The sequence below is a fragment of the Panthera leo genome, chromosome F2, assembly GCF_018350215.1.
Source record: "Panthera leo isolate Ple1 chromosome F2, P.leo_Ple1_pat1.1, whole genome shotgun sequence".
In the NCBI taxonomy this organism is placed as follows: domain Eukaryota; kingdom Metazoa; phylum Chordata; class Mammalia; order Carnivora; family Felidae; genus Panthera; species Panthera leo.
In genome coordinates this window covers 2461294-2605472 of record NC_056695.1, presented here as the reverse complement: position 1 = coordinate 2605472, position 144179 = coordinate 2461294, and the positions used below count along the sequence as shown (strand labels likewise).

The 144179-nt window shown below is 36.5% G+C and overlaps 1 pseudogene; it reads right to left on the bottom strand.

Annotated features, from left to right (window-relative positions):
• Positions 1–49136: 49136 nt before the first annotated feature.
• On the bottom strand, positions 49137–50949 carry LOC122211261 (annotated as a pseudogene).
• Positions 50950–144179: the final 93230 nt, after the last annotated feature.

Sequence of the window (144179 nt, the reverse complement as noted above, 5' to 3'; positions counted from 1 at the left end):
TGGTTTTCTGTGTCCCAGGACCAACAGAGTTAGCCCAGAGGAGGACAGAGCAGTAATGGTGGGTCAAGTTCCCAGTTTGGTGATTACTTCTTCAACTTCAAATACCATGGTCTGTCCCAAGGTCTTTCCTACTGGAAATCTGAAGTGATACCAGGGATCTGTCCTCTGGAAGACACACATCTTCACTGTCACCGCTGGCAGTCTTAATTCCACTTCTTCATTTTAGTGTTGACAATGGATGCCATTTCTCTATAATAATCCACGCAAACTACAGATAATCAATCCTACTCTCATGATACCTTCACAAGTTCTCAAGGAAAAAAAAAGTTCAGTGGTTTAACTTCTGCAGAAATATTTTTAAGCACCTGCAGTCATTTATGGTTGTGCGTACCTTCCAGTCATAGTTAACAGAATGGTGTGCGTGGAAGTATTATGAATAATTTATGGGTACTAGAATAAATGGATCCTCCTTTGAAACTGTAAGTGATATACTTGGAGAGGCATATATTTTTTATAGCAGCTTTTCAGATAAATGCTATGAATACATGATCGTAAAGTATCAAATATTTATCACATAGTTGCTACCATTGCTTTTTAATGTAATTCCAGGAAAATGCCATGCTGATGGTATTAGGACATAGAGTGAGTGATGTGCTCTGAATAGAGCAATTGCAATTAGAAGTGAAGACACTAAAATATCTGAGCAATAGTAAACAATGGTAGAATTAAAAATATCTTGTTACAATCTGGCTTGGCAGTGGATCAAAGAATTTAATTGTTTTATTTTTTTTGCAATTTTGCAGAATTGGAGGCATTTGCTCAAAATTTAGGATTTTAATGGAGCCATTTAAGCTAACAAAGGGAAGTTATATTCTTTTTCTCTAAACAGTATCTAAGCCTCTCAAATTAGAGTAACGTAAATCCCGGTAAATAGATTATATTGCTCACTTTTATTATTATTTTTTTACCCGTGAAAGGAAATTCTTGAAATTTGGTAAACATTTCTCCAGTGGGAAGAGTGTACGGTCTTATCCTGTTTAATTTTTTATAAAACAAGTATTGAATATACTGTCTTACCTTTGGAAATTATTGTGGGGATTAAGACAAAACGCTTAATCTCTTAGCTGCAGAGTTTCATTTGTACATAGAGTTGTCACATGAAGAGGGTCATGGGATCCTCTTGGCCTTGAAAAGGCTGCAAGAGGGAACAAATGTGCTAAGCTTTGCAAGCTCCTATAAACCCTGATAACTTTTATAAATGAGTATTTCCTTGACACACTGTACATAGAAGCATTTTTTCCTGTCTTCTTCATAAAAATAAAACATTTAAATACATTTCTGACCAATTCAGAATGATGCATTAAGAAAATCCAACAGTGTGTTTTTGCATTTTGTTAAGAAGAGGCTGTGAAGCCTGGACAAGTAAGCAGTCATATTTATGTCTAATTTTTATTGACAAAATAGTGCGACTCATCAAAAAGTTGAAAAATTTATTAAGCCAAATATTTCATTTAAACAGCATCTAAGATCACAAAAACTCTAAATTCATTAAAGAGTTTTCCCCCTACCTGAGAAAATTTTTTCTGATATAGCTGATAATGTCTTCCTTGAAACAGTACTGTTTCAAGTATTGTTCAAAGTGTGAGATAAGCCTCAGGATCTAGAAAATTAGGGCAAAAGACATATATGTAAAATTCTAATGGAATATAATGGATATCGCAGATATATGGATTACAATGAAAGAGAACAAATAGTGGAGGAAACACCAGAGACCAACAGAGTAAATCAAGTAATCAGTGTGTGAAATGAAAGTGAGAGAGAGGGAGTCATCTGGTGACACCTGTGACATGGGCCAGGAGTTCAGAGACTAAGTCACCACAGGGAACTCATATGTGATCAGTGTGATAAGGAACAAGTGAAAGAACAAGTGTGTGGAGACCGTCTACAAGTGCATCAGGTGACCTGCGTCAAAAACATAGCCTGATGTGCATGTTGGTCTAGGGGCTTCTTCCTTGTGTGGCCCTGATGACAAGACAGATAGAAGTTCTAGGTCTGCAAGTACAAGGTAAAAGAGAAAATTGCCGAGTGAATCAAGATCTTCTGTATAATGAAATCATCAGACATAAGGACTAGCAGGATTACTATACTCTGAAATAATTTAAAAATATATTGACATGAGGAGACACATGGAAGGATAATAAGGGAATAAATTTGAGATCCAAAACCATCTACTCTTACACTCCGCTTGGACCCTAAATATCAAAAACCACATCTTATGCCTTACATTAACATGATTTTGCTGTTAAAGTGCCTTCAGTAACACTTTTTGTCACAAACTGTGTAGCTCAAGCAAATGGTTTGATTGTTCATACCAGGGATTTCAGGGAAGACCCATAAAATCTTCAATGGAAAGCATCAATAGACAATTTGTTCTCTACGACTTCCAGAATTTGTCATATCAAAGTCCTGGCCTTGCTGTTTCCACCAATCCTGGGCATCATGACTTGTACCCAATCCTAATCAAGCCTTCACTTTGAAAGTTATGCTTTCACGAACAAGCAAGAAAAAAAATGAATCATTGTATTCACCACATTAATATGTCAAAGGAGAAATTGTCAAAGAGATGCTGAGAAAGTAGTTGATAAAGTTCAATAAATACTTACAATAAAACTTCTTAGCAAATGAGGAGCAGAAAAGGAATCTTAGTACTGTAAAGATTATACGCCAAAATCCTATATTGAGAATTTCAGTGAGGAAGATACTTTAGAAGCACCCCCTAACATCAGCCATAAGAAAAGTATGCCTGTTTACCATGGTCTGAGTGCCTTTGCCAATTAACATTGGCAATTGTAAAAAAAACTGCAAAAATAGTTTAGAGAACTAGAAGGAAAAGCTATTGTGGCACTGATAACGATCCATGCAATATCGTCTTTGTACTACAAAAAAAGATCCTGAGTTACTTAGAGCTGTTTTTTTTTTTCCAGTTCTGAAAGGATGTTTGAGGAATATATGGTTAAAACAAAAAACTATGTTCCTGTCAGCCATAGTGGAACATCAAATTTCTAGTGCAATAGGTAGAAAAAGGCTCAGCAAACCTCTTCTCTAAAGGGCCAGCCAGTAAACGTTTCATGTTTTGAGGGTTACCTGTGCTCTTTTGTTTCATACCAAGCCTTGAAAATATAAAAACCATTTTTAACTCATGGGTTGTACAAAGACCACAAGTCAAATCATCAAGAGTATGTATGGAAATACAAAAATACCAAACACCACCAAAAATTTAAATTGACAATATCTGGAATCCAAAAAACACTACTAAGCATGCAAAGAAGCTAGAAAACATAATCAATAATAGGAAGGGAAATCAGTCAAGAGAAAATGATGATGAAAAGACACATGTAATAGAAATACTTGAAAAGTTAATTAAAAGAATTATTCTACCTGCTTCACATATTGAAGAAGTTAGAGGGAATAATGTTACTTACACACATGGCAGTTACATAAAAGTCTAAACTGAACTTCTTGAGATAAATACTAAAATTTCTGAGATAAATAATAAAAAAAGATGAATTGATAAAATAAATGGAATTGATAAAATAAAGAAAATGGCTAATTTTTAATATTTGTAGACCTTGCTCATGGGCCCTCAGGGAAGCCATACTTTACTAGAGCCAGCAAAACCTCAAAGCATGGGTTCTATTTCTGACCTGAGCACATATTGTACATTGCTTCAATAACAAATAACCTAAACAGAAGCTTTCCAAACATAAAGATAAGAGTAAAACCTTTGTAGTTCCCATAAGATTGGAGCCATGCATTCCTGCATATACTAAAGGCTTATGATAAGGTGTGTAATTTTTGGACTGTCTTTAGTCATGTTGATATGCAACTCTTAATGTAAAAAATGTATATAATCCTGTACCAAATATTCCTTCCCCAGTGCACTCTCTTCTTGGTGAAGATTGTATATCCTGGACAGCTGTCCTAACTTGGGCTCATATCAAATTCTCTGTTTTTATTTAAAATTAAAAAAAAAAAAGAGTCTTGTTCATTTTTGTCAATAGGATTAAAAGAGTAGTCATTGTATAAGAAAAGAATAGTGAATGTGAAGACAGAGTAATAGAATCTATCCAAAATAAGAAAAACACTCTGGAAAAATAAACAGTATGAGTATATTGTAGAAAGATCAAGAAAATTAATATTCGTATAAATGGAGTTTCAAAAGGAAGATAGAAAGAGGAAGAGATAGAAAATATATTTGAAAAAGTAATAAAACCATTTTCCCAAGTTGCTGAAAGGTATAAACCCACAGATTCAAGAAGCTGAATGCAATATAAGCCCAAGAAACATGGAGAAACACTTATATAGCAAAGCAAACCATACTCACATTGCTTAAATAAGCAACAAAAATCTTAAAGTAGCCAGGGGAGGGGGGGAAACACATTATATACAAAAGAACAAGGATAAGAATGGCAGTAGAGTATCATTAAAAAAAAAAAAAAAGTATAAGCCAGAAGGCATTGGCGCATATCTGTGAAATAATGAATAGCAGACAAAAACAGTCAATTTAAAATCATATGCCTAACAAAATATCCTTGAAAAAAGAATGTGAATTAATTAAAGACTTTTTCAGGTATGTAAAACCTAAATGATTTCATCACAGAATTGCATTTCATCAAGTCATAAAAGAAGCCTTTTACACAGAAGAAAATGATATTTTATGGAAATCTAGTTTGACACAAAGGAATGATGAGCAACCTAAATAGTGGTTACTTGGATGAAAATGAGTATTTAAAGCTGTTTAAAAGATAATTATCTGTTTAAAGCAAAATGTGACAACAGTGTAGTGTGAGGTTTATGATATAACTAAGCATAAAGTCTATGACAATAAAAACACAAGGGCCAAAAGAAGAGAAAGTGTGCTTTTGTAAGCTACATTATATGTGAAGTGATATAATATCATTGAGTGTGTATAGTAATAAGTTAAATGTGTACAAAGTAAATTCTAAAAAAATTCTAAAATAACACAGAAAGAGTTATAGCAAATAAGCCAAAAAAAGGACATAAAGGGACATATAAAAAATACTTAATCCAAAACAAAGCAGAAAACTAACGAAAAAAGAAACAGAACAAACTAAACAAGCAAAACAAGGAGAAAATAAAGAGATTTAAACATTCATTTATGAATAATGATATTGAATGTAAGTTATGTAAATATTCCAACTAAAAAAACACAGATGGTCAGACCGGATACAAGTAAGACCCAACAATTAATTTCTTCCTACATAAAACCCATTTAAAATATTAAGACAAACTTAAGTTCAAGTGAAGATTGAAATCTGTACCATGCCACCATGAATCCAAATAGAGGCAGAGGGTCTATATTAATATGAAATATGAATATAATGAAATATGAATTAATAGGAAATAAAGTTGATTTCTGAGCAAAAAAATGTTGCCAAGGATATTGGTGATCATTCCATAATGAAAGAAGAAGCCTAACATGTATAGTGTCAATGACAGGTCTTTAAAAATTATGAAGCAAAATCAAACAGAACTTCAAGAGTAGATAAATCTTCAATTACAGTGAGTTTTCAACAACGTTTTCCAATAATTGATAGAAAACATAAAAAAAAACCCAACCCGCAGTAATGATGTAGACGACTCGAACCGCATTAGTCACCCACTGATGGAACAGTACACCAATTGGGCAGAAAGTGCTTTCCTCTCAAGCGTTTATGAACTGCCACCAGAAAGGCAATATTCTTGGCCATAAAACAAACCTTCATCAATGTAAACAGATTCAAGCTGTACAAAGTATGTTTTCTGCCCATAATGGAATAAGATTAGAAATCAATAACAGAAATGCACAGTTTTGGATTGTATAAAAGGGCTACTCAAAGAACTAACAAGTGTGTTTAGGAAGTTTGCAGTCTACATGATCACTACGCAAAACGCAATTATATTTCTATGTTTTAGAAGCATCCAGAAGAAATATAAATTTTAAAATAACACTACTTACACTATTATCAAATATTTAGACTAAATCTGACAAAAGTGCAAGACCTGTAGACTGAAAAATTTAACACATTACTAACAGACAGAAAGGAGATAGGATTAAATGGTGAGTCCTTTGTACTTAGGGGAAAAGATTTAATGTTGATAAGATGACGGTTCTCCACAAATTGACATATTTTCAATGTCATACAAAACGTCAACAGCATGTTTTGTAGAAGTTGAGAAGCTGATTTTTAAATCCATATAAATGCAGAAGACCTAGAATAACCGTAACAACTTTGAATAAAAGATAAAAAAAAATTGAGAAATGATGATAATGGAAGAATTTCAAGACATTGTAAACCTACAATAATCAAGACCATGTGGTACAGAATATAGACTAATCATTCAGCAAAACAGAATAGAGTCCTATGTAGGTAGCACACCAACAAGGTAGGTCACCAATGTGACCACAGAGGCAGAGACTGGGGTGATGTGGACACAGATCAAGGAACACGGACACACAGCAGAAGCCAGAAGAAGCAAGGAAGTTTTCTCCCTCAGGGTTTCTAGAGTGAGTGCAGGTTGGTTGACACCTTGACTTTCTTGGACTTCTGTCCTGACATCATGAGAGAATAATTTTTGTTGTTTTAAGGCACTGATTCTATGGTAATTGGTTCCAGGAGCCTTAGGAAAATCATGCATCTATCATATGACTCAGCCATGCTACTCCTGGATATTTTCCGAAAAGCAATGGAAGTATATGTCCCTACAAAGCCTTGTATGTGAATGTTCATAGCAGCTTTATTCAAGGTAATCAAGACATGAGAAGATTTGGAGGTGATTTACCTCCTAATTGTGATGGTGTTTACTTCTGTTGGCATTTATGAAATTGTCCAGTTTATCACATACCAAAATATCTCAATAAAACTGTTTCCAAAAGATTTTTTGAAACCTGAAAATACATCTTAGGTTTGTGAACAAATTATGCACAAAAAAAGAGAGAGGAATGTAATGGGGATATGTGTCCTAGATTTGATAATTATATGTGGTATAAAATTTTCTGTTATGCTAAGAACTTAGTACATTAAGTTCTTTAGAGGCATATGACCCAGTTTTAGGTGCAAGAATCTTTGCTCTCCTCCCACGAAGTCATTACACTTTTATTCCAGCCTAGCTTATCTCTAATCTCTGTTGTAAGAAATAAAGAAGTAACAGACCTCTGAATTTTAATAAGGACAAATTCAGGGCCACTGATAAAGAAATGCATAATGCTGGGCACCTGGATGACACAGTCGGTTAAGCATCTGACTTCAGCTCAGGTCATGATCTCATGGTTCGTGGGTTTGAATCCCACATTGGGTTCTGTGCTGATAGCTCAGAAACTGGAGCCTGCTTCTGATTCTGTGTCTCCCCCCTCTCTCTGCCCCTCCCCTGCTCATGTTCTGTCCCTCTCTCTCTCAAAAATAAATAAACATTAAAAAATTTTAAAGAAATGCATAATGCAAAATGTTTCATTAATAGTTGAGTTGTTGTTAGTATACTACTCAACCACTGAATAATAGTTGTAGAGTATTTATGATAGAAAAGATTCCTCAGATATTATACATCTTCAAATAACTAAACATCAATATTAATAAGTGTGTAACTGAATAAGATATCATAAAAGTGTAAAATGAGTCCATCTCATAGTGTATGAAACAGACAAAATTAAATAGGAAAACAACTTTTGTATGACTAACCTTCAAGAATTACCCATGCTTAAATAAATTGGTATATATACATAGAAACTCCTCCTTGCTTTCCTGTTTTTATAAACTCATCTTACTAATATTCTCTGCAATTGGAATTAGAAAGAGGTTTCAAAAAGATTAGGAGGTTGATATTTGCAAATCTCCTTAATGGCACAAAATGTCATATAAATGCTAATTTCCTTGGGTATTTACTAATTTTAAAGCAAATCTCAATAACTCTTTGCATTTTAAGAAAAGCTTCTTAACACAGAAATTCAATTCACATTTTCAACATTAATTGAATCTAAAAATGTGCCTAAGCATATAAAATGAGTATATTAAACCAGTTCTTTCAGTGCCTACAGCACTCAGTGTTAGTTAGTGAGACAGATTTGGAAATTATTAGTCCCTATAAGCTATAAATGTTTCATTCAGTATGTTGAAAAATGAACTTACTCTAGAAAGTCAAAACAATTAATGAACCGTCTAAGAGTGTAGAACTAGACATTTCAGAATCTTGATTTATTATTATATCTATGATATTAATTTAGGCAGGCATTTAGACCATTAATTACAAGTCATTTCCTTGGTGTTATTTTTATAGAATTACTTGTTTTTAATGTCTCACTGTTTAATTCATTAAGAAGTAAATGGATATATGTGTCTGTGTATTACATTGTGTATGTTATAAAGACACAAAATACTGAAAATAAACATCACTGTTTCCTGTTTCCTAATCACTGGGTTTCTTTCTTCTGGGATGCCCCACACAAATGGTCATTTGTTGAAAATTTGTTCACCGCTGGTTTTATCTCTGTCAATGTACCTTGTATATCTTCTGTTGGCATATACCCAACTGTCCAATTCTCTTTTAAGTGGCAATATGTGGATTGTAACAATTAGTCCCTGACTGGTGGACATTTATGTTGTTTCAAATAACTTGCCAGTGTAAACAATGCTGCCAAGGATATTCCTATGTAGATGTGAATTTTCTGCATGCTTTAGCATTTCTGTGCTATAAATTCCTAGAAGTTCCGGTAGTTTGTAAATCTTGGATTTTGATAACTGTGATCAACCCCCAGGAATAGAGAAGAAAAGGGAGTCAAAGAAAAACATAGGGAAATTGGAGATGCTTTGAACTGTGAATGTGTTATTAGCCTGAAAGAAAAGGCAGCCCAGGGCAGTAGGCAGATGACCAAACAGAAAGAAACAAGCCTATAGCACCACCAATCTCCCTCGCCTACAGGCCCTGGGAACAATCCGGTTTTTTTCCTTGAATCGTATGTCTGAGTCCGTGTGTCCCCATAGTAATATCAAAGTACATCTGGGCTTGAGAAGAGCTATTTTCTTGGGAAAATAGCCCAAGACCTATTGACAAATGTCCAGGACCTGATAGACTCCTAGGTATCCAAGTAGGACTCATTGACAAATATGCAGAATAGAACCAACTGACAAATTCTCAGAACAGGACTGACAAATACCCAGGGAAAGAAAATGATACTTTGTAAAGCACCATCTCCCCTGGGCTGTCTCTCACTGGGACACGACATGTGGAGGATGGGAGGATGGGAGAATCCTGAGGAGTGGTTTTGTCAGAGGCAGAGGGTCAAGTTATCCACTGAGCTGACTCAGATAGAGGTTGTCTGGCTTTCCTGCTAATCGTTGCCTGACAAAGCAGCTGATAATTGCAATGCTTAAGGGCTCGCAGGAAAAATTAGAAAGATGCATTTTAAAGGAGCACACATATTTAAAAGGAAATAACAACACTGTGTTGCATGTTGTGATACGCCCCAGATGCCCTGGCAGAGCTGAGGTCTTCATTTCCCTAGCTGCTAGGAGGGCTGGAGGCCTACTGTTTTTCACCCCCCCCCCCCCCCCGAGGAACTTGCTCTCAGCCATAGTGAGTCACCTTGGTCAAGGTTACAACCCCTCCCCACAGGCAGCAAACCTAGTGCCTATTCCTGGAGGAGGGCATGATGTTCCAGCCCCTCTTGCCTCAAATTAGGGCATCTTAGACAGCAGCCACATCACAGTTCAACCTCTCCTCTAGTCAGTCCTACTTTCCTCACCCCTCCATGTGTTGTTCTTAAGAGCTTGCCCCAGGAAAACTGTACTCAAGTTCTAGAGACTTAAGGTGCGTTTCCTCAGGAATCAGACCCAGGATATTCTACAAGAAACACTGTATTATAACAGATGGACCGAGAAAAATTACCTGCTATTTAAAAGGTAAGGGAATACATTAGCAATAAAAAACAAGAACACCTACTAAAGAAAAAAGCACATATATTAGGAATGGAACAATTAGTAATATAGATCCTAGAAAAACTAGAGCAACCAAAATTAGGTAAAAAAAACATGTTTGAGGAAAAAGGGCAAACATTTTATGGAAATGGAAAAAGTAAAAGACCTCTTCCATCTCAAGCTACTCATGTTCTCCTGTTCCATCTTTCCATACCCACTATCCATCCCTCTGCCATATGATTTTCACCAATGTATTTTTGAAACTATAAAACAAGAAACAATGAAGGCAATAAAAAGAGCTCTCTCTCATTTTTGCACCAGCAAATTTATCCATAGGCATTTATCTGTACCTATACTCCCTACCTTCCTCCCCCTATGATGCCTTCTCATATAAGATTAGCTGCCAGGCATTCCACTTTGCCTCTGGATCCCACTGTTCCCTGTTTGTAAAGATTTTACTCCTGTGGTCATATCATCTCCGTTCCATCAACAGTTCCTGTTAAGAGCATTGTTTTTAATGCACACAATAAAACCAATCAAAACACAAGCTACATTTTTTTCCTTTGAACTAACATTCCATTCCAATTCCAGTGCAGTTCGAGTTCCCTACTTTTTTAAAAAAATTTTTAGCCAAGTTTTTTTTGAAATAGAAGCCATTGCCTCCATTCAGTACTCGGAGTAAGTATTATTCTAGGACCTGGGATATATACAAAATTAAAGAGAGCAAAACAACTCTGCTTTCAAGCTGCTTATGCTCTATGGGCATACTTGCCCCTGCCCCCATTTCATCCTTTCCTATATCAAGTTTTGAACTCTGTTTCTGTCACTGAAATCGTCCTTCTCATGGTTGCCAGTGACTTCAATGGAACAAAATCTAAAGGTCACTCCTCTATCTAATCACCTGTCTGTTCTCATTTGACTTAACAATAATTGTCCTAAATGACCCTCCTCTCCCAGAAAGAATCTATACAGTACCAAAAGAAAAACCTACCTAGACACATTATAGTAAACTTCAAACATACCAGAAACAAAGAAAAAATTCTAAAACCTTATAGAAAAAAGGAGCAACTCACATACAAAGGGTAACAACCAGACTGTATACTTTTTTAAATGTTTATTTATTTATTTATTTTTGAGAGAGAGTACAAGTGAGGGAGGGGCAGAGAAAGATAGGGAGACACAGAATCTGAAACATGCCTCGGGCTTTGAGCCATCAGTGAAGACTTGACATGCAGGCTGAACCCACAAACGGTGAGATCATGACCTGAGCTGAAGTCAGATGCTCAACCGATCTAGTCACCCAGGCACACTAAGACTATATCTTCTTTATCATCTTCCCTTGATTCAAGATTCTTCAGGGCAACCTATTATATCATCAGGAAAGAATGGTAAAATTTCTTCCTGAAAATTATCTTTTATTTTTATCTCTTATCTAATAATAGTGAATAATACCTCCTAAAATATTAAATATAACAATGACAAAAATCCTTAATTTTAAGTATGAGAAAAAATAGAAATTATAAAAATTAAGAAAAGTGTAGAAAAGATCTCAAAGGGCCAAAGTAATGTTGAAAAAGAAAGCCAAAGCTGGAAGGATCACAATTCCAGACTTCAAGCTATATTGCAAAGTTGTAATCATCAAGACAGTATGGTACTGGCACAAAAGCAGACACTCAGATCAATGGAGCAGAATAGAGAACCCAGAAATGGACCCACAAACATATGGCCAACTAATCTTTAACAAAGCAGAAAAGAATATCCAATGGAATAAAGACAGTCTCTTCAGCAAGCGGTGCTGGGAAAACTGGACAGTCACATGCAGAAGAATGAACCTGGACCACTTTGTTACACCATACACAAAAATAAACTCAAAATGGATGAAAGACCTCAATGTAAGACAGGAAGCGATCAGAATCCTCGAGGAGAAAGCAGGCAAAAACCTCTTTGATCTTGGCCACAGCAACTTCTTACTCAACACATCTCCAGAGACAAGGGAAACAAATCAAAAGTGAACTATTGGGACCTCATCAAGATAAAAAGCTTCTGCACAGCAAATGAAAAAATTAGCAAAACTAAAAGACAACCGATGGAATGGGAGAAGATATTTGCAAATGACGTATCTGAGAAAGGGTTAGTATCTGAAACTTATAAAGAACATATCAAACTCAACACCCCAAAAAGCTAATAATCCAGTGAAGAAATCGGCAAAAGACATGAACACACACTTTTCCAAAGAAGGCATCCAGATGGCTAATGGACACATAAAAAGATGCTCAATAACATTCATCATCAGGGAAATACAAATTAAAACCACAATGAGATACCACCTCAAACCTGTCAGAATGGCTACAATTAACAACTCATGAAACAACAGATGTTGGTGAGGTTGTGGAGAAAGGGAAACTCTTTTGTGCTGTTGATAGGAATGAAAACTGGTACAGCCCCTCTGGAAAACAGTATGGAGTTTCCTTAAAAAAAATTAAAAATAGAATTAGCCTACAACCCAGCATTTGAATTACTAGGTATTTAAACAAAGGATACAAAAAGGCTGATTCTAAGGGGCATATGCACCACAATGTTTATAGCAGCATTATCAGCAATAGCTAAATTGGAAAGAACCCAAACATCCAACAGCTGACAAATGGATAAAGAAGATGTGGTATATATGTGTATACACACACACACACACACACACACACACAATGGAATTTTACTCGGCAATCCAAAAGAATGAAATCCTGCATTTGCTAGACTGTAGATGGAACTAGAGTGTATTATGCTAAGTGAAACCAGTCAGTCAGAGAAAGACAAATATCATATGAATTCACTCATATGTGGAATTTAAGAAACAAAACAGAAGAACATAGAGGAAGGGAAGGAAAAATAAGATAAAAACAGAGAGGAAGGCAAACCATAAGAGACTCCTAAATGCAGAGAACAAACTAAAGGTTGCTGGAGGGGTGTTGGATGGAAGGGGCAGGCCAAATGGGTGATGGGTGTTAAAGAGGGCACTTGACGGGATGAGGACTGAGTGTTATATGTAAGTGATGAATCACTAAATTCTACTTTTGAAACCCTTATTACACTATATGTTAACTAACTTGGATTTAAATAAAAAAAAATAAATGTCTAGAATGCAATAAAGATAATGGCAAAGGTTTGACCAGAACTAATCTCAGTTCAGTTTAATTTAGTTGAATTGTTTTCACACTACACTATGATGCTTCACGTTGGTATTAAGGCCAAGGGCAGGTAGCCCCCAAATGTGCCACCTTGGCATATTGATTATTTAAACAATTTTCTTTAGAAATAGCTAGTGTATGGATACTCAGACACTCCTCTGTCCTCCTGAAAGCAGAAAACAAAACTCCCATATGAAAAATACTCTCCCTGTCCTAAAAAGTAAATGATACCTTCGTATCACCAGAGAGAGGGACTTAAAACTGAGAAAGCTGTAGAAACATATTCTGTTACTTTTTTCTAATCTACTACCCTAGCCCAAAACTGCTTAGAATTCTCTGCTAATTAAAGCTTTCATATATCCATTTTCTTTAGCCTGTCAATTTCTCATAATTTATTGTCTCTTTATCTAAGATATATAAATACTGTCTGCTTGGTCATTTCTTTAGGTCTGAATTTCAGTTTTGGGGCTCTGAGCATATGTAATAAAACTTTGGTGTTTTTCTCCTGTTATTCTGACTTACATTAATTTAAGTTCTAAACCAGCTGGAAGAATTCTGGAGGGGAAACAGAAATTTCTTCCTCCCCAATACTGGCATTACTCCTCTAAATATGCAGGCTCCTGTGGTTGTTGTAATATTCTATTCTTCAAGCAGAGTTAGCATTGGAAGAAGAGACAGGGCGATGAGAAAGCAGAGCGAAGGATCCCTCTGGTGCATTCCCTACAGCCAATGATACGCTATCCAACAGACACAAAGCAAGGTTGCCAAAAAGTGTTTGAAAAGAATAACTTTTCAGGGCCCAGGGTTTTGCTCCATGTCTGCCTGTTAATAAACGGTACCATTCATTTAATTGTCTATTGTTTTGCAGGTTCTTTCTTTACTTGTGTTAGTTTATTCAATCCTCACAGCACATTCCATGGATAAGTTAACTTTAGTAGTTAGAGAAACTAAAAACTTGTCCCAGATCACATAACTAGTAAGAATTCCTGGGCAGTGTTACTGAAAACTCTCTTCATTATTAAGCCCTAAGCTGCTGTCGTCTACTCTGCTGCAGTCTGGGACTAATACCTGTCTGGCCTCAAAGGGACATTGGACATAGTTATGATGCGGTTTCATAAAATATTTAAATAGTAGACAATTTGTCACTGACTCTGGGGCTGCAGTTCTCTCTTGTCCAGCAAGAGAGTGGATGCAGGATTGAAATGCAAGAGAGGCTAATGTTCGGGAGGAGCCAAGAGCCCTGAGTAAGGGTCTTGGCTCTGTGTTCATTAGGATCAGAAGGCTCACATACATGATGGACATACACAAAGAGACAAGGAAACCGTGAACATTAACTCATGGGCGTGGGGAAAAGGGGGTTTGGAAGAGATGCAGTGTTAGGGGTTTGCATAAATACAAAACAAAATCCTGGTGAGCAGAGGCAGCACCTGTGTTTACCTAAACTGTCCTAGGAGACAAGAAAGACAGCATGCTACCTCAGGGTCAACAAGGCATCTTTCTTTTGCTAATTAGCTCCCCTCTTGGCAACTTGGCCCACCGCGGTCCATAGCCCTCTTTACCTGTTTTTGTCCTTCCTTCCAGTGAAAGCAGCTTTCTGCTATTGCGCTAAATTGGAGGGTGCTTCTGCCCTGAATACCTAATCTTGTTTCCCTAATCTTGGATGTTTTCATTCTGAGATTTCCTGTCCCTAAACTTCATCCTGTACTGGGGATCTTTGTCCTGTTTACCCAATCTTGGGTGTGTTCATCCTGTGGCTTTCTAATTCTTTATGCCTTGTTAACCCATCAGTGCAAGCTCAGGGAATTCCTAAGCTTATTCCCCACAACAATTCAAGGATTTCATAAGATATCATAGGAAATTAATACACATATTTCCAACTAAGATTTGTATTATAAATGCATATATTCTATCTAAATTTTAAACATATTTACTAAGTTGTGCTTCACTCACTTGATATATACATTTAAGGCCTATGATTTTAAGGCAGTGTTAGGGTAAATTGATTTCTACTTATTGTTATTATTGCAAGGAAAAATTTTAAGCACATAGTTCCTGAATATGTTCCTAGAATACATACTTTGACATGTGTTCAATTTTTATTTATTTTTTTGATTAAGAAAAATATTTTTAACGTTATTAGTTGAGAGAGGGAGACAGAGTGTGAGCGGGGTGGGGCAGAGAGAGAGACACACACATGGAATCCGAAGCAGGCTCCAGGCTCTGAGCTGTCAGCACAGAACCAGACACAGGGCCGGAACTCACAAACCATGAGATCATGACCTGAGCCGAACTTGGACTCTTAACTGACAAAGCCATGCAGGTGCCCTGACACATTCTATTTTAAAATAAGAATTTCTCAAAAAAATTTCTATTTCCTTCAACCCCAATTAGTTGTTCAAGCCTTCGTATTTCTTTTTTTTAACTTTATTTATTTATATTTAGAGAGAGAGAGACAGACAGAGAGAGCACGAGTTGGGGAGGGGCACAGGGAGGGAGAGAGAGAATCCCAAGCAGGTTCCACACTGTCAGCATAGATTCTGATGTGGAGCTCAGTCTCCTGACCATGAGATCATGACCTGAGCCAAAATCAAGAGCTGGACACAACCAACCTAGCCACCCAGGCACCCCCAGGCCTCCATAATTCTATAACACAGCACAAAGTCCAACATCTCCCTTGAGATCACAAACAGCAGTTGGCATGAGTTCTAGCCCAGTAGCATCCCTTGCGTTTGAGTTTCCTTGTGCAGCTATTGAAAACAAGTGCCTTACGAATAGTGGCTTTTTAAATCATTTTTATTACTTGTTAATGTTTATTTATGTTTGAGAGACAGAGAACAGGGGAGGGACAGAGAGAAACACACACACACGCACACAGAATCCGAAGCAGGCTCCAGGCTCTGAGCTGTCAGCACAGAGCCTCACATGGGGCCTGAACTCACGAATTGTGAGGTCATGACCTGGGCTGAAGTTGGACTCTTAGCCGTCTGAGCCACCCAGGTATCCCAGTATGGTCTTAAATATCCACTGTTAGGGTTGTGTTTTTGCTCACTTATGCATTTACAGGTGGCGGTGCTGCTTATAATTCTTTTTGTTTGTTTACACTCAGTGTTCAACCATTGCTCCCATGATGCTTTTAAAGCTCAACTACTGTGCTAGAATGAATAGAGCTCTGGTTGCTAAATACAGACAGTATTATAGAAATAAGTTTGTTGTACAAATGTCTCAGTTTTAAGCCTGATACCTCTTTGCATCATGATGAGTCGCATCGCAAGACCCTTTCTTGCCAGCAAAACTCACATGTGTTCCGACACTATTGAACCTCAAAATGGAAAGAGTCAAGTCCCAACCTCTTTCCTACCGGGAAGGTTCCCAGGACAGTCTTCAAATGTGCTGTTTCCACAGTCCCTATTCTGCAAACTAAGGGATCTCGGGAAAAGCAGGTGGGAAGACCGGTGGTGTCCCATGACAGTGAATGCCTTCTGAACTTACTTAAATTTGCAAAACTAAACATGAAAGCACAACTATAACTCTTCTTGGGAAGAAGGAAATTAAGAAAGACAAAGAGACACAAAGCAGAGGAAGGAGAGGGTGGAGGAGAAGAAGGAAGGAGGAAAGGAAGATAGACTTCCAAGGTGTTTTTCTCTAGTCAGGGAAATATAAGGCCCCCTTTGTAAAATCTCTACCAGTCTTTCTGAGAACTGTAGTAACTTTGTAACTTTCATGCTCATACCGAAAATGTACTTTTTCCTGTTTTATTTCATTAATTTTTATGCCCCGTAGTTTCAGTATTCACTTAATTACATATAAATGAGATAGGTTCATAGTCAATTCAAAGTTTTCCATACAAATACTATAACCCAAATTGAGAAATTCATAGAGAACTTCTCTCTCTCCACACAAAAAATGACCCATCCATGCATTTGATAGAGAGAGACATCATCCCTAAATATCTTTGTTCCAAGAATCATGGGAAAAGAAATTCCGCTGGAAGAGTGGGAAGGGGACCACTACTACCCCAAAGATAGCAGCTACCAACAGAGGACAAATAGAGCTGATGGCAACATTGGAGGAGAGATTCAGCAACGCCACAACTGAGCATATCTTATCTGACATAGGTGAAGTGTGGAAACAAGCAAACGTCGAAATCTGTTCAGGTTGTTTTGCTAGTTTTTCACTGATGAATTGCCAGTGGAGGTGGGGGTGGCTGTTTTTTTCAGTGTCCAACTCCCTACTCTTCAATATTGCTTATGGCAATTCCCAATCAATTGGCTCTACCAGATTCCTCTCCATTTTTCTGGTTTTACTATGGAACAGCTCTTGTACACAGTAAGGTTTTGCCTAAATAAGTATCCATAGTTTATGATTCATCTTGCAAATACCAGAGCTCTTCTCCAATTGAGGTACAATAAATCATTGTTGGCTGCTTTTTTGTACAAAGGATAAATATTATGGTCCCTGGCGACGTCTGACATTGATGTATAAACTTTTTAATGAAAGAGAACTACAGCGGCATTGCCTTGGGTGTCTGTGCTCAGAGAGAAAGACAAATCAAACCTAATACTTACCATTCCGAACATCTCAGTAAACAGTGAGTTAAGCTGAAATCTTTATTTGAGTTGCAGATGGGAAATCTGAATTGGAAGATTAGCACTACAGTGCAAACTCAAGCAGGAAATTGGTGGTACGGATAAAATTCAAACCAAGGTCTCAATAAAGCTGCCCGGGATTCCCTAATAAGTTACATAAGTAAGCAAGCAAAAAGTAAGAGCTGTAGATAGATAGACTGGATTAGACTAGGTGGGTAGATAAGTACTGTAACAAATTCAGCTGTGGGAGTCCTCATGAGTAATCTGCATTAAAAAAAGTGGATTTCAGGTAAAATGTTTGCCCACAATTTTCCTCTCCATGGACTTAAATGTCTACTAGTTATGTGCATGAATTTCTCAACCTCAGTACCTGCGATTATTTTTCTTTTTTGTTTTACCAAACATTGCAACTCCAGTCCAAGCTCATTTCTACCTCCACGTGCATTTCCCCTTTCTTAAAAACAGAAACCAAAACAAACAAAAAAACTTCTGAAAGTCCATATCATTTGGTGTAAGCAACCAAAAAAGTCTGTAATCAGACACCAAAGAAATTTTAAGAAAAAAGAGAGAGTCATCTGAATATATGCAGACAAATAATACCATCCTCCAGCGATATATAGCAGTAAAAACATGAAAAGTGTAAGCTGGTATTTTTTTTATTACTCAAAAGAAATCGATATTTTAGAAGTTATGAAAAAAGGACAAATCAAAAAGAAAAATTACTTTGAAGCTAATTCACTAATAAATGGCAACATGTGGAAAGAAGTAACTGGTGTAAAAGGTTTTAAAGATTAGAGAAAATGTGCAAATTAAATTAAACAAGCATAAAGTCTTTAGATAATTCGAAAATTATGATAAGTGAAGTAGATGGAAATAAAAGCAACTGAATAGCAATACAAAAGAATTAAGAAGCTTTTCAGAGAAATTGGAAGGTACAGCAGAAAGGCAAAAAATCTCCAGCATCCATACATTTGCAGTTCACAGAGAAGAAAACGTACACAATGGAATAAAATGAGCTTAAACAGTATATTCAGGAATTTTTTTTTTGACAGAAAGGAAGACTTCAATCTGTATTTGAAAGTGCCCACATTTTCTACGGAAAATCTTCAAGTGTAATCAACCTTGAGAGAAGTTCCAATAAGGTTATTTTTGTGTAAAAATAAAAAGAAAATCCTTTGGGGAACCAGGCCGAAACATTAACCGAGTCCTTCGTAAAGATGACAAAAGGAAAACAAAATGATTGGACACAGAAACACCAAAATTTTATAGCAGAAGACAATGGATCATTAGATTTAACATATTTCAGGAAACAAAATGTGTGGCATGGCTTTATATGTAGAAAAACCGATGAAAAGTATAAAAGCTGAAGACAAACAGAAAACGCAAGGGCGCAGATAGGAATCTTTATTTTTAAATGTTTATTTATTTTTGAGAGAAAGAGAGAGAGCTCACAAGCCAGTGGGGGAGGGGCATTGAGAGGGGGACAGAGGATGTGCCTGACAGCAGAGAGCCAGATGTGGTGCTCGAACCTATGAACTGTGATGCCGTGACCTGAGCCGAAGTCAGGTGCCCCCACAGAATACTAATCTTATGAGCAACAGCAGACTATCAAGGAACACAGCAGATTTTCCTAAACCGTCATGGGCTGGCAAAATCTGACAACTGGCTCTCGGGAGGGAAAAGTGCCAATTTGCAATATTTGCTTATATTCGTGGTGTAAATATTCCCACTGTGATTGATTAGACGAGATTGACTATAACCTGTAAGAGATGCTAACAGATCAGCTGTCAACTGCCTGTACGCGGCGACCCACGTTACCATGGGAAGGAACGGTGATGGCAATTAAATCTCCTCAGCTGCAGAACTAGATAAAATTATAGAGCTAAAAGTGGCAGAATGTGAGAATGTTGAGGTCTTCTTTTATTTTACAAGGTTCGGTTGATTTTAAACGTAAAGAATCATTAATTGCTTTGTTACTTAATATGACTTCTGAATAGTTCCTTTTCATGCCTTGAAAAAAATTCTTGAGGTTTTTAATGGCTGACAACATTTAAATGCCACATTTTATTTACATGGTTGCTCTCAGGGGAGTCTAAATAAACTGGGTAATCAAGTAACAGTATGTCAGGTCCATGGGTATAAATTTGTCACTTGTCTTCCGTATGTCAGGACTGTTCCAGACCCAACGGAACAAAAGCAAGCATGATGCAATCAGTTATATCTAGAAGCGAAAAGGATATTTCAATTCCTTCTATGTGCTTCAGAACTATGTTGAATACTTTGGGAATATATACATGAAAGCTCATTTATATGCAGAGGCATTTTAATTTTGTTAAAGATAGGAAACCAGAGATGCAAGGCAAAATTGAAAACAATCACAAAACATACATTCTTAATGGCGTTTTAAAAGTTCCTGTGAAATAACAAAGAAGCTAAGTGAAAACGGATTGATGAATACAACAAGGAAGGCATTGAAATCAACTTGAAAGAGGGGCGACAGGAAATGTAAAATTTGTCCACAAATATAAAAATATTCTCTGCCTTCTGGAAGCCTCCTTTATTCCTTCTTCCAAACTCTATTCCAAGGTTGCCACTATTCTAACCGCTATCCTTACCACTATTCTATTAGATTTGCCATTTTTTTTTTGTACTTCATAAAGTGACATAATACAATACAAACACTTTTGTGTTTAAATTTTGTGTCAGGGCACCTGCCTGGCTCAGTCAGTAGAGCATGTGACTCTTGATCTTGGTGTCGTGAGTTTGAGCCTCATGCTGGGTGTAAAGATTACTTAAGAAAAAAAGAAAGAAAAATAAAAAAATAAATTCATGTCAACACTGTGGTCAGCCATTCCATTGAGCCATAGAATTACATCGGTTGAGTATACCCCAACTTAGTTGTGCACTCTACTGTTAATGTGCGTTTGCCTAGTTTCTAGCCTGAGGCTATTATGAACAGAAATGACATGAATATTGTAGATTGTGGATCTTCATTGTAATATATATGAATTTACCTATTAATGAGTTGCTCGGTATAGTGACCACATATGTTCAGTTTTTTAAAACTTCATAGACGTAAAATGTGCACATAGCAAAATTAGGACAATTTAAGTACATTTCCACTGATTGTGACAAATATATACAGCCTTGTGACCACCACTCATGCCCATTGTAATAAACGGCACCTATGCCTAGCACATGGTGAGGTCTCGTCACTATGGGTTAGTTTGCCCGCTGCAGATGCCCCATAAACTGCGAAGTTGCTACGCGTTCTGTCGTGTCTGGCTTCTGCGCTACGTGAAGTTTGAGAGTTATCGGTGCTGTGCATACAAGTGTTGTGTTACTTCTCATTGCTCAGCAGATGTTCGTGGCATTTCTATATCATTTCATGTTTATCACCTGCAAACACACCTGGGAGGTACTCCAACTTTGGATTTTTATGAAGTTGTTATGCACGTTCACGTACAAGTCTTTTTGCAGACATACACTTTTATTTATCTTGGGTCAACGCCTCAGAGAGGAGTTATCAGGTCATCTGACACTGTATGTTTAATTTTACAAGAAATCCTCCAGCCTATTTCCTTAAGAACACTCTATTGAATTACCTTGGCTCTTCTGAGAAGATTAAGGTCTGTATTTCAGTTCTATCTCTGGGCTGTACGTTTTGCTTCACTGAGAAGTTTATTTATCTTTACATCCATACAACACTCTCTTCATTATTGTAGCTTTCAGGTTCTTGAAATTAGTAAGCGTAACTCTTCCAATTTTATTCCTTTCTTCAAGAATTGTTTTAGAGACCCATTTTAAAAACTGTACATTTCCATGCAAATTACAGAATCACAGGGTAAACTTCTACAAGAAATAAATCTGTAGGGATTTTGATCAATATTGCATTAATTTTTTCAATCAGGTTTGGGATAGCAGACGAACAGATTAACAATATTAAATCTTCCAATCCACCAACAAAATATACATCGTTTTTTATTAAATGTTATTTTTTTAAGTAGGCTTCGTGCCCACCACAGAGCCCAACACAGGGCTTGACCTCTCGACCCTGAGATCAAGACCTGAGCTGAGATCAAGAGTCAGACGCTTAATCAACTGAGCCATCCAGGTGACTCTAGATGTTGTTTTTTATGACTTTTTCAGTGTAGAGATATTACAAAATTTTATTAAATTAATTCCTAATTATTCTGTTTCATACTATCATGACTGGTACTTTTAAAAATTTAGTTTTCCAATTTTTTGCATTGAATTTTTGTTTTGGCATTGTAATATCTTACTTTGTTAAATCTATTTACTATTCTAGGTATTTTTTTTTTGCCAATTCCTTAAGATTTTCTACTTAAATAATCATGTCACCTACCAATGGAATTTTACTTCCTCTTTTCCATCTTTAAATTGAACTGCACAAGATTTTAAAACTTTTATTATGAAAAATAACCTGTTAACAGGATGAAAATTCAGGATAAATATTGGGGGGGGGCGATATTCAGAAAGTGTCTGACAAAGTAGTCATATCAAGTACATATAAAGAACTCTCAGAACTCAACATTAAAAAACAAACAAAAAGTCCACTTACAAAATGGACCAAAGTGATGAACAGACACTTACCCAACTGGATATACAGAAGTGGATACACACATGGAAAGATAATCAAAATCATTAGCCATCAGGGAAATACAAATTAACACCACCACGAAATATCGCCTATTAGAGCAGTTAAAATGAAAAAAAAAAAAAAGAGCACTGACAATAAATGATGGTAACGCAAAGCGGAAAACCAAACTGGAGGACAGTCTGGCAATGTCTTGAGAAAGTGTGGGTACCAGATGATCCAACCATCGCAGTACTGGTGATAAATGGAAACTTACTTCTGTACAGAACCCTCACGTGACTACCCACGTCAGCTTTGTTTGTAATAACCAAAAGTGGAATCAACCAAAATTTCTCTAATGGGTGAGTAGATAAGCAAGCTGTAGCACCTCCAGGCCACAGAACCTACTAGCAATGAAAAGTACCTAGATGTTCGTGCATACTAACTTGAATGCAGTTCAAGGACATTTACGCCGAATGATAGGAGCCCCTGTGAAAATGTCACGTATGTGTGATTCTACTTATGCTAAACAGTCTTGAAATGACAAAATTATAAGAGGGAAGACTGAACAGTGGTTGTTGATGGTTAGGGATTAGGGGAACAAGAGTCGTGGGAGATCTTGTGGTGACCGAGTAGATACGTATCTTGATTGCGGGGGTAGTTCCACACATCTACACAAGTGACAGAAGGACATAGACTAAAGCACACACATTATACCAATTTCAAGTTCCTGGTTTTGAAATAACCATGTATAATGTAACCACATTGGGAACCAGGTAAAGGTCATGTGAGATCTCTCTGTACTATCTTGGCCGCTTCCTGTGAATCAAAAATTATTTAAAAATAAAACGTTAAATAATGCAGAGACGAATATATTCATTTTCGGTACAACATTTTCGTTTTCTTTCTTTCTTCCCATGGCAGTCTCCTTAGATTAGGGCTGCATGCTCCTTCCTAAGCATAGCCTCCTACCTGCTCCTGTGCTCATGTTTAGGGACCACGTCGTCACTGTGACTGGGGAGATCTACTGACCACTGGTGGGCCAGTACCAGAGTTGCTAAATGTCCTGCATTTAAAATTGCTGACTTTTACTTAATTCCACACCGCAACAAGCTCACACGACCAAAAGCACGGTGCTCAAAATGCACCTGCTGACTAGAGAACCATCTGCTCTATAATTTTTTCATCTTTGAACACAGAAACTCTGCCTCGTTTCCGAAACTTTCCATCCTTCTGGGATTGTCACAGCTGTGTGAACTAGCTCACCACCTTGAAATCTTTCCACCCACGTTTTCATCCTGATTTTCACCTTATGTTGTATTGATTTAAAAGTAGTGGGTAATTCAGTAACGCTCTGTTCCTTTCTAAGGTTTTTTTTGTGTGTGTGTGCTACAAATTCTTCCTTCACAGTAGTGTTTTGATTAAAGTGTAGGAGGGAATGCTCTTATAATTTACACGTTTGATTCTCAGGTACCTTGAAATGAGACATCTCTTAAAGTATTCATATTGTGGCTTTCAATTTTCAGCCTATGGAATTTGTAATCTGACCTTTCACGTAATTAACTATTGTATATCTTTCTGAAGCCAGGGGTTAAAATGCCCCATAAAAGATGTTCACATCACTAGTTTCATTTTAGTAGTGCGGACCTGCAATTTTGTAACTACAGTGTACGTGCAGAATGTATTGTCAGCAAAAAAACAATTCAAAACCTCTTCCTTGGGTGGTTTGTTTCCGATTATTTCAATTTGCATAATTTTGCAATTCTAATGCTACACTGACATTCAAAAGTCGTGTTTAATTTCAGCACATGTTGATTTTTCTCTCTTTCTCTTAACAGAGCCGGGTAATGTATTTCTAGATTTTAAAGGATGCAGAGTATAGTGCTTTGCGAACTGAATTACGATTATGTGTTCATTATAGACAGCATAAGCCACAGATCAATATCAGCCTTATAGAAAGTCCTTGAATAGAATATACTATAAGCTCTTCCAGGCAGTAATGCTTTCATCTCTTTACTGTTTCCCCAAGGCAACAAACACCGATTTCATCAATGTTTCATGAAAAGATGAATATTAATATGTATGAAAAAATGGTAATGATACAAAAAGTGACTCATGGTTTTCATTCCTCCGTCTTCTGGCCCACATTCCACATACCTTCTAAAATACACCCGATAGTAGTCTTTTGCCCAAGTGAAGGAATCTCCTGATGGGTTTTTGAATGGATTCCTATCGTTGGTGGACGATGAATGACACATAGGTAATAGAGGAAAAGAAACTGAGACATTGGGCTTAATGAAATATCCTCAACTTTCGTACCAACCTTAGGTTATCAGTACGTAAAAAGGATGCTAATCTTTTCATGTCAGATAGAACATTTAATGAAAGTTAGAAAGAGTGATTTAAAGAATTATGGCCCTTATTTCAGGGACGCTTAAAATACACCAAGCAGTTTCTACATGCAGTACATGCCCCAAACCTAACTCATACACATTTCTATATTTTTTAAAAATTTCAATTAAAAATAAAATTATCTTGGGGCGCCTGGGTGGCTCAGTTGGATGAGAGTCCGACTTCGGCTCAGGTCATGATCTCGCGGTTCTTGAGTTCCAGTCCTGCGTTGGGCTCTGTGCTGACAGCTCAGAGCCTGGATCCTGCTTCCAATTCTGTGTATCCCTCTCTCTCTCTCTCTCTCTCTGCCCCTCTCCCACTCGTACTCTGTCTCTCTCTCTCAAAAATAAATAAACATTAAAAAATTTTAACAAAAAATAAAAAAAAAATTAAATTGTCTTCAATAAGTCCAGGATGCAGCATCTCATCTAAACTCCTGCAATGTTATCCTGCTGTAACTAAAGTAGAAAATCATGAAAAATTTTCCTTCACTCACATGTCAGAGAACATGTAATGTGCCTGATTACTCATCTTTCACAAAACTCAGAAAGAGAACAACACTATATTTATAAGATAGTCATTTTTAGTGTAGAGTGAATTGTTGGATGTATTTATTCTTTTTTTAAAAAACACCACTTCAGGTTTCTATGACAGCAAATATGTTATAGTTACTGAGCACCAGTCCCTACTGAATTAGGACCAGCCTCTGCTCAACAGTTACGGCGATGAATTTTGTTAAGGCCATCCGTTTTACATGAATTGATTTGCTTTAAAAATTTCATGGGCTATACTGTTCATTGTTGACTTTCGCCGGGTATGGAATATTTTCAACTTTCGTGAAATGTCTGGGTTGGAAGAAAGTCTGTATGAAAATTAAAGAATATGTGTGTAATCTCTTATTCACATTGATAATCCCTCTGCATTTGATTGTGTGATATTCTGACTTTGTCATTTAATTGGCTTCTACCTAAAGAAATTCAACCTTACTTAAAAACAAAAACAAAAACAAAAAACCCTCGTACTACAGAGGTGGCTAGCTGTATAATATCAGAAACCTCACATTCTAGCAGAGAATATGAGTCTACCCTTGTCTACATTTCAGTCACCACCTGATGCTTTGCAAAACCACAAACTGAATGTCAGAGGTAGATCTTCATTGATAAATTCAGTGTTTTTTTTTACTCTCATGGTAAGCGTTAGAATGAGTTTACATTGGAATTCAAGGTGCCATGGATTATTGAAAGGCATCCTCTACTTCTGCATGAACAAGGATAAAAACCCAGCAGGTGAGATTGTGGATACGTGATGCTGCCTTTTTCAAAAGCCATAGAAATTCACAGCACAAAGTAGGAACCTTAATGTCTACAATTTTTAAAAAGCCATTTGGTTGCCACGGAATTCCAGGATGGAAAGCAGGATGTGATATAGTCTAACTGTATGACAAATGTATGAACCTACCTCACCCAAGGGGGCTGGGGGGCTGACCTAAGTAATGAGTATAGTCTGGAAAACTGCAGTCAAAAGAAACTTATCTATACCCACTGTAGTAGAGTTGATAAAGTTTCTTGCGACTAGGATGTAGATGAACTATTATTGCCACTATAATACACGTATACTGGAGTAAAATGAGTAAATGGATGGCAGGTAGTGGAAGTCACGTTTTTCACTGTTGGAATGGGCCGTTCCAGACAAACCAGGGAAGTCTGGAATGATCCAATGTAGTCTGAGATTAGAGCTGTGTATATCATCATGAACATATATGTTCGTAATATAAACAATAGATGGATATAAGATATAAAAATAAATGGATACACATAAGAATATACACATGTATATATACACAAGTTAGTCAATCCACGTGCATTTTTTTTCTTTTTTTTTTTTTTTTCTGCTCTCTCAGCTGGAAAGACCTACAAACAGTGACACCGCAGTAGATGAGTACATCTGTTGACATATCTTGGTTTTTAATATCATTCACCAATAAAGGAAGCCAGGGCTCTTTGGAGAAATGGTTGACATGAGGTCTGGGACAGAATATATACAAGACGATTGCGGAGTCTTTTGTAATGTCAGAAAGTAAGGCGATAAGCAAACGAACAAAAGGTGGATTATGTCAAAGGAACATAGGAGCTAACTGAAAGAGCTCCTAATGGTGAAGCTGAAATATTTTGAGAGCAAAAGCAAAAAAGAAAGAAAGAAAGAAAGAAAGAAAGAAAGAAAGAGGGAGGGGGAGGGAGGGAAACAGAGAGAGAAAGAGAGAGAAAGGGAGGAAGAAAGAGAGAGAGAGTAGAAGGGAGCAAGGGAGGAAGGGAGGAAGGAAGAAAATAAAAAAAAGAAAGAAGTATTGGATTATGGCACAATGTATACAATAAATATTTATTGGTCTATACTGACATAAATAAATAATTGAATAAATAAATAAATACCAACAAAAAGACAAGTCTCTCATGCAGATGAACGCCAAATGATTTTCTCCACTATCATGAAGGGGATTATAATTCCTCACTCCTGAGGGTGGTGGCAAATAGACGCTCTTTCCAAAGACTCCAGCAGGGACAGAGAAAATCGAAGAGTAACTTACCAGTGGAGAGCCTGACAAACACTACCCCAGACAGCCGACCAAGGTCAATATCAACAGAGACAAGTCAGGTCGATAGTAGGTGCCCTCGATGTGATGCGATGATAATGCACGTTATTGCCGTGTTCTTCATCTCAAAACATTAAGGCCCCGGGATGGTTATGAAGAAATCAGCAGACAAATCTCATTTGGGGAACATTCTACAAAATACTTTACCAGGCCTCCTCAACATTGTTAACCTCAACAAGAATAAGGAAAATCTAAGAAACCGCCAGTCTTGAGGAGTCTAAGGAGACATTGTGACTCATGTAATGTGGAATCCTGGATGAGGTGCTGGAACATGCCAGTGACTCTCCATGCTTTATTCTCCTTTCCTCGGCTGTTTGCTTGTCTTTTTCATCGATTGCGGCAAATGTGCCTGCAATGTACATTTGGATGTTACAAATACCAGGAACTGGGTTTGGGGCATATGATACGTCTAAAACCATTGTCACATAAAAAGTTTGAAAAAATGCCTATATGGCACAGCCTCCAAGATTGTACCTGAGATTTGATCTCTGAATTTTTCCATACTAGTTCTTACCATAGGACCGACTCTTATTGTCCAATGTCGACTGTTAAAATCACAGAATCCTGCCCTGTGGAAGTCTGTCCTGTCTACCTCAGGTGAATCTTCTTGCAAGGGATGGTTGGAGCTGGTAAAAGAAAAGAGAACTTGGATTTCAGTAAAATTACACTGAAAACTTTATGAATGGCTTGTGTGGGGGACTATTCACATACACAAGCAATAAACTGTTGCCTTCAGTCACTGAAATTCTGGGGTTGTCTTTCCACAACATAGTCTGATAGGTCTTGCCCAACCCTTTGGATGCATTGTGTTATGTGAACATGTCGACTACAGGAGCAAGAATAACTGGGTGGACAGGGGATGTTAAATCAAGTCCATTTTGGACATTTTCTGATTTTGTAGAACATGCAAGAAAATTTTTCCAATAGACATGTGACCATTCTGGTATGAAGTTTAGAGAGAGGTTTATATTGATGATAAAGGATTCAAGGGTCCTTGAATATATACATAGAAGTCGAAAGAAAAACAATCTTCAGGAAAGGCAGTTTTCATCAGAACAAACCAGAGGGTTGTATGTATAGGAGAGAAAAGAGATATGTGACAATGCTACGTCCCTCCTCCTCAAGAGTCACTTCAACATGGGCAGTAGTCACTTACCATCCACCCAATGCACCAGGTCGTTGAATGCATCAGCAGTGCTTATTTTCCAGAATTAGATGGGACGAGGGATACAAAACTCTGGTTTTCATTTTCTACTCTATTTTTCAATTTATCCTAGCAAATGGAGTCTCACTTTTTCATAAATGCTTTTTTCTAAACCTCAACATTATCACCACAGGCAGAGAAAGTTAAAGTGTTGAAGTAGTGAATTTCTGAGTACCTTATTAAAAGATAAAGAGTAAAACTCTGAAATTCTTCATGAAGCTTCTTGGGGGAGAAATTAGCCAGCAACACGGAAGAAGTTGGATGCAGTATTTTCCCAAAACTTACCTTATGTGTTTGTTATTGTTACAGAGCCTGCTGAACTAATATGAGACATACATCTCTCAGTTTGAAGTATTTTGCCTTCTATGGCAGAATGGACGATCGTTTGAAGTTTTAGCCAGAAATTTTATAACCACAGATAAAATCATAGTCCTGTACCTTTTAGAAGATCTGAAATGAAATGAAATCTACGTGTAAATTCTTATATTTCAAATTTGTAGAACTGTTTTCCTAATAGTAATATTCAGTACATTTTTATTCACTCTACTTCTTTTTTTTTATTTTCATTTTTATTTTTTTTCAGTATATGAAGTTTATTGTCAAATTGGTTTCCATACAACACCCGATGAATGGATAAAGAAATTGTGGTTTATATTCACTCTACTTCTAAAAGTCTAGTATAGTTTTTGTTTGTTTATATTTTCATATTTTAGTAAAAGCCAACTACCAGTGTATACGATATAATTAACTTACATAAAGTATCTCATATTGTTCTATAAGATAGGCATTTTTATTTTACTCGTTTTCAGAATATTATCACAGGCTTTCTTTTCGAGCAGTATATGCTGGCGAAATGCTTACATGACACATACACTATCTGTATTTGTAGAAGGCAAGTGAAAAGGCTCATTCAGTTAAACATTCATATTAACCACTGATTTAGAACATGCACAGTGTAAGGGAGGAAAAATAAATTTCCTTCTACCCTTACGAGTTCTCAGCTGAAATCTTCCTGTAATAAAAGACAGATTCACGGGAGAAAAAAATTTAATTACATATGTATGTATGAAGGCATCGCAAATATATAAGAGACTCAAAAGGCAGTAGATGATTGAGATTTATATACCATCCTGAGCCAAGGAAGGAGATAAGGGTCTGGGCTTCACAGCAGAGAAGGCAATTCACAAGGCGAGAAGAGTGTTTGCTAAACAAATGTTGCAGTTCTTACAGTTAAGTACTTCAAATGAAAAATTTATCTCTGATGGTGGCTCTCTCCCTGGTACAGACTCCCTTTCTAATGTAAATTTCCTTTATAATTGTAGATTTCCCTTACAGAAAAGTAACTTCTCCTAGGTTTTCAGAGCTCTCCGGAGTTTGCAGTTTCTTACTTTTTTTTTTTTTTAATTTTTTAATGTTTATGTATTTTTGAGAGAAAGAACACGAGCGGGGAAGGGGCAGAGAGAGAGGAGACAGAATCCAAAGTGGACTCCAGGCTCTGAGCTGGGAGCACAGAGCCCTAAGCAGAGCTCGAACTCCTAAGAGGTGAGATTGTGACCTGAGCTGAAGTCGGATGCTTAACCGACTGAGCCACCCAGGCGCCCCTTGAGTTTGCAGATTCTCAAAAAATAATCTCAAAATAATTCTTATGCCAAACAGACAAATTTCGGGGTGGCACGTTCTGCCACCTTTCAACGGTGTATTGTCCTGTCTTTAGAATATCTTTTTCTTGGGGCGCCTGGGTGGCTCAGTCGGTTAAGCGGCCGACTTCAGCTCAGGTCACGATATCGCGGTCTGTGAGTTCGAGCCCCACGTCGGGCTCTGGGCTGATGGCTCAGAGCCTGGAGCCTAGAGCCTGCTTCGGATTCTGTGTCTCCCTCTCTCTCTGCCCCTCCCCCGTTCATGCTTTGTCTCTCTGTCTCAAAAATAAAATAAAACGTTAAAAAAAAAAAAAAGAATATCTTTTTCTGGAGTGTGATAGTTGTAGATGGTACGGTTTGCCCTATGAAACTTTCATCATCTAATATTATTATATATTTTTAAAATATTATACTTTGGCTCACAATCCCATTAATTTCTATTAGTTCTATTTCTACTAATTCCTAACTATATGAGGAAATATTTGCTTGAGTAAGTAAACATTTTCAAATGATTATCAGAGAACAATTTTATGGGAAAGTTTGGAAGGCTCTACAGCCTAATTAAGAACAGATTTTATTAATATTTTCTTAGCTCCAGCCCATGTTTAGATTATAAGAAAAGCACTGATATTTATTTCCTAAAATAATGTACTTTTCCATGTAATGCAAACTCAAGGTAAAAATTCCTTTGTGTCTTAATACCTTCAGGCAGAAATGTTCAGAAGCTTTAAAGAATTGATCTCACTCTTACAATTTTATTTTTGGAATAGGTTGTCCTTAAGGAAAGGTGTCCTATTGATATTTTGTCTAAATATAGCCACCAGGAGAGAAAAGTGCTTTCACAGAAGTGTAATCAAGTATGTTATAAAAAAAAAAAAGATCCTTCAGTCTCATTTAAATCATTTATCAGAATTATTTTCTTTTTACCTTTCATAAATCTTTTTTGCAATTAAATAATGAGTTTTAGACAACTACTTTGTCAGAAGCACCGACATGACTTACATCATATTCTGTAATAGATAAGTAATAAAATATACTTGAAATCCAATGTCCAGAGTGAGGATATAAATAGAAGAATGGCCTCTTATCTATATTTTTGGATGACATAATGGAAGATACAATAGATCCAGCATTTTTAGCTGAGAATTAGGTATCATTTGCACAATTAAATCTTGACTTTATTCTCTTTATTTTCTGACATATTTCAAAGTTTCTGAAAAGCACATGACTACTGTATTTGTGTGTCATGAAATTGATTTCTGTATAAAACTATGTTTTTTTTTTCTTTGCAATTATAATAGGAAATCACCTGCTTAGCTTTTTTAGGAGACCGAGTTTGAAAAACATTCATTTTCTACAGTAGATTATGCATGAGAAAAATTACAGAAGCCAATTGGAAGGCATATAGGCAATGGGAAGATTTTTGACTTACTGAGCTAGTGAGCCCTGTAATGGCTTGAGAGATTATTCATATGTGGAGGTCAATATTGCTGTTAGAGCACTTTTTTCTTATGCCTATTCAGTTGTTTTTGCAGTTTCCAAAACTTCATTTGAACGCTTGAAAATCTGGGGGTCCTGCGTAGTTAAACCTCTGACTCTTGATTTTGGCTTAGGTCATATCTCACGTTCGGAAGGCTGAGCCCCGCATTGGGCTCTGTGCTGACAGCACAGACCCTGCTTGGAATTGGAATTCTCTCTCTCTCTCTCTCTCTCTCTCTCTCTCTGCCTCTCTCCTGCTCACGTGGTCTTTCTCCCTGCCCTTCCCCCACTTGTTACTATTGGTAGTATAGTCCTCAGAATCAGGCAGTGATGAAGGTCAGAGAATTCAGACCGTGTCACTCCATATTACAGCTGGAAAAGAATTGTCTGAGCCTCCAAATCTAACCGGGTCAGGTTGAAGGAAAGAAGTCAAATTCCTGTTGGGATGGGCATGGTGGAAATTAATGAGAAGAATTTTAGAGGTCCACCCTCTAAAGCTTCAGTGGGTTTGAGAGGTAAGGACTTCATTCCACAAGCATGCTGGTGCTTGGTGTTTACTGTAGAAGTCCCACATCCGCTCCTAGGACTCTAGAGATTCCAGATTCCCTACTCCAGCAGGATTACCTCACAAGGTAGTTCACCATCCTGCTCAACATTCATCTCCGGAGGTGTCTGGTCATTGCATAGGGAGCTCGAGCCATTTCTGCTTGGATGCTTCCCTGACCCTAAAATGCCATGGAGACAGAAAAATAGGCTAGCTGTCCCCGAGCCTCAACAGACACTTAGGTCCTCTAGGTTGCTCTTGAGTGGCATGAGTTTTGATTCTGATAGGTTAACTTTCATGCTATTGGATAGATAAAATAATCTGGGCATAAGAGGAAAGAGCAGGGAAAATATTCTAGGAATATCTTTGGCATTTCCTCCAAATCGTATCTCTTATCCACTCTGACTTCTAAGTACAATGTGTGTGATGATCTAGGATAAAAGTCTCATAGAGTGTGTCTGCCAGTGATTCTCTCCTCCCAGAGTTCCTCCCGCAGCAGAAAAGCTTAAGGCATAACAGAAATCATATATTGAGTATATCTTCAGAAACAAGGCAAATTGCATTTCAATACTGCCTTTAACATTAGCTAAAGTGCCTTATTAGAAAAATACTCTGTTCAAACATAATTTAAGATTTAAAAATATCATTAATCAAATTAATTTGCTCTAGTATTTGGCTTGAACGGGTTCTTAACTGATAGTAAAGAAAATGTAAAAGCCATTTCTTGTCATCTCAAAATCTATTACCTGAAGTAGAAAGACAGTTGGAATTAACGTGAAAAATTCTTTTGAAACTGTTAAGTTAATCATGGCTGTCTGTGGCTTTATTAACCCATAATCTAATCTGATTAACATATAAATTAAAGTCTGCTCTAAATTGCTTTAGCAGCAGAACAGAACAACTGTTGGGGCAGAGGGAAGAAAGTAATCTCTGGAATCAGAAGTTCTCATCTATCCCTCCGAACGTTGATTGAACCTGGTGCGGAACATAAAGCAACCTTGATTTGCTTTGTTCCCCGTAAAAGGAAAAGGAAAAGGAAAAATAAAACATAAAACCGAAATAGTTTAGGCAGCATTTTTCAAACTAATCGCACGGAACTCCTTTAGGGTTAATGTGAGGAAGCAAATAGGGAAGAACCAGATGGACACGGGCAGACTCACTTTTTCCTTCTGTTGAATAATTTGTTTTGGAATATTTTGTTTGGAAAAAACATCTATGTCTACTTTTTAAAAATCTACATCTCTTTTTAAATTTTCGTCAGTGGCTGGTGGAAACCATTGTATTGTACCAAACGGAAAGATGTTCAGTTTCATTGGCCAAAAAGTACAACTAGATCTTTCCAAAAGTGAAGGAACTCGCTTAATGTCTTCAAAATAAATAACGATGCCTCACTTTTGAGTTTCAATCTTCCAAATAAAATGGTTCAAAAGGGCCTCGAAGGCTTTTGCAAATTAAGGGGAATTAGTCGTGCCTTCTCATATCTCCTCTTTGGGAGCGGGTGTAGGAGCGCTGCGGTGATGGGCAAAACAGGCACTTTTCCGAATGGCATCTTTCCCTTTAAACGCAGCTGGTCGTGAACATGTCGGTGGCAATGGTGATTTCAAATGAAACATATCACCGGTCAGGGATTTTTGTTTCTGGGTAAGAAGTCATGAGATTAATGTTCCCACAAACACCAAAGAGAAACACGAGATGAATTTAAAGTTTGCTTATTTGAAGGCTCGAAAGAGCTTGAAAAGTTATGAAGATAAGATAGACTAGATTATAGAAAAGGAGGGACTGTCCCAGGATAAGGTGAGGAGAGAACGTTACCAGTGCCAGCACCTGGACTGAATCACAAGGATCAAGAGCTGGCCTGGGGAAAAGGATCATTACTGGAGAGAAGACAAACCATCTGACTTTTTGAGGTTATGTGTCTGGGGGTGAAGATTTGAGGGACCCCCAGCACAGCAACAAAACATTACTGCACTGGAAACTGCACAGAGATCTTCACCGCTGCCCTGAAAACTTCCAAGAATCAGAGGGGAGCCTCCTGTGTTCTCTCGATTGTCAGAAAACAAAGACTTAGCACAAGCATTGTCCTGAAACAGAGCAGGTGTATTATAGAGAGAGTGGCGAATTGTACTGACTACCTACAGTCACTTTGACCAAGAGGAACTTAATGATTCTGGGTGCAGCTGGAAGATGCAAGATAGCTCAGCTCCTGGAAGAAGGCACCCCTGCAGGACAGAAAGAGGCCAAGGACACTGATATTCCTCTGGGCCAGAGTGAGAAACTCAGACACTTAAGGCGAGACAAAAATAGCCAATTTTCCACTCAAGACAATTGGGAAATTAAAGACTTTGTGAGATAGGAGCATCAAGAGCTAACTAAAATTTCTCTGAAAGGAAAAAACAGTTTCTTCTAGAGTCATCTTAGGCTCCTGAGGCAAAACTTGACAAACTGTCAACTAAAAGCCTCGGCAGGCTGCATGCTAGAGTCAAGAATCATTGTAGACAGAGTTTTAGCGAACCTGCTAGTGTCCCCATCCAACCAAGTCCATAGTTTGATTGAGGTGATCTGCCCTAATCCATGTTCACGAAAGAAGGAGGCAGGCATTAGCTACTTGAAACACCTATGGATATTACACACAGTCTAGCATATTAAAAAAAGAAGAAGAAGAAGTAACAGATATTAAAAGAAGCAAGACTGTGTGATCAATAGTAAGAGAACAAAACAGAAAGTAGGAGGAGTCACCGATGATCTGGATATCAAAGTTAGCAAGTAAGAGCTTTAACTATAATTAGTACCTTCAAGAAAATAAAAAAAAAAAGATACACAAGATAGATACAAGAATGGAAAACTTACTCACAGAATTTGAATCCATAAAAAAATCTAGACATGAAAAAATACTGTATCTGAAACTGATTTTGCTAACGGATTTAATTACATATTGAACATATCAGACGCTTCTTTCTAAGAAGAATAAATCTATAATCATAGTGGTACCTGTCACAAAGCTAAAAGAAAGAACAGAAAAAATATAATTAGGTAAATAGAAAATATAAGTAACACAATAAACCTACAGAATTACCGAAAACAAAGAAAAAGATAACGTTAGCATCAGAGAGAAAAGATACATTACATACAGAGAAACAATGATACATGTTTTAGTTGGCCTTTGGGCGAAATTGTAAAGGCCAGGCAATGGAGTAACATCTTTCAAATATTGAAGAAAAGAAGCTATCTGAATTCTATATTCGATGAAAATGCACTTCAAAAATGAGGGGTAAATAAAGACATTTTCTGATAACCAAGCAGAGATATCTTTTCCATGAATCTACATGACAAAAAAAAATCTTTTAGATTTTTTTAGGGCTGAAGGAAATGGATTTACAGGAAGAAAAATAGAGATCACAAGAAATAATAAAAAATTTGTTAAGTGTCCAAGATACGGATCCCCTCCCCTTTTTTTTCTTTCTTTAAACATTTTTTTAAATGTTATTTATTTTTGAGAGGGAGAGAGACAAAGCACTAGCAGGGGAGAGAGACACAGAATCCGAAGAGGGCTCCGGGCTCTGAGCTGTCAGCCCAGAGCCCCACACGGGGCTCGAACTCACAAACTGTGATATCATGACCTGAGACAAAGTCAGATGCTTACCCAACTGAGCCACCCAAGTGCCCCCTGCCATCTTTTCTAATTTCCTTAAAAGATATCTGACTATTGAAAGCACAAAACAATAGCATCATACGCTTCTAGTTATAATGTATGCAGAAGTATAGGCATGCCTCATTTTATTACACTTTACTTTCTTGCACTCGCAGATATTGTGTGTTTTGCCCACTGAAGGTTTTTTGGTAAACCTGCACTGAGCAAACCTATCAGCATCATTTTACAAGAGCATTTGCTCACTTATATACCTCTCTGTTACATTTTGGTAATTCTCACAATATTTCCACCTTTTTCATCATCATTATATTTGAGTTGCTTCAATCTCACAATGAAATTGTAATGGATGAGGAGTTACTTTTTACGGATGAGGAAAGAAAGTGGTTTCTTGAGACAGAATCTACTCCTGGTAAAGATGGTCTGAAGAGTACTGAAATGACAACAGAGGATTTAGAATATTACACAGATAGTTGATAAAGCAGCAGCAGGATTTGAAAGGATTGACTTTCATTTGGAAAGTTATACTGTGGTGAAGTGTTGTCGAACCGCAGCAAATACTACGGAGAAATAATTCATGGAAAGAAGAGTCAATTGGTGTGTAAAACTTCGCTGTCATCTTATTTTTAAAAATTGCTACAGTCACCCCTAGCTTCAGAAGCTACCACCTGTTCAGTCAGAAGCCATCAACATGGAGGCAAGACCCTCTACCAGCAAAGAGATTACACCTCCCTGAAAGCTCATATGGTGGTTAGCACTTTTTTAGCAATAAAGTGTTTTTTTTTTTTTCTGAATTTAGGTATGTACATTTGTTTTTTACTTAGACGTAGTGCCGTCGCCCACTCGATAGACTACAGGAGAGTGTAAACATAACTTTTCTATGCCCTAAGAAAAACAATTCATTTGACTTCCTTTATTGCTATATTCCCTTTATTGCGATGGTCTGGAATTGAACCCACAATTGTCCAAGGTATGCCTGGAAAGGTTTGACAGATAGCACACAGCCTGAAGAATGGGTAAAAGGATTACATTACTGGAAAATTGTAATGGATGGTTATTTGGAGTGTGACGTGATAACACAAGGCAGGATGCGCAGTTTGCAGGAGGCCTATCTCTGGAGCAACGACTACTGGCCACCTGATCTGTGAATCGTGTACAATGAACAAAACACAGATGCTGCTGAGATAAGAGAGTTCTCTTTCAAATAGGCCCGTATGGTGGGTAAACTCATTGCTGAGTGTAAGCATGGTACCAACATTGATAACCTCCCTGTGGAAATTTCAGAACAGAAAGTCTTTTTTTCGATGATCATCAATGACCTAGTATACAAAGACTATCACAAAGCTGATTATAGTCACATCTTTGGTTGACTGTGCTGTCTGAGGTGGGTGGTTGCTGATGTTGGTCAATTTGAAGATCATCTCCCCAAGAGCAGGCTGATCTGTGAGCATGCCCTTCTGGATTCCACAAAGGGTATAAAACAACTAATTGCTAAGGTTGACCAAGTGACTCCACTGGAGTCATAAAGAGACGAGTAAATTGTTATGGAAATCAGAATCAACATCAAGAAAATTGGTGACAGGGAGCTTGGGTGGCTCAGTCTGTTAAGTGTCCGACTTGGGCTCGGGTCGTGATCTCGTGGTCTGTGAGTTTGAGCCCCAGGTTGGGCTCTGTGCTGACAGCTTAGAGCCTGGAGCCTGCTTTGGATTCCATGTCTCCCTCTCTTTCTGCCCCTCCCCACTCTCTCTCTCTCAAAAATAAAAATAAATAAACATTTAAATTATTAAAAAAAAAAAGAAAAAAGAAAGAAAATCAACACAGTAGAATCTGTGCTAATTTCAGGCTGAAATGGTGAAAACATGCACTTGTCAAAGCTAACATGCTTTGGTTTAAAGAATGGAAATTAACCCATAAAGGGGACAGTGACAGTGGAACCACTCTGTATGTAGCTCTCTACTGCTTCCTGCCACTGGGTTGTCCACCTGCCAGCCCCTGAGTCAGCCTGTTTGGATATCTGCCAAACTGATGGTACCAGACCGTTCCTCTGGGCTGAATGGAGGCAAATCTGTGCTTTTCTGTGTTCAGCACTGAAACTCCTCATATCATACTGAGAATGAAAATGCAGTTTGTGAGGCACCTGGGTGGCTCAGTTGGTTAAGCTTCCAACTTTGGCTCAGGTCATGATCTCATGGTTCTTGGGTTCGAGCTCCGTGTTGGGCTCTGTGCTGATGGCTCAGAGCCTGGAGCCTGCTTCAGATTGCCTCCCTCTCTGTTTGCCCCTCCCCCACTCACGCTCTGTCTCTGTCTCTAAAAAATAAATTAAAAATTAAAAGAAAAAATAAAATGCAGCTGGTTATACACCTATTCTTAAATACTTTTCAAGTCGTGATAAGTCAACTGTTCACATTATCTAAATATAAAATCCTGCTTCTAAATGTCTGTTTTAAAAATTTTTGATTGAATTTTATTATTCAAAATTTGTAACATTTATCAGTTAATGTTACTCTTTTCCACTTTCAACACATACAGAACATTAGATCATTAAAAAAATTTTGTTTTTAATGTTTATTTTTGACAGAGAGAGAGAGAGAGAGAGAAAGAGAGACAGAGCGTGGGTGGGGGAGGGGCAGAGAGAGAGAGGGAGACACAGAATCCAAAGCAGGCTCCAGGCTCTGAGCTGTCAGCACAGAGCCCTATGTGGGGCTCGAACTCACAGACCGCGAGATCATGATCTGAGCCGAAGTTGGACGCTCAGCCGACTGAGCCACCCAGGCGCCCCAGAACATTTTTTAATGTAGGGATTTATTGGAGGTGACCACTAGGAAAAATTGGCACACGCATAGTATTTGTTTATTTTTATTTTTTAATGTTTATTAATTTATTTCAAGAGAAAGAGAGAGGGGAGGGGGAATGAGAGAGAGAGAGAGGAGTCCAATGAGATCCACGCTGTAAGCACAGAGCCTGATGTGGGGCTCAATCTCATCAACTGTGAGATCATGACCTGAGCTGAAATCAAGAGTCTAATGCTTAACCACCTGAGCCACCCAGGGACCCCTGGTATGCACATTTTAGGATGTGAACACAAAATTCATGCTATTAGCATAAATAGCCATCTACCAAATGATGATTCTAAGGTTTCATTTTCCTTAGCATCTGCACTTGGAACATTATCAGATAAAATTTAAGGAGCATTTCTTTCAATAGAGCTCGCTACCTCTATCACAATAGTAACTTCTATCAACAAAACTTATATTTCAAACTTTTACTGGTAACTAGTGCTATAAATATCTTGTAATTCTCAGACATTTCAAGAGAAATAAAGTTCGGTCTACATTATTCCACTTAGTGATAAAGCTGACATTATACAACATAAGATTCAGACTAAGGCAGTTCTCTACTTTTACCAATTTTACTTTTAGGTTAAGAATTTTGACTTTGGACTCAAAAGACCTGGCTTTATCTTTCAATGCAATTCCTTTTCAAGTTCTGTTCTGCCTGGAACATTACATAATCATTCAGAACTTTCATTACTGCTCTATAAAGGGGGGATTTGAATACGCAGTCCAGAGTATGACTAATAACTGAGATGATACCTTAAGTGTCACCGCCTCTGACAAGCAGTAAAGTAACAGAGCAGGGAGCTATCAGAGAACGTACTTGAACAGGCTTGACTCTGCCTTTTACTAACTGTGCGGCCTAAGAGTCACTTAATATTATCTCACTTTACTTATCTGTGAGGTGGTTAAAGTGATAGCACTTTCTCACTGATATTTTTGTGAGAATGGATAGAAAACTATATACATAAAGCCCTTTTCGATTATTTGGGAGACAACCAGTCTATAAACACTAGCCATCATGGGACTATTAGCTAAACAAACAAAAGTGTAAGCATTCTTTTCCTTATCAGAACAATGTGCTATATATCTGCCAAGTACTATAGAGAATAACACAGTAAAAGAAGACATATTTTTATTCATCAAACAATGAGTGATATAGATGATTTTCTTACTGGTAATTGTGGGGCAGGATTACTTGCCAAAAGCAAAAGATTTTACTCAGTTGACTTTTATTCCCATATAATATAATTAGTCACACAGATCTATGGAAATGTTCCATACTTTCCTTATTATAAAACTTACTAAACAATATAAATGTATTTAAATATTTATCTTAATTTACTCATAACCTAGAGAAAATGAAGCTAAGGTAGCTATCTTGGAAAGGAATTTAGAATGATAATATTTGCTCATTTTCTGAAAAACTTATAATAATAATGATTTAATTCCAACCAGACTGTACAATGCTGTTATTTCTTTCTTTAAGAAGTACTATCCTTTAGGAATATATTTTCTTCATCATGGAAACCAGAAATATTAAACCGCAACAGATACTGATATTAACATTCCAACTAAAGTGATCAGTATTTAAAGATTTGGATGATGTCAGCAATTACACATAAATGCCTCTCCCATTTTGAAGATTATCTGAGGAAACTACTCCATTAATATACTCAAACCTGTTTGAATCTTCCTTGAGGAAATTATCTTCAGAGCCTATGGAAAATTACGTGAATATTCTAAATAAGAGTAGTTTTTCATATTTTGCGGGTGATTATATTTTTCAAAGGATTTGCTTCAGAGGAAACTTGGTATCTTACTCTAATGATCAAGATAAATGTATGTGAGCATCAAATAGAACACTGTGTTCTTTGTGTAACATATCAAGGACTGAAGGCAAGCTTATATGTGAAGTTAGTAAAATTATTTTATATGTTTCCTCAAACAAGTATGCATTTACTGCCTACCATATGCTGAGTAGTATTTGGTGTTGAATATGCATTGGAGAATAGATCAGGCGTATTCAGGCCCTCACTGAGTTCATAGCCAAGTGGGGGGTATGAGCTATTTAACAAATTAATCATGCAGCAGCAACTGTAAATGTACAAAATGGGACCACTGCTATGAAATTCAATTTAGATTGGGAAATCAGTAAGATGCTCTTTGAAGATAGGACATATAGTCTGAAAGAAAAAATAATTAGTGGAACTTCATTTTGTGTAAATGAAGGAAAAAATAATAGGGCATATGGAATCCCAAGGGTAAGAAAGAGCTTGCTATAGTCCATGAAGCGCGTGGTGGTCACTAACTAGCTGATGAGACATGAGATCAATTACAACTCCAGCATCGTGATAGGAATTGCGGCCATTTGCTCAATTCATTGAGAAATCAACACTATTGTAAATGCTCGTTCACCACAGTCACAAATGTAAAGAAATATTTATTTTTTAGGTATTTGTTTAGGTATGTATAGTTTTTCTTATATGAAATTGAAGAAACTATAATCCAACTCGACACACTAATATATATTTGCTCTATAAGATGAATTGAACGGCAGATAAATTCTTTGAAAACTTATAAGTAACCCATCTCAAGGGAACTGTCTCTGTTTCTCTGCTTGAAACTCTCAATAGATAGATAAATATATATATGCAAACAAGTATATCTACTCATATAATTATACAAATGTATGCATAATTATATACATTATGTATGCACACATTCGTGTACATGTATGTGTGTTTATATATATATATATATGTGTGTGTGCAGAGTTAGACCATATGGCATGAGAGTATAAAGAAGTGTTTTGATTTTAGCCTTTCAAGATTTTAACATAATAAACTGCTTAAGATATTATGTAAGTGTGAATATATTTTAATTTTAATGATTGCAAGGTAGCCTATTACGCTTACTGTATACAGTTATTTAGTGAACAAATCCTCTTATTTTGAAATTGAGTTGTTTTAAATTTACTCTGTAAAAACAGTACTGTGATAAACACCTCTCCCTCCCTTTCTGTTTATCTATTTATCTATTCACCCATCTATCCACAATTGCATAAAATTTCTGCAGGATGATTCTTAAAGTAGAATTGGTCGATTAAGCAAATTTTTATTTTTAAAGCTTTTTCTAAATATTACCAAATTTTCCACAGATATTGTGATGATGTGTATTTTCTTCTCCAATGAATGAAAATACCCATTTTGTTACTTCACAAACACTTTTTCTTTTCAACTTATGATAATTTAACTTTAAAGTATACAATCATTTAGTATACATGACACAGTTGTATATAATATAGAGACTTCAAACTATTTTGATATTAACACCAAAGTAAAGTGTATATAGCTTTTAAACTGTGACTATATATGAAGATAATCCCACAATCAAATTTGGCACATTATATAGGCCTAGAACTGCTTAAAAGGAGAAGGCACTAGGAATAGTTGCCAAGATTCCTTTTTATCTGATATTACAAAGCATGTTTCATTTTTAAAAAAATGTTATTATTATAATGAAGAGCAAACCTGAGTCATCAAGTGTGTGTTCGATTAGTTGAAAAAAATATTGATCCAAATTCTACTGAAGAATTCAATATTAATTTTAATGTGTTATCTCCATAACTGTTTTGATATTCCTTTATGAGAATTTAAAATATATACGCAGAAACAGATAAATTAGAATAAGATAAACATCCAGTACATCTGTACCACTATTTACATATTAGTTTCGGAATTTATACATCCTGGCTTCTAGCTATACCTAAAATATTTTGTAACATTCTCAGTCTGGAAAGCACTCTCCACCTAATTGACCTTAGTTCAGATTTTGTGCATGTGCATATCATATAAATATATTCACACATGGTCTTATACACACACACGTTTAATTTGTACATTTTTAACTTTAGCTTAAAACATGCCCATATCATGTTACGGCTATTGTGTACTCCCCAAATCCATACACTGAAGTCCTAACCCCTAATACCTCAGAATTTGAAGACAGGGTCTTCAAAAAGGTACTAATATTAAAATTAAGTCGTTAGAGTGAGTCTTAATCCAATATAGCTGGTGTCCTTATGAGAGGAGATTACGAAAGGGACACACTCAGAGAGAACACCTCTCCACAGGAGAAAATGACCATCTATATACCAAGAATGGATATAGAAGAAATCAGTCCTTCTGGTACCTTGATCTTGGACTTCTATCTTCCAGAATTGTGAAAAAATAAATTTCTTTTAAGTCAACCAGTCTGTGGTACATTGTTATGGAAGCCCAAGCAAACAAATACATCTTCCATTTCTTTAAAAAACAGTTTAAAGAAAATTAAAAACTGAAGAATCTACAATAAGAAGTGAAGCAACTAGGTGCAAAATTATTCAAGAGTTATCATTTACACAATAGTAGTATTTATACAGTAGTTCTATTTAAATCACCAAAATGTGCATACACATTTTAGGTATTTATACATGGATTTTTACCTTAATCACCATTTTCAATTTGCTTTACGGCTAAACACAATACAAAATTAAATAGACTCTCTGGCAATTACCTGCCTGTATATTCATTTCCTCAATCTACTTATTTATTAATATATCTCCAGAAAGGGCTGGATATGTTTAATCCTATAGATCTCATATAGGATATATCTCATATAGGATCTAATCTATGATTAGATTATGTTGCAAGGCAACATATCAAACTGATGACTTTGGATCATTACTCCATTCAACATATTTACACAACTGAGTTCCTGTGAACGATGAATATGTAACAATTATGTAATTGATAATATTATTCTGACCAAACTGAATATGGGCAGAAAACACAAGTTGAAAGAATAAAACACAACACGATGATAATATGGCCAGTTTCCACTTGAATGCAGTTGAGTTGGGTGATATTGCTGCTCTCAGATGTGTTTCAGTGTGAGCCCCTTTGATTTATACCTTGGAGTTCATCCAGCTTCTTAAATTTTTATGTCTCTTTCCTCCCTTGAAGTTAGGAAGTTTTCAGCTATTATCTCTTCAGATAGAACTTCTTCCCCTTTCTCTTTCTTTCCTCCATCTGTAACTCCCATGATGCATATAGTCATTTGTTTGCTAGCAACTCATAAATCCCTTAGGCTCTCTTCAATTATCTTCATTCTTTTCTCTTTTTGTTCTTCTTAATCAAGAATTTCAAATGATCTTTCTTTTTTAGATTTGTTGATTCTTCTGCTTAATCAAGTCAGTTATTCTTAGTAAAATTTTGAATTTAGTCACCGTATTTGTCCCCAGTCATGTCATGCTGTTCCAGGGTAGAGGACTGGGTTGTAGCTGGCAAACACAGCAAGCTTTCTTACCTACTTTGAGGTGGCTTTTGGTTTTTTGCTTGCCTTGGATGCTGCGCATCCTATACTGTTTTTTTTTTTTTTTTTTGAAATGTCATAAAGACAATTTGCCCTACATATTGTTATTAGCTTAGTTTCTCTGTGGGGGTACCAGGGCTTGGGCTTCTAGTCTATCATCTTACTGATGTCACTCTCAGGTTGTTTTGTTTTTTAAGCATCAAGTCTTAACTATAAGACATTGACAAAAGTAATTTAAAAAGATATAAATGAATGAAAAGGCATTTTGAGCCCATAGATCAGAAGAATTAATAATACCCAAATTAGCCCCCAAATTCAGTGCAATATCTACTGAAATTCCAATGGCATTTTCACAGGAAAATAATAATTCTAAAATTTGAATGGAGCCACTGAATACTTCAAAGAGTCAAAGAAATCTTGATAAAGAACAAAGATGGAGGTATCATGCTCTCTGATTTCAAACTATACTACAAAGCTATAATAATCAAACCAGTATGGTATTGGCCTTAAACACAGGTCAATAAAACAGAATTGAAAGTCCCAAAGTAAACCCATACATACAGGGCTATAATTTATGACAAAGGAGCCAAGAAGGTACAATGGAGAACAAAAACAGTCTTCAATAAATGGTACTGGGAAAACCGGACAGCCAAATGAAAACTAATGAAACCAGAGCACTCTCTCTCATCATACACAGAAATTAACTCAAAGTAGATAACAGACTTGAATGTAAGACCTAAAACCATAAAAATCCTGGAAGAAATTATAGGCAATAAGCTCTTTGATGTCAGTCTTAGTGATGTGTTTGTGGATCTGACTTCAAAAGCAAGGGAAACAAAGGCAAAAATAAACACATTGGACTGCATCAAACTAAAAATCTTCTACAGAGTGAAGGAAATTACCACCAAAATTAAAAGATAACTTACTGGATTAGAAAAGTTACTTGTAAATCATATATCTAATAAGGACTTAATATCCAAAATATATACAAAGCTCACAAGAAAAACTCAACAATAAAAAAAAATCACACAACACAATTTAAAGATGGACAGAGAATCTGGATAGACATCTTTTCCTAAGAAGACACACAGATGGCCAACAGGCACATGAAAAGATGTTCACTGTCACTAATAATTAGGGAAAGGAAAATCAAAATCCCAATGCAACATTACCTTACAGGTGTTAGAACTGCTATTATCAAAAAGATAAAAAATAAGAAGAGTTGGTGAGGGTGTAGAGAAAATGGAACCCCCTTGGTGGGATTGGTGGAAATGTGAAACCATTATGGAAAACAGTGCAAAATTGCTTCACAAAATAGAAAAAGACAAATATTGTACCATCCACCATTTTCGTGTCTGATTGCTTATCCAAAGGATATGAAAATACTAATTAAAAAATTGTATGCACCCCTATCCTTTGTTGCAGCATTATTTACAATAGCCAAAATTTGGAAAACAACTCAGGTGTTTTGATGAATGACATATGAAGAGGATGTGGTATATTCGACAGAATACTACTGAGTCACAAAGACGAATGAGATGTTGCCATTTGCAACAACATGTACGCACCTTGAAGGTACTATGCCAAGTGAACTTAAGTCAGACAGGGAATGACAATACCACACTATTTCACTCACATTTGGAATCTAAACACAAAACAAAAGAAAAGAACAAATAGTACAAAAGCACACTTACAGAAACGGAGACAGATTGCTGGAAACTAGAGAAGGGGGTGGGAGTGGATTAAAAATGGGTGAAGTGAGTCAATTCTATGGTGATGGATAATAATTCGATTTTTGGTGGTGGTGATCACTTTGTAGTGTATACAGATGTCATATGTGGTATGTCTGAAACTTGTATGATGCTATATACCAATTTTATGTTCATAACAAAACAAAACTTACAAAATAATGGTTATGACTAAAAGGAACGAAGCAATAGACCTTACATAGTAAATCGGAAGAGGAATCAACAAAGAAAAAATCAACATACATCTGTTGTAATTTATGCGTAAAACTGTCTTGAGAAGTTTTGTTAAATTCGCTTTTATCAATAGTTAGAAAAGCAAAAATAGATGAAAACAGATAAAATAAAATACCCACTTCAGGCAAACATCAAGTCACATGATATTATCTACATAATCAAGATTTTTCTAACATTAATGAATTTAATGAATTTGGGATATATGTCACAAAGAAAATCACATAATTTTAGAAGCAGAAGAAAGCCTAGGTCAGATCAAGCCCAATTTTGTTTCTTTAATGATGGGGAAACCCATTTCCAAAGAATGAAATGAAAGTGACAGAGACGCCCAAGGCTGGTGCTGCTCTTTGGACAATTCCGCAAACCCACAACTCCAGAATCATAAAATTACCAACTTTAAAGCATACGGATTATTTTGCTCCTCTAGGCAAATGATGTTATATGAAGTCACACCTTTGACTCACTAAAGTGCAGAGATTTTTAAAAACTCTGTTTAAAGCTTCACATTTGAAGCATTACGAAACATAACTTTAAAGGTGGCATTTTGTAATTGTAGAAGTTACCTTCTTGAAGGCCTTTTAAGTCTTATATTTAAGAATATCTTTTGGGGCACCTGGGTGGCTCGGTCAGTTGGGCGACCGACTTCCGCTCAGGTCAGGATCTGTTGGTCTGTGAGTTCGAGCCCCCCGTGGGGCTCTGCGCGGACAGCTCGGAGCCTGGAGGCTCCTTCGGCTTCTGTGTCTCCCCCTTCTCTCTGCCCCTCCCCTGCTCACGCTCTGTGTCTCTCTGTCTCTCAATAATAAATAAATGTTAAAGAAAATAAAAATAAATAAAAATATGGTTTGTTTGTCGTAGGTTAGTCATACCCCCTCACTCGGGTGGAAAAGAGTGAGGTGAGAATTTCATGCCGTAAAAAAAGGTCTGATTAATAACCAGGTTTTTATTCTATGACCATCACTTTTATTTTTGTGTTTTAAAAATGTTTATGCCTTTATTTTTGAAAGAGAGAGAGAGAGAAACAAAGGGAGAGAGAATTTGTGAGTCAGGGAGGGGCAGAGAGACAGAATCCCAAGCAAGCCCTGAACAGTCAGCACAGAGTCTGACGCGGGGCTCGAACCCACAAGCTGTGAGATCATGACCTAAGCAAAATTAATAGGTGCTCAGCAGACTGAGCCACACAGACAGCCCTATGACCATTATTTTTAAGTGATGGCATGTGATAGAAGAATTAGCAGCTTACTTTAAAAACATCTACCTCATTCGTGACTCTGTAAACAACATACATCAATAAACGTAGCTAGTAAAGACCCATCCAATAATGATGAGAATAAAAGCATAGTAACATTAGGTTAATTTCTGAAAGTGTCCAAGTTTACATTGTTATGGAAATGGAATGAAATCATTTGAGGATGGTAAATTTGAGGAATATTCACTTTAAAAAGTTTTATTATGCATAAAATGATTTAAAAATTGTTACTAAGTCTAATGGGAAAGAGATGGTTTACAACTTAACTTTGGGACTTTCGTCCGACCTGTTAGACTCGTTTGCTTTATCTTGCACAAAAGTTATGCTCTTTTTCATGTATCTTTTGTTTGCCCCCTGGAAAGCAGAATCAATTCCCACTTCCATCAACTTAAAATTGGTTCAGATGTCAAAACAGATAATGTCACATCTAAACGGGAAGGTATAAACATATTACTCACATCATGGGACACTCTGTGGAGAACATAGTGATACCCAAGCTCATCAAAACTGGCTTGAGTGAAGACAGGTGCTAGGAGCTCTCCTCTTACAGTGAGGGCTGGACTGACCCTTAGGATTCCCAAGCACAATATGCATTATTTGTAGTTTCTATTCAGCATCGAGGGAAGGAGCTCTTGGGCTTTCTAATCCGTCTGATGAGTTATGGGGCAAAAGGGAACTGGGTAGAAATGGGGCTTGAAACTGTCAATAGTCAAAGCATCAAACACAGAGTTAGATTCTGTCTTGCATCTTGTATGCTATATATTTTACTCTCCACTGGCTAGATGTTTTTGGTCTGTCTTCCAATCCACTGTTTTGTTCTTCATTAGTGCCAGATTTCTGCTTAATTGCTTGTATATTCAGTCTCACAAGTAATTATAGTTAAAAATTGTTTTCTAAAATATTTAGTGCTGTCATTGGAAGATTTGTCCAATGTATTGTCCAAACTATTTCATTCATAGCACTTTTGGATTTAAAGGCCATGTGACATTTCCATAGAAGCTTCTCCCTTAGGAAAACACAGGGTGGTTGTCCCACTTTGCCTGTAAAATATGCTAGGCTTTCCTAATTCTCAGGTATTTATTAGCAATCCTCATTGACTAAGAGACCTCAATGTATATTCTCCTGTTTAGATGCCATCAGTTCTAGAAGTGACTTTTGCTCTCGGTTTTATCTCTTTGTATTTCTCTATGTGTTGAGGCTCCAGGTTAAAACAGGGACTATTTATTGAGGACTCTTAATCTCCCAAAACTTGTGTGTGCGTTAGTTACACTAAATACAAGAAAAATACTGTCAGTTGGAAACACAATACATGTGGCTCCATAGCAGCTTCAGTTCAGCCAAGGTTAGTAATAATCTTTTCTCTTGATGCATGTGAGGAGGCCATGTATCAATGTATGACTGCAATCCATTTTCTCATTAGTATAATAACTACAAAAAAATTTATTGCAAATGCCTCAAAACATAACAGAAAAGTTAAAGTAAATTATAACTAAAGAAAAATGGAAGACAGGAACTTGTCTTTGAGTGCATTTATTCACTTGTCAACTGGAAAAATATCTATAAAGTCGACATATTGACTGATAGAATTATCTCAATGGTAGTTTCCTGATTTGTTTTCACTTCTAAAATTTATTTATTTATTTATTTATTTTTAAATATTTATTTGTTTTTGAGAGAGAGAGAGCACAAGCGAGGGAGGGGCAGAGAGACAGAGGGAGACAGAGATCCAAAGCAGGCCTCCAGGCTCTGGGGCTTGAATTTATGAACCACAAGATCATGAGCTGAGCCAAAGTCAGATGCTTAACCAACTGAGCCACCCAAGTGTCCCGATTTATTTTTTAAGTGTAAAACTCAGTAAATGTAGAAGTTGAAGGCGAAGAGAAAAACACTGACAATAAATTATTTAAATTTTCCTCTTTCCAAATATCTAAACCGTCCCATGTACCACTGTTTCCAGTATAGCTTGTGAAACCCAAAACTTCTGACTTCCGTTCACTAGTCTGAAATAAGTCCAGTAGAGATCGCACTGGTGAGGTGCCAATTCTCTTTCCTTCTTGTATACCGAGAAGTTCCGTTCTTTCCTTATCTAATACCACAGTTGGTTACATATTTTTTAATTTATTCCTAGTGTTTTAACTTTCTGATGAATCTTACCAAAAGGTAAACTGTCCATATTCCCAATTGTCACATTCATTGGGCTCCTCAGGAGGGCTTTGGGATGGAGTCTTTGCCAGAACTGTTAGGTGATCCTGTGAACTGTTCATTGCTAACAGATCAGGATCGCGACCAAAGGATGAAGACCCTTTTCCTTCAGATCCTTTGCTGGGAAAAGCACAGTATCTGACTTCTTCTTTGGTTGAGATGCAGTGTTATCTGTATTGACATTAGAAACTTGTACATACACCTGTAGCCTCCATGGACGGTGATCTATCGTTAATTCTTCTAAGTCATTTTCATTTATTATTAACTTATGTCCAGAAATGTCAAGAGTACATCCCTATTTATTTTTATGTGGGCATAGATGTGTAAAATTTAGTTTTATGTCATTTTCAGCAGGGTTTAACATGTACCATTTACTAGCCATTTTCTCATCAAATCCTCTCAATTCACTTGAAGGGTCAAGGATGCATTCTGAAATAAACACAAACTTTTATTCAGGTTCCTGGGTTTCTTTGTACATGAAACTCTGCCCAATTCCCTGTACATTATTTTCTCTGAAGTCTTTCTGAGAAATATGTTGCAATTCCAGCTTTTCTTTTGGTTCAGACTTTTTCAGGATAGTTGCAATAACAGGAGAAAAGGATTTCTATAAAACAGTGTGTTTTATTATTTTCCTTTTGGTTATGTCCCTTTCATATTCCACAAAGTGAAAAATTAACTTAGATACAGTATCATCAACAACTTGACAGAGATTGCTCTGGGCAGTTTCTGGGTTGCTCACTTAGAAGATGAGTTTTGAGATCTTCAAATTTCTGCAAGCAATATTCACCGTATCTTTTTTCTTCTTCTCTTTCAATTGGAGTTGAATTGGGATGCCACCATATTTATTGCCATCTGCTTGGGTTTTTTAGTTTAAACTAAGCAATCAGCTTTTGGATGCTGGAGGGCTTATCTACATCAAATAGACTGGAATGCTTCTGAATAATTTATAAAAGGCATATTGGTCAACTGAAGACAAAATGGTCTATAAAGTTGGCTTGTATTTTCCATCTTCACAAAAGGTTTTTTGAGTCTACCTGTTCTTGCTTTCTGGGTGCCAATACCTACTCTTTTTCCCATAAATATGAGGAATTTTTACTCCCCATGATATGGCATTAGATAGTACAGTATAGGAAGGAATAACATCATGGTCCTTGATAGCTGTTTCAACCAATGCTTTTCCTCTGCTCAAACGTGCTGAGTCTAGAGACCTAAAAGAATTTCCATCACGGCTGGGACGAGGTGAAGTGGTTTGTGCAGTATGGACTTGGTACAGAAGAAATTCTTAACGACGTTTGTGCAAATTTAGCTTCTTTTTTTATTTGAAGTAACATAACTGATATCTTTGCTGGGAAATTCGTCACTGCCCTCTCAGCTACCAGACACCAGCTATAGTGACAGAAGGTAAGTCAGTCTAAAATGCTTTACCCAAAGTGGCTTATATTTGGATTTTTAGAAAGTGCTTATGTTGCTGTGCTCTGATTTTTAAAAAAAAGATTGTTTTTCAATCAGTTTGTTTCCAACATTATTAATTTATGTAATGATGCAGACTACAATCAGGAATTTAACTTGAACAGATATGTTTAAATATTGCCTCTCCCGTAATATCTCTAAGTTGAATGTTACCTAGTTTATTTTATTTCTTCTCTATTTTCACGTGCCATAAGCCATTGGTACTTCTTCAGAAAAAAGAAAAAAAATCAATTATATAACTTTAAAGGAATTAGCACTTTCATATGGTTGTTTCCATTGAATTCAAATTTCTTATACTGTAAATCATGTTAATTAAATAATTTATATATGATTTGAAATCAAATACACAATTGACGCTTTTGGAATCTCTGTCTCTGAGATTCTCTTTTTCGTGTATACCTTACCCTTCTAAAGGCAAAATTAAGTAACTCTCCAAAGGAAAGCTCTAGTAATGATCTCTTCCTTAATTTAGAAGTTAGGCTGGAGTTAATTAAACCTTCATCACATATTGTCTAATTTATAATAGTTTTGTAATATAAAAGGAAACTGCAAAGTAAATAATCTAGCAAATCTATTCATTACTAACTCATCTTGCCTTAAACAAGGTGTTTGATTATTGTAATTTGATTTTCATACAGAAAGAGCATGAAACATAGCTATAGGTATGTCTAGTCATATATTCATGGTTTTATTCTAAAAGAAATTGCAGGCCCCCTTGCTGAAATCTGACAGAAATAAGCCAATTATAAGGTTCAGATGTAAAATGTAGATATTGCATCTCTGCGAGACTCCTCACTGTGGTACTCAGTCACTGACATTAAGCAATCTGTCATTTTCCTCAATCATCAAAATCCCATCTGCAGGTGACAGTTGCTGTCAGAGAAGGCTAGAAACAGCTGCTCCCTAATTATGAGGAATATGAATAGAGGGATGTAAGAAAGTCCAAGCCGGATAATTCTTGAGGCTGGCAAAAATGATTGCTATGGTAGAATGCAACAGCAAAGGAAAATTTGGGGGAGTATTTCTTACAGAGGCTCACCTACACACGAAGAATCTGCTGGTCATGCCCCCTATAGGGGTGTATTTAAATGCTCTTCTAAATGTTAGGTACACATAAGCAGGTTGCAAGAGCTTTGATTTAAGAATGTTCACTTAACTAGAAATGAATGGTCTCCAAGAACAAGTTTCAGAAAGTTTTCTTCCTCTGGATTATCCATTTGTTTAATTTAAAAACAAAGATTTGAGCACACTTCCTTTCGACACAGCAATGGCCACTAATGGATCCCATTGCCTGTAACTAATGAAAAAGAATTTTGGCAAGGCATTTCCTTCTTAATCTATAATTTGCCTTTTCACTATCTCTTTCAAAATAGAAATGGGCTTTCCGCAAAGTGTGTTTAACTCTTACTCAATACTAGTGGGAATGCAAAATGGAACTGGTACTTCCAATGAAAGAGAATTTGTCATTATAAAATTAGATATATTACATAATATATATTATACATAACTTTACCTTTGGCTCAGCATTCTAAGAAATTATAGTGAAGATAAAATGCCAAAAAATCAATAAACAAATGTATGCATAATAATAATCTTCTTCTTCTTCTTCTTCTTCTTCTTCTTCTTCTTCTTCTTCTTCTTCCTCTTTTTAAATTTACATCCAAGTTAGTTAGCATATGGTGTAGTAATGATTTCAGGAGTAGAATCTAGTAATTCATCCCCTATGTATAACACCCAGTGCCCATCCCAACAAGTGTCTTCCTTAATGCCTCTTGCCCTTTAGCCTATCCCACCACAAACAACCCCTCCAGCAACCCTCTGTTTGTTCTCTATGTTCAATAGTCTTTTATGTTTTGTACCCCTCCTTGTTTTTATATATATATTTTTGCTTCCTTTCCTTATGTTCTTCTGTTATGTATCTTAAATTCCACATATGAATGAAATCATATGATATTTGTCTTTCACTGACGGACTAATTTCGCTCAGCATAATCCCCTCCAGTCCCATCCATGTTGTTGCAAATGGCAAGATGCCATTCTTTTTGATTGCCTAGTAATGTTCCATTGCATATATATACCACATCTTCTTTATCCGTTTATCTGTCGATGGACATTTGGGCTCTTTCCATACATTGGCTATTGTTGATAGTGCTGCTATAAACTTGGGATGCCCTTCCAAAGGGCACACCTACATCCTTTGGATACATACCTAGTATTGCAATTGCGGGGTCGTAGGGTAGTTCTATTTTTAATTTTTTGAGGAACATCCATACTATTCTCCAGAGTGGCTGCACCAGTTTGCATTCCCACCAGCAGTGCAAAAGGGTTCCTTTTTCTCTGCATGCTTGCCAACATCTGTCGTTGCCCGACTTGTTAATTTTAGCCATTCTGACTGATATGAGGTGGTATCTCATTGTGATTTTGATTTGTATTTCCCTGATGATGAGTGATGTTGAGCATTTTTTCATGTGTCTGTTAGCCATCTGGATGTCTTCTTTGAAAAAAGTGTCTATTCACTTCTTTTGCCTATTTCTTTACAGGATTTTGTTTTTGAGTGTTGAGCTTGATAAGTTCTTTATAAATTTTGGATGCTAATCCTTTATCTGATATGTCATTTGCAAATATCGTCTCCCATTTCATTGGCTGCTGTTTAGTTTTGCTGATTGTTTCCTTCGCTGTGTAGAAGGTTTTTATCTTGATGAGGTCTCAAAAGTTCATTTTTGCTTTAGTTTCCCTTGCCTCCAGAGATGTGTTAACTAAGAAGTTGCTGCGGCCAAGGTCAAAGAGGGTTTTGCCTGCTTTCCCCTCTAGGATTTTATGGTTTCCTGTCTCACATTTAGGTCTTTCATTCATTTTGAATTTAGTTTTGTGTCTGGTGTAAGAAAGTGGTCCAGGTTCATTCTTCTGCATGTCGCTGTCCAGTTTTCCCAGCACCATTTGCTAAAGAGACTCTTTATTCCACTAGATGTTCTTTCCTGCTTTGTCAAAGATTAGTTTGCACTACATTTGTGGGTCCATTTCTGGGTTCTCTACTCTGTTCCATTGATCTGAGTGTCTGTTTTTATTCCAGTACCATACTGTGTTTATGATTACAGCTTTGTAATACAGCTTGAAGTCCGGGATTGTGATGCCTCCAGCTTTAGTTTTCTTTTTGAGGATTGTTTTGGCCATTCAGAGTCTTTTATGGTTCCATACAAATTTTAGGATTGTTTATTCTAGCTCTGTGAAGAACAATGGTGTTATTTTGATAGGGATTACATAGAATATGTAGATTGCTTTGGGTACTATTGACATTTTAGCAATGTGTGTTCTTCCTATCCAGGAGCATGGAATATTTTTCCATTTTTTGTGTCTTTTTCAATTTCTTTCATAAGCTGTCTATACTTTTCAGTGTATATATATTTTTCACCTCTTTGGTTAAGTTTATTCCTAGGTATTTTATGGTTTTTGGTGCAACTGTAAATGGGATCAATACCTTGACTTCTCTTTCTGGTTCTTCGTTATTGGTGTGTAGAAATGCAACCAATTTCTGTGCATTGATTTTATATCTTGTGACTTTGCTGAATTCATGGATCAGTTCTAGGAAATTTTTTGGTGGAGCTTTTTGGGTTTTCCATATACAGTATCATGTCATCTGCAAAAAATAAAAGTTTGACTTCCTCCTTGCTGATTTGGATACCTTTTATTTCTTTGTGTTGTCTGATTGCTGAGGCTAGGACTTTCAGGACTATGTTGAATAACAGTGGTGAAACTGAACATCCTCTCATGTTCCTGATGTTAGGAGGGAAGCACTCTGTTTACAGCCATTGAGGATGATATTAGCGGCAGGTCTTTCATATATGGCTTTTATGATATTGAGGTATGATTCTTCTATTCCTACTTTCTTGAGAGTTTTTTATCAAGAAAGAATACTGTATTTTGTCAAATGCTTTCTCTGCATCTGTTAAGAGGATCACGTCGTTCTTGTCCTTTCTTTTATTCATGTGATGTATCACGTTGATTGATTTGTGGATATTGAACCAGCCCTGAATCCCAGGTATAAATCCCACTTAATCGTGGTGAATAGTTCTTTTAATGTATTGTTGCATCTGGTTGGCTATTATCTTGTTGAAAATTTTTGCATCCATGTTCATCAGGGAAATTGGTCTATGGTTTTCCTTTTTGTGGGGTCTTTGTCAGGTTTTGGAATCAAGGTAATGTTGGCCTCATCAAATGAGTTTGGAAGTTTTCCTTCCATTTCTATTTTTTGGACCAGTTTCAAAAGAATAGGTCCTAACTCTTCTTTAAATGTTTGGTGTAATTCCACATGGAAAGCCACCTGGACCTGGACTCTTGTTTTTTGGGAGATTTTGATTACTGATTCAATTTCTTTACTGGTTATGGGTCTGTGGAAATTTTTTATTTCTTCCTGTTTCCGTTTTGGTAGCTTATATGTTTCTAGGAATTTGTCCATTTCCTCCAGATTTCCCAAATTAGAGGCATATAGTTGCTCATAATATTCTCTTTTTATTGTTTGTATTTCTGCTATGTTTGTTGTGATCTTTCCTCTTTCATTCTTGATTTTATTTATTTGGGTCCTTTCCTTTTTCTTTTTGGTCATACTGGCTAGATTATTTTATCTCTGCAAAAAGGGATTCTATGCTTTTTTCAAGTATAGGATTCTTATTATCATGATTCTAAATTCGAGTTGAGACATCTTGCTTCTATCATTGTTGATTAAGTTCTTGGCTGTCATTTCTTCCTTCTTTTTTGGGGGAGTGAATTCCTTCAGTTTGTCATTTTGGAGGAATAAAAATAATTAATAAAAAATTCAAAATCAAAAAATTAAAAACAACACAAACAATCAAATAAAGGAAGCTAGATCCTAGATGTGTTTTGGTATGGTTGTTGAAAAAAGCTTGATAGAATGAGAAAAAACAGAAAAAAAAAGAAAAGAAAACATATAAAAATTAAAAAGTGAATACAATAAAATAGAATAAAATGAAATGAAGTAAAATAGGATAAAAAATCTATAAAAAATTGAAAGAATATAGTAAAAATTTAAGAATTGGTAAAAATGGAAAATAAAAATAAAATTTTTCTTCTTCTGTATCCAACAATAAGGAAAGAAAAAGAAAAATAAATAGATGGACCAGTAAGCAGAATGAAATCTTTATGAAATTACATACAGTTTCTCCTAGAAGTCAAACTATGAAGAATTTTATAGTCCACACACTAACCAGGAGAGATTTCCACTAGGTGGCAATGCTTGGCTTACTGGGGTGGATTATTGTGGTGCGTGGGCACATGTATGGACATGTGTGGGAGGGGTGAAAATGGGATCACACAGCGTCCTAGTCTCTAGCACCAGAACTCTGTGCTCTCACCAGCGACAATCAAGCACCCCTCCTTTGTCTCTGGCTTCTGACCATTCCCTGCTTCTACACTGTTGTGTCCAAGCTGTCTGCCTGCCAGGGGACACCTTCTTGCTGAATTTTCATCACAGATGGAGCTGTGATTCCAAACCCCTCACTTCTGAGGGCCCCGTGACATCGATTTACTCTGACCCGTTGGGAGAGGGTCTCCCTGAGCAATGGCTGGGTTTTGGTTTGTCCCTGGGAATGCTCCTGTGATTGCCCAGCTACAGAGGCTATCAGATTGTGGCCAGGTGACAGCTTGCCCCAGAAAGAGTTCATGTGATTGCATAGTGGCAGTGGTTCAGCGATTATAGCAAAACACAACACACACTGATGCCAATCACCACACCCTGGCGTCTTTGTTCCAATACCAGCAATTGTCTGTCCTCTGAGGCCTGCTGGGACCTTTGCCTATGGGGAGGCCATATGACCTCTACCAAATGCCCTCTTAGCAGGGGAATCACTTCTCCCCATGTCGCCCATGGACCCCTTGGACCTTGCTGCCTGCTCCTGGGGATTTGCCCTTCCCACCAAAGCACTGCCAGGTGTTGAGCTCCTGAATTTCTGGCTCTGGTCTCCCCTGTCTATAGAGTCCTAATGGTATTGAAACCTTCTCCTTCTCCTTTCTTCCTTTCTTGTTCAGTCACTTCCACTTTTTCTCTTTCCCTCCAGGTACTTTTGGGGAGAGTGCTTTTCCTGTACTCTCCCTTCTGTCTCCCTCCTCTCCACAAAAACATTTCCCTACCCTTTGTGGCTTCTCTCTCCCCCAGTTTACCTCTCCATGCATGTACCTGCCAAGTTCTGTGGCTCAAGTTATGCAGATTGTTGTGTTAATCCTCAGATCAGTTTTCTAGGTGTGCAAAAGGGTTTGGTGCTGATCTAGCTGCATTTCAAGGACGAGAGAGACACAGAACTTCCATGCTGCTCTGCCATCATGTCCCTTCTCCCGCATAATACTATTCTTAAACTCAATTTTAAAGGATAAAGATCAGAAGGAATTTAAATGTCCATTAATAATTAATAAATTATGATATAGCCATACAATGTAGTACACAATGCTCTATGGACTATTATGGCAAAATCTCCATGAGTCATTATTAGATTTAAAAAATAAGATTAAAGATATCCACATAATTTGAATATTATTGTTTTGAATACCTAAGAAGGGAGAAACGTAAACATATGTATTCACACACACATATACATGTATGTATGTGTGTGTGTGTGTGTGTGTGTATATATATATATATATATTTCAAGTTTATTTCAGATGACTTTATTAACAAGTGACTATGTTGAATTTTCCTTCCAAGTAACTAGGATAGTTTGGAAGGACATGCATATCAGTGCAGGAAAACTGGTGAACCTGAATTACATGACTGGGCAGGATATCAAGCTCTCTTGTGAATTATCTTCTCTTTTATCTTGAAATTTTTAATTATTTTATTTGAGTATAGTTGACACAAAGTGTTACATTAGTTTCAGGTATACGACATACTGATTCAACAAGTTTATGCATTGTGCTATGTTCTCCATAAGTGTAGCCACCTTCTGTCCTCCTACATTGGTATTATAGCATCGTTGACAATGCTGTGCCTTTTATTCCCATGGCTTATTCATTCTGTGACCAGAAGCTTGTATCCCCCTCTCCCTTCACTCATTTTTCTCTATCTCCACCACCTTGCCTCTGGAAGCCTTCAGTTTGCTCTCTGTATTTATAGGACTGATTCTGCTTTTTATTTATTCATTTGTTTAGATTCCACTTATGAGTGAAATAATATGGTATTTTTTCCTTCTCAGTCTGACTTATTTCACTTAGCATAATACCCTGTAGTTCCACCTGTGTTGTCTCAGTAAGCATGACCTCTTTTTATGGCTGCATAATATTCTACTGCATATATATACGGCATCTTCCTTATCCATTGATGGACCCTGAAGTTGTTTGCATATTTTGGCTATCGTAAATAATTCTGCAGTAAACATAGAGGTTCATATATCTTTTCAAATTATGTTTTCATTTTCTTGGGGTAAATATTCACTTATATTTTAAAAACGGTTATTTATACCTCCTTCTGTGATAGAATAACTGTACTAGAATTTCCCTGCAACTGAAAGTGAACTAACAAAACATACAAAGCATCGATTTTTAGACCTTACAAAATTAGAAGCACAGGACTATTTCTCAGAGCAAGGAAATCCATGAGTTGAGGCCAGTATATTCTTTGGATCTCTGCATAGATAAAATTTCCTGGAGTCGAAACAATGAACAGACGTGGAACACAAGGAGGTTGTCATGATCCAACTGTACTGACGAGACAGAAATCATAAGTAGGGGCTCTGACACCTGGGTCTATTGGGGAAGTTCACTAGAGAAAGACTTTAGCTGGGAGAGGGAAAGATGGAATTCTCTATTAGCATTCCACTAGGATCCTTGGCTGTGTCTTATTTGTCATACAGGTGCAGCAGCTTGGGTTGACAACAGAATGAAAATGGTAGAGATTGTGCACGCTAGGAAACACAGGAGTTTCAGACGAGCCAGAGTGGCAAAATCTTACCACGTATCTGAAATATTCAAATAAGACAGTAGAATGGCTACACTGAAGACGAAGAAATGTACTAAAATAAGGATTCTTGAAGGCTGTAAGACATTCTAAAACCATGTCTCAACAAGATCATTTTAATCTGCAAGTAAACCAAAATGGGGGGGGGGGGGATATTCATAAAACACATATTTGATCTTCAATCTGTCTCCAAAATAACAATGTTCACAAATATTTAGAAAACAAATTAAATTTAAAATAGGAAAAAAATAATAAAAATGTGCAAAGATGTGAAGAGAAACCTCACAGAAGATATACGAGCAGACAAAATACCCTTGAAAAAAATGCTCACCTTCCTTAGAGATCAGATAAATGAAAAGTAATCACATCACTTTCACTAGCATGGCTAACATTAAAAATCTGGATCATTGAAAACTTTTTTGAGGACTTTGAACGACTGACGTTATTAAAATTGTTGACTGGAGTGTAAATGGTATTTGGTAGCTTTTTTGGTAATCCCAAGCATACGCCACCCCAGGAACTAGCAACTTAGGAACTCTGCTACTTGAACGGATCGAAAGACAACGAAAGCACGTGTCCTCAAAAAGATGTGGGCAAGATTGCTCATGGCATTTTGTTCAGAATCACTTCCAACTGGAACCTCCTTGTTGGTCAATATGTATTCTGGATTGAATTGTATCCCCAAAGTTGGTTGAAGCCCTAACCCCCAATGTGCCTGTACTTGTAGATAGGGCCAAAAAGGAGGTAGTTAGGGAAATATGGTCATTATGTGAGTGGGGCTTTTTCCTAAGATGATTAATATCCATATAAGAAAAGGCACCAGAGGTGTCACTCTCTCTGCCATGTGAGAAAACAGTGAAAAAGCACCCGCCTGCAAGCCGGAAAGAAGGTCTACCGAGAGCTCACTATACTGTCCACTCCGATCTTGGACTTCCAGCCTCCAGAGTTCTGAGAAAATAAATTCCTGCTGTGTAGGCCACCTAATCTACAGTGCTGTGTTACAGCCCCTGGGCCAATACAAGATGTAGAAAGAAAAATAAACTGTTATAAATAAATAGAGAAGACAAAAATGTTTAAACGCATCTATAGGTAATGCAGGCATCAGCATAGTCTAATGTCAACGACGTCACATTGAGTAAAATCAACCAAACATTAAAGAATATGTGCAACAGAATTTCAGTTTCATTAATTTCTACAGGGACAGAGGCCAGCCTGGTGATTGAGACGAACGAGGGTGGGTGATTGACAATAAAGGAGAAATTTCTGGGATGATGAAATCCCTGTCTTCATTGGAGGACTAGTTACATGGGTAACCTTTTTAGCAAATTTGGATTTCTATGAAGCTACATAATTTTCATGGGTCAAAGAAAGACAATCCTAAATTTTAAAGCTGGAGGAGACTTCAGACTTAATCTGGCCGCTTCTTTATTTTAATGAAGCAAAAGCAATGATTTCCCATCGTGTTTTACTGGCTAAGTCAGAACAATTATCAAAAATTTTTTTTGATTGCAGGGTAGTATTGTTTGTTTTTATTAGATTTTATTTGTTTTTACTTTGTTGTCTTTGATAGAGGACATTTTACATATTTTTAATAGTCACCTGCAACACCGTAAATAAAATAGTAAAATTTCTGGTTACTAAAAAAATCTGAAAATAAGAAAATAAAGTTATTTCTTTATTGCACTGTCATTCAGAGTATGTTGTCTTATTTACTGTCTATATGAGTTTGAACAGGTTGTGCTATTTATCAGTGACTTGTTTCTTTTATTTACTTTTTAAATTGTCATCTGCAAAATGAGGAGAAAGGCCATACTCCCTTAACGGGTTGATTTTGAAAATTACATGAGATAAAACATTTAAATCTTATCAAATGATACTTGACATATTATAAGCACTCAGTAAATGATAAATAATAATGAAATACATAACTATTTGTGTATTTTGGATGTCTGTGCCAATTCTAATTTTTGTAATTCTCTCAATCATAAAAAAATGATAAAGCATCCTTTCATTCAAATAAAAAAAAAACTAACTCAGAGTTATGGAAAGAGTATTTTCTCTGGAGTAGAAACAAAAACAAAAACAAAAAACCAGTTTATCAAATTATCCAGAAAAATTCAATTGTTGAATGGAAAAATATTTTGCAATGCCTAACGTATTAGCAAACCCACAAACGGTAGGTTTCTTCTCATTCGTTTGTGTTTTTTTTTTCCAACCACAAACAAATGAAAGATAGTACTTACATGATAACATAAATATGGCAGCAGAAATACAAGTGAAAAAACAAAAAGAAATTTGCCAAAAGACACATACTGGAACAGCCTCTAAAAGAAATCTTCTCAGTTGCACATTAGAAGACCACAAGGTGAAGGGATCTCGCCTTCTTCTGTCTCCCCTTCCTCACGCAATTTTTTATGGCCAGCAACAGGAATAATCTATATCTGTGATAGTCCAACAAAAATGTGCTCAGTAGATCAGGGATGAAAAGCCAGGAGAAAAATAAGGAAAACTGAGGAGTAAAAAAATTGATATAAATTATTCAAAATGCTAATTTTTGCATAATATGAAAACTTTAATTTCAAAGTAATCTCAGCATTTGTTTAGATATAAATACAACGGGTATTTATTGAGTGTCTCCCAACAACACTGGAAAGTAAGCATTTATAGATGAAGATATTGAAATTCAGAAAAGCTTAACAAATTGCTCTAAATTGCACACTTGGTATTTACAAAGCCAGGGCTAGAATTTTAATTGACTGACATAAAAAATAGTGACGGGTAACAACACAGTCATTAAAATTCCAACGCCTAAACAATCATTGCATCATTGTTAAATCTGTAGAGATGTAAAATCAATGAAATAAACATACACCTCCTGGATGGAGTCAGTTTCACTTACTATAATAATAGTTTGAAGCTTAGCTTACCAATTTAGCCAGTATTGTTATTTACCTTGACAACAGTTGTTATTTTGTGTAATTATTGCTGAGCTCTATAGTTAATTATTATTATTTTTTGTTTACAGCTGCAATCCAGTAAACATTTCTGAATGGCTTTAGAGTAGAGCAGTGGCTAAACTGTTTTGAAGAAAGAGAACTTTCATCTTTGGTAAAGTCTGCAAATAGATCAAATGGTTTAAGGACTTGTTCAGATGATATATTTGTTTGATCTCTTGCAAAAGAGCTCCCATCAGGGGTCATATTTACTGATGAATTTTCCTTTGAGTGAGAAGTCAGTTATAAAGACAAGACAAGGCCGCTTTTATTTATTGTATGTGGTGGTGATGGAAGAGCGGGCATATTTGTAATTTATATCTCAAGACGGAACTACCACACGTCCTATGCTTCCACACCTCGATCCTACTGGTTGTGTCTGAGCTCTGGCAGGGAAAGAGTCTATTTATACACGTGGAGACTGGACGATAGAACAGCAAATGTGGAGGCATGCCGGGAAGGCCCGTGGCCGACCTAGTCTGCAAAGATGCTCTGCAGTGAGCGTGGAGAGATAACACTGGATTGGACCTGAGAGCCACGTGGATGTGCTCACAACCACATTCCAGTGCTAGGGATACGAAGCAAAGAGCGAGCGTCTCTTGGGTTTTTCTTTTTTTCTTTTCTTTCTTGCTTTCCTTTTTTTTTTTTGTAATTGGCACTAGATTGTGTTGCCCTTGACCTAAATGACAAAGGCTGATTGTGGGAGAAAACACAACATATTGCTTTAGACTTATCAAAGTCGGGGTTGTCTGTTCCTTGACCGTCTGGGTATTGTCTTCCCAATGCTCAAATCCCTTGCTTTTATAAGCACCCTAACATTGGTCAGGTCCCTTCTTCCCTGTCGCAGCTCATAGCTCTTATGACTTCTGTCTCTAAGACGCAGCCGAGACTCACTCTAGCCAGAAACTCCTGTGTCTTGCTACCATTTATTCTTTCAGTGTTGGATATGATCCGTTTTTAGCCAATGGACCTTGAGAAAACTTTTAATGAGGGTTTATGGGGAGTGAAACTTTTTTGTCTGTCTGAAAAAGCTACCAAAAGCAACTCTGGATGAAGAAAAGTGTTATAAGAACTCCTCATGTTATTTAGTTAAATTCTGTCAGAGGAGGACTCTTTATATCTTTACCATCTCATGATATATTAACAAGAACTAAAAGAACAGGCTCAATGCCTCTCATGTAAACTATCTGAAAACTGTCAATATCAGCAAATGAGTGTCTACCAAAGGCATCTTCCTCTCCGTGACACAAAACCCTTCATTTGTCCAAGAAGCACATTTGTCTGCTGACAGACTGGGAACCTGCCCAAAAGTCATCAAAATAGGACAAGACAAAGTCAAGTTGCAAAGACCTTAGCGCTTTTACACTGCTGTGCAAGAGAATAAATGCAAAAATTTCTCCCCAAAGACAAAGTAGAAAGCCAAGGTAATTGCTACCATTCATCTTGTGACCATAAGAGGAAGCCCGGTCTTAAGAAGAAAAGCTGAGTGAGAGATGGAAAGAAATTGGTCTCTATGTCACTGTTGAACTGCTGAATCAAACCAACCCTGAAGCTGTTCCTAACTCTGATGTGTAGTCCTTTATTGCCTAAGCCATCTGGAGTTGATGTTTCTGCAATTTACAAGAAAATAAAGCCTATTAAGCATATACAAAAGAAGATATTATGCAGACGATTGGAGATATATATATATATATATATATATATATATATATATATATATATATATATATGTATATATAGCCTAGAACCACTTAGGGGAGAAGCATAAGATGTTATAGTTACTCACTGTGAACTGACTCCAGCATGAAAGTCACGGGCTTGAAGAAGGATGCCAAGAGACATACGTGGACAGCAGGACGCTCTTCTCTAATCAGTATGGGAGACTCATTTTGCTGCTTCCAAAGGCTACACAGTCCCCAAACCCACTGGCAAGTTAGTGGACAGAACAATTAGTTTGGGATTGGAACCCTTTATAGAAATGTGGCTAAAAATAAGTTACGAAGATGTTCTTAATTATCTTTTTTTTTAATTGGGAAATTTAGCATACTGGCATTTATCTGTCTGAGGGGTCATTATTATGGTTGCAGACATATTTTATGCTTACTATTATTCAACCATAGTTCCACCAGAAGTTGGACAAGTACCCTATTTTATGCAATCTGAATGAAACCCACTGTTTCTCGTACCTTGCACCTTCTCCTCTGTCATACTGTTAGTCATGATTAAAAGGATTAATTGCTCAAATGAGAAAACGTAATGTTCCTCACATTATTTTAGCCACAAGGGTATCTCCACTTCACTTCCTGGATTTCCCAGGAGATCCGTCTCTTCTTCTCCATTTCCCTTACCCCTCTGTCTATTTTCCTACGCAGGGGTTTTTCTGGTGTTTTCATTTCCCATCCTACTTTTTAGATGATCACCAGGATGATTATTCTAATTTATGTGATCCTCCTGCCTTAAAATATAAATGTCATTTTTATCACTTGCCATGTGAAATCTAACTTTCTCAGAACTGAAAAAAAAATCATGCACGCACCCTAACTTAACAGGATGAGGTGAGGTCACAAAATTGTATTTCAAGCATAGGAATACCTTCTGGGTAACAGATGCAGGAATACTTTCAAAAACCTTTTATCTGCAACAGTGACAGCATTCATTAACAACACTTCCCCTGACACTTCCTTGCTTCTACAGTTACTCTGCAAGACCTTGTCCAGGTGTGCTGTCCTCTGTGCAGGGGTGTCTCCTCTTGCTCCCTACAAACAAGAGAGATAAAGTGTTTTCTAGAGAAAACCTTACCAGAAATGCCAAAGGGAGTTCTTCAGGCTGAAACAAAAGAACGTAAGTCAGGAAGAGGAAAACATACACAAATATAAAAATCACTGGTAAGGTAAATGCAGAGGTAACTTCAGAATACTCGAATGTAGCAATGGCGAGGGTTCAATCACTCATAACTTTACTATGAACATTAAAAGGCAAATGTATTAAAAATAGCTAGAAAGATAATAAATTGTTAATGGATACTAATGTAGAAAGAAAGTGTGATTTCAAAACCATAAAATACGTGTGGGGAAGGTAACAACGTACAGCTTTCGTACGTGTTTGAAGCTAACTTGTTATAGCTTAGAATAGACTGTTATAAGATGTCTTATATAAGCCTCTTGTTAACCACAAAGCAAAAACATATAGTCTATACAAAAACATAAAGAGAAATGAATCAAAGCATGCCATTATGGAAAATCATGACATCACAGAGGAAGACAGCAAGAGAAGTACAGGGAGACAAAGAGATTAGAAAAAAAAAAGACAAAATGGCAGTAGAAATTCAGACTTGTCAGTAATGAATGTAAATGAAAATAGGCTAAATTCTCCAGTAAAACACATACAGTGGCTGAATGAAACCCATCTACATGCTGTCTAGACACATCATCTTAAAGGACAAACATAGGTTAAAAATGATGTGATGGAAAAAGACACTCCATATAAATGGAAACCAAAAGAAAGCAGGGACAGCTGTACTTATGTCAGACAAAATAGACTTTATAATTTTGTTGCTGTTGTTTATTTATGTTTGAGAGCCAGAGAGAGAGAGAGAGAGAGAGAGAGAGAGAGCGGAGAGAGACTGAGACACAGAATCCGAAGTAGGCTCTAGGCTCCGAGCTGTCAGCACAGAGCCCAACCTGGGACCCGAACCTACAGGCTGCAGGATCATGACCTGAGCCAAAACCAAACACTTAACCGACTGGGCCACCCAGGCATCGCAGACAAATAGACTTTAAGCCAAAACAGTAATGAGAGACCAAGAAGTTCACCATACATTGGTAAAGGAGTCAATCCATCAAGGGGATGTAACATTAGTAAATATTTATGCAACTAACATGGAAGTAACTAAATATATAAAAGAAATATTCATAGATCTGGACAGAGAAAATAGACTGTAGTACAATGATATTAGAAGACTTAACTACCCCTTTTAAACAACAGATAGTCAGAAAATCGGTAAAAATTGGACTTAAACTATACATTGGACTAGATGGACCAAATAGACATTTACAAAATATTCCATCCAACAGGAGAAGAATAGATGTTTTTCTTTTTAAAGAAAATTTTAATGTTTATTTATTTTGAGACAGAGAGAGAGAGAGAGAGAGAGAGAGCAAGTGGGGGAGGGGCAGAGGGAAAAAGAGAGAGAATCCCAAGCAGGCTGTGCACTGTCAGAGCAGAGTCCGTCACGGGGTTTTATCCCACAAACTGTGAGTTCATGACCTGAGCCAATATCGAAAGTGGAATGTTTGACTGAGCCACCTAGGCTTCCCAAGAATACACATTTTTCTTAAACATAAATGGAACGTTCTCCAGGTGAGATCCTATGTTAGGCCACACACACACACACACACACACACACACACACACACACAGAGTCTAAGAAGTTTAAGTAGATTGAAGTCATATAAGCATCTTTTCCAATTACAATGGTATAAAACCAGAATCAATTGTAAAGGGAAAACTGGAAATTCAAAATTATGTGGATATTAAAAGCATGTTCTTAAACAACCGAGTCAAAGAAGAATCCAAAGAAAAAAATCAAAAAGTATCTTGAGACAAATAAATATGAAAATGCAAAGTAGCAATACTTATGTAGCAAACTGAGGTTTAAAATGATAAACACCTATATTGAGGAAAAGGATCTCCAATACACAACTTATTTTTCAAGAAGTTAGAAAAAAATAAAAAATTAAGCCCAATATTATTAAAATGAAGGAAATAACAAATATCAGAGCAGAAGTAAAGGAAATAGAGATCAGAAACAATAAAAAACAATCGGTGAAACTAAGAGCTGTTTTCTTTTTTAATTTTAGAAAAAAATTAATATTTATTTATTTTTGAGAGAGACAGAGTGTGAATGGGGGAGGGTCAGAGAGAGGGAAACAGAATCTGAAGCAGGCTCCAGGTTTTGAGTAATCAGCCCAGAGCCTAATGCAGGACTCGAGCTCATGAACTGTGAGATCATGACCTGAGCCAAAGTCGGACACTTAACCAACTGAGCCACCCAGGCGTCCCAAGAGCTGTTTTTATTAAATAAACAAAATAGACAAATCTTTAGCTAGACTTACCAAGAAAAAAAAAGAGAACTTGAATAAATAAAATCAAAAATGAAAGAGGAGCTAAAAAGACTGACATCGCACAAATGGAAAGGGTAGTAAGAGACTCTTATGTGTCAATAATTGGGTGTTAACAAAATGTACAACCGAGAAGAGATGGGCAAATTCTTAGGAACGTAAAGTGTACCAAGATTGAATCATGAGGAAATAGAAAATCTGAACAGAGTAATTAATAGTAAGAAAATTGAATCAGTAATTAAAAAGTTCAAGTCCAGATGCCTTCAACTGGTGAATTCTACCAGTCATTTAAAGAAGAAAGATACCAATCCTTCTTAAGCTCTTCAAAATTATAAATAAATACAAGAGTTGAGAATACTTCCAAGCACTTTTTTTTTTTTTTTTTTTTTTTTGGACAGAGAGAGACAGAGCATGAACGGGGGAGGGGCAGAGAGAGAGGGAGACACAGAATCGGAAACAGGCTCCAGGCTCCGAGCCATCAGCCCAGAGCCTGACGCGGGGCTCGAACTCACGGACCGCGAGATCGTGACCTGGCTGAAGTCCGACGCTTAACCGACTGCGCCACCCAGGCGCCCCCCAAGCACTTTTTTTTGAGGCCAAATACAAATTCCTAAGTATACTTAGGAATAAATTTAACTAGAGAGGTAAAAGATGTGTACACTGAAAAATATAGATATTGATGAAAGAGGTTGACCCAGTAATCGGAAATATATTTCACACTCATGGATTGGAAGAATTAATATTGTTAAAATATCCATATTGCCCAAAGTGATATAGAGATTCAGTGGAATACCTATGAAAATTATGATGGCATATTCAACAGAAATTTTTAAGAAATTCTAAAATTTGTATGGAAACACAAAAGACCCAAATAACCAAAACAATCTTAAGAAAAAACCAAGTTGGAAGCATCACCACTCTCTGATTTAAAGCCATATTACAAAGCTATAATAATATAGTGATCAAAATAGTAAGGTATTGGCATAAAAACAGGCACAGATATTAATGGAACAGAATAGAGAGTAGAGACATAAACCCACACATATATGGTTAATTAATTTATGACAAGAGAGTCAAGAATATACAATAAGAAGATGATAGTTTCTTTAATAAACTGTGCTGGGAAGACATGTAAATGAATGAAAGTGGATCATTATCTTACTTCTTACGCAAAACGACTTCTAGATTAAACTTCTAGATTAATCTAGAACACTTTTAGATTAAAATACAAGGAGAAAGTTCCTTGACATTGATCTTAATAATGATTTTTGGGGGGCTATTTCACAGCAAAAGCAAAGGCAGAAAAAGCAAAAATAAACAGGTGGGACTACATTGAACTAAAGAGCTGCACAGCAAAAGAAACCATCAACAAAATGAAAAGACAACCTAAGGAATAGGAGGAAATATGTACAAATCATATCTGATAAGGGGTTAATGGGGAAATATAAAAGATCTTATACAACTCGATAGCAAAAAAATTAAAAAAAAAAAGTCTCACCAAAAATGGACAGAGAAACTAAATAAACATCTTCCAAAGAACACATACAAATGACGAACAGGTACATGAAAAGGTGCTCAACGTCATCAGGGAAATGTAAATCATAACCCCAGTGAGGTATCACCTCACACCTATTAGAATAGCTATCATCCAAAGGACAGGAGAGAGCAAGTGTTGGCGATGATGTGGAGAAGGGGGAACCCTTGTGCCCTGTTGGTGGGAATGTCAATTAGTACGGCCACTATGAAAACAGTACGGAGGCTCTCCTAAAACAATAAGAAAATTAATACATGATTCAGTAATCCCACTTTTGGGTACGTATCCAAAGAAAATGAAAGAAGGGTATGGAAAACATCTTCACCTCCATGTTTGTTGCAGTATTATTCACAACAGGCAACATATGGAAACCATCTAAACTCCAACAACAGATTGGCTAAAGAGATAGATAGATAGATAGATAGATAGATAGATAGATGATAGATAGATAGACAGAGAAATATTATTCATTCAGAATTAAAGAAGGAAAATTTTCCATTTGCAACATGGTTGTACTCTTATTGAACCATACTAAGTGAAATAAGTCAGAAAGACAAATACTATATGATCTCAATTATATGTGGATTCTAAAACTTAACTCATAAAAGGACTAAAATGGAGGTTTTCAGGGGCTGGAAATTGAGGAATACTGGGAGTTATTTACAGGGAACAACCTTCCTATTACAAGATGAATAAGTTCTGGGGTTTTAATGCACAGAATGCTGATTTTACTTAACTATACTCTGTTATATACTTGAAAATTGCTAAAAGAGTAAATCTTAAATATTTTCAGCATGAAGAAGAAATGCTTATTATGTAACATGGTCATGGGGTTGGCAAACACTGTTTGTGTATCAGATGAATAGCTTGTACATCTTAAGCCCAGGCAATATCATATGTCACATATACTTCAATGAAGCTAGGAAAAAGATAATAATAATTTACAAAGGAAAGATAAATCCTTATTTGTTTACAAAAATAAAATAATTATTAATTTTAAAATGTTCATTTTGGGACGCCCGGGTGGCTGTCAGTTGAGGGACCCACTTTTGATTTTGGCTGTGGTCATGATCCCAGGGTCATGGGATGGAGTCCTGTTTTGGGCTCCATGCTGGGCTGCTTGGGATTCTCTCTCTCTCCCTCTCTCTGCCCCTCTCCTCTGCTTGTACTCTCTCTCTAAAAATAAAATTAAAATATTTTTCATTTTGCTGGAATTAGATAAAAGCAAATTTAAAAAAAGTGAGCTTTTTTTTAAAAAAAAGATAAAATTATAAGAGCTATGTAAGAAAAGTGAAGATTGTTATAGACGTTCCCTGTGCTTTTTCATTCAAAGTCTTTCCCCTTAGAATGGAATGTCTGTGAAAACTCAGGTCATATCTATTTTATTTATTTCTGAATCTTGAGAATTTTGCAAATAGTAAGGCTTTAATTAATAAAAATTAAAACCAATTAATTGAATAAGTGTTGACATGTCTACTAAATTAATATATGCTACTCAGCATCTTTTAGGCTTCACGGCAATTATCTGAAGATTCCCATTCAACAATTGTTTGCGATCACCCTTTTTAAGCTGAGATAAAATTGACAAATAATTTTGTGTAAGTTTAAGGTGTACACAAATTGATTTCATACACGTCTGTTTTGCAACATGATTACCAACATATTGTTAAATAGATCGCCATCATGTCACATGATTACCAAGAATTACTGTATTAGCTCTTTTACAGTAGATAACACAGTATTGTTAACTATAATCACAATGTTGTGCATTAGATCCTCAGAGCTTATTCATCTTCTAAAAGAAAGTTTGTATCTTTTTTTTAAGTTTATTTATTTTGAGAGAGAGAGAGAGAGAGTGCTAGCAGGGGAGGGGCAGAGAGAGAGGGAGACAGAAAATCTGAAGCAGGCTCCATTCTGTCAGCACGGAGCCTGATGTGGGGTTGAACTCACGAACTGTGAGAACATGACCTGAGCTGAAATCCAGAGTCAGATGCTTGACCAGCTGAGCCAACCAGGTGCCCCTCAAGTTTGTATCTTTGGCCAATATTTCCCCAATACCCCAGTCACAAAATTTTTGGTAACTACCATTCTACTCTTTGTTTCTATCAGACTGTCTTTGCGGATTCCGCATGTAAGTGAGATAATACAGTATTTGTGTTTCTCTAATTTATATCACTTAGCATAATAACATCAAGGTCCATCTATGTTGTTGCTAATGGTATGATTTCCCTTTTTTCTCATGGCTGAATAATATTCTATCATGTGTATGTGTATGAGTGTGTGTGTGTGTGTGTGTGTGTGTGTGTACCAAAAACATTCCTTTTTGTTTCTGCTAAAGGACAGGTGAGGTTTTAATTGATTTAACAGCATGCAGAGAAGGTCAAAGACTATAAAAGGAAAATAGTATCTTCTAGGGATAACGAAGACGATGATTTGGTTGAAATAGCAGAGTAGTTCTGTGAAGTCATATCAGTCCAGATTGATAAATCAATTGAACACATATAATAGTGGGCCTTAAACTTCAGTCTCATAATTTTGAGAACATTGTGAAAACAAGGGAGGATCAAAGAAAAGCATTTTGGAGCAGAAAAGAAACTCAGCCACCCAATTCAGCAAATGAAAAGAACTCTTTCTACCACGTGATAATTTCTGTTGTAAATGCTGGAGTGAATACAAAGAGGAGCAAGAAACAGTTTCTAAATGAGAGCGTTAACACAACTTTCAGCGCCGCGAATCTATGATAAGTAGCTCTAATTGGACAACTATTCTGAGTGCCAATGCTGGAGAGATGAAACATGAGAAAGGAAGTATGCGTGACAACTATAAATGTACACAAATGGGACCTAAAGAAGAGGTGACAGTAACATTGGAGGGGCATGATAGAAAAAAGGATGTTTGAAGAAAGGCATTGTAACCTTCCGCACAATTAATCATGCGTAGTTTACAGGCTGAGCGTGAGTTTCTTATGTACATTTCTTTTATTTTGCTTACTAGATCACAAGACTACCTGAAGGTTGGACATCGTATATTAAACATTGCCTCCCTTGAAAATGCTTACCAGAGTATCTTATGAATAGTAAGAATTGAAAAGCACTGCTTAATTCATATACATAATATTTCAGTGCTTTGAGTTGATCAGGTTGGGATACATGTAGACTCTGAAAGAAAGTTTGTTATGAGAAGAAATATTTAGAGAACTGTTTAATTGGTGAGATTGCAGAAAGTTTTCATTTATCGAAAAAGGAAATATAAAATTTGGAGAAAAGATTATATAAATTTTATGTTTAATATCTATTTTGTTACATCGAAATCTGATTATAACTAACAGAATAATTAATTACTTCTTTCTTAATTGGAAATTTTAATTAATATTTAGTTATACCTTTAATTAATTTAATATTTTAATTAATTCTGAGATTAAACTTAATTAATCTTTAAATAATTTAATATAATTTTTAATATTGGCACCTTTACTTGATGAGTTGTATTTGAAAGAAAGACCAAGGCTCAGTCGGTTGAACGTCTGATTTTGGCTCAGGTCATGGCCTCACGGTTCGTGAGTTTGAGCCCCACGTCAGACTCTGTGCTGACAGCTCAGAACCTGGAGCCTGCTTCGGATTCTGTCTCCCTCTCTCTCTGGCCCTCCCCGCTCGTGCTCTGTCTCTCCCTCTCTCTCAAAAATAAATAAACATTAAAAAATTATACTGAAAGAAAGACCAAATTTCTTCCACATAACAACTTGAAAATTGTTAGTTTAAATGCCAAATGACGGTCACAATCCATTTAGTGTCTTTCAAAATATACCCAAAACAATGTTAACTCCTAAGGCAGTTTCTCTTTACTCAAGCTAGACTAGAGATATTCATAAAATTTCAGTAGTATATGTACATAGATCAGAGTCTTTTGGGGCTTGAAGTCTTCAGATACTTATTCTTTTTTGGAGGTTGAGTTACCCTTTGGGCTTATCACAGCAGTTCTAGCCTTCTGAAGTCAGTGCCTCTATCACACACACTTTGAATTTGTACATAGAAAATGGGTGCATCACGCCAGTCAGAGTGGCCAAAATGAAGAAATCAGGAGACTATAGATGCTGGAGAGGATGTGGAGAAACAGGAACCCTCTTGCACTGTTGGTGGGAATGCAAATTGGTGCAGCCGCTCTGGAAAGCAGTGTGGAGGTTCCTCAGAAAATTAAAAATAGACCTACCCTATGACCCACCAATAGCACTGCTAGGAATTTATCCAAGGGATACAGGAGTACTGATGCATAGGGGCACTTGTACCCCAATGTTTATAGCAGCACTCTCAACAATAGCCAAATTATGGAAAGAGCCTAAATGTCCATCAACTGATGAACGGATTAAAAAATTGTGGTTTATACACACAATGGAGTACTACGTGGCAATGAGAAAAAATGAAATATGGCCTTTTGTAGCAACATGGGTGGAACTGGAGAGTGTGATGCTAAGTGAAATAAGCCATACAGAGAAAGACAGATACCATATGGTTTCACTCTTATGTGGATCCTGAGAAACGTAACAGAAACCCATGGGGGAGGGGAAGGAAAAAAAAAAAAAAAAGAGGTTAGAGTGGGAGAGAGCCAAAGCATAAGAGACTCTTAAAAACTGAGAACAAACTGAGGGTTGATGGGGGGTGGGAGGGAGGGCAGGGTGGGTGATGGGTATTGAGGAGGGCACCTTTTGGGATGAGCACTGGGTGTTGTATGGAAACCAATTTGACAGTAAATTTCATATATTAAAAAATAAAAAAAAATTAAAAAAATAAAAAAAAAAGAAAATGGGTGCAAAGGCGGTTGGTGAAAAGAGTTGTCAGGGACCAAGTATGAGATTTTCGTTCAAAGAGATACTTAGGGAACGTGAACTAAAAGACATACATTTGTTGATCTTCATCAGATCAAACGGGTAGGAGTTGACAAAATCTCCTACATCATTTTGCTCATGGGTGAAGCCCCCAATTAATCATGCACAGAGAGGCACACACTGTGCTGATAAAAATGTGTATTGCTCCTTCTTCCGGTCTGGAAAACAGCTATTACCCCTTTCAAGTAAATGACTTTGTTGAGAGTAAGAATACACAGAGGCAGTAGATAGAAACTCTAATGGAAAATAAACCTCTTAGAGCAACCTCTCCCATCTTTAACGAGAGCTACGTTTCCATTCAAACAGGTTGTCTTTAGAAAGAATAAAATTCACTCTGGAGTGAATGTGCAAAAATAAAAACAAGTAAATTTGGCTTTTACAGGGTGGCTGACAGCCTTGGGGATAAAATATGGCTTCAGCTGCCAAGACATTCAGCTGATTTCCAAATTTGACCAAGGATATTGGGGCAAACTCCTTGTCTTACATTGAAGTCGTAGGATCTCAAATGTATGCAGAGCAGACAGAATTATGGATTCAAAAGTTTTCCAAAAGTGTATAGTGAACAGCTCTATTTGTGTTTATATCTCTCAAGAGGATAAAGAAATTAAGTGCCCTCGACAGGATTTTAACCTCCAAAGATAAGCTGGTTGAGCTAATCTTCTGCTTATATATGTGACTTTTATGAAATTAAAGAGGCTATTAGCATGAAAACTAAAATTTGAATTATTTTCCCCTTTACACTCCCATACTATCCTTTTTTTTTATTCCCATGCTATCCCTAAAGTCTCATCTATTATCACAATTATTACACATTGATAGTGCAAAGCTCCAGAATCAGACACAGCTAGATTTAAATATATAGTCTGGAACATACAAACTCAAGATTGATGAGCTTCAGGAAGACACTTCTTTGTACTTTAATTTCTTTATATTTAAACTGTAATAATAAGAAAAAACGCTAAAAATTTTGTGTTGAGCATTAAATAAATAATACAACTTGCACCCTCAAAAAATAACATGGCTATTATTACCCAATGGGGGATGACACATTTTTTATTAATATGGAGTCAGTATAGAAATGCATAATACATTATATATATATCTTAAACACTTGAGGTCAGTTGCATTTATTGAACAATCCTCAAAAGGTTATACTGGGACATTTTCTTACAAAGAAGAAAATGTACTGGAAATGTGTGGCATTTCATTACTTACTCTTTAATATTATGCTTTCATATTAATAAATTATCATTGGCATTTGAGTGTGAATTAGTTTTATCGTTTCTCCCTTTTTTGTTGCTGTGAGAAAAATTATGTGTTAGAGGTGGTGCATGTGCTAAGAAGATACCAATAAAGGAGGTAGAAAGCAAAAGAAAGAAGGTGGAAATCAGACAAACAGACATTCTCAGCCTCTTCCTCTGGAGTCCTCCTAAAAGCATCCTGGGGTCCAGGAGAGCCACTGGGGCCCTGGGACCATGGCCAGATACAGCTGGCCACAAGTACAGATATCTGTGTACCCCTCCAAAGTGTCTAAAGTGATGCAAACTTTACATTTGCTCTTTTGATCCTTGATTACTTTAATAAAAATAACTTTTAATCATACGGCAATACATACGCTTCAACATGTTTCCCAGAGTCAGAAACCACCATTCACACTGTAGAAACTACTCAAAATGGAGACAACAGGAAGGGAAAATGGTGTACAAGACTGACTTTCGCAACTCAAACTTGCAAAGTGACAAAAAACATTACAGCAGCATCCTATGTGCAGAAATTCTGGTGTTATGAGAAAGCACAATAATTGGGATATAGGCAAATTATTTCAGTCCATCAGGTTCCATGAAGCTGTCCTTAAAAATACGTTACAGAATGTGATGGTGTTTCTAATATTACATCTATAAAGTCCAGCTCTGAGGAAGCTCCGTGGTCAAAAGAGAAAGAGGGTCACATGCCAGACGAATTTTTTAAAGTTCTTTTTAGGATTGCCTCAGCTTGTTGCCAGCCTTGTGCTGCTGGTCAGTCTGTGTATGAAAACAGAAATTATTATAACATTTTTTTTTCTTTTGGAAAAAAAAAAGAGACAATGCATACTTAAGATCTTATCAGATATTTGAATTTATTGTTTAAAATAGTCTATGAATGAGAAGTTACTTTGCATACATAAAATATATATGACCCAGGTAATAATTTTGCTTAATGAATCTATTTTCTTTAGTAACAGTAGTTGATCTAACAGTAAATACAGCCCAGCTCCTTTGTCTCTTACGGGTAAATGAGTCAATTGCATTTATCTACACACTTTTTTTTTTTAATGCTTATTTATTTTTGAGAGAGAGAGAGAGAGAGAGAGAGAGAGACAGAGCGTGAGCAGGGGAGGCGCAGAGAGAGAGGGAGACACAAAATCCGAAGCAGGCTCCAGGCTCTGCGCTGTCAGCACAGACCCCGATGCAGGGCTCAAACCCACCAGACGTGAGATAATGATCTGAGCCTAAGTCGAATGCATTCAGTGGACTGAGCCACCCAAGTGACCTTTATCTACAGTCTTCTAATGTCACTCACTTGGTGGAGGTGAGGCAGTCAGACATGGCTAGCCAATGGAAGATAAGAACCCTCCCTCCCTCTTCCTGTTCCTCCTCCCCCTCTTTTTTTGTTTATGATGCTGTTTGCTCAATATACTTGAATAGCATAAGTGTGTTAAAAGAACTCACAAGCTAACGGGGTTAAAGATGGCAGAGTCCTTCTTTTCTTAGGGTGGGATTGTGACACGCCCTGCCACAGATAATACCTCATTTTTAATCACTCCATGATTCAAATAACTGACTTTTTGTGAATTCTTCCCAACTTGTTCTTTTTGTAATTTTCAAAACCTAAGGTTTTTTGTTTATTTCCATAAGCTCCAAAATACATTTTCTCCAGTCCAAACCTGAAAAACATCCTCCTCACGGTAAAAAAATTTATACTTTACTTTTTGCTTCTAATCTGCACAATTCTTCGAGGATAGAAATTTCCAATTTTTTCTGATTTATACCAGACAGCCTAAAATACGTCTCTTTTCTTCTTGTTCAGTTAACAATACTTCTGTTACTGCATTTAGTCTATATTTTATTCTAACAAGAGCAATTACCGATTACTGATATTTTTCTTGCATAAATTCTCAAATATTCTATTTTTTAGTTTTAAATCATTTCTTCTTTATGTATACCCTAAAAATTCTTCTTCTCTATATATGTATTTTATACACAGTTGGTGGGTAGAATTAAATAGGAGAATACACTTTTAGCAAAAAATATTATTTGTAATAATTTTTTTTATATTTATTTATTTTTGAGAGACAGAGAGAGACCGTGCATGAGCAGGGGAGGGGCAGAGGGAGAGCAAGACACAGAATCTGAAGCAGGTTCCAGGCTCTGAGCTGTCAGCACAGAGCTCAATGCGGGGCTCAAACCGCATCCCTCAAACCGTGGGATCATGACCTGATATCTTTCTTTCCATCTATATACCATTTATTTTTTTTCCCATATATATATATATATATATATGTATATATATATATATATATATTTTTTTTTTTCCCCACATTTTTTCATTTTCGAGAGACAGAGAAACAGAGCATGAGTAGAGGAGGGACAGAGAGAGAGGGAGACACAGAATCCGAAGCAGGTTCCAGGCTCTGAGCTGTCAGCACAGAGCCTGACGCGGGGTCTCGAACCCACAGTGAGATCATGAGCTGAGCTGAAGTCAGACGCTTAACAGACTGAGCCCCCCAGGCGCCCCAGTTCTAATAATGTTTAAGCAACTTATTATCAATCTTGATTCCCTGATCCAAATTATTGTGTCAAGTATGTTACCCAAGCCATAGTAATTTACATATTTGCCCCGGTAAGAAATGATGCACCGGAGGTCGGCCAAGTTTCTATTTGTCTATGTTGTTTCCAGAATTCAAATTCCAGAATTAAATATGCTTTCAATTGTAGAGTTAGGGGTAATATGGAGTTTACACAGAAATGAAAATGCTTGGTCTGGAGGTCAGTAGCCCCCAGTCTAACTTACCCGTGTCCACTCAATGGCACAGAAACCGGCCAGAGCTCTGAAATGATGATTGCTGCTACCTCAGCTCTTACGACTGCTTTTATGTGTATTACCACTAAATACTACTAACTGCTTAGTAAATTAAGGGATTGTTTATTTTTGAGCACTATTCATTCTTAAAGAAAAATAAATGCTTTATTGATTATGCATTGAACTTTTAAGTCATTCTTCTGAAAGAAATTAGAATACTAGAAACTTTAAAGGTGTTCACAGTAATTAAATGTTAAGGTTGTTTTGATTTTCTATGGTTTATTAAGATTTCTGTTTTTAAGTTTACTGTTGCGTAGCTTTTGTTTCTTGAATTATGTAATTACTGACAGCATGTTATTTCTCTTAGGTTTAAAATGCATTAAAGCATTTATATGTCTTTATCGATATTCTGTTTCCAATACAAACTGAATATATTCTACATAGGTACAAAGAAATCAACATGAGAATAAAGCCAGTTTCCTCCAGTCACCGGAGTGATGTAAATGACTTTCTTTCTGTCTTTCTGAGTAACTTTACAGAAGCACTTTGGCAATAGTAAGGAAGATGGTTGTACATGTTATGAAGTCTTTGGTGTCTAGAATTATGTAAACTGATGTATGTGATGATACTCTGATGTTGTCCCTCCATAGTCTAGCCTTCTGCCAGTGCAGAACATTTATTTGGCCAAACTGAAATGTATTTCTCAGAAGACAGAGAAAATTCTGGGCTTATACAGAACATCTCTAGGGACAGAACTGAAAATATTTCCAACCTATCTTGCCATGACTTTGGTTGTGGCCAGTTATAGATCCAATTGCTGGAATCCAATAATGGCTTTTTACTTAGAAAATGGTTCTTTATTCCCATTTCCTAATATCTCATCCATTCCAACTGCTTCTTAGATTTTCATATCTTATCCTTATATATTTGCAATGCCTCGTTTAAAATTAGTTTTGTTTTCAAACTTCACATAAACTAGTTTATAAATGTATCCTCACATATGATGTTATGTATAATACTGAAAATTGATAATTATATTCAGGTTCACCAGGCTAATATCGGCAAATTTTACAACTATAATTTTTGAAAAGTCTGTTCTAAACCCACCTGGCATGGTATGCAAATACATTTCTTCCACTGTGGGAGACAGCATATCCGTGGTCCACTAGGGCTAGAAGAAGATATTTATGATACAAATAGACAACAGAAGTCTCATACAATAGACTATGATTTATTTACAAGAAATTCTGCAAAGTAGTTAGAAAAAACAGGATATTCACTTAAAAATGGCAGAAAAAGCTTGATTAGGAACTTCAAAAACAGCACATTAAATTGTTTATTTAAAAAAGGTATTCAATGTTATTACACATTGGAGAAAGCATATAAAAGCCTTACTGATTTCCTAGTATGAACCTAGAAGAATGGGCAAAACAAAAAGAGCAAAGTATACTTTGCTTGTGGAAGACTCACTGTAAGAAAACCAACAGTTATGATTGAATTAATATGCTCAACAAAAATACATACGTATATACATCAGAAATATGCATAATAATTATTGTTGAATTGTTGGTAAAAACCCAAGTGCAGAGACGATGCAAAGGTCAACATCGGAGTAGAATGCCTACATATACGGCCTTATAGAACTGTGGTTCTTAACATACATGGGAATACTCTGCCTGTGCCTCTGTGAAAGTGCAAACCCTCCCCTTATATGCATCGAAATGGGAGACACTCAGGAACACAATACTGAATGAAAGAAGGCAGATGCGAAAGCATATACATTGATAATTCCATTTAATGTAACTTCAAAATAAGCACAATCAACCTAAGGGGCTGCAAGTCAGAGGGGAAAGTGTTCTCCTTGAGAAGTGAGGGGCTGAACATTGGGAGGGAGCATGATTTGAGATTCTGGGCAGTGGCCAATATTCCACCTGGCTTCACAGGTACAAATTATTCCTTGGTGATAATTATTCATTGAGCTGGACATTTACATTTTGTGCACTTTTCTGCATCATATTATAGTTTAATTTAATAAAGCCAAAACCCAACATTTATTTTTGCAATACAGCTGTGGATTTTCTTGAATCTCAATTTACATACAGCCAAACTTCTTACCTGAAATGTTTTCAATGGCAGTTTTCTTTCCCGACTCATCTCTTTTTTCAGACCTTCAGAACCTATCTCAAAATTATTATGAAGACCGAAATATGATTAAAATAATACTCTAAACATTTCTGTACAGCAAGAGGAAACAAATATACATTCCATAAGTAATGATGTTTCCTAAACTTTCATTCCACACTTCCTTATCATAATGTTTCAATGTGATATTTTCATTTTCCTAAATTGCTGCACATGTCAGAGATATTATCTTCTCCTAAAGTGTGGATTTATTTCCAAGTGCTTTGTAAAATTTATGAGGAAATATAGTTCAATTTTATGAGGAGGCTCATAGAACTCTCTGCCTGAATACCACTTCTTAAGACAGTAATTAACTTGCATTGACAGCATGAACCTATCAAGATTACTGACATTTAGAATAAAAGTATCTGTACATTCACTTACACTCAGCCAGGACCTTTAAAGATACCTGCTTATCTAAGAATAATTGAATGACACGAACAGCAGTAATTTTGTTTCACATACTTACAGATTCTTCATCATTAGGCTAAATAAGCTTCTCAAGAAGTTGAGGAGAAATTACTGACTTAATATGTAAGCTTTTAGGGAGGGCGAAGATATTGTATTTTTTGTATTTAGTATGTAATGGATACTCAAGAGTATCCATTATTTATTATTTTTATTATTTTTGTATTAAAATTTATTTATTTATTTTTGAGAGAAAGAGAGAGAGAGAGCAGAGAGGGGAAGAGAGAGAGGAAGACAGAGAGAATCCCAAGAAGGCTCCGCACTGTCAGCAGGGAGCCCCACGCAGGGCTCATGCCCTGAGTCCAAATTAAGAGTCAGACACTTAAACAACTGAGCCACCCAGGTGCCCTCAAAATGTTTTTAAAGACAACATAGCCTCCATGGTGTCCTTCAATAAGCCCTGTTTATTTTATATTTCTAATTCCTATTAGCCCTTTTCTTCTTATTATAACATTTAAATCTGGAATGCTTTAGATGGTGGTGTTTAAGAGAAACCAATTGGAGAACCAGTTTTATAGCATCTAAAAATACAATGACATCTCCGTATTTCATAGGTAGCTTACTCTTTTGTTCTCATCAAATTCTGTTGACTGACATAAAATGCCTTTCAAATATTTTCTAACATGAAGATTGGGGAAAAGAAAGCAGAGTGTTCATGAGTCTCCATCCCGGTTCCAGTATGGATGGTTTGCTAAATGATCCAAGGAGAAGACGGTGGCTTTCTCTTTTACTAGAGCAAGTAAAGGCTTGGGTCCAGCTGTGGAAACAGGGCAGGAAGGTCACTTCCTCGCACATCCCCATCCTTTCTCTTTTCTGATGCCTTTCTGGTACCACTATTGGATCCAATGTTTTAATTATTGTTTAATCAAGACTAGCCTTAGATGAGCCTGGGCCTGGGCCTGGGTTGGCAGGGTGGGTAATGTGATTGGGACACCTCATGCTTAGAATATTCTGGGCTCCCCTAGCAGCTTAACAAGCACTAACCAGTTTCTCTAGAACAGTTGTCAGTGACAGGAATATAAAAAATACTCTTGCAAAAGACAAACCAGAACAACTGACAAGATCCCATATTATTCTCATAGATGACTGAGACCAAGAACCTCTCGCCATGTTAGCCGGGCTTTGTGGGTCTCCAAAAGTTTTCCATGTTGCAGGATTTTGTTGCGTCTCTGCTCTGAGGAGTCACACATAATATCTCACTGACTGTTTACCTGCAGTAAAGTAACGTACACCCTTTGCTGTGCGTCTATAGTATTATGGTCACATTTGTAAAAATCCTGAGTTTAGCCAGGAGACAATTTTTAATACATTATACAATGTTTCCCATGTAGATCCTGTTTATTTATATATATTAATCAGATGATATACATAAGGTATCAGAGGCTTGAATATTAATTAAATTTCCAAGTATACTATGTATAATTTTGATCAGAGCTTTGATCAAGGTTGTATTCCTAAAGGTTGTATTCATAAAGATGTACTCTATGTTATAAACTTTTAGATTTTGTCATATAAAGAAGCTAGGAATGTTAGGATTAACTTTTGGATTAAATCTTATATTCAAATTGGGTAAAACTTCACAACTTTACAATACTAGGGCATTTTTCTTCAGCAATTAAAATAAGAATGCTGAGAATACATGAATTGTCCATTAACTAATATTCTAAGTGATTGCTATAAATTTGAAAGATATTGGGAACCCCCATATGACAACCCTGGTCCAAGAAACTAAATAAATCATACAGGGCTTTCCAAAATTGTTTTTCGTCAGGTGTTTCCAAGGAAGCCCAGCGGAAGGGAATCTGCATTCACCTTGTACTTGGGCCCTCATCTGGCTCTTCTGAGTGGGTTTGTTGTGCCTGTTTTTCTGAAGGAACTCTGTTCTTTCCTAGGCAGGTCAAGTGGCTGCACCATATGGTCCGTCGTGAACAAGTTTGCTTCTCCTGAATATCAGAAGAAAAACATGACCTGCTGTTGTCACAAGGAAGGATTTCACCTGACACTTCCTGTCTGGATGCCTTACATGCTCAATTTTTTTAAATCTACTTATTTATTTTTTAATTTACATCCAAGTTAGTTAGCACCTAGTGCTATAACGATTTCAGGAGTAGATTCCAGTGATTCATCCCCTATGTGTGACACCCAGCACTCATCCCAACAAGTGTCCTCTCTGACACCCCTTACCCATTTAGCCCACCCCCCCAACAACCCCTCCAGCAACCCTGTTTGTTCTCTGTATTTAAGAGTCTCTTCTGTTTTGTTCCCTTCCTTGTTTTTATATTATTTTTGCTTCCCTTCCCTTGTGTTCATCTGTTTTGTATCTTAAATTCCTCATATGAATGAAGTCACGTGATATTTGTCTTTCTTTGACTATGCTAAGTTTGCTTAGCATAATACCCTCCAGTTCTATCCACGTAGTTGCAAATGGCAAGATTTCATTACTTTTGATTGCTGAGTAATACTCCTATGTGTGTGAAATGCGTCTTCTTTATCCATTCATCCATTGATGGACATTTGGGATCTTTCCATACTTTGGCTAATGTCAATAGTGCTGCTATAAACATGGGGGTGCATGTGCCCCTTCGAAACAGCATACCTGTATCCCTTGGTAAATACTTAGTAGTGCAAATTCTGGGTCATAAGGTAGTTCTATTTTTAATTTTTTGAGGAACCTCCATACTGGTTCCCAGAGTGGCTGCCCCAGTTTGCATTCCCACCAGCAGTGCAAAAGAGATCCTCTTTCTCCACATCCTTGCCAACATCTGTTGTTGCCTGAATTGTTAATGTTAGCCATTCTGACAGGTGTAAGGTGGTATTTAACTGTGGTTTTGATTTGTATTTCCCTGATGATGAGTGATGTTGAGCAGTTTTTCATGTGTCGGTTGGCCATCTGGATGTCTTTGGAGAAGTGTCTATTCATGTCTTTTGCCCGTTTCTTCACTGGATTATTTGTTTTTCGGGTGTTGAGTGTGATAAGTTCTTTGTACATTTTGGATACTAACCCTTTATTTGATATGCCATTTGTAAACATCATCTCTCATTCTGTGGGTTGCCTTTTAGTTTCACTGATTGTTTCCATAGCTGTGCAGAAGCTTTTTATTTTGATGACGCCCCTAATTCATTTTTGCTTTAGTTTCCCTTGCCTCCAGAGACATGTTCAGTAAGAAATTACTGTGGCTGAGGTCAAAGAGATTTCTGCCTGCTTTCTCCTCTAGGATTTTGATGGCTTCCTGTCTTATGTTTAGGTCTTTCATCCATTTTGAGTTTATGTTTGTATCTGGTGTAAGAAAGTGGTCCAGGTTTATTTTTCTGCATTTCGCTGTCCAGTTTTTGCAGCACCGTTTGCTGAAGAGACTGTCTTTATTCCATTGGATGTTCGTCCCACTTTGTCAAAGGTAAGTTTGCCATATGATAGTGGGTCCGTTTCTGGTTTCTCTATTCTCTTCCATTGATCTGAGTATCTGTTTTTGTGCCAGTACAATAGTGTCTTGATGATTACAGCTTTGTAATACAGCTTGAAGTCTGGGATTTATGATGCTTCCAGCTTTGGTTTTCTTTTTGAGGATTGTTTTGGCCATTCAGGGTCTTCTATGGTTCCATACAAATTTTAGGATTGTTTATTCTAGCTCCCTGAAGAATTCTGGTGTTATTTTGATAGGGATTGCATTGAATATGTAGATTGTTTTGGGTAGTATCACCATTTTAACAATATTTGTTTTTGGAATTCAGGAGAATGGAATATTTTGCCTTTTTTTGTCTTCTTCAATTTCTATCATAAGCTTTCTATAGTTTTCAGTGTATAGATTTTTCACCTCTTTAATTAAGTTTATTCCTAGGTATTTTACGGTTTTAGTTGCAATTGTAAATGGGATTGACTCCTTGATTTCTCTTTCTGTTGCTTCATTATTGGTGTATAGGAATGCAACTGATTTCTGTCCTTTGATTTTATATCTTGCGACTTTGCTGAATTCATGGATCAGTTCTAGCTGGTTTTTGGTGGAATCTTTTGGGTTTTCCATATAGAGTATCATGTCATCTGCGAAGAGTGAAAGTTGGACTTCTTCCTTGCCAATTTGGATGCCTTTTATTCCTTTGTGTTCTCTGACTACTGAGGCTAAGACTCCAATGCTATGTCGAATAACAGTGGTGAGAGTGGACATCCCTGTCGTGTTCCTGACCTTTCGGGAAAACTCTCAGTTTTTCTCCATTGAGGCTGATATTAGTGGTAGGTCTTTCATATATGGTTTTTATGATCTTGAGGTACTATCCTTCTGTCCCTACATTCTTGACAGTTCTTATCAAGAAAGGATGCTGTATTTTGTCAAATGCTTTCTCTAAATGTATTGAAGGGATCATGTGGTTCTTATCCTTTCTTTTGTTGATGTGATGTATCACATTGATTGTTTTGTGGATATTGAACCACTCTGCATCCCAGGTATAAATCCCACTTGGTCATGGTGAGTAATTCTGTTAATGTATTATTGGATCCAGTTGGCTAGTATCTTGTTGAGGATTTTTGCATCCATGTTCATCAACAAAATTGTTCTATAGTTCTCCTTTTTAGTGGGGTCTTTGGTTTTGGAATCAAGGTAATGCTGCCTTCTTAGAATGATTCTGGAAGTTTTCCTTCCATTTCTATTTTTTGGAATGGCTTCAAAAGCTGTTCTTCTTTAAATATTTGGTGTAATTCCCTATGGAAAGCCATCTGGACCTGGTATCTTGTTTTTTTTGGGAGATTTTGATTACTGATTCGATTTCTTTACTGGTTATGGGTTTGTCCAAATTTTCTGTTTTTCCTGCTTCAGTTTTGGTAGTTTATATGTTTCTAAGAATTTTCCCATTTCTCCCATATTGACAATTTTATTGGCATATAATTACTCATAATATTCTTTTATTATTGTTTTTATTTCTGCTGTGTTGGTTGTGATCTCTCCTCTTTCATTCTTGATTTTATTTATTTGGGTCCTTTCCTTTTTCTTTTTGATCAAACTGGCTAGGGGTTTATCGATTTTGTTAATTCTTTCAAAGAACAAGTACCTGGTTTCATTGATCTGTTCTACTGTTTTGTTTTGTTTTGTTTTGTTTGGTTTGGTTTGGTCTTGATATCATTGATTTCTGCTCTAATCTTTATTATTTCCTGTCTTCTGCTGGTTTGGGGTTTTATTTGCTGTTCTTTTTCCAGCTCTTTAAGGTGTAAGTTTAATTTGTGTATCTGAGATCTTTCTTCCTTCTTTAGGAAGACCTGGATTGCTCTTATTACCACCTTTGCTGCGTCCCAGAGGTTTTGAGTTATGGTCATTTTTGTTGGCTTCCATGTCCTTTTTAATTTCATCTTTAACTTCTTGGTTAACCCATTCATTCTTCAGTAGGATGTTCTTTAGTCTCCAAGTACTTGTTATCTTTCCAAATTTTTTCATGTGGTTGATTTCAAGTTTCATAGCGTAGTAGGACCTCAATCTATTTTTACTTGTTTAGGGCTGATTTGTTTCCCAGTATGTGATCTGTTGTGGAGAATGTTCCATGTGCACTTGGGAAAAATGTATATTCTGCTGCTTTAGGATGAAATGTTCTGAATATATCTGTCAAGTCCATCCAGTCAAGAGGGTCATTCAAAGCCATTGTTTCCTTGTTGATTTTCTGTTTAAATGATCCATCCATTGTTGTAAGTGGGGTGGTGAAATCCCCTACTATTATGGTATTATTATCAATGAGTTTCTGTATCTTTGTGATTGGTTTACATATTTGGGTGCCTCATGTTTGGAGCGTAAATGTTTACAGTTGTTAGATACTCTTGGTGGATAGACCCTTTAGTTATGATATAATGTGTTTCTTCATGTTTTGTTCCAGTTTTTATTTTAAAATCTAGCTTTAAAATAAAACTATTTTGTCTGGTATAAGTATGGCCACTCTGGGTTTTTTTGTTGTAGTTGTAGTTGTTGTTGTTTGATAACTATTAGCATGATAGATGGTTCTCCATCCCCTTCCTTTCAATCTGAAAGCGTTTTTAGGTCTAAAATGGGTCTCTTGTAAACAGCATATAGATGGATCTTGTTTTCTTATCCATTCTCTTACCCTATGTCTTTTTATTGAAACAATTAGTCTATTGAGTGAATACTGAAATATCTGAATTTATTGACATTATGTTGCCTGTAGAGTTGGAGTTTCTCATGGTGTTCTCTGGTCCTTTCTAGTCTTTGTTGCTTTTGGTCTTTTTGGTGTTTTGTTTTGTTTTATTTTGTTTTGTTTTTGTCTTTTCTCCCCTCAGAGAGTCCCCCTTAACATTTTTTTTTGTGAGGCTGGTTTAGTTTTTGTTTGTCTGGGAAACTTTCCATCTCTCCTTCTATTTTGAATGACAGTCTTGCTGGATAAAGAATTCTTGGCTGCATATTTTTCTGATTCAGCACATTGAATATATTCTGCCACTCTTTTCTGGCCTTTCAAGTTCTGTGGATAGGTCTGCTGTGAACTTGATATTTCTTCCCTTGTAGGTTAAGGGCTTTTTTCCCTTGCTGCTTTCATGATTCTTTCCTTGCCTGAGTATTTTGCGAATTTGACTATGATATGCCTTGTTGATGGCCAATTTTTGTTAAATCTAATGGGAGTTCTCTGTGCTTCCTGGATTTTGATATCTGTGTCTTTCCCCAGGTTAGGAAAGTTTTCCACTATGATTTGCTCACATAAACCTTCTATCCCTTTTTCTCTGTCTTCTGGAACCCTATGATTTGGATGTTTTTCCCCCTTTTTAATGAGTCACTGAGTTCTCTAGTTCTTATATTGTACTCTTTTGCCTTAGTCTCCTTCTTTTTTTCTGCTTCATTATTCTCCATAATTTGGTCCTCTATATCGCTGATTCTCTGCTCTGCCCCATCCATCCTTGCTGCCATGGCATCTATTTGAGATTGAAGCTCAGTTATAGCATTTTAAATTTCATCCTGACTAGCTTTTACTTCTTTATCTCCACAGAAAGGGATTCTAATCTATATTAAACCCCAGCTAGTATTCTTATTATCATAATTCTAAATTCTGGCTCAAACATCTTGCTTTTATCTGTGTTGATTAAGTCCCTGGATGTCATTTATTCCTATTTTTTCTTTTGGGGTGAATCCTTTGTTTTGTCACTTTGAAGGAAGAAAAGGAATTAATAAAGTAAAAAATATAAAAATTAAAAACTTAAAAACAATAGAAAAAATCAAATTAAGGGTTCTAGCTTCTAGATGTGTTTTGGTCTGGTTGTTGGAAGAAGCTTGATAGAATAGAGAAAAAAGTGAAAGAAAAAAAGGGAAACTTTTGCAAATTTGAAAAAACAAATACCATAAAATAGAATAAAATGAAACTATGAAAGTAAAATAGAATTTAAAACATTTACAAAAAAGTGAAAAAAATAAAGTAGAAAAAATAAAGAAAACTCTTTCTTATAAAAACAGAAAATAAGGGGGCACCTGGGTGGCTCAGTCAGTTAAGCGTCCGACTTCAGCTCAGGTCATGATCTCACGGTTCATGGGTTCGAGCCCTACATCGGGATATGTGCTGACAGCTCAGAGCCTGACCCTGCTTCAGATTCTGAGTCTCTATCTCTCTCTGTTCCTCCTCTGCTTGCTCTCTCTCAAAAGTAAATAAACATTAAAAAATTAAAAAAAAAACGGAAAATAAAAATATTTTTTTTTCTTTCTGTATTCAAGAATAAGAAAAAAAAGGAAAAGGAAAAATATCAATAGATGGATAAACTAACAGAATGAAATCCTACTGAAATTACATCCAGTTTCCCCTAAAAGTCAATCTGTGAAGCACTTTATAGTCTGTAAACTAAGCAGGGGGAGAGACTTGTGGTGTTCCTCAAGAGTGCAGTTGGCCCAGTTGGGTGGGGCTTAGTGTAATGGTTCCATTCTCCACTAGATGGCACTGCTTAGCTTACTGGGGTGGATTATTCTGGTGTGTGTAGGCACGTATGCACATGTGCAGGAGGGGTGAAAATGGCATCACACGGCTACCCAGTCTCTAGTTTCAGAACTCTGTGCTCTCCCCCACTGGTATCCAAGCACCCCTCCTTTGTCTCAGTCTTCTGCCCACTCCCTGCTACTACACAGTCTGTGACCAAGCCATCAGGCTGAGAGGCAGCACCTCCCTCCTGAGTTTTATTTCAGATGGGCTCTTTCACAAGCCCTCACTTCTGAGGGACTGGGGCTTTGACCTGCTCATACCCTCTGGGGAATGGTCACACTGAGCAATGCCCAGATGCCAGCCCACTCCAGAAAAAGTTTGTGTGATCGTGTAGCAGCAGCATTTCAGGGATTATGGTAACTCACAACACACATCTGACACCAGGCTTGACTCTTAATGTCCTTGTTCCAACACCAGCAAATGTGGTTGTTCTCTGGAGTCCGCTGGGACTTCGCCTACTGAGTTCTGTGGTTTAAATTGGGCAGATTGCTGTGTTATCCTCAAATCAGTTTTCTAGGTGTGCAAGATGATTTGGTGTTGATCTGGCTGCATTTCAGGGAGGAGAGATTCAAAAAACTTTCCATGGTCCCTTCCCACTTTTTATATTTTTAAATAAAGAGCTATATTCTTTGTGGAACTAATTACATTTAGAGGAAAGCATATAACATTTATATTCATACATACCCTACTCTTTGTGCATAATACTCAATGAATATGAAAATATTTCAGACAGAACATACTCGTATCATGGCAGAAATCTAGGCATTTATCTCTCATTTGGGAAATATTATGCACAGGCAAACACAATATTTTCCATAATTATATTGTTTCCCAGGCAATGAGACAAGGAAAAACACTGTGTATGTAATGAATACACCAGCAATTTTTAGTACTAAGGAAAGAATTCATATATAATAGTGAGATTCATGTCCATTGTGAAATATAACAGAAAGGAAGTGTTTTGGTCAAGACTATTCTAAAGATAATCTGGCTCATTGACTTTTATTACAATATGTGTTCATAATAACAATATATCATTTATTGTTATTATAAATTAATTAGGCTCTGTTAAGAAAAAAAAACTACTCAGTAATTTGATGACAAATAAGAAGTAGACTAAATAAAACAGGGACACATATACAGGTATGTTTCATTAAAAAAAACAACTCAGTAGAAAGACAAAATGAAAATAGGATTACTCTAGTGTATTCAGAGAATGCAATGTGGTCTGATAATGGGATAACATTAAATAAAAAAAATTAGAATAGTAAAAAAGGTATGTTAATAGCCAAAATGCTAGTATAAATTGTAAGTGATTGGTAACATGGACTTTATGTCTTAGGGCTTATTAAGAAAGTGAGAGCAAACTAAAAAGTCTAAGTCTTGCTTTTCAGCACAGTATGGGAGGAAGTTTGGCCCTGCACTACAATTCTGGGGTGAATACCCAGGGGGTTTGACAAGGAGTCTTAACCTTGCTGATCAGAACACTTTCCCCATGTCGTGCAAGCTGATGGAATTATTATACTTCCTTTCCCTTTATTGCCAGTCATGTGATGCTTCACTCTGTGCATGTGGGACTCAGTATTACCCCAAACACGTTAGGGGTCCTTTATGCAGATTTTTGAGCTTGTTTGCAGGGTCCCTTCCTCTTTATAACTCCAGCACTCAAATCCCATCTACCTGTTCCTCCCCTGACTCCTTCCCTAACAGTCCTGGACTCAGAGAGGCCTTGCCTCTCTGCTTGGGGTTGCCCCTGAATCTTCCTGCTCTGTCCCATGGTCCAGAACAGCCTCTGAGAGTAAGCACTGTTGTGGGTTCCCTCTCTTTCTCTTACTTATAGCTCACAGTCGTGTGTGTGTGTGTGTGTGTGTGTGTGTGTGTGTCTGGTCTGATATGTGGAAAAAGTTTGAATGTGTATTTCACCCAGTGTTTTCGTTGTTTACAGTGGAAAGAAAGATAATGCCATCATATCTAGGACCACCCCATTAAAAATGAGAAAATCCAAACTGGAAGCATCTATCTGTTTTTTTAAATTTATTTTTGTAGAAGTGTCTATTAATGTAACATTAGGTATTTTCTGACAAAATGGATTAAAAGTTTCATACCGTCTATAGTTTTTGTTTGTTTATTTTGCTCTGATCAAAGTAAAATAACTAAATCAGCTTTAGTAACTTCATGTAGTGTCAGTGTATGTTGTTAGCACTTCAACCCTTCAGCAAACCTCTACCGATAACTTGGAAACAATTTTGTCTCCTAAAAATTACATTTTAAACATAAAAGCATTGTGGTAATTGTTGGGCAATGTCATCGAAGAGAGGTGATTGATCTTTGGGCTGCCCCCAGGGAACTCAGAGGTTCTCCACCCCTTCCCCTGTCCTTGCAATGTGGGCTCCACTTGCCTTTCCCTCTCTCAGAAGCTGCTCTGGGACAGAGCCTTGAGATGTTGAACACACCTACATGGTGTACCTGACTAAAACTAAGGCCTCTTTATAAGCCTGAGATGCTGAGGGCAAGTGTGGGGATCTATTTATCTAGCTGCCCCCCAAGACAAGCCTGATGTGTAAGTTTTCTTGGTTTATTAAAACTTCCACCTATGAACCTGGAGCGGCTGCTTCTTTACTCAGCCTCTGCCTGCCTTGTCCTTATGTTGGCTGGTTTGAGATTACACCAAAGAAGCTTCTGAAAGGGTTGCAAACTGACACTAGTATGTCAAAATTATAGAATAAATTGCTGGCCTGATAATCTTTATATATTCTGGTTAAGATTACTGTAATTATGCTGGCTTGATAATCTTTATGTATTCTGATTAAGATTATTGACATTTCCAAAGAAAGAACAAGATATTCTGAAGGGGGACTGATTATTTGTAAAAAAAAAAAAAAAAAACAAAACAAAAAAAAAAAAAAACAAAAAAAAAGAAAATCAAAATAAAAGGTAAGAAATTTAGAAAAAATAAAGAAAGAAAGGAAGAAAGTAAAGAAAAAGAGAAAGAAAGGAAGGAAAAAGAAAGAAAGGAAGTAAGGGAGGAAGAAAAGAAGAAAGAAAAAGTATATGTAATCACGAAGGCAAAATGCACACTTTTTCAGGACAGGGAAAACTCTGCTGACTAGCTTCTTTCCTTATGGGATAGACCATGTTTCCTGTAATTACTGATGTACCAGATTATTTTATCTGAAAACATGAAATGATCCAGTCTGTCAGTCAAGTTTGTTACTGATTTGCTTTCACAAAACTTTACAATCATGATTTAGCTTCCCATACATGTATGTGTGTATGAGACAACCATATGGGTGCTCTTCCCAGAACCACTTGGCTTCCTTTTGAGCATTTTGTGCACCCCCAAAGCTTCTGTGAGAGTTTGCTCCCAACAGCAAGTACCTGTAACTCGTTCTTTCTGGAACGCTACCCAGGGGGAATGGGAGGCTTCATCAGCTGTGTGAATGGAGAACAAAATTACTTGGGAATTTGCATCCTTACAGGCATGAGGCTTAACTAGTAAGTGACAGGTTGCAATAACAGGTGCCCCAGATGCCTTATTCCTGGGCGGGACAATTCGGAGGTTGGGCACACTCCAAATTTCCTGCGAGTCTCTGACAGAGTACCAGTAGTCTCCCCACTTCTCTGTCCCATTTCCTCCTTGACTCATTTCTTCTGGGAAACTTTTGTAATCACAGATTATTATCTCTGGGTCCACGTCTGAGGAACTCAAGCTAACATATCCCTCTCTTTAGAGAGAGAGAGAAAAAAAGGACTATACCATAGTGAGACTTTGAGTCCATGCTATGTAAAACATCCATGTGAAATCAATAAATAGACATGTAGGTTTACTGTACCAGATTTACAAATTAGATTAAAATTAGTCCTAACCTGAAATATTTTCTAAATTTAGGTTCATAAGCCTCAAAACTATATAAAGGCAAGATCCTGGATAATGATATATTCACAAGGGGAATAAATCCTTATGGGTGTTTTGGAGAAAATTCCCCGATCTAAGGATCTCTCTAAACCTTTTTGATTCTGTATAAGCCTTTTTTGTTCTTTGATTTTCTAAAGAACGTTATTCTTTGGGTTTATATTCCACAAACTTTAGATGAGTAAACTGCTACATGTCTATAGAAAACTCAATATAATCTATCTGTTCAATAAGATTAAGGGAAATTATGCCTGTATTACATATTACATTGCAGCAGTGGTTTGCATATTATCAAAGTAGATCCCATGTGTGTAAATCACCACAAATATCATCATCATCATCATCATTATCATCATCCGTCTGTATTTTTATCATAATTGGTCAAATCAAACATTATGGGAAATAGCAAATAAGAAAAACCTAAATATAGCTAATCAGTATTTGTATATATTATTTAAGTGTATTAACATTTAGAATTTTTTATACTTTCTGTCAAGAGTCAAATTCTGATATTTTCATTTTGGGTCTAACATCCAAGGTACAATCCCATCAGTTCCACAGAGTGGTCCCTAAATCCTGGGGCCCATTTCAGTAATTTCTATCATATGATTTTGGAACATTCAGTCAATTAGTAGCCTAGAAGACTCAAAAGAATATTTTGAAATCTATTGATTCTCTCTCATCATATATTTATAAATGCCTTCTAATTTCTAATTGGCCAGTGCTTGTTATCCCCATAGAAAATGTCGCTGGCAGAACATTAACCTTCCTTTACTCACTCAACAAATACTGACTGAATGTCCATTATGTGTCAGACATTACACAATGGGCTGTGGCAAACAAAGAAACACACACACACACACACACACACACACACACAATAAAAGTGAAAAAGAACAGGCAGAACTTGTCCTCAAATAGCTCGTGATCCTATGAAGGAAACAAAAATGTGAAACCAAAAGGCAATAAGATAAATGCTATGGCAGTGCTAGGGAGAAAATAATTTTCATCTCCACTTTGGTATTTCAACTTTATGTCACCCAATAGGTCTGTTTAGGGAGCCATTAGAAATCCTTCTTCAATGTTCTCATTTTGACAGAGCATATTCTGATCACATTGTCACATTCTTCATGTTCCCAGATGTCCTGCTTAACTTTATTGTCCTGATTTTTAAGGATCTCGTATCGTTCCTGAAGGGGCTCTAAAGATTCTCCATTTTGTGACAGACTGCAACTAAAAGAACCGTGGTATAAAGGCCATAAGATTCATTAATATGCAGATGCTACAAATAAGCTTCACATTTGTAATAAAAGTCTTCAATCCCGCAATTTTTTTGTCTCCAAAAACTCTTGCATAGTTTGCAAAGAAACATCTGCGTTATCTCCAAACCTGTTTTGTACACCGAAGGAACTTGAAGAGTCCAGCAGAGTCTAGCTTCCACAGACCAAGGTAGAAAGGGCTTTGACCCAATTTGACCCCTTTGGTGATTCTAAGATAAGGACACTTTATCAGAAATAGCGGAACTAAACTTTATTGATTTTTGTAAGTGCCATGAAAAATATAATGCTCTAATTTTCCCAGGTATGATAAGAATAATTCAGAGTACATTTTACACTGTTCCTGGTTATGCTCGGTAGTAAATTGTGCCAATCATTATTTATTATAATTTCAAGGTCAGAATGTTTTGCATACATTCAATCAAGAGCATTACATAAGTCTACTGTAATTTAGTCATTAAAGACTATCATACACCAATATTTGAAGTGCACGGATATTTTAATATGTTCATGCTATGTTACCATCTATTGAATATAATTAATAGAATGAATCTTCAGCATTCAGTGAAGATTGTAAAATTGCTGAGATTGTAAAATTTTGGTTAACATAGTGGGAGGGAGGAAAGTTGGAAAGAGTACATTTCCGTGGAAGACGGTGGAGTAAAAGGGGAAAGAGAAAATATTTATTGCTTATTTAGTACTTGTCAGTATTTTATTTAACAAAAAAAATGAATGAGGTAACACTATATCAATTATAAATCTATATTTGAGAAGATATTTATAAAGTTTTTCAGTGTTCATATTTTAAGGTTTTATCTGTTTAAATTCACATTTTTGAATGTTAGCATGATCTTCTTTTCATAGAATGTACCTGTACACTTGCGGTTCTGGGTAGAGGGTGCTGTCATTATCAGCCCTGCCTAGTGAATCATCCCGAAATATCTTCAACTGAAGAGGGGATTGGACGTTTGAGCACGGCCACAAAGTTTATTGGAACATAAAAGCGGATTATTCTGGAGTGGTGTCAGCAAGATGGCAGACAAGAAGTTCCAAGCCCTCACTGCCCACGGAAAGACTAAATAAAAAGCAACATGCAGGTCACAATGGCTTTGTAAGAACTCCAGAAAGTAGTTAAGATGTGGCAGTAATCAAGCAAATATCTAACCAATAAAAAGCCTCAATCAAAATGCCAGGAAATTTCATGGCATTTTTGCTTGCCCTTGCCATATCCCACCTCTGGTGGACCATGGTGTAGTGGGGAATAAACTACTCAGTTCCAAGTTCCTTTTAAAGATAGAAGGAAAAGGGCATTCACTTTTGAATGTCCCCTCTCTGTAAAGACAGCTTTCCTACTACTCTTACTTTCTAATCTTATACTCAAAAAACTTTTGCCTGCTGTTCAAAAAAAAAAAAGGAAGAAAGTGGAACTTGCAATATGTTGGTTTCTCTGGGAGCTGTCTGGGTACTGGTTTGTACTTGACTTGGAGAGCTGAAGAGAACAGTCAGCATAGGTAGGATATTAGGTTGGAGGCTGTTGAAAGCAGTGGTGAATGCCATGAGGTAAAGAGCTTCAGATGACCCTTTCGAAGACTGGAAGAAATGGCTACTTTTTCCAAATTCTCAACTTTCAACAAAGAGCACAAGGCATACAAAGAGGCAGAGAACAAGGACTATTTAAAAGAACAACATAAGTCTCTAGAAACTGACCCTAAAACAACCAGGTCTATGTATTAACTGGCAAAGACTTTTAAAACATCTGTCTTGAATAGCTTAATGAATACAGAAAGACATAATGAATAAAATCAGGAAAACAATACATGAACAAAATAAGAATATCAAACAAAGATATGGAAATTATAAAAATGAACCAAGCAGAAATTCTGGAGCTAAAAAAAAAAATACAACAACTGAATTGAAAAATTCTCTAAAGAAGTTCAACAGCAGACTTGAGCAGGCAAAATTAAAAACTAGTGACCTAAAAGACAGTTTATTGGAAATTATGGAGTCTGAGAGTGAAAAGAAAAAGAAGAAAAGTGAACAGAGTCAAAGGAAGTTTTGGGATGCCATCAGGCAGACAAACGTATACATTATAAGAGACCCAGAAGGAGATAAGTTAGAAAAAGGGGCACAAAACTTGTCTGAAGAAATATGTTGAATTTGAAGAATACAGAGTATATACATTTGAGGAAAGACATGGATATACAAATATAAGAATCTCAATGACCTCTAAATAGGAAACTCAAAGAGACCCACAGTGAGGCACATCATAATCAAACTGTCAAGAGTCAAGACAAAGAGAAAATCTTGAAAGCAGCAATAGAAAAATAGTATGTAATGAATATGGAAGTCCTTATAACATGATCAGTGGATTCCTCAACAGAAACCTTGTAAGTAAGAAGGGCATTGATAGATAGATAGATAGATAGATAGGATGATATCTTCAAAGGGCTGAAAGAAAAAAAAACTTTTCAACCAAAATTCTGTGTCTGGAAAAACCGTTGTTAAACAATGTGGAGGAAGTTAAGACATTCTCAAATAAACAAAAGGTAGGGGAGTTCATTATTACTACTCATGCTTTCCACGAAATGCTAAAGGAAGTCTTAAAATTGAAATAAAAAGGTAACTGAGAGTAACTTGAGCATTTAGAAAATATGAAGCTCTCAGCTCTAACTATAAGTACAAAAAAACCCATTATTTAATTTTGGTTTATAATCCCCCTTTTAATTCTTTTATAAAATTTAAAAAATAAAAGGAGTATAAAAATAACTGTAGATTTATTTTAATTGGTATGCAATACATAAAAATGTAATTTGTAACATTAACAACAAAAAATTAGTGGCAAAAGTGAAAGGTAGATTTTTATAAGTGATTGAAGTTAAGTTGTTATCACATCAAAATAGAGTGTTACAACATTGGAATGTTTTATGTAATCCTCATGATAAAGACACAAAAAAATCTATAAAAAATACACAAAAGGAAACGAGAAATGAAAATGTGTCTTTATAAAAAACTCAATTAAACACCAAACAAGTCAAGGGAGGAATTAAGGGACAAAAAGTTAGAGACATACAGAAAACAATTAACACAATAGTAAAAGTAAGCTCATCTCTATTAGTAATTATATTAAATGTAAAAGGGATTAAAATTACCAATCAAAAGAATTAGCAGAATGGATAAAACAATAAGATTCAACTATGCTGTTTCATTTTAGACCTGAGGACATGAATAGGTTAACAGTGAAAGAATGGGAAAAGATATTCCATGCAAATAACAAGCAAAAGAGAGTAGGAGTAGCCATTCTAGTATAACAAAAAATAAGCTTTAAGCTAAAAATTGTTACAAGAGGCAAAGAATATTATATAATTATAAAAGGTTCAATTGAAGAAAATATGAAAATTATAAATATATATATATATATGCATCAGAGCTCCTACATATATGAAACAAACATAAACAGTATTAAAGGGAAATGTAGATAGCTTTATAATAATAGCAGGAAACTTTAATACCTCATTTCCAATAATGAAACAACTAGACAAATCAAAAAAGTAACAGAGGACTTAAAAACAGTACAGGACAATTGGCCCTAACAGACATATACAGAACATATACAGAACTCACATTTTTGTCAAGCACATATAGAATATTCTCTAAGATAGAGAAAATGTTAGGCTACAGTCTTAAAACATTTAAAAAGATTGAAATCATATACAATGTCTTTTATGAGTACAATGGAAAGAAACTAGAAATAAATAGTAGAAGGAAAACTGAAAAATTCACAAAAAGTGGAAATAACATTCACTTAAAAAAACAATGAGCCAAAGAAAAATTACATGGGAAATTAAAAAAACCTCAAGACAAATGAAAACAAACAAAAAGATTTAAAATCAGAAACCTATCTTTATACTCAAGGAATCAGAAAAAGAACAAACGAAACCCAAAGCTAAGAGAAGAAAGGAAATAATAAAGATTCGAGTAGAGATAAAAAAAATACAGAAGTGGAAAACAATAGACAATATCAGTGAAACCAATAATTTGTTGTTTGAAAGCTCAGCAAAATTAGCAAACCTTTAGGTAGATCGACTAAAAAAAAAAAAAGAAGATTCAATGAAAATCAGAATGAAAGAGAAAAAAGTACAACTGATTTTACAGAAATGAATATAATTATAAGAGAATACTAGGAAAAATTATATGCCAACAAGTCAGAAAACCTACATGAAATGAACAAATTCTTTGAAAGGTATAGCAATCCACTAAAATTAGATTATTAGAAAAAAAATAGAAAATCTTAACAGATCTATAGAAAGTTAAGGTAATTGAATCTATAATCAAAGCCCGACAAAGAAAAGACCAGGACCAGATGGCTTCACTGGTGAATGCTATCAAACGTTTAATGAATAATTAACACCAAGCCTCAAACTCTTCAAAAATATTTAAAAGAGGCACGTCCAAAGTCATTTTAAGAGGCCAGCATTATCCTGATACTAAAGTCAGACACTACAAGAAAACTATAGACCAATGAATGTCCCAGATGAAGATTGATGCAAAAATCTTCTAGAAAATCCTAGCAAAGAGAACTCAGTGACACATTTAAAAAATTATACACCATGATCAAGTGGGTTTATTCCTGGAATTCACAGAGAGTTCAACATATACACCAATAAATATAATATACCACAATAATAGAATAAAGAAGAAAAACCACATGATTATCTCAATTGACGTAGAAAAAAAAAGTTGGCAAAATTTAATACCCTATACACTGAGTATAAAAATACTCAGTGAACCAGGAGTAGAAAAGCATTAACATAATAAAAGTCACTTACAAAAAGCTCACGACTGACATTATATTCAGTGGTGAAAGACTGAAAATTTTGCTTTAAGATCAGGAACAAAACAAGGATGCCTGCTACTAACACTTCTATTTAATAAGTACTGGAAGTCCTAGCCTGAGTAATTATACAGTAAATATACAGAGGGGTCAGCTGGACTGACCCCAACACCCAACACCCCCAACAGTTAACTTGGACAATTCTCCCATAGGGTTTTAGGGATAGCTTAACCACCTCTTTGGATAAGCACTGGCATCAGATTCCTCTAACCTTTCTCTTCCAAATAGTACCCTTATCCAACATGTGGATGACCTTCTCCGCTGTAGCTGTTCTTTGCCCACTTCTATTTCTTACGCCATCACTTTCCTCGCCTTCCCAACAAAGGTGATAATGTCTCCCTCTCCAAAGCTCAACTTAATCAACAATCTGTCTCATCCTTAGGATTTTTGCTTACACCAGGCCAACTCACCCTCTTGCCCTACATGGAGCCCAACTCTTACATCTATTTTCTTTATAAAACATAGGCCTTTGTCTGCTTACCCCTCACATGGAAGGAGCACTGAGCCCTCATATACCTAACTTTTGACATCACTTGGCCAACTCACCAGTCCTCATATACTTAGGGCAGAGTGTAACAGTCACTCGAGTAAAACCCTAGTCTTTATCCCACTGCTGCAGAACTGAGCCAATGTCTATCCTCATCCTCCTTGCCGTCTTTACAAAAATTGTGTTAGGCACAGGAGGAATAGCCCATTCTATCCATACACAGGAGCTGTCTCTTACCTTGAGTCAAAAAGAAGATGGCTTGGTTGGGGCACCTGGGTGGCTCAGTCGGTTGAGAAACCGACTTTGGCTCAGGTCATGATCTCACGGTTTGTGAGTGCGAGCCCCGTGTTGGGCTCTGTACTGACAGCTCAGAGCCTGGAGCCTGCTTCGGATTCTGTGTCTCCCTCTCTCTCTGCCCCTCCCCTGCTCATGCTCTGTCTCTCTCTCTCTCTCTGTCAAAAGTAAATAAACATTAAAAAAAAAGTTAAAAAAAAAAGAAGCTGGCTTGGCTTCCACACTCCAACCACTTGGAGAGACAGACTGATTCCCCGGCAGAAGTAGATCTTCAAAACTGTTGAGCTTTAGACCTACTGACTGCTAATCAGGGGAGAACTTATGCTTTACTATGGAAATAATATTGCTTCGACTTAAATGAGTCAGGCCAGGTCTGAGACAGCCTTGACAAAAATCATCAACACAACTAGAAGCAGTCAAAAACCATGTAAGAACTGGGGTTCTGATTGGTTTTCCTGGAAACTAGATATCTGGCTCTTGGTTCTCATGGTTCTCTCCTTTCCTGGGACCTTTAGTGGTTATTGGAATACCCCTTATTTTTGGGCCCTGTATCTTAAAATATCTAATCTCATTCAGGACCAAATCTCAGCTCTTGTTCGTTCTCTAAGTTCTCAACAAGCTCACGTTTAAGCCCTTGCTTTCAGAGCAGTCCACTATCAACCTTTCTCTCACTCTCAGTTCTCTTGCAGCTAAGTAGGGACAGTTCTATGCCCTTACCCGGCAGGAAGTACTTGCGGAAAAATGACTTCTCCCAATCAAAAATAGTTTTAAATAAAGAGAGGAGCAATGAAAGGATTCTATTCAAAGCCCCACCACACTTACAGACAAAACTCACATATGTCTGCACTTGGCCCTCTTTGGTTTTCTGGGTCAAGGGGCCCTACATTCTCAGAGAATAAATCATAGCTATAAAACATCATCTTCTCTAGCCTGACCACAACCCACATCCCAGACAAGTCTTGGACAGAGGCCTTTGAAAAACCTGCCACCTCTTGCTTTTCCTGGCCATACCTCTCCATACCTGCCATGAGCTCAACTTCAACACTCTCACATCCTTAACAAACAAACAAACAAATAAACAAACAACAACAAAACTTAAAAGGCCCAGCCTGACGGAAGCTCAGAGCTGACATTTCTCTAGATGTCCGGCCCCTCTTCTCCCTTGGACAGCAAATAAACTCTGTCCTGTCCTGCTTGGTGCTCCACTCTGTGCAACTCTTTGCCACCTGTGTCATGGGCCACCCTAACAAAGGTCTTGACCATACAGCAAATATGGGGGTACCTGGATCTTGGACTTTCTGGAACTGTGAGAATCAAATTTCTATTGTTTAAGCTGCCTATTCCATGGTATTTTGTAATGCAAGCCAAACTGTCTAAGACACTAGTTAAAATGTTAAGGGCAGATTTTAAATATTAATATGTTATTGCAATAGGGAATAAGGTCCATTATTTCTACTTCCTAGAAAGATTCTGAATATGCAATTAGCATAAATGTATATATATAAATATGTATAACATAGAATATACTTAATATAATATATTAAATATTTAATGCACTTTTATATTTAATGATTTTATTTAACATTTTATACACGTTTAAGCATTTAATATTTTATAGTACTATTAATTTATTAAACATTTAATAAAGCCAGTATTAACACATATCAATTAATGTATTAAATAATAGAGATTTAATATATTAATGTATAGTTTCAATATTTATTAATTAACAAAAACAAGAATGCTGATAAAAGGCATAAATGATATTATTGGTGTTTTCACACTAGGGGGAAGAGTAAACAAATCCCAAGCAGTTGTTCATAAGGGCTTAAAGCAGGAAATCATTTTTGAGCTCTGCTTTTATGAAAGAGAAGCAATGAATAGCAGAAATATTCATATAGGCTCTTTGGAAAACCCATCTAGAATGGACATATTGGCAAGCCGGTGACATAGGGACAGACCGCTGTGTCTGTAAGGACAAGAGAATGAGGTGAGGTAATGAGAGGTGTTCGTGTAGGTCGTGTCCAGTTATAAACAACCCGAGTGGCTCACTCGGGAAATTTGACTAGTGGAAGTTTTTGAGCCCAAACCATGAGAGTTTGAAAAGAAAAACTGTAGAAGCCCAAGAAGAAAAATTGGTTAGGATAGAACCTGAGGTCCAATGAGATTAACAGTCCAAATGAGAGATTGAAGCAAAGCAAAGCAAAACAAAAACAGGAGCACGGGCAGCAGAGGTAGAATGGATTTGGAAATCATTAGGCAGGAGCCGGTGCTGAGGCCGCTCTCATTCAGTGGCTTAGTTTCTCAGAATTGCTGCTGTCTGGGCCTCCACATTAAATTTTCATATGTAAAAAGAGAATTATAAAGGTGACCTAGATCAATGTGTTAATTTAAATTACTGAGTCATTAGTGGTTCCATGGCTTGCTACAAAAATAGTTTTAAAATGCCTATTCTTAGCACATGTTGCTATTAGGGTAAGGGGATTATAGAACATAAGTAAGACCGTAATAGTGGGTATGTGTGGATTCCAGAAAACCCAATAAATAATTCTTCTCCAGACAGATTCAGAATCACTTGTGAGTTGGACAAGGAGATTGGGCAAGCAGAGATTAAAACAACACCTTTATTAACAATAGAGCTACAGACGAATACCTACTTCCCTAATTATAGACAGTATTGCACTCGTGTCCCTTAGGGGAAGGGTCTGCCAGGAAAAACCTATAAATTGAAGGAACAGATCTTTTCTCTTTGTTTCTTTGTTTCTGTCTCTCTTACTCCCTCCCCTTTTCCTTTCGTCCTCTCGATTTCCTTTTTCTGTTTTCTTCCTACAGAGAGAAATATCTCAAACACAGAGTAAAAAAGGGAGTGTGCTGTGAGTATTGGTGGTTCTATTATACTCACCGGTCAGATAATTCACTGATACTTTTATGGACAAGAATGTACGGCAGAGTAGATAAAGACCAGAGTGTTTCTACGGCAGGATTCATGCATGTGGAAGGAAAGAACCTAACCGAGGAATGGGTATGCTGTCCCGTCACTATGCCACAGAGGACTACAAAGGGAAAGCTGCAGAAACAATACAAAGGTGACTGAAGATTGACATGGTAACTAATGTTCTGTAGTTTATGGTCCCGGTTATCATGATGACACGTAAGCAGAATGAAAGTAAAAATGTTAATGCTGATATAAGCAGAGAGGTGCCATGATGGGTGTGAAACAAGAAGGGTGTTGGGGTAGGAAGGATGTAAGTAATTGGCACACAGCACCTTTCAGCATATTCCAACCACAGCAATACACAGACTTCAGAGACCAGAAGTCCAGATATCAACTTCTTATTACTGGGGAGTATATTTGAAGTTATTGAATGATTGGGAAAACATACAATGAACAAAATATTTCAGGAGGAAAAAACTAAACATTACAGGTGAGGGAAAAAAGATGGAAATGAAGCAATGAAGATTAAAGATTTATGATAAAATAATTGGGATACTCACTAACTATTTAAATACTGATAGAATGATTATAGAATACTTATATAACTGAAACGTAATATATATTTATTAAATACTGATGTTCAATGTACAAGATGACTAACAACACTGACAATAGGAATTTTGCTTTACCTCTGCCCTGCTTTTTGTTAAAAAATATTTTTATTTTAGAATACTTTCATATTTATATAGAAGAGTCTCTATTTGTACACAAGTTGCAAAGTCTGTAGAGTTCCCACCATACTCTTATTGTTTCCCTGATTATCATGTTAAGTTACCATGTTCCTTCCATTTGTCAAAACTCAGAAACTGATGTGGTACACTACCACTTTCCTAAAACTCTAGAATTTGTCACACTTCCTTCTTTTTGGTCTAGTGCTCTGTTTCTGTTCCAGGATTCTATCCAGGGTCCCACATTATTCTTAGCCATCATGTCTCTTTAGACACCTGTTGGCTGGGAGTTTCTCGGACTTTCCTGGTCTTCAATGACCTTAAGAATTTTGAGAAGTGCTGGTCAGGTATTTTGCAGAAATTTCCCTGAATTGTTGTTTGTGGGATGTTTTTCCCATGTTCAGACTGGAATATACCTTGTTTGTTAAGAAGAACTCAGAGGTAAAGTCATTACCATCACATCACGTCAAGGGTACATCCTCTCAAATTGAGTTATCACTGTTGATACTCTTGACCACATGGCTGAGGGAGTATTTTCCAGGTTTTGCCACCTTAGTTACTCTCCTCTCCTTGTCATACTGTCCTTTTTGGATAAAGTCACAAGTAGCCTGTACTTACAGGGGGTATGCTGCCCCTTCTTGAGAGTGGGAGAATCTACATAAATTGTTTGGAATTCTTCAGAGAAGAGTTTTGTCCCTTCTCCCCTATTTTATCATTCATTCACTTATTTATATCAGTATGTGTCTTAGCTTGGGCTGCCATAACAAAATACCACACACTGAGTGGTATAAACATCAAAAATTTGTTCCTTAAAATCTTGGCAGCTGTGAAGTTCAAGATCATGGTCCAGAAAGATTCAATTCCCTGGTGAGGTCTCCCTTCCTGACTTACTAACAGCCAGCCTTCTCTCTGTGTCTTCACCTGGCAGAGAGAGAGAGAGAAAGAGAGAGAGAGAGAGAGAGAGAGAGAGAGAGAGAGAGAAACCACCTCTCCTATCATAGCACTAATCCGTTCACAAGGTCCCAATCTAAACCTGATTACTTCCCAAAGGCCCCATCTTCAACCACTATCATATTGGGGGTTAGAGTTTCAACATAAACATTATATGGGAACACAATTAAGCCCATAGCAGTATGGCTATAGTCTATTTACTTTTATTTACTTTTTTTGTTCTCTAATTAATTATTCCACCTTTGGCTCTTGGGAGCTGTTTCAGTTGGCTCTTGTGTCCCTTTGACATACTCTGTGGGTTTTTTGTCTGTTTTTTGTTTTGTTTTGTTTTTAGAGGTGGGGGTTAAAGTGGAGGAGAAAGGCATAGGGAGAGAGAGAGAATCTTAAGCAGACTCATGCTCAGAACAGAACCAGAACCAAGGCTAGGTTCCACAACAACCCTGGGATCATGACTGAAGCCTGGGATCATGACCAAGAGGCAGGCACTCAATCGACTGAGCCGCCCAGGCACCCCTGGTTTTGGGTTTTGAGCACTCCCCTAATTTCTGACACTACAAGCTTGTCCAGGCTCACTTGTACATCTCCTGCCCCAGCTCTAGAGGCAGCCATCTTCCCAAAGATCCATTTTTGTTTGACTTGTGCTACGTAAAATATTACTTGGAATTACACAATTATATAATTAGACTTACTGCTCTAGAAACTATATTTTGAACAACTAACATAACAAAATTGAAAAAAAATTAAATATACAATCCTAAAACTGAAAATAACTTCCAGAAGTCATTAGCCTAGAGTTCGAATTCCACCTGAGAATTCATCCTAGGTATCCACTTAAGGTCTTCTGTTTCAATACACAGCAAATATCTCAGATCTCTAAAGTTCCTAGTTTGTTGAATTAATACCATGATATTTCACTGTGCCTATTTCATACTCTTAGGAACTTCTTAGCAAGACGTTTTAGCCATCCAGTGGTTTAGAATCAGCATATTTGAGCTTAAGTTTTGAGACACTTCCAATTTGTTACATTTGAATTAAAAAGCATTTGGGGAAAAAACCATACGTATAGAGATTATTTCAAATCAACTTCATATTATAAATGATACAATTACTTTAGCATAGGAAATAATCTCATATTTCCAAAATATCCAAAGTAATGTTGAGTTTTCTTATCATTTGAGCCTAGTAATTCTATCAAGTCACTTGTTTTTAATTTTTAAAACATTTTTAATGTTTATTTTTGAGAGAGAGAGAGAGAGAGACAGAGTGTGAGTAGAGAAGGGGTAGAGACAGAGGGAGACACAGAATCTGAAGCAGGCTCCAGCCTCTGAGGTGTCAACATAGGGCCTAACGTGGGGCTCGAAACCCACAAACCATGAGATCATGACCTAAGCTGAAATCAGATACTTAACCAACTGAGCCACCCAGGAGACCCTAAGTCACTTTGGTTTTAACATTGAGTTCAAATTAGTTTAAAACTATTTGTCAATTATCTTTTCCCTCTTTTTTTCTTAAGATAAACATTAAAACCTTAACATTGCTCCTTGATCTATTTGCCAGAGAGATCATTTCTAAGATTAAACACCTGAACAAATTTTCTTTTAGTTATCTTTCCAAACACTCTTAATATTTTCTATTGAGACAGCTTGTGTGTGTTTTTTATTAAAAATCTCTCCCAAAAATATAAAAGATAATAAACTTATACTGTTAGGTCCCTACAAGTATTAAAATGGCATCCATCAAAACTTTAAAAACATTATTTTCAGAAGAGATATTGAAATAATGGTTCATTACTTTCATTTAGATAACATTTCCATTCTAGTATTTTATTAATAATCCAAAGTAAAATGTTTTATGACACCTACTTTCTAATGAAGAAGGATGTAGTTTTAATTGGTTTAAAATTATTGAATTTGGCTCATGTGATTTTTTATGGCATTTTTAAAACTAGCCGTAAAATAAAACATACGCTATCTCCCCAAACATAGGAGATAAATGTAAACATTCTCTAATGCAAAGGAAAATATAATAAAATACGAAGTAAAACCACTTCTGTCTTTAGCAACATAAGCTATAAAACTTACACATCTTACTATGGCAAGAGTGTCAGAGGGTAACAAGTTTCCTCTGTCCATCTTATGCAGTAAATCAAGCCATGAAAAGAGAAGGGCCTTGGGACACAGACTGTGAATTAGAGTTTCTGGTTTTCAGAGGGGTTAGGACTAGCCGAGAGGCTGTGGTCTACGGGCACTGAACAGAGCCTGGGTGAAGGTTAATTCTATTAATGTTGTTCTCTACCCTAAGAAACTATCATAGGGAGAGAACAATGACACATTTTATGTACCTTAATAAGACATAGATAAAGCAGGCATAAAAAAGTTAACCTAGGCAAGCTAAACCATATATATATTTTATATATATATATTATATATATATATATAATATATATATATAATTTATATATATATTATATATATATATATAATGCCTCTTGCATGGGAACTCATTGTCTGTCCTTATTTATTTTCACAGGCATCCTCTATTACCATTTCCATTTTTAATATCAAAACTTTCAAAACAGTTATCAAAGACTGAAAATCATATAGCTTCTCACTGAAGGATCACAACTCCTACTGCCTCTCATTTCATTTCATTTCTTGATCCCCTGTGCATTCTTTTTTTTCTTCAATGTTTCAATTTATTTTTGAGACAGAAAGAGAGAGGAGAGAGAGAGAGAGAGAGAGCATGAGCAGGGAAGGGGCAGAGGGAGAGGGAGACACAGAATTTGAAGCAGACTCCAGGCTCGGAGCTGTTAGCACAGAGCCTGATGCGGGGCTCAAACTCACGAACTGCGAGGTCATGACCTGAGCCAAAGTTGGATGCTCAACTGACTGAGCCACCCAGGCGCCCTACCCCCTGTGCATTCTTAATATCCCAGTTGTATTCAGCAGAGCCAGCTAAAGTCATTGTATTTTTATTGGTTATACATCTCTTTGTAAATGAGAAGTAAACTGAGTGTAAGCAGAACTGGTTCATTATTATTATTATTTTACCACATTTCACCACATCGACAGATAAGTGGCTAATTTTCTAGTATTCTTTGTCAATACGCTTTTCATCTATACAAATAAAAAGCAAGTGCCTTGAAGTCAAGAACTATATTGTCCCTCTTGTAGTACCAGGATAGACACTTCTAAGGTCACAAAGTGAATTTGGCATACCAAATAAAAGTTATGTATTCTTGCCAGCTCCCTGTAAACCCTGGCTGTTGGAAGATGAACCCCATATACCAGTGCTGTCTCAGTCTTCCAGAATTGCCACCCAACAGGTGTCATTAAGACTTTAAAAGGCCAAATAAATAATTAAAAGAATGTGAAAATAAGGAAATCTTAATAAAATATAGATTTTAGTTAAAAATCACATATTGATGTCAGTTCATTCATTATAACAAGCATGCCATATTAACAGAAGATGTTAATAACGGGGGGAATTGAGTGTGGAGTCTATGGGAGATCTCCACACTACCTTCTCAATCTGATCTAAAAATAAATTACATTGAAGAAGCCAACGTATATTAAAGGAAAAAAAAAAAAGGAACAGCACACATTCCCCCCATTCTAACTGGCCTAGCTGTGCCACAGAAATAAAGAACACAGTGAATTCCATTAGCATGTTTTCATGCTGCATTTCATTTGCTATAAAATAAATCCATGTTCAGAATCAGTCTGGTGTGGATTACCATTACAGTGAATAAGGTATTAGGTAAATTCACAGAGGAGGGTTTTGGCAGAAACACTTTTATCAGGGAAAGAAAGCAAAGTTCTATCCAGAGTAAGTGCCTATTTCAAAAAAAGCCCCATTCCTTTCATGATGAAAGTGTCCAATGTAATCAACCTGCCAGGTAACTGGATTATCTCCTCAGACAATTGTGCCATTGAAGAGCTGTAATCTCGTCCTTGGTCAGCTGAGCAATCAGCAGTGGTACTCAGACTGGCCTTTGTGAGTGGAGGCTGGTACTTCTGTGTCCATTTGTAATGCCCATCTCTGTTGCCAGGCACAATTGTCTCATGAAAATTGCCCAAAATTCTCATTGGGCAAGGCTAGGAGCAGCTAAGGGGAGAAAGTGACTGGCATCCATTAAACACCTCATCTTGTCCGCCTGACCTTTGAGAACAGTTTACAGGGACACTGCTTCTTAATAAGTACTTACATAAGTCAAATATTTTCATTCACGGTGCCCATTTGGAAAGGTTCATTCCGTACCTTTTCCTAAGATCTGCTTTTCACTAATTTTCTAAGTTGCCTCAAGGTCCCTATTCACTGGGCCAGTGATCATGAATTTATCCATTGTTCAAAATTAGTGTGGATCCATATGGCTATGTCTCTAGCTGAAAAGAATGATCAGATGCCCTGCTCAAAATTTTACTCATTGGATAAGAGTTGGGAGTAGGATTTCCCTTCATCACTGTCCTTCTGAATGACACCTGAGTGGGACTGTAGTTCCACAGCTGTCTGCTATTGGATGGTGCCAGCATATTCTGGTAAACGATCTGGAAACCATGAGAAACTTTGTTTTTTCCTTAGTTCACCAGTCACAAAGAATATTTGGTACAGGCTGTAAGAAGGAAACTGATGACCCACAAATGGATGTCCACAGGAATCGGAGTCATTTACTTATAAAAATTATTTATGCCCTATCTTAGTCATAATCTCTACTTGTCAATGAAATATTTGGTGAGTTGGAGAGCATATGCACAGCTAAGGTTGCATAACAACATGGGGCCCATTTTCCAGCATTTGGCCTCTACCATGTCCAGGAGGAGAGCAGAAGTTCTTTCTGACCCCGAGAAGGTTGAAGTTGGATAGTTGAAGAGGATGAATACTTTTCTCCAATCTTAAACAACCAAATAATTTATTCTAACACAACAGAGAAATATAAGAAATATTGCAAAAAAAAAATCAGCTAGTTTTCTCAGAATGAAAGAAATTCATGACTGATAGGAGTTGTAGAATGAAGAAATATGAAATTTGGTGAGAAGACAATGACCCAAATATTAGGTTTACAGCTTTAAGTAGGGGAAAAAAAAAACCTGAATGTCATATAGAAATGATGCAAAAAAGATATTGTTCAGTCCACACAATAAATATTTACTGAATTCGTACTATTTTCCATGCACTGTGAAAACACAGAGGTTATCGAAATAATTGATATGTTCCTAACCTTCAATGAGAATTTTTTTTTAAATAAGAGAGATGAGAAAAAACAAAAATAAACATCTAGACAATGTAGGTGAAACGTTATGAGAGGTAAAAATACTAAAGCCTAGATAGATTGTAGCAATCAATAATAATAACATTTTCACAAAATACTTGTCAAAATATTTATAATCATACTATAATGACTATGAACCATATGAATATTAACAAACATAATTTAGATTTCCAAATTTGTCTTTATCTAGTGTTAATTTGTGAGTCTTTACAAATTATATTAGCAACCGTTTTAGATGCTATGGTTGCAAAACATATTGCCAAAAAATTGATGTAAAACGATGACTTATTATCACAGTCTGTGAGTCAGGAATTGGCACAACAGGGATTATTTGTTTTCTTTCCACAATATCTGGGTCCCCAGCTGAGAGTCTCCACCAAGGGATTGGAATCAGTTGAATATTTAGTCTCTCACATGTTGGGCGGTTATTCTGGTTAACAGCTGAGAAGTTCACTAGAGTTGTCTCAAACACTTACATTTAGCTAGTCCTTGTAGTCTGAGCCTTCTCAGAGCATATATTGGGTAGGTTCTAAAGGTGAGTACCCTTGACTGATTGCTGCGTTGCCCCAACCTAAAAAAGAACAAAATTCTGCCATGTGCGACAACATCGATGGACCTGGAAGGTATGAAATAAATCAGAGACAAATACCATATGATTTTACTTATATGTGGAATCTAAAAAACAACACAAATGAGCAAACCAAACCCAACCAAAATCATAGGTACAGAGAACGGAATAGTGGTTGCTAGAGGGGAGGAGTTGGTGAGGTTGGGGAGTGGGAGAAACAGGTGAAGGGAGTCCAAGAGGTACAAACTTCCAGTTATATATATATTTATATATATACATATATATTATATTATATTATATTATATTATATTATATTATATATTATTTATTATATTATAATATTACATTATATTATAAATATATTATATATAATTTATATTATATTATATTATATATATTATGATTAATATAATATATGCAATTATATATATTATATATTATATACATTATATATATTTATATTTATATTATATATTTATTATATATATTTATTAAATTATATATATTATATATTATATACATATTATATATTATATATATATATATATATATATATATATATATATATATATATATAACTCCGGGAGACATAATGTATACCTTGGTGACTACAGTCAGCAATATTGTAGTGTATTTGAAAATTGCCAAATGTGTAAATAAATATGAACTTAACTTTGTATGGTTATGGATGGAACTAGACTTATTTTGGTGTTTATTTCACAATATGTACACTTATCAAGTCATTATGTTGCACACCTGAAACCAATATAATGTTATATGTCAATTTTACCTCAATAAAATTTTTTTAAAGAAAATGTGTCTAACTATATGTATCATCAGAACAATTTCTGTGTTAATGAACAACCAATTTCTTTGTTATTGTAAAATAGATGAGTGTAGTCTTTATCTGCTGAGAAGAGTTTAATTTTTTTTCTGCTATTTGAACCGAATTAAGTTTGAGGTTCGAAAATGAATGCCATGATAATTTTACATCAACCCTAAGCTAGATGCTCTCTGTTCACCGAGAATTGACTGAAAGTATTACAAAGAAAAGGAATTTGTCCTTATTTGAAAAGTATCTGCAAATGGACCAAAGTAACTCAGGTTGAAACCTGATAATATAATGATAGTTATTTTCTTTCTGCTTTGAGAATTTGTTCTAATAATACACTGCTTTCCTTCCCATTTGAGCAACACTATTGACCGCAATTATTCTCTGTGTGAGGTGTTTATGGAAAGACCAGTGTCTGGTGATCATTTCATTGCATGCTGTGCATGTGTGAAAATAAATCCTTGATTTTCAAACTTAGTCATTTGTTGCTGTTAGTTTTTTTCATTCTTTCATCTTGAACTCATAATCTGACTGAGACATTAATTCAAAGGCACTTATCTCCAGCCATTTCTAAAGGCAGCAAACCCATCCCAGAGCTCTGTCAGCAATATCTCAGAGAGCTAACTTTCTGAAGTGACCTCGGTGGATGCCACTTTTGTCCTCATGAGCCACCAACAAAGCCTCTGGGCATGAACACTGCTGTCTTCATTCTTTGTGCATATCAAGTCAAAACACTTGTGATGTATTTGTGATGGGCACATAGTCAACTCTGCCAGTATAGGTTTGTATGACTAGTACTTATTTCTGGCTCAGACATTTCTTCTATTGTTTAGAGAATATAAAAATAAGGTACAGAAATGGGCAGAAGACATGAATAGACACTTTTTCAAAGAAGACAACCAGATGGCCAACAGACACATGAAATGATGCTCAACGTCACTTCTCATCAGGGAAATACAAATCAAAGCCACACTCAGATATCACCTCACGCCAGAGTGGCTAAAATGAACAAATCAGGAGACTATAGATGCTGGCGAGGATGTGGAGAAACGGGAACCCTCTTGCACTGCCGGTAGGAATGCGAACTGGTGCAGCCGCTCTGGAAAACAGTGTGGAGGTCCCACAAAATATTAAAACTAGATCAACCCTATGACCCATCAATAGCACTGCTATGAATTTACCCAAGGAATACAGGAGTGCTGATGCATAGGGGCACTTGTACCCCAATGTTTATAGCAGCGCTTTCAACAATAGCCAAATTATGGAAAGAGCCTAAATGTCCATCAACTGATGAATGGATAAAGAAGATGTGGTTTATATGTACAATGGAATACTACTTGGCAAAGAGAAAGAATGAAATCTGGCCATTTGTAGCAACATGGATGGAACTGGAGGGTATCATGCTAAGTGAAATAAGTCAGTCAGAGACAGATACCATATGTTTTCACTCATATGTGGATCCTGAGAAACTTCACGGGAAACCATGGGGGAGGGGAAGGGGGAAAAAAGTTACAGAGAGGGAGGGAGGCAAACCATGAGAGACTCTTAAATACAGAGAACAAACTGAGGTTTGATGCGGAGTGGGGGAGAGGGGAAAGTGGGTGATGGACATTGAGGAGGCCACTTGTTGGGATGAGCACTGGGTGTTGTATGGAAGCAATTTTGCAATAAAATATATTTAAAAATAAAATAAGAGTCCACAAAAAATAATACAATAAGAGTCCACAAAAATAAATAAAAATAAAAATAAGGTACGAAGATATATAGATGGCAGATGAGCACCTGTAAAGGTGGGTAACATCTTGGTATCAGGGAAATGCATTTCATACCAAAAGGATATACCACTTTTCACCACGTAGGATAGAAACAATAAAAAAATATGGTCCATAACAAGGATTGATGAGTTTGTGGAATAATAGGAACATACTTACCTAAGGGTGAGATTGTTAAAACGATGCATCCACTTTCGAAAACAGTTTTATTTCTTCAAAATGTTAAGAATAGAGTTATGATATGACCCAGAAGTTCTGCTCCTAGGTATATTCCCCAGAGAATTGGACATATATGCTCATTTAAAAACTTACACATGAATATCTATAGCACCTTCATTCATAATAGTCAAAAAGTAAAAAAACCCAAATGTTCATGAGCTCATGAATAGGTAAATAAAACAGGATATAGCCATGCAACAGGATATTCCTCAGCCATTAAACAGGGATAAAATACTGATACATGCTACAGGATGGATAACTCTTGAAAATACTATGCCAGGTGAAAAAAGCCAGTCACAAAGACCACATATCATGTGAATCCATATATATGAAAAGTCCAGAATATAGAGACTGAAAGTATGTGAATTGTTGGCTATTTGGCATGTTTCCTTGTCTTTCATTTTGTTTTAACATATGAATTATCAATTCAACCCCTTAATACCACTCTACATTAGTAATAGCTACTGATCTTTATATAGGATTAGTAATATGAGCATACAGATGATGCCAGAGACTTTTAAAGTACGTTAAGTATGAACTCATTATATCTTCACAACTGCTGTAGGAAGTAGGCACAGTCAGGTCAACATGTAAGAAAACTATAGTACAAAATTATTGGGTGATGTTCTCAAGGTCACACAGATAGTAAGTAGCAGATTGAGACTGGTAATGAGGAAGTTTGATTCTAGGATCTTTCAATGGTATATCTCTTGAAAGTTTAATTTCATTCTTATTTTACGGACGATTTTTACATACTGCCGGTAGTAACTTCTTTCCACTGAGATCTGCAAAGAAATGAAAAGCACTAGGCATTCTGTCATTAAGAAGTTGGTGGTGTGGATTTTTCCTAACGAAAATGAGATCCTTGAGTCTTCTTTGTTTTCTACCCTAAAGGGATCTATATTTTTTTCAACCTCATACATAACTGTCAAACTTGTAACTTTGTATATGATTATAAAATCATGGCAGTTATTGTTATACTGTGAATGTGAATTATAAAGCCAATAAATAATCATAAAATACTTCTCATATAAGAAAAACCTGACTCACCAAGTATTTGACAAGCTATGCACTCACCTATGAGCAGCTCGCATTATTCAAATGCTTAAGCATAAAATCTCTTTCCAAATGAACATATATAATTTCGTATTAGTTTCTAGTCCTCTTTCAGGAGTGGATTCTTTTTCACTCCTCCCTCAATCCTCAAATCGGTTCTCACTTTATTCTTTGGTAAATTGTTTATCTGTTACTCTGCCGCCTTTCAAGACCATTCTAGACATTCATTATTTTATTGCTACCACAGTTTGATCACTAATCCATGGTCTGTGGTTGTAAATTTAGAACTTCTTATGGTTAGTTTTATGTGTGAACTTGGTTAGGGTCTGGCGCCTACTTGTTTAATCACACACTACTACAGGTGCTGCCGTGGAGGTCTGTTGTAGATGTGGTTAATATCTACAATCCGTTGACATTAAATAAAAGACATTATCCTTCATTACGTGGGTGCACCTCCCCCATTGAGTTGAAAGGTCTCGGAAGCTAACACTGAGGTTTCCCAAAGAAGATATTCTATGTCCTGACTGCACTATTCACCCTGCCTGAATTTCCAACCTGACCTATGAATTTCAAATTTGCCATCTTCACAGTCATGTGAGCCAATCTCTTACCATAAATCTCTCCTTTTTATCTAGATCTGTCTCGTATTGGTCTGTTTCTCCAGAAAACCCTAAGACAGTACTCTTTTTGCTTCACTTAATTTTGTCCTTACACATTTCTGAAACCAGGAAAATATTTTCGTGACTCCAACTCTTGGTTAGCATTGCCTACATAATCTAATTGAAGAGCTCGGTTCTCTTCATTTTCTTTTAAAATAAGCCCACCCGGAATATAGTTATTCACAGTTATAAATACCTTAGATGACACCGTAGACACAGGGCTGTTAGATTAAATTTTACTGCAACTCTCACAACATTTTGGGTTCCATCTTTATAGTACCATAAAGTACCATCGAGACACAGCTCCTGTTAACAAGTGGGTGTTTTCTGTCTTTGTTGTCTGGGCTTGAAACTACATCAGGATAAATTCAAAGTTCCAATTCTGACGTTTAAGACTACGTTTTCTTATATAATGATAACAACGAATGTATATTGTATATTTGGTTTTAATATTACTTCTCTTTTATTTCAAATGATTGCAACCATCATTTGTTGTATTTAGTAACAAACAAGAATGGTGTAATGTTGAGAGTGATTAATATAAAGTCAGGTTGCCTTATTTCAATCTTGGCTTATCCACTTATTATCTTTGTATTATTGAATAAGCTTCTGAACTCTCTGGCATTTTTTTATGTGCAAAATACAGATAAAAACAACCTATCATATAGGATTGTTGTGGAAGTTAGTCAATGTTTGAAAAACCTGTAGAATAGTGCCTGGTCCAAAATAATTTCTCAGTAAATATTAGTTACACTCATTATTGCTTTTGCTTTTCCTTAAAATATGTTATTTCTCTGTCACAGACTCTTAACTTTAGTTGGCTTGAGTGCAATTATCACTAAAAAACACTACACTAAAGCTCCAAACTTATACACTAAAATGTTACTGTCAACTTTTATTTATTCAGATTTCTACAGTATCTTTAAATTCAAAGAAAAATGTTGTTGTATATTATACTCTTATTTACATCGTGTAGGTAATAGATCTTTTTCAATGCAGACATAGTTTGTTAATTGATGTTATCCAAGCTGCTGTGTTAAGACTCACTGATCCAGTGGTATAATAAAACAAAATATAAATTGCCTTGGAGAAGCAGAGTTAGCTGAACAAAAGTATGAATACAAGATAATGATCAGCAATTATGTCATTATAATTGTATCTGATTTATAAAAATGCTCATGTGAAATACTTACACTGGGCTTTGAGAGAAATATGCATTTCCACATAGTATAGCAAATTATAAAATTATGTAGTTTTTTCTATGTATTACCGAGAAGATATAACAGGGCTTGGGCAGTGTGTAAGAGAAGCAGTTAATAAGTTTAAATTACAACAAAATGCAAAGTCAGAAAAATGTGTTGTTTTCCCCCAGAAAAGTAGAAATTTTCCATATTAAGAGATTATTAGACAGTTAACAGTTTGTCTTTCATCTTCAATTCTCATATCATCCTTTGCTTTCTGTTTTGATATCTGTGTTCCATGTAATAAAGCTCATGCAATTAACCCTTATGATTAAGACCACAGTGTGAAAGGGGGTCTGGGTATGATAGGAGTGATATCACTCAAACCTAGGACTTAAAATACTTGTTTCATTTTTTCAAATTAGAATCAAAACATATAAGCTACAAAATAGAAGTTTTATATGACTATAGTCATTTCTCTTAAGGGTATAATGATGGGGCGCCTGGGTGGCTCAGTCCGTTGAGCGTCCGACTTCGGCTCAGGTCATGATCTCGCGGTCCGTGAGTTCAAGCCTCGCGTCTGGCTCTGTGCTGACAGCTCAGAGCCTGGAGCCTGTTTCAGATTCTGTGTCTCCCTCTCTCTGACCCTCCCCTGTTCATGCTCTGTCTCTCTCTGTCTCAAAAATGAATAAACGTTAAAAAAAATAAAGGTATAATGAGATATTTAACAAATAATTGAACAGCTGCAAAGTGATGGCTGTAATTCTATTCAAATTAGTACCTTGGTTATTCTGGGCATTTTGCTTTTCCATGCAAACTGTAGAATCAGTTACTTATCCACAAAGTAATTTTCTGGGGTTTTCACTGGTATTGCACTGAATCTTTAGGTCAGGTTGGGAATAACTGATATCTTGAAAACATTGAGACTTCCTATTTATGAAGTGGAATATCTTTCTGTTTAATTTAGATCATCCTGGATTTTTCATCAAAATTTTTAATTTCATCCTACAGATACTGAGTGTATTTTGTTAGATTTACATGTAAGCATTTTTGGGTACTAATATAAATTATGTGTGTGTGTTTAGTTTTTAAATTCAAATTGTTCTGTGCTGATGTACATAAAATTGAGTTGTATATTAGCCTTGAATCTGGCAATCTTGCTACAATTGCTTATTAGTTTCAAGAGTGTTTTTGTAAATCTTGGGATTTTCTGCCTCGGCAATAATACCATGTGAACAGAGACACTTTTATTCCTCCCTTTACAATCTCTGCACCTATTATTTATTTCCCTTGTCTTATTGAGTTATCTAAGAGTTGTAGTACAATGTTGAATAGGAGTGGTGAGAAGGGACATCCTTGACCTGTTCCCCATCTTAGGGAGAAATTATCTTGTTTTTCACCATTAAGTCCGATGCATTTCTTTTAACCATTAAGTGTTCTGTAAGCTGGAGGTAGATGTCCTTTTTTCAAGTTGAGAGATTCCTCTGTATTCCTAGTTTGTTGAGTGATAAATTTTAAAAAGAAAACTAAAGTAAGCAAGACGGAAAACTTAACAAAGATTTTTTTTTTAATTAGTGTATTTAGGAAGTAAAATTTGAGGAGAGCCAGGGTGGCTCAGTCGGTTAAGCATCTAACTTTGCCTCGGGTCACCATCTAGTGGTCTGTGAGTACGAGCCCAGTGTGGGGCTCTGTGCTGACAGCTCAGAGCCTGGAGCCTGCTTTGGATTCTATATCTCCCTCTCTCTCTCTGCCCCTTCCCTGCTTGTACTCTGTCTCTCTCAAAAATAAATAAAAAAATTAAATTTTTTTTTAAAAAAGGAAGTAAAATTTGAAATCCAGATGAAATGAGAGAGAATGCTACATCAAGATATGGTAGAAGACGATTCCAGAAAAAAGAACACGGACATACAAAAATCCTCACATGTAACAAACTTAATTGTCATTGAGAGTTTTTTCTTTTCTTTTCTTTTTCATTTATCTCCTTTGTTAATTCAGTTTTCTTTGAAATGAAACATTACTTGGATATGATGCTTCTCTTACATGTTGGTTGTTTTCTGGAGACACTGGTCAGGTCTAGGATCTGTATCCCATGTTCAATCTAGATCTGTTACAAGAAAAACTCCGATATTTGGGCACAAGTGCTACAACTGAATGGTTAAGTTGTTTTCTTGTAGTATAGGCAGGGCCTTCGTGTCTCTGGGGGAGGGGTGGGAGGGTGGATGTGCACCCAACTCAGAGTGCCAACAATGGGGTGTTACCTTTGGTACAGGCACCTCAGACATGCTCTTCAGAATAAGAACAGAACTATCCTGCTTCTCTTATCTAACAAAGGAAACCAAAACTAAAGCATGTGGAACTCTTCGTGATTAGAACTTCAACTTCAAGCATGTTTTTTTGTTGCCCAAGTGCAAAGATTGAAAATTCCTTTTTTGAGATTTGTATTAGTTTCTTGCTGCTGCTATAAAAATACTATAAATTAAGTGGCTTAAAGCAGCACTAATTTATTATCTTTTACTATTTTACAGTTCTGGAGGTCAGAGGTCTGAATAGATTTTATGGAGTTAAAATCGAGGTGTTGGCAGAACTAAATTCCTTTTGCAGGCTGAGGGAAAATATGTTCTTTGCCCTTTCCAGTTTCTGGAGGCTACCCGAATTTATGGTCACATCACTACAACGTATGTTTTTGTCATCACCTCTCCTCTGACTCTCCTGCCTTTCTTCTTTCCCTGGAAGGACACGTAATTATACTGGACCCATATGGATAATCCGGGGTAAACTCTTCATGCTTATGTCTGCCACAGGACTTGACAAACTTTTCAATTTGTTCCTTCAGCTATTAGCTGATTAACAACGCAGAACTGGCTTCTTCCCATGCTCTCTGCTGCTTCATATCTTGGTAACATTTCCAGACTTTACTTAAAGGTGAACTTATTTTTATGTCCTTTCTTTTTCACCTGCTTTATTGGGTCCATTAATTCCTCACTGCTCAGATCTGCTGGTAGCACATCTAGTGTTAAAATGGTGAAATAAATTAACTTGCATTTTTATATGTAGTCATTTATTCCAATAGAGCTTTGAAAGAGAAAAGTGCTAAAAATGTGTATATCATAAACCATCGTGAGTAGGAAGATAGTACATTTACTCTGGAAAAAAAGAAGAGAGCTTTATTTAAAAAAAAACTCAATTATCTTGGATATGACATTGAAAAGATCTCAGAGCGATTAGGTAAAACTGTTATTTCAGAACTATGGATGGATTTATCTTAGATTAGAAGGATTTTTAAAAATCAATTTTCCATTAGATAATATGTACAGTTTTTGTTCTTATAGCTTAGGATGACTTTAAATTACTGGTATGGATTTCCATATAACATTTGCTCTTTCTGATTTTGAAAGTAACATAGAAAAAGCATGATTCAGGGATACATTGCTATAGTCTGATGTGTGAGCATTTCATATACACACCCACACCCGCAGAAAGCTCTATCTTTTATACATAGTTTCATGGATGATCTTTCACTTTTATTGCCTATGGAATTCAATATCCTTAAATGAAGTCTATAACTCTATGTGGCGTGGACTGGTCTATCTCTATGAAATATCTTGTTAGTCTATTAATTTAAACAACCACCACCAACTGACAGGAACTATTTTTCAAGAACACTGTTGCTTTGTGCCTTTGCCAAAATAGTAAAACAACAAATAATGAAAGGAAGACCAACCACAGTGTGGATATCTTTCAACATTTTTTATATATTATTGCTTCGAGAATGTGTATATCTTACTCTATCATAGCACTTTTTAATGGTGATGAATACAACAGCTATCATCATCAATTCAGCCTCTGTTTCTCCTCCATTCTTTTGATAGGACATTACATATTCACTATTGAAAATTATTTCCATTGGGTTTACATGAAAATAACCTAATTTCCACATTATCTCAGGGTTCAACATATGATCCAGTCCTGGTCAACCAAATGACTCCATAACGCTCAATTTTGTCATTAGTTTGACATTCATTAGAAAACCTAATTAAAAACTGAGGGGAATGTCTAGGGTTTCTGTGGGACAACAAAGGAATGGTGGTTGGGAAGGCAATGTAAATCTGTAGGAGAAATTGTCTTCTCTTTGTTTCCTCAGATAGAGCATTTTGATAATAAGTCCAGGACTAAGTAATGCAGAGAGAAGAGATAATGAGACACAGATTCTTGGTTTTATCAACCCTAAATCCCTCTCTTCATGAAAATTCACAACTTGAACCTCTTGATTTAATGATTTAATAAATTCCCCCCTTTTTTCTTGTGAGCTAGTTTGAAGATGAATTTCTCTCATTTGCATCTGAAATAGAATTGTCTAACAGAATTGATAGTAGCAATTGTGGTTATAAGATTGACACTAAAATTGAGAATCGATTGAGCTGAAATGTCATGGATGGCAATAAGGATTCCCTCACCCTGGCTATGAGTTGGGCATAATTTTTAGGTGATGGCAAAGCAGCTGGTAAAACTATTGTCTAGTAAGTGTCTAGTGATCTTGTGACTGAGATAATGTGTAAACCTAGCCTAGAATTTTCATCCTAGATTCAGATTTTAATTTTATATTTAGATTCCAGCCTCTAGATTTGGGTTTTAATCCTAGATTTATATTCTAGCTTGACTTTAGGTTCGAGCTAATCCTAGCTTGGGGCAAAGGAAAAATTAGCCCCAATGATTTGTGGAACAGAATGGGTATTATTAAACTGGAAACAAAAGAGATTAATGTATATCCAGGAGCAGTACAATAAGACATAATGGTAAAAGACTAAAACCCTTAGGGCTTGGATCCATGGCAACACTTAAACTCAGTCTTGGCTACTAGATGACACAGAACCAGGTAGTTGTTTCAAATAAGCAACCTCAAAGCAGGGCTAAAGCAAAGAACCCACAAATGGCCATGTACTATTTATTCAACCTTCAAGCCAATTCTTCCCCTTACATTTCCCTAGTTTAGGTAAATTTTAATAGTCCATACAACCATGAATACGGAATTTTGGAGTTTGCCATTATTTTTCTATATTTCTCAGGTCTTAACTATAAAATGGATCAGATACAATGGTTGTAGGGATTGCAGAAGAAGGACTTGCAACTTTTTAACTATAAAATATGTCTCTTTCCAGATAATTAAATATTCTTTCTCTTCCTTTTTTGATTACTTTTTCCTCATTGTCCCTCATTTGGTCCTCCTCATCTTTTGTCATGGAACAGAATTTGTTGGAAGGTTACTCAACAGCCATCACGTGGTCCTGATTTCTTAACTGCCTTCCATCAAAACAAATAAGCTGAATTCTGAGTTTCCAAGGCAGCTGTAAACAACTAACTATATGACCCAGATTTGGTCAATAAAAACAAACATGTCTGGAGCTTCGTAGGGAGTTTTGTTTTTTGTTTGTTTTTGTTTTTGTTTTTCCTGGATCAAAGGAGGGAGAAATTTAAAAAGTATCACTGTCTCCTTTTAACTTACCTGTCACCTGCTTTTCGCAACGAGGTTATGAAGAAATGATGCCTGAAACCTTAACCGTCAACTTGATACAAGGGAGCAATAAACTGGAGAATGAAAGACCACCTGCTCAGGATAGTGAAATTGTAGGATAGAGAGCCTGGATGTCTCTGAACCTACTTGAACAACTTAATAGAGCCACAGTATTTTTTTTAAAAAAAAAAACATCTTTCTAATAAATAATGTGTTCTTATGGACAAATGTCTTTTTACCTGAATAAAAGGAATTATAATTGATCTCATGTTCCTTCCCATTTAAAAATTTTCTTGTACTATCAAAATATATTATTATTTTTTACATGCAAATAGTCATTTAAGGAATATGTGCAAATATATGATTCTTCACTACACCTGTTTTTAGGTAATATATTGAAAATGTGAACATTGAAACTAGACATAATTTTGCTCTTTTTTTTTCTCATCTCCATGGTATATCTTCCAATTCTTGGGAGAATAATATGATTCCATTATCTCAGGTTGTATTACCACTTCTCTCCATGAAAAATTAGGTCCCCCAATGTCTCATCCTGACCAGGGATACCACTTAGAGTACCAGACTAAATCAGAAAGTGTATACAAATACAGAGTATAATATTTGAGAAATTTATAATCTTCCTAAAGTCAAGAAATCAGTGATACAGATAAGGTTTGATACCTAAAGCTTTAATTTAGGAAAGCTATTTTGATGTATGCCTATGTGATTCAAAATAGTCCATTTTTTTGGAAATTTTTTTTTTGGAAACAGGAAGAAAGGAAGCATTCAATATATTACTTCTAAAGACTTATCTTCTGTCTGGTATTTTTATGTGATGCATAACATTATCAATCTTATTTTCATTGTTATCTCATCCTTTTGAAATCAAGAGAGGAGCTTTGGTTTTCTAAATGTCAGACTATCTAAATTTTATATAGCAGAAAATTTGGAGTTATTATAAGAAGCTCATAAAATTCTATATGCATGTTTTGGAAAGTAGTAACATTTTCTGGAAATCTAAGAAAATTCTGAAAAATATAAGACATATAATATAAGCTATTTATGCAAATAAATAGCTTTACTGCAAACAACTGAACTCTAAGTCTACACATATTTATATGTATTTATATTAATTTGTTTGTTACTAACAACTTGAATAGTTTACTCTAATTCTTTTAAAATATGTAGCATTTAGGACATTAAAACTCTATAACCATAACTTGGCAGCCATCCTCATTTTGAGAGATCAATTTAAGTATTTTAATAAAGACACTTTGAAAATTGTACACCAATTTTTCCTGCAGATAAAAACGACACAAGTCAAAAGAAAATTTCTTTATTTCACCACTTTTATGTGTTACTGGAAGTTTTCATTTTTGTTTAACAAATATTTACTTGGCACATGCAATGATCAAAAAAGGCATTCCCCTAACATAACATTGTATGTCAACCATGCTTCAATAATAAAAGTTAAAAATAATGAAGTTAAATATATACTCAAAGAAAGATATTAGCCATCGTGGGATATAAGAAGAGAGTATTTCTCCGCATGTTTTACATGGAGATATCATAGGATAGTGGAAGGAGAGGAGACTTTGGGACCAGACAGACCTGGGTTGACATTTATTAGCTGCCTGACCTAAGGTAAAGGGGGAGAGTGGGTACTGTTTAAATTTTCTGTGCCATTTTTTCATTTATAAAATGCGAATAATGCCTATCTCACAGTGCTCTGATGAATCTTCAATGAGCCTTGTCCACAATGGACCCAGGATACTGTTTTGCATGACATTTATCCCCCAAATGTGATTTTTTTAAAAAAATGACTGCCTTTTTTTCCATGAAAGGTAATATCTACCTTCCTGGATACAGTGTTCGTGGAAGAATGGTGTTGGGAAGGAATGTGACAGTGAGCAGCACTAGGGGGCGGCATGCAGTTTGTCTGATGCCTCGGGAAACTCAGACCACTGCTCTGCCAGGTGGATAGGTCTCTGCTTCAAATGAGCAGGACATATCCTTACCTTCGTAGATCACAGGAAAGCCATGGCTGATGATAATAACAAGAAATGTCAGAATTTGTTGTACTCCTACTGTTTCCCAAGGGTTACCCTAAATAGTTCATATTTATTAATCAGATTGACACTCTGAGTTGGGAACTATTAATTATCACAATTATTGGTGAGTCAATGGAGGCAAAGAGAATTACAATAACTTTAACAATATTACACAGCTGTATCCAGGCAGTGTGGCTCAAAGCTTGTACACTTTCTTTCTTTGTTTCTTTCTTTCATCTTTATTTATTTTTATTTTTTTCATTTGCTTTTAAAATATTTTTCTGATTACAAAATTTTCATTATACAAAAAATTTAAATTAAAAATATTTTTTCAGCTTCAGTGAGATATGATCGACATACAACATTGTGTAAGCTTCAGATTTACAAAGTGTTGATTTGATAAAATTCTGTATTTACAAAATATTATCACCGTAGCATTAGCTAGCACTCCAGTTACGTCATAATCGCCATTTCTTTTTTTTGTGGGGAAAATATTTAAGATCTGATCTCTTAGCAATTTTCTAGTATAGGGTCCAGTATTGTTAACCATAACTGCAGTGTTGTGCGTTTAGATACCCAGCACGTGTTCATTTTGTAATTGGAAGCGTGTACTCTGAACCAGGTTCTTCCCATTTCCCTCACCCCGCAAACCCTGGTAACCACCATTCTACTCTGTTTCTATGCGGTTGGCTGTTTTAAGTTCTGCATAGAGTATTTGTCTTTTTCTGTTCGACATATTACACAGAGCATAATGTCATTACAGTCCATCCCTGTCATCACATGCAGCAGAATTACCTTGTTTCTTTGTGGCTGAATAATATTCCATGTGTATGTATCTACCTCTTCTTTACGCATGTTATCTGCTGATGGACACCTAGGCTGTTCCCGTATCTTGGCTATTCACAGATAATGCTGCAACAAACAAGGGGGTGCAGACAGCTCTTCAAGGCAGCTTTCATTTTTTTGGCTAGATACCCGGCAGTGGGATTGCTGGATCATATGGTAGTTCTATTTTTAATTTCATGAGGAACACCCATACTGGTCTCCATAGTAGTTGCACCAATGTATAGCCCCACAAACACAGCACAAGTGTTTCTTTTTGTTCATATCCTTGCCAACACCTATTTATTGTCTTTTTTAATGGTAGCCATTTTAACAGATATGAGATAATACCTGCTTGTGATTTTGATTTGCATTTCTCTGATGGTTAGTAATGATAAGCCTCTTTTCATATTTCTTTTGGCCATTTTATGTCTTCTTAGAAAGACAGTCACTCTGCCCATTTTTGATTGGATTATTTGTTTTGCTATTGTGTTATAGGAGTTAGTTTTATATTTTGGATATTAACTCCTAATCAGACATAAGATTTGGAAATATTTTCTCCCATTCGGTAGATTGCCTTTTCATTTTGTGGATGATTACCTTTGCTGTACTTGCTTTTTAGTCTTTTGTAGTCCCAGATGTTAACTTGGCTTGTCGCCTTTGCTTTTGGTGTCAAACCCAAATAATCATTGTCAAAACCTGTCAAGGAGCTTATCACCTGTGTATTCTTCTAGGAGTTTTAGAGTTTTAAGTCTTATGTTCAAGACTTTAACCCATTTTGTGTTGATTTCTGTGTATAGTATAGGATAGGGATATAGCTTCTTTTTTAAATTTTTTTCTGTTTGTTGTTGTTTTCGTTGTTGTTTTGCATGTGGCTCTCCTATTTTCCTAACACCAGTTATGAAAAGACCATCCTTTTCTCATTGTAATATTCTTGGCTTTTTTGTTGTAAATTAATTGACTACATATGTGTCAGTTTTTACGGGCTCTCTATTCTCTTCCATTAACCTATGTGTCTCCTTTTATGTCATTGCCATACTGTTTTGATTATTATAGCTTTGTAATGTGGTTTCAAATCAAGAATCGTGATTTCTCCAACTTCATTCTTTCTCAAGCATGCTTTGACTCTTTGGGATCTTTTGTGGTTGTATAATAATTTTAAGATGTTTTTCTATGTCTGAAAAATTGCATTGAAATTTTGATACAGATTTCATTGAATCTGTAGATTGCTTTGGGTATTATGGACATTTTAACAATATCCATTCTTCCAGTCCACAGGCATGGAATATCTTTCCATTTATTTATGTCATCTTCAATTTCTTTCATCAATGTCATAGTTTTCAGTGCATAGGTCTTTCACCTTCTTGCTTAACTTTGTTCCAAAGTATTATTCACTTTCAATGCAATTATAAATGGAATTATTTTCTAAATTTTTCTTTCTGATTGGGGATTGTTCATGTGTTGAAATACAACTGATTTTTGTACACTGATTTTGTATTATGCAACTCTGCTGAATTTGCTTATTTGTTCTAACAGTTTTTTTGTGATTCTTACGATTTTTTATGTATCACGTCATCTGCAAATAAAGACAACTTCCAGTTTGGATGACTTATTTATTTATTTTTCTTGTCTAATTCTTCTGGCTAAGACTTCCAGTACTATGTTGAATCAAAGTGGAGAAAGTGGGCATCCTTGCGATCTTTTAAGATTTAAGGATTTTTTTTCAACTTTTCATTGAATATAATGCTGTGAATATAAGGCTTGTCATATATAGGCTTATTATGTTGAGGTTTTGAGAGTGTTTATCATGAAAAGATGTTGACTTTTGCCAAATGCTTTTTTTGTGCATCTATTGAGATGATTATATGACTATCATCCTTCATTTTGTTAATATGGCATATCTCATTGCTTGATTTATAGTTGATGAACCATTTGTGCATCCCTGGGATAAATCCCACTTGATAATGGTGTATAATTGTCTTAATTTATTGTTGAATTTGGCTTGCTAATAATTTGTTGAGAATTTTTAAATCTATGTTTATCAGAGATGTTGGAGTGTAGCAATCTCATCTTGTAGTGTCCTTGTCTGTTTTTATTATCAAGGTGATGTTAGCTTTATAAAATGAGTCTACTCCCCCTCCTCTTCTCTTGGAAGCTTCCCTTTTATTTTTTGTAAGACTTTGAGAACTATTGATAGTAAATCTTGTTAGATGTTTGGTAGAATTCACTAGTGAAAATGGCTGGTTTGGGACTTTTGTTTGTTGGAAGGTTTTTGATTACTCATTCAATCTCCTTCATAGCAAGTAGTCTGTTCAGATTTTTTATTTCTTCATGATTCAGTCTTTGTAGGTTGTATGTTTTTATAAATTTATCCATTTCTTCTAGGTTTTGCTATTTTTTGCCATATGATTATTCATAGGGATCTCTTATACTTCTTTTATTTTTGTGGTGTTTTGTACACTGCCTCCTCTTTCATTTCTGATTTTATTTATTTTAATACTCTTTTTTTCTTCTTTAATCTAATAGCTTGTCAATTCTTTTTTTTTTTTTATCTTTTCCACAAAACACCTCTCAGTTTCGTTGATTTTTCTATTGACTTTTCTAGTCTCTATTTTATTTTTTTCTATTGTGATCTTTGTCATTTCCTTCCTTCTACTAACTTTGGGCTTAGTTATTTGTTTGATTATATAGTTTCTTGAGGTATAAATAAGGTTTTTATTTGATACTTTCTTTTTTATTAATTTAAGCATGTATTGCTACTGACTTTCCTCTTATATTGCTTTCACTGTATCCCATAACTTTTGCTATGTGTTTTCCATTTTAATTTGTCTCAACACATTTTTAAATTTCTCTTTTGATAAATTTTTTGATCATTAGTTGTTCAGGAGCATGTTTAACCTCCTCATATTTGTGAATTTTCTACTTAGACTCTTTTTATTGTTTTCTATTTTCATATCACTGTGGCTAGAAATAATGCTTATATGATTTCAATCTTCTTAAGTTTATTAAGACTTGTTTTGTGGCTTAATTTATCATCTATCCTGGAGAATATTTCATGGGTACTTGAACAGATTATTTATTCTGCTGCTGTTGTATGAAATGTTCTATAAATTTCTATTAAGTTTACCTGGTCATGCTTGTCCAATACACGTCCAATATTTCTTTATTGGTTCTCTATCTTCATAACCTATCCATTGTTGAAAGTGTGATATTGAAATATATTAGTATTCTATTGCCTATTTCTCTTTTTATGTCTGTGTGTATATATATACATATATACATATATATCCATATATATATATCCATATATATATATATGTATATATATATATATATATATACATATATATATATATATAGCTGCCCTTATGTTGAGTGCATAAATATTTACAAATGTTATACCCTCTTGACAAATTGATCACTTTATCATTATATAATGACCTTCTTGGTCTCTTGTTATGGTCCTTGACTTAAGGTCTATTTTGGCTGATATAAATATAACTACTCCTGCTTTCTCCTGGTTTCTATTTATATGAACCATCTTTTCCCATCCCATTATTTTCAGTCTGTGTGTGTCCTTAAAACTGAAATGAGCCTCATGTACGTAGAATATAGTTGAGTCTTGTTTTTTTAATCCATTCAACCATTCTATGTCTTTTGATTGGAGAATTTATTCCATTTACATGTAAAGTAATGTTTGATAGGTCTGAACTTACTATTACCATTTTGTTACTTGCTTTTTTGTTGTTTTTAATCTTTTTTCTCCTTTCTTCCTCTCTTGTTCTCTTCCTTTGTGATTTGATGATTTTCTATAGTAGTATATTCAGATTCCGTACTCTTTTGTGTGTGTATCTACTATAGTTTTCTGCTTTGTGGTTACCAAGAAGATTATATAAAATATATTATATTTATAATAGTCTATTTTAAGCCAATAAAAACTTAATTTCAAACACATAAAAAGCTCTAATTTTTACCCTCTCCACTCACATTTCAGGTATTTGATGTCAAAATTTACATTTTTTTTACATTGTGTATCCATTAAGAAACTATTTTAGTTGCAGGTATTTTCAATACTTTTGTCTTTTAACATTTATATTAGAATTATTCGTGAGTTATCTACCTCCATTACAGCATTAGAGTATTCTGAATTTAATTAAATATTTTATACTTCCTTATATTTTCCTGTTACTAATTAGCATCTTTTTATTTCATCTTGAAGAAGTTCCTTTAACATGTCTTATATCTTATAAGGCTGCTCTCATGGTGATGAATTCCTTCAGTTCTTGCTTATCTGGAAAACTTTATCTCTTCTTGAATTCTGAAGGACAGCTTTGCTGGATAGCGAATTATGGATTAGTAGACTTTTCCTTCAGTATTTTGAATATGTCATGCTACTTCTTTCTGGCCAGCAAATTTGGGAAGAAAATCCTGCTGATAGTATTTTTTTTTAATTGTTTAAATTTTTGTAAAAACTTTTAATGCTTATTCATTTTTGAGAGAGAGAGAGAGAGAGAGTAAGAGACAGAACATGAGTGGGGGAGGGGCAGAAAGATAGGGAGACATGGAATCTTAAGCATGCTCCAGGCTCTGAGCTGTCAGCACAGAGCCCCCCATGGGGCTTACCCCTAGGAACCATGAGATCATGACCTGAGCCAATGTCAGAGCTTAACCAACTGAGCTACCCAGACACCCCTGCTGGTAGTCTTATTGGGATTTTCTTCTAAATAACAAGTTGTTTTTCACTTACTACTTTTTTTATTTTAAAAAAAATATTATTATTTAAACATTTATTTATTATTGAGAGACAGAGTGAGACAGAGAGTGAGCAGGGGAGGGGCAGAGAGAGAGGGAGACACCGAATCCAAAGCAGGCTCCAGGCTCTGAGCTGTCAGCACAGAGCCCAACACGGGGCTTGAACTCACAAACCGCGAGATCATTACCTGAGCCAAAGTCGGATGCTTAACCAACGGAGTCACCCAGGCGCCCCTCATTTACCACTTTTAAGATTGTTTCCTTGTTTTTAACTTTGGACCATTTAATTATAACATGCTTTAGCCTGGACCTCCTTAAATTTAATCTATTTGGACTCTTTTGGACATCCCGGATCTATATATATATCTGTTTCCTTCTCCCAGGTTAAGGAAGTTTCAGCCAGGACTTCTGAGAATAAGCTTTCTACCATTTTCTCTCTCTTCTCTTTCTGTTATCCCTATATGGCACAGATTGCTCCATTTGATACTGTCCTATATTCCCTTAAGCTACTTTCCCCTTTTCTTTTTTCTTTCTTTTTTTTCTCGTTTTGCTCCTCTGATTAGAAGAATGCCACTGTCTTGCCTTCCAGTTCATCGATCCTTTTGCCACTTTCATCTTTCTATTGTTGAACTATTCTATTTAACTTTTTAGTTCAATTATTGTATTCTTCCACTCTGTGATTTTTGTTTGGTATTTTAAAAACATTTTCTATCTCTGTTGCAATTCTTGCTTTGTGCTTACGTTATTCTGCTGATCTCAGTGAGCATTTTTATGACCATTATTTTGAATTCTCTATTAGGTAGATCAATGATATCTCTTTTACTAAAGTCTGCTTCTGGATTTCTACATTGGTCTTTAATTTGGAAGTTTTTTCTCTGTTTCTTCGTTTTCCTCGACTCCCCATGTTGGTTTCTGTGCATAGATACGATCTCTCAGTCTTGGCAGAGGGATTTCATGCAAGAGATAAAGCTAGACAACTGGCAGAGCCCCTGGTTCTTATTATCTCTCAAGCTGTTTTGATTTGCTAAGCCACCTTCTTTGTTCTTAGTGGCTCCCAGTAATTGCTTGCGTGGTATGCTCTGTCTGTGTACTAAAGGGTAGGATTGTAGTCTGCACTTGGATGCTGGCCATTTGGAAGCCAGAACATCAGGCAGCAGCATCAGGGAAAGTATGTAATTTGGTCCCAGTCAGGCAAAAATAAAGGTGAACTTTTTGTCTGTTCCGTGTGTTCTGGGCCCAGGTGTAGAGCCATAGGGGGAGACGTGTCTCCTCAGTCCATTAAGAGCCACAGTCTTGTCAACTCCAGAATGCAAGTCCTGTTGGCTATCGGGGCTAGGCAATCTGAGAGCTTCTTCCTCGGGTGGCAGCTACAAAAGCTGGGGCTCCGGATGTGTGCATAATCTCCTTCTATGGAAATACTAGTGGCTTGGAAAGAACAGGAAGGAGGGAGCAGAGGAAGTATCTGCAGACTTCCCAGATTGTACTCTGGAAAGGATTGCACTCATTCCCTAGATAGTTTAAGAGTGACCTGCAGGCAGCAGTCTTGAAGCATGCAAATCGACCCCCATCAGGGAAAGACTGGGCGCTGAGCATTTCTGCCTCATCCTTCTCTGCAGAGCTCTGAGGGGATGGGCAGTTGATAAGTTCTTCATTGTTTGCTACAGTCCTGTGTGACTCTTGAATGGGAGTTCTCTGTGCTCTCCAAAGCAGGTTATCTGGGGAACCTATCCCTTGTGCAGCAGCCACAAAAGCTGGGGTGCAGACATATGCACTAGCTCCTTGCAGGGAGATACTGGCAACACGGAGTGGCCGCGAGAGAGAGGACGAGGAAGTGTCCATTGGCTTCCCTGGTCTCTAGAGAGGATCACAGTCAGCCCCTGTTTCAATGTCAGTATTTTCTCATTTACACAATGTATGGGATTTGCTCAACTAGCTTCTGGATTTCTTTCAGAAGGAACTGCTCCAGGTGGATCTTCATTCCGGGTGCTTGTGTGGGGAGGAAGGTGAAGGAGCTTATTCTATTATTATTTTTAAAGTCCTCTCAAAGCTTGCCCTCTTACCCACTATGTTTACAGAAGACTGTGTGTGTGTGTGTGTGTGTGTGTGCGCGCACACACACGTGAGGATGTTGGTGTGAACTCCAGGTAACAAAGATTAGCAACAATTGTTTTACTTAGCACTGATGCTTTCTTTTCCTTCCTGCAATACTGATAACCTATAAAAATTGAAGAAAGAAAAAAAAGAAGAAAGAAAGAAAGAAAGAAAGAAAGAAAGAAAGAAAGAAAGTTTAGTCACGTGGAAAAGAACAAAGGTTTAATCTATATTCAACTGAACACAAAGACGTGAGAGTAAACCAAGCCAGTTTAAGGTTTAAGTTTGTGCTCCTGAAGAAAAAAAAATGGATCTAAATAGCATTTATATATACGATTCAAGAAGATGCTCTTGAAGTAAACTTTTAAATCAATAAACACGTGTTGGTCATACATCTGACTTTCAGAATAACGAAAAAATTACTCGTCATCAGGGCAAAAACAATAAGGTCACTCCTTAAAAAGATAAAAACGAGTTTAGCTTTTAATTTCTTCGTAACAACATTCCAAGCTGAAAAACAGAGGAAAGATCCCGTTGAAGTGTTCACGGAAAGAAGTGTGATTCCATAATCTCACATCCCTTTCTGGGAGGTCTCTTGGTGCTGATAGAGGGCAGTGTGTGCTCTGCGTGAGACTCCTTGTGGAAGGAGATCCAGTTTAGGTTGTGAGATCAGTGGTGACACAGACTCTTTTCTTTTGAATTTTCTCTTTTGCTATTTCATCTTTTAAAAATCATTTTGCTGCTGCTTCTTGTCTCCAACCATCCTCCTCCCATCTTTAGCTGCTTGTCTGTCCATAACCATCGTCGCTTTCAGATTTACATCCATCCTTTCTGCACAATTGTTCTCTTCTCCTCCTGGCTCACCAGCTCCTTCCTCCTCCTGGCATTCTTCCTCGTCAGTCCACCATTCCAACTTTTCTCTCTACCATTCACATTAGCTGGCACACCTCTTCCTTTCTTCCTCTGCCATTCTCCTGCCCTCCTTGCCTCAGATCCTTTGTTGGGATCTAGGGTGTGCGTGATTAAGGGGATTATCTGACATCACGCCAAGAGATCTGAAGCCATGCGCTGAAAACAAGTAGCAAGGTCTGAAGGCTCAGGCTAAAAATGCACACTAATTATTGTAGAGGTTTCAGTAGAACTTAAAAGGAAGAGACTCAGTTAAGTATGAAGTCAAAGGGCAGTGTAAAGAAAAGAAACAATATGTAATGGCATTGATTGGAAGAGATATTATGAGAATAAATGTTTCTGTTGTAGTCTTCAATGATTTTGAAATTATTTTTGGCTAAATAGCCTGCATTTTAACTTCATATTGACACTAGATATGGGCATAACCTTAGGAGTAATACACTTACAAAATTGCAATTTTAGAAGCTATTCGCTAGAATTTTTGGATGTGAAATGTGTGTTCAGATACCTCTTTTGATAAAGTAATTACCTTCCATCTGTTTCTAAAATGCATTTTAAACCAGACTGTCCAAGATTTGAGTTTATGGTGGAACACACACACACACACACGACTGAGATATATTTTGCTATGTGACAGTGTCGAACCCTATAGCGAAACAGGAATTTTGCTTTTGGGAAAAATGCAGTGTGGCAGTTGTGGGACCAGAGTTATACAGCCTTATAATAATTTCCCTAAAGAGGTTTAGAAAAAATTCTACTAAAATTGCTAACATAGAATCTTTTACTCTTTAGTAAATACACACAATAGATTGTGTGACATTTGGATGCTTAAAAGAGGTTAATGCCAGGGCTCCTGGGTCACTCAGTCACTTAAGCAGCCTACTTCGGCTCAGGTCATGACCTCACAGCTAGTGAGTTCGAGAGTCGCGTCAGGCTCTGTGCTGACAGCTCAGAGCCTGGAGCCTGCTTCAGATTCTGTGTCTCCCTCTCTCTCTCTGCTCCTCCTCTGTGTTCTGCTTCTCTCAAATATAAGTAAACATTAAAAAATTAAAAATAAATAAGTAAATAAATAAATAAGTGAGATTAATGTCAAGAACACAATTCATTCAAAAATGCTGACTAGTAGAATCATCTAAAAGTTTAATACGGTAATAGTAATTTGGATGAACAGAAAAAGTAACTGATTCCATGTGCCAGGACAAAGCAGGGACCACTAGCTCAGAACGGGAAGGCCAGATGTAAAGGACAGACCTTAGGACGTGTAAGCCCACCTTGAACAGGATATTACCAAGCAGATTGCAGAATCTCAGTTCGTTGACTTTCTACCAGCAAGAGGTCCACTTTGGGCCTACGCTCCCAGTGTCCTGTCCTACCAAATCAGTGTGGTACATGTTAGGTAGGACCACGTGTCTCATTTGGATCTATTGCAATCCTCTGGAATCTCAAGAACTCCAACATGGGGGGACAATCACCCAATTCAGGGGACTTTTACCATCCTAGTATGTCCCACGTGTGGCAGATATTCATTTGCCACTAGGCAGCAAATGGTCTTAGAAGTAGAAAAAGTTGTGCCTGGGTGACTCAGTTAAGCATCCAACTCTTGATTTCGGCCCAGTCACGAGCTCAGTTTTTGAGATCGAGCCCCATGTCAGGCTCTGCGCTGTCAACGCTTGGGATTGTCTCCTTCTCTCTGTCTCTCTTCCCCACCCCTCCTCTCTTTCTCTCTCAAAATAACTAAATACGCTTAAAAAAACAAAGAAGTAGAAAATAAATATGCTAATACTACTGTTTGATGTTGAAGAGATGTGCATTATTACTCAGATATAGTGCATGCAAGAAGTGGGACTCCAGAGTCAAGGATGAAAAATTGTTATATCCCATTAGAGTGAATAAGCAAGGAGGCGTAAGTAAGCCTGATGTCACGTTACGCTGTCAATAACAGCCTCTCCTACATGACACGGATTACTCCTGGCACCTTTGATAATGGAGAATTATGACATGGCAGGCCAGGAAGTGGGCAGGAAGCAGGAGAAAAAAAAACATACTGGAATTAATCGCTCAGCTTCAAAATAATGAGTATAAAAATATAAGGAAAAAAGGAAAGAAACACTTCATGAGAAAGAAACACGTGTTTTGACTAAGTAGATGGGAGAGGAAACTATTTTTTAAATTTCTGGATAGGATGCTTCTCTTCCATGATGTTTGAGAAACAGAACTTCAAACTACTAACAATCAATATAATTTCAAATTAAAAACAATCAAATTGGACATATGTTTTGTGAAAATTAATTAAAGAGAAACCTCATTAAACTGGAGTGGGGAGGAAGAGAGGAGGCCAGAATGGGAAGCCATACCTTTGATGTCAATTACAGAAAAAAATCGTCAGTTACAGATCCCCACAGAAGAATCCTCAACCCGAAAGAAACCCGAAAGAATCATCAAGAATTATCATGAAAGGCCCCAAGAGGGAAACATGTACATTGCATCTGTCCCTGAAACTCCGACAATGAGAAGGCATCATTACCCTGGGACTGGTCTGGTCCTGTGGCAGGTGGGAAACCTGTGTCAGCAGAAGCCCACCTTGAGCCTGGGACTGCTGGGGCTCCTCTGGCATTGGTGCAGACCAAGAGCCTCGAGATGGAAGAGTTTGCCTGGAGCTGGATACTGTGGAGGTGGGCCTGATGTTGGGGTAGGCTGGGAGCTGGGTTCCCGAAAGCTGATCTGGAGGCTTGGTGTGCAGGCCAGCTTGCTGTTGGTGTGGGCCTGGTACTCGTGCTGTGGTGAATTCAGCTGTTTACTTCTCCTTCCTTCTCACATGGGGAGGATGTCTTCTTCTGCACGGGGCTGCCCGGGCTTGGGGAGGGGTGATAGGTAGGGTGAAACTGTCTTTCCCATGTTTGTAAATGTGTCTTTTGGTCTGTTTTCCATAAAGGCTAAAATATTGGGAATAAAATCAGTTTTTTGACGATACTTTTTGGAGGAGCATAATAGATCCCGGTGAACTAGCATATGAAGAAAACATGAGAAAAAGAAACATGCGTATTAGAAATATTAATAGCCCCATAAAATGAGAGACCTAAGATGGTACATGTTAAATAAAACTATGGTATCATTTCTAATAGATATAACCTGGTTTAGGGACATATAAAATGTGACATTTCGAATTCCTTTTTAAAGACGACTATAATGAACAGAAGGAAATATTGCATTCCTGAAAAAATAATGTATTCCTGAAATAATAACGTGTTGCTAAGGAAGGACTAAAAAAATTTAGGATTGAAAACTAGGCTGAGAAGAAGTCACGGAGGTGTATAATTCTTGGCTACAACAACGTACTTTTAGTAGAGGCCTTGGTTTATTTAAATTCAAGTGTAAGAGGAAGCAATAGAATTATAAATGAACACTGTAACAGGAACACCCTGAGACCCAAGCAACATAAATATTGATAACACCTCTGGGTACCCAAGGAAATGCTTTTGGTCATCAAGTGTAAGGTTAAATGTTAGCTGCAATATGATTTTAAATTGAGAAAGGAAAAGTTAATGTTCTGTATCAGCAGAATCAGACTGTATAGAACAAGAAACACTTTTAGCACAGAAAAAATAAATGAAGGGGTTTTCAATTCCATATGTAAAGAATTTGGAAGTCACCACTCCATACCAAGTGAAAAGCTGAAGAGAATGAAAAATACACAGCTCTTCTTGGATCTGCAAGAAAGGGAAGGACACAGGGCAAACAGGGGCCCCCCGACATTGGAGAGACCAGCAGGTGAGTGGAGGAAGTCAAGGGACTCACAAGCAGAAAGCACTGTGGAAACCAGCGCCAATGTAAGAAAATCCAAACTGTAACTGACCGATTTCTGGAGGCTCAGGGAAGGGCAAGTTTGAGAGTTAAAAACTCCAAGGTTACGAAATCAGTCATAGGAAAAACATTAATATTGTCTGGAAAGATATTCTATTATAGGAATGGAGGGGAAAAAAATCTAGTTTGTTGCTATATTATCCAGAAATTTTCTGCTCAGTTATAAACATAGCAGGGAGATAAAGACATTTTGACTTCAACGTAAAGAGTGAGCATATGTTTATAAATTTATTTGATCTTTGCAATTAATATAACATTCAAAATTAGTGAGTTTCAACTTATTTAATGCCTACTCTTTGGGCTTATATAACTTACCTCTTTAAGATAACTAGTTAATAGAGAAATGTATACAAATAGATTATTCATGGTATCCTTTTTGAATGAAAAAAAAAAACGGTTTTATTATGTATCAGGAAAAAATGAGGTTAATTAGGCCAAGACTCATAGTTTACTAGTTTTATGGTCAGGTAGTTTGAGCCTGATGGAACCTTCATAATTTAAGAGCATAGTTATGCAGTACAAAATCCATTGTAAATCTACAATGAAACTGATCACATATTGGTACATATCAGCAGAATTAAACATATATGAACACACACACACACACACATCCTTCCATATTCAGGAAACTTTAAAGTTTAGAAGATAATATTGGGCATGGCTAAATAATTTTGGTCAGAATGTAAAGGCACAGTATAAAAAGCAGAATTTTTAAAGGTATAATACCTTTCCATTTTAAAGATATAATCAGTGACTTGTGACACAATTATGTCACCTTAGCCACTGACAACCTCCTTGAGATCATCTATTACAGGAAAATTTTAATAAACTGCTATCATTACCTTCTAACAATAAATAATGTCTATATCGTTGCAGTCCACAATCTTTGAGGTCAATTTTTATGAGGAACTGTTCAAAGCATTGATAATCAAGCCTAACTCACTTAAAAAATCAAATTTACATACTGTAAGAAATGTAGAATACTTCATCAGAAGTTTTCTTCCCATGCTAACTAGTAGATAGAGGTTTTCCTGTGATGTGTTCATTTGAAGAGGGGAGGGGGAAGTTAATGTATCGAGTGTTCCCATCTTGAATTATGAGAACAGAATTCCTTAGCTGAAGTATAGTAAAGAAATTAAATAAGATTTGTAAAAAGCAAATAAAATATTTATAAAAGGAGAGCACTGTATGGAGCAAAGTCTAATGTTAATAGTGGAACACAAAGGCAAGTGTTAACATGTGGAATGAAGTTATAAGGCAGATGTAAGACACAACAGTAACCACCTCAAAAGCATTCCTCAAAGGACAGGCCTCCTATTTTAAGATAGTGAGCCTTTAAATTCTCCTGAAACTATTTATTTAATGCTATGAAAGTTTGTATGTAACTCTGAGTTTTTTATGTGAAGACGCCCTTTCTAGATACTATTAGATTGGGTTATAATTTTGCAAAGAATTTCTTGGATAACCACAGAATACAAACAGGCAAACAAAAGCAGATTTAATGGACATTATGGAGCAAATCAGTTTTCACTTTCTTATGTAGGCAGAGAAAATTAGAGAGAGTAACTTTTCAAAGATTCAGGGTGTCAGCTGGTTCATACCTTGGAGAGAAAGTTAAAACTGAATTGAAAGATGACATCTTTATTAGATGTAATTAGAGCTAGATATCGTTCTAGCAGCACAAGTAATTCCAGGGCATTACGTACTTTGAATTATTTTTAATGTTGCAAATTACAAAATGAGGCTTTTACATGATGTCATTCCACGTGCTAAAGAAAAGTTATTATGTTGAGTTCTAGTATATGTATATTAATTATTCAACACTTTAGTTATGATTATTAAAGTGATCACAGAAGAAAAAATGTGTATGAAAAGGAAAGAAAAGTGAACGTGAAATACATTAAAAAGGCAAGTGCAGCACATCAGTGCTGGTGCCCCAACCATTATAATTCTCATGGAAACTAAATATTTAATTAAAGAAACTGGGAGGAAATGAGTATGAGTTTTTGAGTATGAGTATGAGTTTTTTCAAAAGAAGACAAAAAATGATTTCTACCACTTTGAGGCTTCCACCTCACCCCGAATATAGTGTTAAAACTTCCATGTTTCTAACACAGATTCCAAATAGCAAACCGATAACTTTTAGTAATCGAGGTATCTTGTCTATGCCTTCCTTCTGCCATTATTCCTTTCCTCTTTGGCCATTTTTGTTTGCCTGCCGTTATCTCGTGGGTCATTTTGGAGCTGGGCCCCTTAGGGACTCCTCCTCTGCCACTTGCTCAAGCTTAAGCTGTCTTAGGAGTGAGTGGGCTCTGAAAGGACACCAGAGGGGAAAGGGTCCCTGCCAGGGTCTCGTGTGCTCCTCTTGGTGGCTTTTGCAGCACCAGATGGCCGCTAGCACTTGACTCCTCCTTGTGGGCACTTTCCGTCAAGACCCAGAGAGGGTTTTCTCAGAAGTATCCATAGTGCAGCACCTCCCTGTGGAAAAACTCTCCCCACAACCCCCCAAGAAGCCTCCCGGAGGGCTTCCAGACATGGCTTCTCCCCGGGGGTGCCTTCCTCTGGCATCCTGGAGAGCAAACCCCCCGACAAACTTCCTCGCCTTCCCGTGGCCACACCTGTGCCCTCTCTAGTGAGGCCTGGGTTCCATTCCTGGGGCCCTTCCTTCAGATGTGTCCTTCAGGCGCTCTGCCCCACCCTGTGGGCAGTCACTGCTTCCTGCATCAACTAATCCCCATTCTTTAGAGTTCCCTTTACCTCTGGCAGCCAGTTCCCTTTCTTCAAACTTCATAGTTAGTAATTCTTTTCATTCACTATGCAGTGTCCACCTTGGGACTAGACTGACTGAAAAGGGAACATTGTGTAACATGACTTGGAAACGCCTTGAAAAAAAAGTTTTGGGGAGTTTAGGAGGGTCGTGAGCACGCTTTGAAGGCGCACACACGAGTTGTGTCTTCCCACCGTGTCAGCTTTATTCAATCGTAAAGCAAAGTTAATCCCAGTTATAGAGCCATTTCAAGATTCCAAACCCAATGACATTTCACCACGTGATTACACTTGGCTTCTCACACAGCACACAGAGCAAAGCATACAACAAACCACACAACAACACACAAGAAAACAGAAGGGTGTAGGAAGTTGAGGAACTAAAGGCAAAATTAGTCGGTGGGCCCGCAGTTGAGATAAGGCCTCGGTCGAGTCCGAGGTCGGCTGTCAGCACTTACTGCTTATTACATGCAAGCAGGGAAGGATCTCAGTTCTGTTCCGAGATAATCAGGCAGAACTTTCAGCAGAAGTTACCTTTTTTGAAGTGGTCAGACATAGAGAAGTCCTGTCTGAAGAGTCTGACAGTTTGCTGCAAAAATCCCTCCCCCACCCCATTAAGGAGAGTTAATCAGTCTTGGGCCCGGCAGACGTCCTCTGGTTCTGCTCGCTGTCAGCCCTGGGGTGTCCGCGGGTGCCAGTCCTGGTGAGATCTACGTAGCTGAGGTACCTTCACGTGGTTGGGTCATTGCTTGACACCGCTCCTGCTTGACACGAGAGGCTCCATTTTTGTCTCTCAAAGGAGAAGGCGCAGAAGGAATAAAAGAGGTATAAGTGGGGGAAAGGAAGATGGCTTTGCATATGGTAAAAGAGGGTTTAGAAGTTTTAAGTCTGAATAAATATTTCTCTTTAGCTTTTGCTAAAGGAGAGAGCAGCTTGGTGAACTTTTGGTTTTAAGGCCTTACAAAATTCCAAAGAAAGATAACCTTTAAGTTTTTGGTGGTTTTGTCTCTCTTCTTTGCTGGAACTCCTATACACTGAATGATTTTGATATGTAAAAAAGCCTTCATAATAGCCATTGTATTCTCGCTCACTAAAACATTTTCATTTTTCAAGATAAGCTCAAAAGTTGGATTATTGTTGTTAGATAATGAGGATGCAATCTTTCTTGCAGAAACAGTTTGTAGTGTTGGGACAAGCAAACCCGGACCCACTGGAAAAAGAGGCCACGATAGTAGATCCACAATAGATGTTATAAAAGACCAAATAATCAGTAAGCCGATTTACTCAATTATGGCCTAATCACAGTGACTTTTTCACATATTGACAAAGCAAGGAGTGACCGCATGATGGATTTTTGGGAAAATGAAGGCAACAATTGACTAATCACCTTTACATGAATACATTGGAAGTCCCATCATCCTCTAGTATTAGCCATCAGGGCTTGCTCGGTTTGGGTTGGAGCCTTACTGGATGCCTTCCTCAGGTTGTTCCCTATGGAGTTTTCTTCGCACGTTCAACTGGTAACAATACAATCCAGGACAAACAAAAATTCTTGAAACAAGATTTTGGACATATAGACACACAAAATTACAAACAAAGCAAGCAGCAGAAGAATAAACAGATTAATGGCAAAATAATACCCTTGACTTCTATTAAGGGTATATCCACAAACTAAATAGTAAAATGATGTTGTCTCATTATTTACCAAGTGAGCTACTTTTAAATTAAGGTAAACAGTTTCTTCATACAAAACCCAGGTCTAATTCCCTGATACACAGCTCTAAATCTAATGGCCCTATACGATAATATGATAATCTATGTGATTACAAATATTAGGTTTATAAAATAATTTTGGCAAGCAGAACTCATGAAATTAATCAGTTATCTGATTGTTCTAACAGAATACATTCAGCAACCAGAGCTCATAAAATTAGAGCTTAGATTTTCTTCAAGCTGATGTATCTGGAAGCCGATCTAAAGGATAAACATACAGTTTGGGGCCACGGACCAGGGAACATCTCTTGGTCGAAAGAACTCTTAGAATGTTGTCAAATGGGGTCTGCAACATGAACTCTTGAAATCTCTAGACTTGTCAAAGAATGATGGGATTGCCACATATCTTAAATAACAAGACAAAGCTGAATTTATCACTAGTTATAGTAGATAAAAGCTATGCTGGTCTGGTCCATTCTTGCAGAAGAGGGCAGGGGTTTTAGGAAGTGTGGGGCTTCAGGACCAGCAGAATTTCAGAGACAGAGAAGCCTGATTACTCAGATGAGACTCTTATTGGCTGTTGGCATTCAGACATGCTTATTAGAGAAAATCTGGTTGAACTTGCTGATTTGTAGAAGCAAGGAGTTGTCATCAGTTGGTTGACTTGCTACGGTCCTTGATGTGAGTAGTTGCTAAATTAAATGCATTTAAATCTAGCTCTAACTGCCACCTGCTACCATGATTACATGGGTACAAGACAATTAGTTGTTATTATTGTTGTTTCTCCCAAGGAGTGTGGAAATTCTTTCTTTGATTTTGTTTTGTTGATTCTCAGTAAGTTAAAACATATTTATTCATTTGACAATAAAGTTTGGGTGAGCAAAGGGCAAATTATTCCTTAAGTTAGGTATTGTCATTTCATTTCAGTTCATATGGAGTACACTCCACCCCAAACAAAACCAACAAGTTTGAATTGAATGTACTTTACCTCATAAAAAAACAAGTACATATTTGAACGAAAGTATGGGAGAATATTTAAGTCACATTTGAAAAAATAAATTTTGAGTTCCAATATCATTCATTAAAAATGAATACAATCGGGGCGCCTGGGTGGCTCAGTCGGTTGGGTGTCCGACTTCGGCTCAGGTCATGATCTTGCGGTCCGTGAGTTCGAGCCCCGCGTCTGGCTCTGTGCTGACAGCTCAGAGCCTGGAGCCTGTTTCAGATTCTGTGTCTCCCTCTCTCTGACCCTCCCTTGTTCATGCTCTGTCTCTCACTGTCTCAAAAATAAGCGTTAAAAAAATTAAAAAAAAATGAATACAATCATAAATTTCTTTTATCAGGATGGCACCTCAAAAAATTCAATCCACAGCCTCGATGTGGAAAAGTGAACTCAATATTTATGAATGTTTTGTGATGTACCCAAGTACCTGCACTCTCATTGCCAGACATTTCCATGAGCCAGGAGGCATAAATATTGTTGGGCATTAGGAAGAAATTTTAGCTCATTTTATTATTCAATACATGCTTTGCAACAGTCCAAAGAATGGAGAGTGGTTTGTCACAAAGTACTTTCACCATTCCTAAAGGTTGAAGACCTTTTATTTCCAAAACTATAGGTTTTTTCAATGACTTAGTAGGGTGTTCACCATGGGGTACAATTTAGTAAGTTGTCCAAAGTAATTAAGAGCACAGGAGATTGGGGCATAATAGTCATCCCAAGATTAAATCATGTTTTTCAGGTGTCGAATAAAATTAAATGCATCGTTATGAGTTTACAGATGGTCAACTGACATTGCCAATATTCTTAGATTTTGTTGGGAAAAGAAATGGTTCCAGTCTTATTGCTGTTGTCAACAATCTTGCAGGCAACTTTGATACAACTGTGTATGGGAAAAGAGAAAATATTGCTTCTCATACATGTTTATCTCTCATGAATTGGAAATTCTGGTATATGAAGAGCCCTAATTCTCCTTTATACCTTAAAATTCAATATCATGACAATTTCAATTTATCATTCCCATGATGATCCTTTTAAATTTCTGTCCATTGCTTTTACAACTTTCAGATATTTTGCTAGTGCTGTGATTGGAATATACAAAAATTGTTCAAATTTACAACGGACGTTTTTTGTAACAAATGTTAGTATGAGGAATAAGGGGCTAACGTTTATCATGCAGAGACCGTTTCATGCTAAGTATTATGCACTAAACAAACACACAGATGAACATATACTCAACATTGCCGTGGAGACATGGTAAAGTATCTATTTCATTTGATATTCATAAACTCCTTCCACTTGGAATGATTTTAATACTGTGATATAGGTATTCTAACTTACACATGGGGAGACATCTTCAACGTGTTTTACTGGTCAACCTAATTTCACTCGTTTGATCATCAGTAGAGTTAATTTTTGAAAGCATGCTTGATATCAAACACAGTAACAATTATGATAGGTAACATTTTTTGAGCTTATTATCTATGCGAGATTGAGTACTCCATTAACATGGTTTTCATTTATAAATAACAATAGCCTTATGAGGGTGGTTTTATTATTATCATCCTCTCTTGATAGATGAAGAAACAGCACTAATACAGTATAGGCAGAAACTAATGAGAACCCAGCTATCTAACCAATTTTTCCATGGACTACCCAGTATACAACATTGCTCATGTTCTCCTAAACCCAGGCTGCACAATTTATTTCTATGTGTGTGGGTTTGAGTAAAACATTTGTCAGCATTCCTTTGCACAGCTACAATCCTTTCCTAAATCTTTCCAGAAAACGGGTCATAAATAGTTGTAAGAGACAGCGACTAAGACTTGTCATAGTGTATTTAGAAGGAAATAAAAATATTCTCCTCTTCCGTGTATGTTATATCAGAATGAGAAATATATATATAGAAAAAAAAACACATTAAAAATAAAGGTCCGTAGCTAGGCCTTTAAGATTATTTAAATTTGCTAATTGGCCTTTATAAACTCATATCACTTTTCCGCCCAACACCTATTTCATAAATGCCCCTAAAACATTTCAGCTTCTGGCCACATTTTTTCAAAGTGGAATAACGGCTCTCCTAGAGCAGCAGTTACTTGTCCTGACAATAACTTTTTCGTGTCTAGATCTCGGGCATCCCAGTGGAGTGCCTTCTTTTTCAGTGTCTCTTTTTTCATCTGTCGCTGTGTATATGGGTTACCCAAACAGAAAGCATCACAAGACAATTCAACCTCACCATCAGCTTTCATTATGAGTTGGGGAAACGTCAAAGAATCAACATTTTACAATTTATAGGAGAACTCTTAGTAGGAGAAATGAGAAATTCAGTGAAGAGAATCTTTACCTTGAGATGGACGAGCCTAAGTAATTTAAGTGTACGATTTCTTCTCATTCACTGATACCCGGACAAGATCTGGTGTTATGGTAAGGTGTATGCAACTCCAGCAAAGTATGTGGGGGGAGTTTGCTTGCTTGCTTTTTTCTTCAAGCCACCTATTTTCCTCAGCAGTCATAAAGGGCACCGTCTTTTAGCTGCATCACAAAAAGTTGGCGACAAAAGTACTTTGGGAATAGCACAAATTCCAACCTAGACATCTTAACATTAAAAAAGAAGTTAATAGACATTTTCTATTGTGATGTATTTCCTATCACATTATTTAGGTTAAGAATCACAGTTATTGGCTCCGATAATATACCAGCCTTATATTGAAATTGAAGAGAGAGAATTTTGTTAATTTGCAAATGACTGAGAGGCATATATTTTAATACCAATTTAGCTCTATAGTTACGGCACACATAGGAGACCCTTACAGAAAATGTGACCACTTTCTGGGCTGAGTAATCCAAAGCATAAACCCACTATTTAGTGTAACCTTACAAGTAGCTATAGATTGAGAATTATAAACAAGGTAGCTGTTGCTTGGACAGGGACGGGATGTGTCTTGTGAGATGAAGGAACCGAGGGCCAGAGGGTCCAGATAAATGATGACAGGGTTATGGAGGTTTCTCTGCATGACTCCTAAGTCAGAGGAGTATGAGACAAATAAATCTCATCTGCCACTGAGACACTTTCTGCCTCTAAACCTATGCTAGTCTTTATTTTTATCCAAAATTCTCTCTTCAAAGCTATTATTCTGTAAAATGCACCAAAGATCCAAAATTCTTTAAGCAATGTGAGCTTTAGCAGACATTAGAAAAGAGTTTTGAAACAGACACAGAACGTCTGAAATATATAAAAATAAATTTATCTTGGTATCTCGGTAACATTGTGTATTCTCCCTCCCCCTCTTTAGTCTGCTAAATAGCAACAAATTACAGGGGCAAAGATTTTGAGACATTAACTTCATTCACACTTAATAGCTTTGGGAGACTATGGAGGGTCAAACTTCTTCAGTAAATTAAAAATGAAAAGTGGTTTGAAACAGCTCACTTGATATGAAAGTGTTTATTACATGGTAAGGACTGACAGCTGGATTCATTAGGTGATGGCATTTTCTATGCTGACATAAAGATCATTATGCTAAAGAAGCTTGGTTTTGGCTGTAACCAGGGAACAGTTCCATTTTTAGGATTCA